Source organism: Geotrypetes seraphini, chromosome 6 (assembly GCF_902459505.1).
Source record: "Geotrypetes seraphini chromosome 6, aGeoSer1.1, whole genome shotgun sequence".
NCBI lineage: Eukaryota > Metazoa > Chordata > Amphibia > Gymnophiona > Dermophiidae > Geotrypetes > Geotrypetes seraphini.
Genome location: NC_047089.1, coordinates 55257503 through 55390850, shown reverse-complemented (window position 1 = coordinate 55390850; position 133348 = coordinate 55257503). Strand labels below are relative to the sequence as shown.

Sequence of the window (133348 nt, the reverse complement as noted above, 5' to 3'; positions counted from 1 at the left end):
AACAGTTTACTATAATGCTGTGCTTGTTGATCACATCTTGTTTGAATGGAGGTACGTTCTTCAGCCAGCTTGCAAGTCAGAGTCCATCAGATCACAGTCGGAGTGCACTGAAGCTTCGGGCGCCATATTGCCAACCTCGTAGCATGCCTGACTGCTGCCAGAATAAGCAAAATTTTTAAGATCTGCAGCTTTCTTCTTACTTATACCAAACCAGTAGCACTAGTACACACAGCGATGTCATTAATAAACAAAAATATGAGGCCGTTAGCAGCTGATGGTAACAAATTCACTCCGGTCGGAGAGGAGCTGTGGGCTCAGGCAGCCATTTGGCCTGATGACATCACTTTCTCCCACCATTTTATGACACCACTTGATAAGTAGGTACATCTGTTATTTTGTTTATTTTGCATTAGTCTTTAAGCCTGTTACATTAATGGGTGCTAGAATAGATGTGTGTGTCTGTCTTTCTTTCTCTCTCTCTCCTTGGCCGCTGTTTGTCTGTCTTTTTTTTTTTTTTTAGCACACCTCTCATCCTAAAGCAGCTCTTCTTTTCCTCTCTCCCTGGCCCCCTGTTGTGCCATACCTGCCTGCTCTGTGGCCCCCTTCTGTTCCCCCCTCCCAGAGCAAAGCATGATTGCTGCCTACCCCCCAGCACACCCATCCCCTCAAAGCAGGCCCCTTTCCCTCTCCCCCTGGCCCCCTGTTGTGCCATGCCTGCCTGCTCCATGGCCCCCTTCTGTTCCCCCCCCCCAGAGCAAAGCATGTTTGCTGTCTGGCCCCCAGCACACCCCTCCCCCAAAGCAGCCCCCTTTCCCTCTCCCCCTGGCCTGAGTGAGTGGTTAGAGCTATAGCCTCAGCACCTTGAGGTTGTGGGTTCAAATCCCACGCTGCCCCTTGTGACCCTGGGTAAGTCACTTAATCCCCCCATTGCCCCAGGTACATTAGTTTTTTTAAATTTATTTATTCAATTTTCTATGCTGTTCTCCCAAGGGAGCTCAGAACGGTTTACATGAATATATTCATAGATTGTAAGCCCACCAGGACAGATAGGGAAAATACCCTCCCCCGCCCATCTCCTGCCCCTCAGCATCATTAAATGGAATATAAGACATCAACACTCCCCCCCACCAAAAAAAAAAATCTGCTATGGCTCAGTAACCCAACTAAGGATTACATTTCTTATATTGAAGCTGTTTGTCCTGGGATAGCTGGTCCTTAACACAGCTATCTGGTCTCAAGGATCCTTGTAAATTAAGCTCTGTACTGATGTCCCCTTGTGGCACTGGGATGTAACTCACAATCACTATCCTCCTTGCACTCTAACTTGTCCCAAGTTTTCTGGGTCCCTTAGTCCCTTGCCGCCTCCCCCTTCCCACGGTCCCGACAAACTTCTCGCCTTTAGCAGCGGCCGCAGCACTCTACACACACTGCTTTGCGGCCTTCTACTGCCCTGATTTGCTCTGCCGCGTCTCTGTTGATGTCATCAGGGATGCAGCAGAGCAAATCAGGGCAGTAGAAGGGCGCGAAGCAGCGTGTGTAGAGTGCTACGGCCGCTGCTAGAGGCGAGAGGTTTGTTGGGACTGTGGGAAAGGGGGGCGGCAAGGGACTAAGGGTAGCGAACAGACCGCATGAAGGGAGGGTCAGACAGGGGTACAGGTGCGCCGGGGGGGAAGGGAGCGACAACGACGATCTGCCTTACACAGAAAGAACCCTATGCGCACACATGCGCGCCTGAAACCGACTCCTCCTGGCAGCCGCCGCTCCGCACTGCCACGCAGGCCTGAAACCGACATCCGAGGGCGTCCTGGAGTCCTTTGTAGCGCATGCGCACTCTTGCCGCCACAGCCCGACAGATCAGGAATCAGGGAAGCACGCGGTGAGAGTGCGCTTGCGCGCTTAGCATTTTATTATATGGATGTAAGTCCTGCAAAATGTGCTTTTTGTATATTTGACTATATGAATGGTTTATTCACCATATGTATGATCTTGTATATATTTCTTTTGAGATTTTATTTATAGTATTATTCAATTAATATCATTGTTATTATTTTTAAGGATGTATTTTGATTTGGATTTTATTCTGCTTTAAAGTCTTTGCCTCTGCCGCAGCCTTTACATAAGAACATAAGAATACAGTGTTCCCCTCAAATTCATGGTTCGCGAATCGAGGACTCGCTCATTCACGGTCTTCTCTGACCGCCTCTTCCTGTAGTAAAGTCGGGCTACATCAATCAGGAGCTGCGTGGAAGAGGCGGTCGTAGCAGACCGCGAGTGATTTTCTTCACCTGCTGGCGCTCCAGCTGCCCTCTCCTGCCTCCCCTGCTTTTTGACAGGCGAAAAATTGCATTCATGGTTTTTCAAAATTCATGGGGGTTCCTGGAATGGAGCCCCCACAAATTTTGGGAGAGTACTGTAGTCTTACTGGGTCAGACCAATGGTTCATCTAGCCCAGTATCCTATTTCCACAGTGGCCATTCCAGGTCACCAGTATCTGGCAAAATCCCAAATAGCAACATTCCAAGCTACCGATCCCAAGGCAAGCATTGCCTTCCCCATGTCTGTTTCTATAGCAGACTATGTACTTTTCCTCCAGAAACTTGTCCAAACCTTTTTTAAACCCAGCTATGTTATCCAATGTTACCACATCCTCTGGCAACGTGTTCCAGAGCTTAACTATTCTCTTAGTGAAAAACATATTTCTTCCTATTGTCCCCTAGTCTTTGTAATTTTTGATGAAGTAAAAAATCATTTCACTTGTACCCATTCTTCACCCATTCAGGACTTCATAGACTTCAGTCATACCTCCCCTCAGCCGTTTCTATTCCAAGCTGAAGAGCCCTAACCTCTTTTTTGAAGGAGGCATGTAAAATCAAACTTGCCTGGTGAAAGCAAATGTATTCTGACAAGCACATCTAGCAACTGCCTGTTTTCTGGAACACAGACCATAGAAATTTGCCTGGCGCTGGCCTTATTTTCCAGTTGGAGATGTCATCTAATTATCACTCTTGCCCATCCAAGTTCATCAACAGCCATGAGGTCATTTAAATTGTTATAATCCTCTGTATTTATCTTTGAATTTCATCACTGGTGGTACATGTAAGAGTAATATTCCAGGCATCTCTCCATGAAAAAATATTTCTTGATATTACTCTTACATGTACCGCCCTGCAACCTCAATTTGTGCTCTAGTCTCTAGCATAGGAGCCAACTTTTACAAATTTTGGGGGGTGCTAAGCCCAATGGAACTGTCCTCTCCCTGAGCATAGTCAGTGAGTTTGTTCAATAATGGGAGTGGTCAAGGACCCACAGAGCTGGCTCCTATGCTCTCTAGTTCCATAGCTTTTCCATCTCTGGAAAAGATTTATATGTATATTAATACCTATCAAGTATTTAAACATCTGTATCATATGTCCCATGTCCCTCTAAGGCAGGGGTGTCAAACTCATTCACATAAGAGGCCAAAATCTAAAACACAGGCTAAGTCGCAGGCTAAATTTGTTATTAGGATACTTAGTCTTAGTAGAAATATAGATCCTTCCTCACCCTCAGACACCTGTGGCGTGGTCAGGTACTTGTGTGGAGTGCCCTGCTCCAACCTAGCTTTTACACTGGGACTGGGTCCTTCTGCCTGCAAATGGATACTGAGGCAGCGTAGTGAGGAGCTTGGAGCACCGCTGGGATTGGGGCAGCACGTTCAGGCGCTTGGAGTGCCACTGGGACTGGGACTGCACAGTCAGGCACTCAGAGCTGTGGGCCGAATTCAGCCCCCAGGCCTTGTGTTTGACATGTGTGCTCTAGGGCAGTGGTTCCCAACCCTGTCCTGGAGGAACACCAGGCCAATTGGGTTTTCAGGCTAGCCCTAATGAATATGCATGAAGCAAATTTGCATGCCTATCACTTCCATCATATGCAAATCTCTCTCATGCATATTCATTAGGGCTAGCCTGAAAACCCGATTGGCCTGGTGTTCCTCCAGGACAGGGTTGGGAATCACTGCTCTAGGGAATACATATTCTGGTCTTCAAGTCTCTTCTCAAACATCTTTTGGCTGAAAGCCCATAGTATTTTTCAGTTTCCTCTAAACTGCTTCAGGTCTTTTTATGTCCTTTGCAAGATAAGGCTTCCAAAACTGAACACAATACTCCAAGTGGGTCCTTACCAATGGCTTGACAGTGGCATTAACACCCCTTTTCTGGTTATGCCTCTCTCTGTGTAGCCTAGCCACCACCTTATCACATTGTTTGATCATCTTGAGATCTCGGACGCTAAAATCCTAAGATCCCTCTCCCAGTCCATGCTTATCAGCCTCTCGCTCCCTATCGCATACAGCTTCTTTGGGTTTTTATATCCCAAGTACATGCACTTCTGTGCATTAAACCTTAACTGCCAAACATTAGACCATTATTATATTCTGGAAATTGAGAACCATTACACGTTTCAAAAGACAACCTGTTACTGAGACTTATGTTCCATTAACATTAATAGACATCAGCCTATACAAAAGGAAAATTGCTTTTGATGTGATTACTTAATAGTGTCTTATCACTTCCAAGCCAGTGACAGAAATCATGCACAATTTACAATCACATTACAAAAGCAGTTGTTTCATTGAAATCAATGCCACTTTTCTTTATCTTTTCTGCTATATTGTGGGTGGTAGAGAAAAGCATTTTGCTTAGGTCAGTGGTCTTCAATGCAAGGCCCAGGGGCAAATGGGAGCTCCTGGATACATCTGGGGTGGCCCCCCATTCTCATTCTGCTTTCCCCCCCAATACTCTCAGCTTCTCTAGCGAAGCTTAAGTCAGAAAGGGTGAAGTGGATGGGAGAAAAAGCTACATGCTTGAAGGACATTTGTCAATAGAAGAAGAATGAATTTGGAAACATCCACTCCCAATAAAAAGTTTGAAGGCAGGCTGGAAGTAATGGACATGCCCTAGTGGCTCTCCATCAACTCATTTGAATGCCAAGCGGGCCCAACATATAAATTTAGTGAAGACCACTGGCCTAGGTATTGAAATCAGCAAGCTGTATTTTCCAAAGACTGCATAAAAAGAGTAGTACCTATATGGGGCTGATAAAATCACCATGGAAAAAAATGCATTTAGCGCTATTCTATAAACCATACCTAAAGTTAGGCGTGGTGAATAGAATACACACAGTGGCCAACCTTGTGACTAAAATTTAGGTACAACCATTTTTGCTGGCTAAAGCCTGATATAAATGCCCATATCCAAATTCTGCGTGGATAAGGGGTAGTCTATGAAAGTACATATAACTTTAAGGAATGCCCATGATCCATTCATGACACCTCCCATGGCTAGTCCCCCTTTTCAGACCCACACATTAGAATTTATGGGCACCTCTTTGTAGAATACACCTTGAAAATTGCATGTGTAAATTCTAATTCGTGCTTTTTACTGCCAATAATTTGCTTGATAGGGGCCAATTATTGGTGCCAACTGGCATGTTAAACAATTAAGCTGTGTGTGCAATTTGACTGTGCAACCAAATTTTGCACATGCAATTTTAGTCACCATATCTAGAATCAGAGGGAAATGCGTGTATCAACATGAAGGTAGATAAAGACCAAAATGATACAGCAGTGATCTGGCTATTTTTGATATCTTTTATTTATTTAACTATTATTTACCATCTCCTGAAACGATGATCTAAGCCATGTAAAAAAAAAAGCACATATGCAATTAAATAAAACATATCCACATGCAGTACCTACTATAAAACAATAACAATTAGTATATGCATGCAAATTCCCATGTTGAAACAAACACCCACCTCCCTTTCCCTCATGTGACTTCCAAACTCTCACAGTTGTATTACTTCAAGGTTGCAACTCTTGCTTCACTTGAAATGCTTAAATGTTTACTAGTAGATGCATTGGCTATTCCATGGCATCATTAAACCAACTCACTAAAATGGGAGTAATTCTTTTAGAATTGGATATAATTAATTAAACCAAACCATATTAATGGGTTCACCATTTGTACCACTGACAGTGATATTCATGATCACACCCAGTTTCATGTCTCCCACAAATGTGCAACAGAGCCTGAACAAAATAACTTTCTCTATCAGAAGTGATTCATTTGGATTTCAATAGACCTTAATTCCTTCTCTGCATTTGCATACACTTGACACAGTTAAAATTATACCCATTTAAATAATTTACATCATGAAAATGGTGTAAGCTCTTCCTTCTTAGTAAAACCATAGGCTGAATCACTGGTCAGTGATTCAATTCTGCCTCTTAGTCCTAAGTACTCAGTTCCAGTTTAGCACTTCTCCTTGACTCTAGATATAATCTGGTCGGGATCCTTAAATTAATGATATGATCTTTTCCATGGATTTGATTATTAAATTATGTAACTGCATTCCTCTAACCCTCAGTTGTAATTACACATGTTTGAGCTCTTTCATTTTTAGGCATGTTTCACTGAGTGACAGCACCTATTGGGGACAGTTGATTTGTCTGTCTGTCCATCCATATTCAAGTCCTACAGCACTAGAGGAGGTAACTTGCCATGTAAAACATAGTGGTAAAAGCAGTGGCGTACCTAGGGTATGTGACACCTGGGACCCATCATTTTTTGACAACCCCCCCTCCCGCCCCGCCCTCGGTACGCCACTGCTACGGTTCTTCTCTACAATATAAGCTTCTATAAAACACAGCAGAAAATTCGGTGCTAGAAAAAGGCTAAGAAGCCGGTGGGAGTGGCGAAAGCGCCCTTTAAGGAATGCCCTCCCCATCTGGCTCTATCCCGCCCCCTTCATGATGCCACCGGACAGCGTTCTCAGCCATTGGTCGACCTTGCCTGGACACTGCAGCGCCAAAATGCTAATGTTGTTCTCTTCGCAGCCCAAAGTGATCAGCGTTCCGGCTCCTGGGGTCGCAGCATCCAGGCAAGGTCGACCAATGGCTGAGAACGTTGTCCAGTGGAGACACGAAGAGGGTGGGATAGAGCCAGATCAGGAAGGCATTCCTTAAAGGACGCTTTTGCCGCTCCCGCCGGCTTCTTAGCCTTTTTCTTGGCTGCAGGGGTGAACCGGCAGCCGCTCTGAAGTGCAGGTCCCAGGAAGTTCCGGACCAGGCCGGCTGTGCACCCTCCTAGGACATGCACCCGAGGTGGTCCACCCCCCACCCCCCACCGCCCTTGGTACACCACTGGGTAAAAGAGGAGGCAGCCTTTTGTGGCTCCAAACTCCATGAAGAATGTAACAAAGCCCTGAAAACTAAGTTAAAATGAACTTGGAGGAGAGAGAAGGGAAGGGAGAGGAACAGTATGAATAGGAAGGAGGGCTTATAAAGGAAAGGTGAATGGAGGCTGGGAGGGTGTATAACAAGGAAAGAGGAGAGCATTGAAGGGGGAGGTGGAAAAGGGACATGGAGTGTATGGGGAAAAGGGAAGTATGGAAGGGAGAACGAAGAGTGAGGATATTTTAAAACATATCCAGACCTTAGCACACCACAAACCCCAAACAACACAACATCTCAAGACTTCCATCACAACAGCACCTGTATACATGCAGTCCTCCTTCACACTCATCCCTAGCTAACATCCCAAGCCATCCTACTTCACACAACGCTCCACAACATCTCACACAAACCCCACATACTTAAAAGGTATCTCTCACAGATACCTACAGTATATTCTTTCTATAGACACACAACTCACAGATATATACAATCCACATACAGTATATCACTGGTCATAACACACAGAATCCATAGATTCCTTTCTCTAACCTACTCTGAGACAAACACAGCTCTCGCCACCAAGGCCTCCACACATCTGTGCCGGAGTCTGTGAATGAAAGAACGGGAAACGTAATTGTGTCACAATTTAACTCTGCTCTTTTCAGTTTGATCTTATTGTACTAGCACCACCCACACGAGTTCCATTATCTATAATAATACTACTTATTATAATGTTGGCTGAATGCAATAAATCTACATATGCTGCACTTAGCACATGTAAAACATTCCTTAGGTTTCATAAGTAGTTCAAATCTGGTCTAATTTTTCCTTTGTCTTTCTTGGAACTATACATCATGAAATACATTGATTGATTTATTTAGAAATATTTTTGATCTTAAATTCCTCTCTCCTTTCACAAGTTCTAGCACATTCGAGCTTCATCTCCCAGCTATTAGAACTTTGATTCTTCTCTGGGCAGAAGTACTTTTTTGTTAGGTTTGGTTGCAATGCTAGAATGGAGCAATGACAGGATGCTCAATGCGCTTCTTTTGTCTGGAAAACATACTTTGCCATGATTACCAATTTACCCATACCCATATATGAATTAAAACCTGGACTTGCAATCCAGGATAAGGCTAATAGAGTGACAGTGTGAAGCACACATACCTCTGAATAATATCACTCTCCTTGGGTGAAAATTTTCCAAACTGTAGAAACCAAACACAATAAAAAAAAAAATAATAATTTAGGGAATGCATCTCAAAGTGTGTGAAGAAAGATAAATAATATGTAACTACGGAGCTATGAGGCATGTTTATTAATGTGTTTATATACACAGAATGGAAGAAAAGCTTTGGTAAATTAGGTCCTAAGGGAAGATTTTAATTCCAAGAAGGAAAACCAGAAGAATAGATTTTGCATTTGTCTTTGTTTACAAAATGGTTCTTCTACAGTTCCTGCTGTTCTTGCATTATTTCTACTTCATGTGCACAACTCACTGACCAGATAGCAAACCCGATTTTTACAGTTTGTAAAGTCAAGACGTATTTTTTTTCCTGTCATTGCATATGGACAAATTAATACACTTGGGCATGGAGAAAAATTTGTTCCTTTTTTCATTTTCTTTTCAAAACACCAGTTTGCATAATTTGCTTAACTCTCTGAGCTGCTCAAAAATGATTTAAAGACACAAATATAGAAAAACAGCAAAGAGAACAGATGGTTCCACACCTACTATGTGAGAAATTAATCTCCTTGACACTTCCTTGATCACACAGTACCACATCGAAAGCATTGTTAGGTGACAAGGGATGTGCAGGAAGATGATAATCACTTTAAAGGGCACGACTCATTAATACAGCGTGTGAAGCTAGACTTTTGCAATGGCGCTATGCATATTTTTGTAGATATGATTATAATTTCCCCAATTCATGTCTTTTCGGTTTTGGATAGATGGAAGGTTCTTTCAATGGCTGTAAATTTAAGAATGTTTCAACTTTTAGCCTATAACCAAATGGTCAGATATGTCATCGCTGATCAATATCAATAAGGACTTTGGAAATGATGATTTTATAAAGCCATTTCTGTGCCTGTAGCCACCTACAAGCATAAATTATCTCTTTATAAAATACTGTTTAGTGTAAATGTACATGCCACAATGGTGCATACTTTGCCAGGATGGAGCATGATCAATGCTAGCTCACACTCAGATTATGAAATACCTAAATCTACATGTGTGAACAGCATGTGTTTTCATTTACACCAGCTCACTAGCAAATGTAAGTGATAGCAACTAAGTTCAAGGTATGTTTTCTGCCACATAAACGCTAGTATTTTATAAAAACAAATACAGAGCCGTGCAAAAGTTTTGCATCACCTCCAAGTAATCACCATTCTTGCTGGATCACAGCAATATTTCTGATGCCTACTGTTGCATATTATATATTGACGTGTTCAGAATTTTATGCTCTGCGCATTTTAAATTGACTTAGGACTTCATATTTAAGACTTGTAAGCATAAACTGCGGAATATCAAAAATGTTGATATTTTGCGTCAAAACCGGATCGAAACAGTCCAATCAGATCACTCTGTTTTCAACCAATGGCATTTGTTTTGAGGGACCAATCACTGTGCAGCATTCATGCACATATATGGCGCAGTGGGAAAATCACTGTCTGCTACTCCAGTGACAACATAATCGCAACATGGGAAAAGTTAGAAATCTTTCAAAAGAAGAACGTGTGACAGTGGTTATACTTAATGAAGAAGGCTATTCAAGCTGGCAAATTGCAGCCAGGGTGAAGTGTAATCAAAGTACAGTCATACGCTTGCTCAGTAAGAAAAAAGAGACAGGAAATGTGACTGACAGGGCTCAAAGTGGAAGACCACGTAAATCCACTATGCGAGAGGACAGGGTTGTTTGCTGGATCTCAGTGGCTGATCGTAAACTCACATCACCAGAATTATCAGCCAAATGGCAGGAAATGTGTTCAGTGAACATATCTGCCTCAACAGTACATTGGCGGTGCCTAGAGTTTGGCCTATGTGGCTGTAGAGCAAGAAAGAAGCCATTGGTAACGGCAATGCAAAGAAAGCGACGGGTTGAGTGGTCCAGAAAGTATAGCATGTGGACTCCAGAGGTGTGGGAAAACGTTCTCTTCAGTGATGAGAGTACTTTCTGTATGTTAGGAGGCCAGTGCAATATGTTTGTAAGACAATTTAAGAATGAGGCTTTCAAACCACAATGCCTGGACTTGACTGTAAAGCATCCAACAAAAATCATGGTCTAGGGCTGTATGTCAGCCAATGGCATTGGACGCTTTCAGATGATTGATGGCTTGATGAACGGTGCCAAGAATCTCTCCACTTTGCAAAATGTAATGATTCCATCTGCAAGGAGTCTCTTCCAGAGTGACTTCCATTTCTAGGATGACAATGCACCCTGTCATCAGGCAAAAATGGTAACAAAGTAGATGACATTGAGCCATATTCAGTGACTGGAATGGCCAGGGCAGTTACCAGATATCAATCCAATTGAGAATTTGTAGAATAATCTTGCTGTCAAGGTGTTCAGAAAACACCCTAAAACAAAGGTCGAGTTGATTGAAGCACTGATTAATGCATGGCACCATGTTGTACAGCCAGATGAACTTCAAAAATTGGTTCATTCTATACCTCAACGCTGCAAGCTTGTTATCAAGAACAAAGGCTGGCTCAACATACGTTATTAGAATAGCAGAAAACAACCAGCCCTTTTCAGGGCTACCTCCTCTTGAAGGGGGTAACAGTTAAAATACAAATAAACTTAGGGGTCCTTTTATCAAGCTGTGCTAGCGGGGTTAGTGTGTTGGACATTTCATCATGCGCTAACACCCACGGACAGCTAAAAAACTAATGCCTGCTCAATGCAGGCATTAGCGGCTAGCGCAGCAGGCGGTTTAATGCGTGGTATTACGCGCATTAAGCCACTACCGCAGCTTGATAAAAGGACCACTTAGTACGTATTGAAATAGCTAATGTAATCCATTTACGAAGTATCAACATTTTTTGACATTCTACAGTTTATGCATTACAAGTCTTAATTCTGAAGTCCTAAATCAATTTAAAATGTACAGGGTGATAGAGCATAAAATTCTGAACACATCAGTATATAATATGCAGCAGTAGGCATCAGAAATATTGCTGTGATCCAGCAAGAAAAACGGAACAATGTATTACTCGGAGGTGATACAAAATTTTTGCACGGCTCTGTAGATGCCTATCCATGGTGCCCTTGCATAAAATTAATCCTATGAAGTCCAAAGCACCTTTAATAATGCATAAAATAGTCAAAATAATAAGTTGCTCTCTGGGAGAACAGACTCAATTCAAAGCAGTCTCTTTCTCTTGACACAGCCATGTTTCAACTGTGCGTCTTACAAAACACACCTTACAAACTCACTGGTCGAGATGATATCGGCTGATGTTTAGAACACAGTTCAAAAAGAGAACTAATCACAGAAAATGAGTTGTAGCATTTCAGTGTGTGATGGTTTTATCAGCCTCAGCTCATTTTCTGTGATTAGTTCTCTTTTTGAACTGTGTTCTCCATCAGATGATATAATCTCAACCGGTGAGTTTGTAAGGTGTGTTTTACTTCTCCTGATGAAGCCATGGTTCAAATCCCACTGCCACTCCTTGAGATCATGAGCAAGCAGAATGAATAAAAATCAAAGATTTTTTTTTTAAAAAAAAGAGATAAACGGGCTTTAAAAAAAAAATTTAATCAGATTTTTTATTCAAACACAGTTTTCTATTTAAGATACATTATAGTTAAAAAATTATTTATCATGAAATAAGGATTAGCTTTTAATTATGTATCATGAGGCTGTATATTCATGCAATGTTTAAATTATTTGGTAAATGAATTCCATTAATCCATTCATAATGTCACGGGCAATTTTTCTAACTAGAAGATATTATCACAGATGCTTGGTTTTGCATTTCTCAAAACTGTGAATTTATGTCTGCAGGGATTACATGGTTCTTCATAGCAAAAATGTTACAATATATTCAGAGCTGAGGAAAAGACCATAGTTCCATTGTTCCTTTGCAAATTGATGTACACAGAATCAACCCCTTCTTAAGTGCTAAATTTATATATCTGCACAAGGAGCTAAGTGTGAGGAAGGAGGGGCAAGCAGTAGAAATGAAAGTGAAACCTTTTGAGCAGACTACTCCACAAGTTTTGGGATATTTGTGTATTCAGCCTGAGGATTATCATATCATTTTCTCCTTGGAGGCGGAAACCTATAATGGCAGGAGCCTATAAAAGAGGCCCATTTTGGGTAAGGCAGGCGTGTGTGTGCAAAATGCTAACACTGTAACGAAGAAATGCAAGGCCTGAAGAGTTATTTTTTAAAAAAAATGAAACCTTCATCTGGTTATAAATAATAATGTACCAGCTAGAATGAGTCTTTCTGTAGAAAACCATGATTTAAATTAAGTCTTTCTGACTAGTGATTTAAATTGAGTTGATTTAAAACAAATCCATCCTTAAGGGATGACCCCTCATGAATACTCCAGTGAGTGCTATCCCCTTTCATTTCTCCTGAAAGTGAAACTGGAAAGGAATATATATATATATATATACAGTCATACCTTGGATAGTGAGTAACGTGGTTTATGAGTATTTTGCAACATAAGCAAAACATTTTCTTAAATTTTAACTCGATAAAATACTGCGTTGTCTTGCAGTATGAGCACATATACATGCATCACGTCAAATATGCACAATATATGCGCTTCGCATTACTGATCACGGCTGAATGTAATACATGCACCCACAGTTCAAGCACGCACAACATATGCACATCTCACACTGAGCGCAGCTGAACGGAATAAAAGCATCACACCCAATTCAGTGGTGACTCTTCGAAACGAGTGAGATGGGGGGAGAGTGAGTGGGGGAGAGTGTGGCGCAGTAATTAAAGCAACAGCCTCAGCACCCTGAGGTAGTGGGTTCAAACCCACGCTGCTCCTTGTGACCCTAGGCAAGTCATTTAATCCCCCCATTGCTCCAGGTACATTAGATAGATTGTGAGCCCACCAGGATAGACAGGGGAAAATGCTCGAGTACCTGAATAAATTCATGTAAACCATTCTGACCTCCCCTGGGAGAACGGTATAGAAAATTGAATAAATTAAAATTAAAAAATGAAATAAATTAATCTTGCAATACAAATATATACAATACTAATTCGCGAGTGCTTTGGATTACAAGCATGCTTCTGCAATGAATTATGCTTGTAAACCCCTCGCAACCAAACTCCAACCCACCTGCTAAGCACCAGTCTTATCATTCCCTATATAATTCCCTTGCCTGAGCACTGTATTGATGCACCTTCTTGTCCAGTTTGTCTGTCTTTTTTTTTTTTTTAAGTTCAACTTTTTATTGAGAAATGTTTAAAAGTCACAGTAATTTCATAACAATGATATCAGTAAAAGAATTAATCTCACAAATGAGTCATAGTAGAAACCCACCCCACCCCCATCTCACAGAAAAATGAATCATAAAAGTAAATTATGGACAGGTAAAAGTAAATTATGGACTAGTAATATATACTTTTATAGGCTCCCGTATTCGAGTAAAATGGTGATTAAAAGGTAAATTCTGATGAATATTAGCTTCATATCTATAAACATACTGATTGCCATCAAAACTGGAGATTTCAAGATTGTACATGCATGGAAAATTCTCAATCTCCTATAATGCAATAGCCATAAAAATGGATGTAAGCATGAGTTCCTCATTGGTAAAGAAGTGACAATCATCAAATTTATTCAGCAGAACACCAATATAAGACAGTGGAGCATCTATGTTCAATAAGGTTTGAATCTTTTGCCAAATATTTTTCCAGAAATCATATACCAGTAGACACCAGAATAACATGATCAAGCGAACCTTCAGCACTCTTACAAGACCAACATAGCTTTGAAGCAGAGGTGAGTTGTGATTAAGTTGATGTCCATTGTGCATGATGAGCAATAAAACACAATTAGAGCAGCATAATCGGAAGGAATTTCTAAGTCCGTTTTCGTCTAAGTTGCAAGTTGTCCAAAGTGAAAAACAGCTTAGGACACATTTTCGAAAAATACGTCCAAATTTTTTTCATTTTGAAAATCATCCAACTATACGTCCTGCCGATCTGATCATCCAAGTCGCTAAATCATCCATCTTTATACCACATTTTTTTCCAACTTTTCGTCCAAGTCAAAAATGCCTAGAACAAGCCCTGTTGGATGTGGGAGGGGTCTGCAAAGTGATGGACTGAACACCCAGACATGGCACCTAAATAGTGGGGTACTTTACAGGGCATTGCTGTGAACTTCACAAAAAGGGTGCCATGTCTTCATCTCACTACAGCTCCCTTATAGGTCATGGTGAGCCCCCAAACCACCTCCAGAATCCCCTAGACCTACTTATTTACTACCCCAATAGCCCTTATGGCTGTAGGAGCCACTTATATGTCATTAAAAAAAGGGTTTTGGGGGTGTATAGGGGAGTGCACATGTTTCAATATCAATGCAGTGATTACAGGGGCTTATGGGCATGGGTCTTCCTCTTCAAGGGTCCCTAACCCACCCCCAAGATGGCTTAAGACTGCTCTGTGTAGCACGACTTGGCTTTCCTATGCCAGGCGGCCAGGTGATGATGTTCTGGAGGCACAATTTTCAAGTTGTGATTAATATTTTTATGGGGATGGGGAGGGGTTGGTGATCACTAGGGTAGTGTGTGCGGGTCTGTATTATATGTTTGCAGTGCTTATCTGGTCACTTTAGGTGGGTTTTTGTGACTTAGACCATGTTTTAAATGGTCTAAGTCACAATGTCCAAGTTCCATCGATCCTGTGCTGTATAACTTTCGTTTATACATGCAGTATGACTAAGTCTAAGCCTGCCCATGTCCCGCCCAAATCCCGCCCTCGACACTCCTCCTGACATGCCCCGTGTAGTTATGGTCATTCAGTGGCACTATGAAGGACTAGGTTGTTTATAAATACATCCAAAACCCGGTTTTATTATCGGCACTTGGACGTTTTTGACTGATGATTGATCAAGTGCCAACTTAGGCTGGTTTTTGGACGTTTTTCTCTTTCGATTATGAGCCTCTTACTATTTAGATGAAGAAGATCTCAATATATGAATGCCCTTTAACCAGAAATATCTCCATTCATTAACATTGATCGTAGTATCAAAAGAAGAGTTCCAAGAATTATATAACTTCTGGAGTGATGAATTAGAGGAGAATTTCATTATTAGTTTATACCAGTTAGACACTTCATGACCAATTGATGATATCTGAGAACAGATGGTGAAGACAGATGGTAATACATCATTAGGAATTGAGTTCTTGTAGTGCGCTTTCAAAGAATGCTTCAATTGAAGCCATTTAAAGCATTGCATAAATGATAAATTATATATCTTATGAGCTTTGTTGAAAGATATAATATTATTTTGAAAAATATATCACCAACTGTTAATGTACCCTTACATGCCCATTGTGACCATAATAAAGTTTTACCTTCAATTTTTATACTTGAATTACACCATAAAGACCAGTATGATGTGTCTTGTACTTTAGTAATCATATGTTCATTCAACATATTCAATGCTTTTTATGTGGATTTAATAATGGGCTTTTGTATGACTTGTTAGTTTCATGTCAATCACATATTTAATTGAGATAGGATAAACCATGTCTTTCTCCAGGAATAGCCATGATGGAACATCTTCAATGAGTTTATCTAACAAACAATGCATGCCTAATCTAAGTATAAAGGAACAATGATAATTATAGACATTGGAAAAATTAACTCTGTTAACAAATACGATGAGGACAACAACACACAATATATTAACATAAACCACAAAAATGTTGTGAGATCGTGGCCACTGAGAGGCACCCCAATTCAAATCCAGCATGCACCCAAAATATGAGGGAGAAAAAAGCCTCAAAATAAAATAGCAGTGTATACACCTAAAGGTACAAAATACAGCTTTCCCTCACTATTCGCAAATTCGATTATTCACAATTTTTTTTGCTTCTAAGTTTCTACTAATTTTCATCTATTTGCAGGCTGCCCGAACCTCCCCGGACCTTACCTGGTGGTCATCAAAATGGTTGCCCTGAGTTCCCGTTGTAGTCTCGAGACTACAACAGGAACTCAGGGCAGCCATTTTGATAACGACTCTGCATGGGGCAGGAGTGTAGGAAGATCGTTCCTGCCCTGTGTCACCGCTACACCACCAGGTAAGGTCTGGGGACGCAGGAGGGAGGTGGGGGTGGGTCAGAGCTGGCCCAAAAACTTATTCGTGATTTTTCCCTATTTGCGGGCCGGCTCTGCACCTAACCCCTACAAATATGGAGGGAGAAGTGTAAACTTCTGGGAGACAGTGCCCTTTTCTAAACCTATGCTGTGTTTGAGGGAGATTCTTTTTGCCTATGACAGTACTTAAAGCAGTTTATTTTGTGCCTGTGGGTGTATGCACTGCTACTTTATTCTGAGGCTTCTTTCTCCTTCGTATTTTGGGTGCTTGCTGGGTTTGAATTGGGGTACCTCTCAGTGGCCACGATCTCACAACAGTTTTTGTGGTTTATGAAAATTAACCCTGAAGAGTTTTGAGTGAGCAATTTTGTGTGATTTACCATTCCAGAGAAAGTCAAAGAGTATTTTATGAACATTTGTGTAAAAAGAGATTTGAAATAAGCAGGGTATCATTCTAAGGGGCTCATAAATAAAACTTAAACACATTTAAAAACCCACCCAAGTTGACTTTGGACTACAAGACAGGTCGTCCAAGTGCCGATAATCAAACCAACTTTCTGGACATGCTGCAGAACTTTTTATGCCTCTGAATGCTGCTGTGTGCCCAGAGCTGAAAGGGCCATATCTAGTGGAGTGGTTAGGGCAGTATGTGGGCGGATTGGGGGCCGACCTAGACATAGTCATCCTGCAGGGATAATCAAATGTTTTATTAGTCATCCTGGACGAAACTTAAACGCTGTGAGCTAGACGATGTAAAAACAGGTATAAGTGCCAAAAAGGTATCCAAAGTGACCAGATAACCACTGCAGAGACAAAGTAAAGACCCCCCACACACTCCCCCAGTGTTCACAGAATAAAAAATATATACCTCTCTTCTGGTCTAGTAAAGCCTAGGAGAGCTACACACAGGTGTCTTAAATAGCCAGGGGGGAGGGGGGGATAGTGAACCATAGACAGGAGGATCCAGGCCCAAAAGCAACTCTAACCACTACATTTATGGTGGAACATGTGTGCCCACCAACCCCCCTCTACTCTGCAGCTTTAAGGGCTATTGGGGTTGTAGACAGGTGGGAATAGTGGGTTTTAGGGGGGCTCATCATAACCTATAAGGGAGTTCTGGTGAGATGTTTATCTGGCATCCTTTTTGTGAAGTTCACAGCAGTGCCCTGTAAAGTGCTCTGTTGCCATGTCTGGGTGGCCAGTCCATGACAAGACTGGCCCCCTCCCATGTTCAAATGATCTTGTTCTGGGTGTTTGAGACTTGTACAAAATTGTGGTTGAAAATGTGGTATAAAGATAGACAATTTTCAAAAAAAAAAAAAAAATTCTAAATGTATTTTTCGAAAATGGGCATTTTCCCACTGCCGACTTTGGACGTCTAGTGCCATAAGCCCAAATCGAACTTAGATGTATCTTTTGATTATGCCCCTTTAAGCATATACAATATAATAGGTACTATAGATATTTTAGTAGTCTCATGCCCACCCCACCATGATAACCATTTTGGTTTTCACCTTTGACATAACTGTTTAACTTTGGTTAAAACGTTTTTATGATTACTGACACATGCCTCTCGAATTGTGGATAAAATTTTCAGACCAAGATATTTTATACTCTGGCTTTGCCATTTAAAAGGAAAACATAGAAAGATGCCCTTGGTGGCAAAAATAGGAGTAAAACTTTAGATTTTGACCAGTTTATTTTGTATCCAGAAAATGTGTCAAATTGATTAATGAGATTAAGTAAGTTAGGTTGTGTAGTGTCCAGCTCAGTTAGATAAAGTAAGACATCATAGCATATGCAGAATATTTGTAATCTCTATTATTCACACATATGACATGAATATTACAGATACAAGATTGTTGGATAGCTAATAGTATAGGTTCCAGTGCAAGGCCAAACAGCATTGGAGATAATGGACATCCTTGCCTTGTTCTACAAAGCAATTGAAAAGAATTGGCAAGCATGTTATCTCTTATATAGTCTTGAAGCAGGGTATTTTTTACAACTCATACTTTATTGATGCAGAAAAATAACCCAAAGCATACAACATAAGCCAGGTACCCTGTGAGTTCTTCAGTGCACCCGGCAATCACATACAATGCAAGATGCAATCCTGCCCATCTCCCCACCCTCCCAACCCTCACCCCAGAAACATCAGCATACCCCAGAGCCGTAATTCAACCAGCTCAAATCAGTAATATGAATAACGGCTGCACCAGTCCCAAAATTTCTTCCACAATCTTTCAAAGGAACCTATCCGATGCCTCAAATAAGCAGTCAGTTGATACATCTCATACCAACCATCCAATTTATCAATCACTCTAGTCCACTCCAAGGAGGATGTTTGTTTCCATGCTGCTGCTACCACCACTCTCGCTGCTGTAAGACCAAGCATGCAAAATTTGTTCTCCTCTTCCTCCACCCCCACGAGCGGGAGATTCAGCAATGCATTTTCCACTCATTTAGCCAGCGGTATTATCCCAAAATCTGGGACAACATTTGAGCAACTTTCACCCCAAACCCCCTAATCTCCCCACATTCCCACCACATATGGATATAGGTGCCCTCAACCCCACACCTCCTCCAGCACTCCCTATTATGCTCCACAGATTAATGACTAAGTTGAACTGAGGTACAATACCACCGGAAAAGCACTTTATACCCATTTTCTACTATAACTGTTGCCAAGCCCAGTGCTCGAGTTCTATCCCAAACAGACAACCAATCTGCTGCAGACAACTTCCTCCTCAGATCAGATTCCCAAGCTTCCACATACCCCAAGGTTCTCCCCCTCTGACAGTTTAAACAACCATAAAGTCAGGATATAAGACCCTTAGGCACCCTAGGCCCCACCAGAAGCTCAAACACAGTTTTTCCTTGAGAAAGGTTGCCCAGGAAGATCCTCCCCCTCTAACCCATACTGCCGTTGTAAATCCCCCAAAAACCTTAACCCTTTTAGTCCCCACATTGCAACATTGCCCCACACAAACCACCCCAGCTGCTCCCAGTGACAAAAAATCCCTGGGATCTGTCCCGGATCAAATTTTGAATTAAAGCTCAAGGATGTGAACCAAGAATACCTGTGCCCCTCTAAGAGCCAGGCTCTAGTTTGTTTCCATACTCTCAATGTCACCCATCTGGACGTTCCTCCCCAGCCCTGAGCTCCCATTGTTCCCCCTGGAAGCCAGGGCAGGTACAATAGCAGGACATCTCCTCCCTCCTCCTGCTCCAAATCCACCCATAATTTGCTATCCTGGACCTGCCACTCTAAGAGAGCCTGCAACTAAGCAGCTTGATAATACTTCCTTAAGTCAGGGACAGCCCCTCCCTCTTCCCAAGACATAAAACCTTCCGAGCCACCCTAGGTCTTCTATCCCCCCCCCCAAATGAACCGAAACACTTAGGCTTGTAATCTAACCAACCTATTCTTCCCCACCCAAATAGGTAGCGTCTGAAACATAAAAAAGAACCTGAGGCAACACCATTATTTTCACAACTTCTATCCTCCCAACTCAAGACAGACTCAACCTATCCCATGATTCTAATTCCTGTCAAATACGGTGCAACAAAGGGCCATAATTCAGGTCAAACAAATTGGAACCCGGCAACCCCAAGTACCGTAATATCCTCCAAATCCATCGAAAAGGAAACACCTCCCTAATTCTCTGCTGTACTACTTTGGTTAATGAGACGTTCACAGCAGGGCATTTATATATAGCTTTGTTTATATTATAGAAATTGTGGCCAAATCCAAACAATTCAAGTATTTTGAACATATAATGCTGGCCTACATTTAAGGCGTCTGTTAGAAAAAAATGTGATTTGCTACACTGATTCATGATTGACATATGATCAGTGGCTCTTCATAGGTGGGTGCTGACATCGGCATCCTTTAGAGAATTTGGTCCTAACTGATTAGTGCAGGAATGCCTACTCTCTGCTCTCTGATATGCCCCTCCAACAAAAATGTAAAAATAATTTTTAACATGTGGTTAGTGAATGCCAATTTAGAATGTACTGCAGGACACCTAAGCATGTCCTGTGGTAAGCCATTTTATGATATGGGAAACATTTGCAAGCACTTATCACAGCTTAGTAAAAAGGCCCTTAGTACATCAGAAGTAAAGTACAAAGATTAACAGTGAAGGATCTAAACTACATTCAAAATTTAATGCTAATTTTTATACAGTTTTTATCTGAGGCTGTTAGGTATTAAAAACAAGCAAGCAGATGCTCAAAGAAACAAATATTTAGACTTCATTTCCCTGGGGAAAAACAACCTGGTTAATGATGTATACTCGGGAGATAAGACAGAATAAAATTTTGTCAAGGATCATGACTTATCTAAACTTCGCATATGAAGAGACAGAGGAAGACAGAGATATGATGAGGGATTAAAAATATGTTTTCTCCTTTTTATACTTACCATGTTGTTGTCTTTCAAGCTAATGTGTCTTTGTTAAGGTTTTATATATTCATCTTCTAAGTGGCTCAGGGATTCTAAAAATGTGAGAAATATTCATCTTCTGTGTAGCTCAGGGATTCTAAAAAATGTGAAGATATTAATACAGAGGGCAATCTACAATACATCCTCATGAGCAAAATAGTGTTTTACCCATAGTAATAGGTTTTTGAGAATTGCCCACCTGTTCTCCTAAGAGCAGGCTTAGGTCATTATTTAGAGAGGGAAAAACACCCTTAGAAAAAGCAAGTGTAGATCTCCTAGAACAATCCTCTATAATAAAACCCTAAGCGCGCATGCCACTTAGGAGGTCGTGACCCCTGCCGTTGTGCTGTGTGCTTCCGTGGCTGTGTTCGATTTGCGTCACGTGCGGCAGCTTGCAGTACGTGCGGTGCATGTGGCGGTTTGAGCGGTGCCGAGAGCAATGGCAGGAGGGTGTCTTGGTTTGCTCGAGTGGGGGGGAGACAGAAGGGGGCCATGGAGAGACAGGCAGACATGGTGCAACAGATGGAGATAGGCAGGCAGGGGGCCAGGGAGAGAGACAGACAGACAGAAAGACAGACAGGAGGGGGGAGAGGGAAAGGGAGCTGCTTTGGGGGAGGGGTGTGCTGGGGGGGCAGGCAGCAATCTTGGTTTGCTCAGGGGGGAGACAGAAGGGGGACACGGAGAGACAGGCAGGCATGGCGCAACAGAGAGAGATAGGCAGGCAGGGGGCCAGGGAGAGAGACAGATAGAAAGAAAGACATACAGACAAGAGGCCAGGGAGAGACACAGGCAGAATGACAAACAGACAAGGGGCCAGAGAGACAAAGAGAGAGAGAGAGAGACAAAGAAAAAAAGACAGACAGACCGACAGCGGCCAAGGAAAGAGAGAGAAATAAATAAATAAAGACAGACAGACAGAGACTCAGACAGAAAGAATGCCAGAGAGACAGACAGAAAGACAGTGGCCAAAGAGAGAGAGAGAGACAAAGGAAAAAAGACAGACAGACAGATATGACTCAAAGACCTCCCGTATGAAGAAAGGCTGAATAAATTGCAGCTATATTCACTTGAAGAACGTAGAGAGAGAGGAGACATGATAGAGACGTTTAAATATATCACCGGCCGTATTGAGGTGGAGGATGATATCTTCTTTTTTAAAGGCCCCTCTGCCACAAGAGGCCATCCGCTGAAAATCAGGGGTGGGAAATTTCATGGCGACACCAGGAAGTTCTTCTTCACCGAAAGGGTGGTCGATCGTTGGAATGAACTTCCACCTCAGGTGATTCAGGCCAGCAGCGTGAAGGATTTTAAAAGGAAATGGGATACACATGTGGGATCTCTAGGGGGGTAAATTCAAGGGGGTAGGGTTGTTGGAGTGGGCAGACTTGATGGGCTGTGGCCCTTTTCTGCCGTCATCTTCTATGTTTCTATGTTTCTATAGTGGCCAAGGAGAGAGAGAGACAGAAAGACAGACAGAAAGCAGCCAAGGAGAGAAGCTCTGGTTCTCTTCTATTTTTTCGTAACCTTTTGAAAACTACTTTATTCACTAAACATTTTGGAAATTAATTCTTTTCAAAATTTTTCTTTTATGGTTTATATTTTTTTTTAAGTTAACTATTGTAAACTGGGTCGAGCTTTCTTAGAATGAAGACTCGGTATATAAAACCAAGTATTAGATTAGATTAGATTAAAGAGAGACAGAAAGAAAGATAGATAGGCAGAAAGCGGCCAAGGAGAGAGAGAGAAAGAAAGACAGACAGACACATCTATTCTAGCACCCGTTAATGTAATGGGCTTAAAGACTAGTAATTAAATAAAAGTATTTGATTATTTTGCTTTTATAACTGGTGCAAATCCCATGGGTGAAAGTTACTCATTGGTTTGTTCTCTTTCTCTTACAAACAATCCCTAGATTAGACCAACAAATTTTTAAAAGCTAGAGAATGACACAGTGACAGAATTCATCCCCTTTCCCATCCCTGTGGATAACTGTGGGAAACCATCCCCCCATGTCATTCTTTAAGGGGAGTGGAAAGAATCAGAGTATGAATGGGCACAACCATGGACCCTCACGCCTTGCATTGAAGAATGCTGGTATAGAAGGACTGAGGTTGAGATACACACTAAAGAATGACAGTCTCTGATATCCAGCACAGATATTGTGATGTCATAATACCTCATTCCACCAATGCCTAAGAGCCAGTCACATCAGTGATCATAAGAACATAAGAACATAAGAAATGCCTTCACCGGATCAGACCGAGGTCCATCAAGTCCGGTGCTCCGCTCACGCGGTGGCCCATTTAGGTTCTCTATTATGAAAACCTGAAATTACCGTATCCCTCAATATGATTTGCAAGAAGGTGTATATCCAACTTGTGCTTGAAACCCCGAAGAGTAGTCTCCGCCACAACATCCACAGGAAGAGAATTTCAAGCGCCCACCACTCGTTGTGAGAAACAGAACTTCCTGGCATTCGTCCTGAACCTGCTGCCACCCAGTTTCAGGCTGTGACCTCTTGTCCGTGTCACATCTGAAAATGGTAGTAATGCTGCTTCTTGGTCTATTTCATCCAATCCTTTTAGTATTTTAAAAGTCTTTATCAAATCGCCTCTCAGTCTTCTCCTCTCGAGTGTGAACAGTCCCAGTTTCCTGAGGCGTTCTTCATAGCTCAAATTTTTCATTCCTTTGACTAGTTTCGTGGCTCGCCTTTGCACCTTCTCCAACATAGTTATATCCTTCTTGAGGTAAGGAGACCAGTGTTGGACACAGTATTCTGTGGTCTGACCATTGCTCTATAAAGTGGCATTATGACTTCTTCCGATCTACTCGTGATCCCGTTCTTAATCATGCCCAACATCCTGTTTGCTCTCTTCGCCGCACATTGCGCTGATGGCTTCAGGTTTCTGTTAATCAGTACCCCCAAATCCCTTTCCTGTTCGCATTTTGCTAATGTTACTCCAAACATTCTATACTCGTGTTCTTTATTTTTTTTTCCTAGATGCATCACCTTGCATTTATTTATGTTAAAATTCATCTGCCACTTTGTCGCCTATGTTTCCAGCTGTCTCAGATCCTTCTGAAGCTCCTCGCAGTCCCTTTGAGAGCCAACCGACCGACTTAATTTTGTATTATCGGTGAACTTTATTATATTGCAAGATGTTTCCTCCTCAAAATCATTTATAAAAATATTGAACAAAATAGGCCCAAGAACCGAGCTCTGGGGCACTCCACTAGTCACTTTCACCCAGTCCGAGAATTTCCCTTTTATGCTAACCCTCTGCATTCTGTTCTCTAACCATTTACCGATCCATCTATGCACTTCTCCTCCTATTCCGTGGCTTAGTAATTTCTTCATAAGCCTTGCATGTGGGACCTTGTCAAATGCTTTCTGGAAGTCCAAGTAAACTATGTCTACTGGATCACTAGTATCAATATGTTTGCTCACTATCTCAAAGAATTGTAGTAAATTTGTCAAACAAGACTTCCCTTTCCTGAATCCGTGTTGAGTAGCCCTTATTAGTTTGTGATCCTCCAAGCCTTGCATTGAAGAATGCTGGTGCAGAAGGACTGAGGTTGAGATAGAAACTAAAGAATGACATGGGATGGTTTTCCGCTGGGACGGGAACAGTGATGAATTCTGTCATCATGTCATTCTACAGCAGTGGTCTCAAACTCAAACCCTTTGCAGTGCCACATTTTGGATTTGTAGGTACTTGGAGGGCCTCAGAAAAAAATTGTTAATGTCTTAATAATAATATTGTAATTTATAAATAAAGAGACATATGATCAAGAAACTGTTTTATTTTACATCTGTGATTATGATAAACATACCGAGGGCCACATGTGGTCCCCGGGCCGCGAGTTTGAGACCACTATTCTACAGGTATTAATGCATGGAGCAGAGACTCAGAAAAAGGTCTAGGAATAAGTTTCATCAGTTTCAGTCTCAAGAACAGATGGTGTGTAATCAGTCTGAAGCAACATTTTACTCATGGTAAGACTTGCATGAGTAGCAGGGGGTACAAAGCATTTATGCAGGTAACTGATTTGCTATCTTTGCTTCCAGATCTACTGAGTCAATAACAGCTTCTTTGGATTTTGATTAGAGCTGATCATGCACAAAATTTAACAGAGTAGCACAGTTTGCTTGGTTGAAAGAAAATATCAAATCATTGACTTTTATAGCACTTATACATGAGAGCTCTGAGATAACTCATATATATACAGTTGCATGCTATTAGGTGATTACCTGTTCACAGGATGTGGAATGGAACATTGTTGATAAATACAGATTTAAGACCCATAAGATAGAGTGCACTCTTTTCTCTTAAATCTTGGCAAAATAGGAACCATAGTAAAATGGAATGAAGAGGATAGGTGAAAGCTGAATGATGTGAAAAAGAAAAGTTCTGAGAAGAGATTGAAGAAAGAAGCTGAGCAGATTATGAGACTGGTGACAAAGCTCAGGTTCCTTTTGGCAGCACTGGTAAGTGGTAGTACCATGGTGGCAACAACTCATGTTTAGAAGGCAGAATGGGAAACAGCATTGTCTTTCTTATCAGGCTGCTTTTCATGACAAAGATTTTCATCCATTATTGATCAGATCCATATCCTATAAACACTATAGAAAACTTTTGAAGACTTTTTTTTTCTCCAAATTCCTGACTAGCTAAATTCCTTTGCATCTCATTAATATTGCATTTTCCCATTGCATAATCTTTTGTTAACTGCATTGAACTAATGGCTATGTGGTCTAGAAATTCGCTATTATGTTACCCCTTTCTCCAATATTGTATTGTACTGTGTATTTATTTATTATTTTAAAAAAAGAACCCAAAAGGGAGACCCAATGATCCACAGTAAAAACAGTCCAAAGATAAAAGCAACAGACCGTGGATGTTCTGAAAGATGATTTTTATTCGCTCTTCACAATAAAAATCCAAATAAAAGTCTGAATTAGTAATACATGTATGATTGTCCTGATGGACCCTATACGGTCTGTGTTTCGGCGAGACCGCCTGTATTACTATTTAAAAAGGCTTACCAAATACCTTCAGTCACTATCCGCACTGGACAGAATGCCAGGAAATCAAAATAGTATACATATTAAGTTTTATTACATATATACAATATTTCTAGCCATAATCTTACATATATACAATATTTCTAGCCATAATCATTGATTAAGTACAGAGTTTGAATTAATACGTTACCGGTTATTATATCATTATTCTGTCGAAGGACCACGTTCAGGAGGCTTACTCACAAAATGTCATCACACAGCTTAAATGTCCCTCTCTGTCAGTAGTGGAAATGTCCCTCCCCCTTTACAGGTAACTTTCTTTCTAGGGGAAGCAGTATTTATCCCCCTATCCTTGTGGATTGAGCTAGCTGAATGCCGGGGTGATGTTTACCAATCAATATACTCCTAGCCTGCCTCGTGAACTAATTTCCCATCCCAATGTCGGGAGGATGTTTACCAATTAGTATGTGTTAGAAACTCCTAGCCTGCTTCGTGAGCTCCCAATGTCGGGAGGATGTTTACCAATCAATATGTGTTAATACCAATCTGATTACACATCCCCCCTCTTATGTATTGAGCTAGAAACTCCTAGCCTGCAATTATCAGTAGGTGCTGAAAAATTTCTGGCCTTGCTCGTTTTCATAGTACCTGTGTTTTCCCTGTAACAGCTATCATGGATCCTAGGCAGTGTCATTCAATATTAATAATTCTTTCATAACATCCGTTTCACATACGTGTCACATTCGGTCCTTATTGAGTGATACTGCCATAGGATACCATCGTGGTCCGAGTTGGTTTACAGCATAGTCCATAAACCACATAACAATTCCACAAGGACAGAACAAGTACTATTATGGTTAGTATAATTACTAATCTAGTGATGCTTTTGTTCAAATTCCTTATGGACTGATTTATCCTATATCAGGTGTTCAAACATAAGTTTGATTCTGCCAAAGAAGTGTTGACATATTGTGTAAGCATCCTGCAAAGGGTACTATCATTTTTTGGTATTATTGGCTCATTAGTCACCACACATATTACGCGTGGTGCTATTTCAATAATATAGTCCATTCACACACATCATATATTATTGATTGTAATTTACAAATTCGCCCTTGCAATGTGGAGTCACAAAATGTTAAAATTAAATTTAGGTGCCCAGAAAAATTGCTTCTGAGGTTCCCCTAGTATGAGGGGTAACACTACATATTTACACATGAGTATCATTACATTGTATTAAACACGGTCCTCCATATCTGCTCATTTCTAGTGTGTTCATTGCTTTTAATCTGTCTCTTGTTGTCACATTTGCAATGATACATCTGGAGTTAGCGCTGTAAGTGAAGTTATCTTGCTTCCGATTCATTGAAGAATGCTTCCATCTCCATGACGTAACGACCCCTTCTTTAATTGTAATACGTCGCCCGGGGGCAGCGCCTCTTACCCCATACCATATTCCAAGGATTCCAAGGCACACGTATATCTGCAAGTTTCAAAAAACATTATTACTCTCTCAAATAACATTTCTCCTGAGGGACATATTCTCATTTTTCCACTCCCGGTTTCATTACAAGGAGAGCCTTATCTTTCCCGATTGCAATCACCTCCGCTGGTTCCGGAGGTCCTTTAGGATTGCTAATCCAGATTTTGGCTATGGACAGTTTCCCAATCGTCAAATTGGGGGTTACATTATCCCTCCACTGCCCATATTTGTCATCTGTAGTTAGTTTTTTAAGGGCCTCTTTCAAGAGTCCATTCATCTTCAATTAATCCCGCTGCCTGGGGATAATAGGGCATGTGATATACCCATTCAATATTATTTTCCTTAGCATATTCTTTTAATCATGTCTAAAGTCCTTAGAGTGCTCCATTGTGATGCAGAAGCGCAAGGGAATGCTAATAATAATCTACAGCAGTACACATATATTTACATTTATGACTTTCGGGTAACGGTCCTATGAAACCCATTTGCCAAATCTGGGCTGGCAAATCGCCCCCTGCCCATGTGCCCCATTACCTTATGTGGTACTTCCCGTTCTTGATATGTTGACACACCGGACATTTTCCGATCACATGTTTGATCACATCTATCGTCAAAGGAATCTCTCATTCCTGAGCCCACCTGTAAGTAGCTTTTTCTCCAAGATGTCCACTTTTCTGATGTGTCCAAATGGCTGTACCTTCCAACCATTCTTCCACCTTAGGAATTTCATTAGTAGTTGTTACAGAAATGGTAGCTGCGGCATCTGCTTGGGAATTAAACAATCGTTCCATTGAATCAACAGGCATATGTGCATCTACATGAAATACTGACACTATTGTCTCCTGTACAATTTTTTCTATGTCTTGCCACAATTCTTTACCCCACAGCTAACCAATTATGGGACTTCCACCCCATTAACCATGTAGCAAGACCATTAGCGACCGACCAGGAGTCAGTAAAAAGATATTCCACTCCCCATTTCACTGGGGATTCATGAGCATATACTGGCTTTATGATTTCCAGCTCTTCGTTAGGAATATTAGCTATTTTTTTCGTGCAAAGTAGCTACCCCATGCTCACCTATTTTAGCTCTTTGAGAAATGTACCATTTCCATTTAATAATACTTTGTTCCTGAGTATATCCTACTCTATTTGACTTGGGATCAGACATTACCCATTGCATAATTGGAATTTGTGGCCGCAATAGTAATCTGTTCGGTCTCAGCCAACACCCAATAACATGCTAAAAGTTGTTTTTCGAAGGGAATATATACATGTAATTCCACTTCCCCCTCTCTCATGGGCCACAAATCTACAGTGGTCTGTATGGCTTGTTTAGCATTTTCAAAAGCAACCTGCTGTTCTTCTCCCCACATAAACTCATATTTTTTACTAGTTACCTTGTATATTCTTTGGAGTGGGAAAATCTAATATTTTTCGTTTTGCTTTCTCTGTGATTTCCCTAATATCCTCTATTCCACTGAATTCCTAAAAATTTTACCGACGTTGCCGGTCCTTGTATTTTTGTTGGATTTATTCAATTAATAAATCCAACTGCCCTTTCTTAGTTTGTATGTCAATATGTCAAACTCATGTAATTTACTATCTTGCTCTATCTGTACCTCAAGCTGAATTTAGAGTCTGACTTCTTTCCCTTATCCTGCATCTCCAAAATTGAGTCCACAGGTTTTTATTTTGTTTCGGTACGTTCCCCAAACAAACCTGAAACCTACTTACAGGAATATACATTAACATTTTATAACATTTCCAATATTCTTTTATCGTTCTTAAAAACTTATTTCGGACTGCTGAAAAGTCCGCGGCTAGCCTGCTAACAGTGCTGAAGAAAAAAAATTCAGACTATATCAGGCAAACAGTTCCTTAATTACCTCCATTGTTCTTAACAGCATAGATCTACCTTGCAGAAACTCTTTCAAACTTAAATAAACTTTCTTTGTTTCCTGAACAGCAAAACAACTTTCAATTAACTTCAAGTACCTTATATTGGCTGATCGGAACTCTAAATAACATAAGGCTGGTAAAGTTTTATCCATAAACCCTTTGGTTCCTTGCTTACATTATTAATTTCATTACAAATTCCTACATATAAATCCATAATTTGTTAATATTTAAGCATATTTTAAATATCGATCCCTGTTTTTGCAACATTCGTAGAATTGCAGACAGACCCCATGCTGTCTCTCTCCTTTTTTTTCTCTTTCCTCCCACTTCCCCCTCCCCTCTGCCTGGGGAAACAAAGTAGAAATTCAAAAAAAGCCCGCCGTCAAGCTCACATGATAGCATCGAAGGAGGAAAAAGGTGGGGGTGAAAATCCCTCCCTTTGCAGTTCGCTCTTTCAAACAAAGGAACTTTTACTCCAACATCTTATATTTTGTGGCAGCAAGGCATTTTTTCTAAACTACATCACCTTCAAGTGGTTCTGCCCTTCCCAGAACCCAGAGCTACTACATCACCCGATTTATCGGGGCATTTTTCTAAAGCTTGTACAAGATCAAGTGGTTCTGCCCTTCCCAGAACCCAGAGCTACTACATCACCCGATTTATCGGGGCATTTTTCTAAAGCTTGTACAAGATCAAGTGGTTCTGCCCTTCCCAGAACCCAGAGCTACTACATCACCCGATTTATCGGGGCATTTTTCTAAAGCTTGTACAAGATCAAGTGGTTCTGCCCTTCCCAGAACCCAGAGCTACTACATCACCCGATTTATCGGGGCATTTTTCTAAAGCTTGTACAAGATCAAGTGGTTCTGCCCTTCCCAGAACCCAGAGCTACTACATCACCCGATTTATCGGGGCATTTTTCTAAAGTTTGTACAAGATCAAGTGGTTCTGCCCTTCCCAGAACCCAGAGCAACTACATCACCTGATTTATCGGGGCAACTACCTCACCCAATTTATCGGGGCATTTTTCTAAACTTGTACAAGAACAATTGGTTCTGCACTTCCCAGAACCCAGAGCAACCACATCACCCGATCCATCGGGGCATTTCTCTAAACTTGTACAAGATCAATTGGTTCTGCACTTTCCAGAACCCTTTCCCATGACTCTGCTAATCCATGATTATTGGCTAGTTCTTGTGCTATTAATTTATACGGTGCCTCGGTCCAGCTGGGCACCTCTGTAGGTTCTTTTGAGGATTTCTCTCTCTTCCTGAACATTCCTGTATCACAAGAGCGCTCAGGTTTTCTTTAGAGAAATCCTGCCGACTACGCCAATTAATGTATTACTATTTAAAAAGGCTTACCAAATACCTTCAGTCACTATCCGCACTGGACAGAATGCCAGGAAATCAAAATAGTATACATATTAAGTTTTATTACATATATACAATATTTCTAGCCATAATATTACATATATACAATATTTCTAGCCATAATCTTACATATATACAATATTTCTAGCCATAATCATTGATTAAGTACAGAGTTTGAATTAATACGTTACCGGTTATTATATCATTATTCTGTCGAAGGACCACGTTCAGGAGGCTTACTCACAAAATGTCATCACACAGCTTAAATGTCCCTCTCTGTCAGTAGTGGAAATGTCCCTCCCCCTTTACAGGTAACTTTCTTTCTAGGGGAAGCAGTATTTATCCCCCTATCCTTGTGGATTGAGCTAGCTGAATGCCGGGGTGATGTTTACCAATCAATATACTCCTAGCCTGCCTCGTGAACTAATTTCCCATCCCAATGTCGGGAGGATGTTTACCAATTAGTATGTGTTAGAAACTCCTAGCCTGCTTCGTGAGCTCCCAATGTCGGGAGGATGTTTACCAATCAATATGTGTTAATACCAATCTGATTACACATCCCCCCTCTTATGTATTGAGCTAGAAACTCCTAGCCTGCAATTATCAGTAGGTGCTGAAAAATTTCTGGCCTTGCTCGTTTTCATAGTACCTGTGTTTTCCCTGTAACAGCTATCATGGATCCTAGGCAGTGTCATTCAATATTAATAATTCTTTCATAACATCCGTTTCACATACGTGTCACACCGCCTTCCTCAGGGATCCGGATGATGTAGGGTACAAAGATAAAAATATGAGCATAACAATGTACGTGTCTTTGAGCATAAAACCTGAAATGGCTTGAAACAAGCAGAGTGGCGCGTAAAATCAAGAGTTGAGAAAACGGTAGACTTTCTTTATACAGTCAAAAAGATAATATAATGGAGGAAGATATGGAAACAATTGTGATGAGATATTGTTCTAAAAGTAAAGGAGTAGCTGAAATCATAAAAAAATAACTGGGACATTATCAATTTGCATCCTGTCTTCAATGATAAAAAGTTAGGAATTGCCTTTTCAGGTAACAAAAATCTTAAAGAAATGCATTGTCCTTCTACAGTTAAACTTCAGAAGTCCCCATGCAGTACAGCTAAAGCAGTAAGGGGTCATTACAAATGCGGATCCTGCAATATATGTCAAGTTTACCTTGCAATGTAACCAGTTTGCGAATCCTAATGATGGGGTGCAATATGAACGTAAGAATTTCACCAACTGTAAAACAACGTTCATCGTCTACCTCGTTCTATGCCCATGTAAAAAAACTATGGGCTCCTTTTACAAAGCCGCCCTAGCGGGTTTAGCGCGCAGGACTTTTAATTACGCGCTAACCCCCGCGCTGGCCAAAAAACTACCGCCTGCTCAAGAGGAGACGGTAGCGGCTAGCGCGGCCGGAGGTTTTAGCGCGTGCTATTACGCGCATTAAACCGCTAGCGCGCCTTTGTAAAAGGAGCCCTATATGAAATATGAACGCTGAATTTTCAGGATATAGTAATGCATTTAGAAGGGTGTGGAGCCCGTTGACATCATTTGTTGAATCACATTAGTTGTCATGTACCTTTTCTTTTGAGTTAATTCCTTACACATCCAGGGTGGGAGGGAGGGAGGTGGGAAGGCATCATTATTTCTTGTATTTAGTTTATTGAAATTCTATATGTGATTATACTTTTATGGATGAATGAGCGGAAGGGGGAGAGAAAATGATTGTTTTCAGAATGTTTGTATATTTAAATTGCTTTTCCTGATTCGTTTATGTTTAAAATTTTTATAATGCACTGTTAATATTTGAAAATTAATAAAGATTTTATATATAGATATATATATGTGAGGATGTCATCTAGAAATCTGTGTACACGGATGAGAAAACACGTCTAATCTTAAGTGTGAAAGAAGTTCCGAGGTTGTAGTGGAACACTGTCAATTGCAAGGGCACAAGTTTAATGATTTACGATGCTTCATGATAGATCAGGAGCCCAAAATGCATAGGGGTGGAGATAGAATTAAAAGGCTCAAACAGGGTTACGTTGGATTTATAAATTACAAACTGTGCATCCATTTGGTCTAAATACAATTTCCAATTGGTCAGTGTTTTTCTGACATTTGAGGGTAGGAGTTTCTGTGAACTGGAGATTAATTTGTGCTGCACCAATTGGGAACATCAACATCATGGCAGTGAGTGTGCATGCGCTTGCGTTCTTCGTGTTATAAGCGCCATTTTTAATTGTTTCATGTTAAGCTTGAAGGAGAAGAGCCTTACACAAAGAAGTGAGTGCAATATGATCATTACAGTTAGAGGTTTTACCATCTAATTTTCCTGAACTGTTTGTATTTGTTTTTAGAACCCAACTACAAGACCCTGAGGAAGCCGCTGTGTGCGGTGAAACGGGACCCGTCAGTATTTCAACCAGTATTACAAGTGTCAGCCGCATTGTGGTGAAAATACAGTTTGGGCCTTTAAGCGAATGGCAAGAGCAAAGATACGTAAAATCGCTCTTTCTGTGTGCAGAAAATGGTTCATAGACAATGGCGCGAAAAACAAAGGCGCGCCCAAACAATTGAGCGCAGCGCTGAGGCGTGCGCCGCTCAAAATTACTGTTTTTAGGGCTCTGACGGGGGTTTTTGTTGGGGAACTCCCCCCCACTTTACTTAATAGACATCGCGCCGGCGTTATGGGGGGTTTGGGGGGTTGTAACCCTCCACATTTTACTGTAAACTTAACTTTTTCCCTAAAAACAGGAAAAAGTGAAGTTTTCAGTAAAATGTGGGGGGTTAGAACCCCCCCACACCCCCCACAACGCCCCCACAACGCGGCGCGATGTCTATTAAGTAAAGTGGGGGGGGTTCCCCCCCATTCCCCCCCCCGTCAGAGCCCTAAAAACAGTAATTTTGAGCGGCGCATGCCTCCACGCTGCGCTCAATTGTCTGGGCGCGCCTTTGTCCCAGCGCGCTTTTGACGTGACACCGCAGAAAATAATCAGTAGTATGATTACAGCTTTGTAAGTGAGGCAGTAATACAGCTGATTCCCAACACGACTTAAGGGTTGATTTAAAAAAGACAAAAATTTTAAAAAAACTTTAAAACAAAAAAGCACAAAAAAAGTTTTAAACAAAGGTGAAAATTAAGAAAAATTGTGTCGATGAAAGATAACCATCACCACATAAATTAAGGGTGAAAGCCTTCATGATCCCTTTAGTGGTGCTCTGAGACACTATCCTCCACATTTAGATTGACCTTCATTAATTTGCTTTTCTGCGGAGCTACTTTTCTGTGGCCCACCCTATACTTGCAGCAGACATAAGCTTGGTTTTTCTTTCTAGGGCATTAAGAAGGGATCATGCCTTATTAATCGCTTCTATGGTCAGGTGCTCAATGTAGACATGACTGAAACAGATCTAGAGAAAAATGTCCTCCTTTTTTTTTTTTTTAATATATACATGGAAATTTCTTCCTAGTCAAAAATTGCTGTTGGACAAACCTACTTTTGGGCCCTCCCCTAGTCCTGCCCAAAACAAGCTCATAACATGCCCTCTTGCTATTTGGACGAAACATCTAAATTCGGACTTTCCAAAATCAGGATTTGGAGGTTTTAAGCAGATGGAACATTTTTAAGGCATCCATCTGCTTTGAAAATGAGGCTTTTAGAGAATAATACAGGGACAAAGATTGTCCATATCCCTGTGGGATCTATCTCTGTTCCCACCCCATCCCCTTGGGCTCTGTCTCTGTCCCTGCAGTTAACCGTGTCTCCCCATCCTTGTGTCATTCTCTAACTGCATTCTCAGCATATGGTAATATGTTTATGCTGCAGTCCCTTATATCTCTACCTTTGGGTCATTACCTTCTCCTTCTACTGTGATTCCCAAATTCAGAAAAGGGCCTTCTATAACAACATGGGACAGAAACGCTCAACCCTTTCCATTTCTTAAGCTGTGTGAGTGTCATGGAAATATATCTCATAAAGCCAGAGCAATGAAGTCAGAATGTTTTCTTAGATTAAAAAATGGATTTTCTGTCTTTCTAGGAAAATTTATCTAGATTAAGTCTGTCATTTCACCCCTTTGAACTGTTAGCAGTTTAATAGACCTGGAAAATGTTAGTAAGAAGGAAACAGCCTGAAGTTCCATTCTCGAGATCCAACTTCTTAGCATGTTGATGTGAAAGAAAGTCAGAACAAAACAAAGCTTTTTATACCCAGAATTCCTGTCAACACTATAGTGTAATTTCCATAATTTTAAGGCACTTTTACCTTTGAAACAATTTTGTGATAAATTACCATTTCTTTGGAAGTTTTGCTCGTAAACACTTTATAACACACCACTGTGCTCATTTCCATAAATGCAGCACCTTACAGACTGTGTGGCTTATTGCTATTATGTTTGCCATATGTAACAGAAATAGCGAAATAACTACAAGGCTATATAATTCAAATTAATGTTTTCAAATCATGCAGCACAGTCTGTTATTTTTAAAGCATAGCACACTTGTAGATGCATTTCTACTCTAAGTTAAATTTTAGGGCTATGTGGGAAAGTAGGTATAGCCTAGAGGAACTGTGGTGTAGTGGTTAGAGTTACAGCCTCAGCACCCTGAGGTTGTGGGTTTAAACCCTTTGCTGCTCCCTGTAACCCTGGGCAAACCACTTAATCCTCCATTAACCCAGGTACATGAGATGTGAGCCTGAGTACCTGAATGTGAACTACTTTGAGTGTGCCACAGTGTGGCGGGGGAGAGTGTGGCACAGTGGTTAGAGCTACAGCCTCAGCACCCTGGAGTTTTGGGTTCAAACCCACGCTACACCTTGTGACCCTGGGCAAGTCACTTAATCCCCCCCTTGCCCCAGGTATATTAGATAGATTGTGAGCCCACAGGGACAGATAGGGAAAAATGCTTGAGTACCTGAATAAATTCATGTAAAACTGTTCTGAGCTCTCCTGGGAGAATGGTATAGAAAATTGAATAAATAAATAAAAGACAGGATACATTGAGCTAGTTAGAAAAGAAGCTGATGTGAAGCCCAGCAATTAGAAAGTAACTTCTATATGGAAAAACAGTGTTTTATACCCAGAACTGGGCATTTATAAAACTGAGTACTTCTATGATAAAGTTCAGAAAATTAACCTTGATTTCTCAACCAAACCACTTCCCCCAGACCGCTCTACCAACCACCCTCATCACTTGCCACCTTATCTTCCTTTCTTGAAATTACCGAGGAGGAAACTTCACTTTTTCTTTCCTCTTCCAAACTCACCACCTGTTCCTCTCATCCCATCCCCACCCATTAACTTACCACTATCTGCTATCTTCTCAACCTATCACTCTCCACCGCAACTGTGCTCAATACCTTCAAACATGCCATTGTTACATCACTCCTCAAGAAAACCTCGCTGGCCCCTACCGGCCCTTCCAACTGTTCTGTCTCCCTTCTCCCTTTCTTATCCAAGATACTTGAACATGCTGTTCACCGTTGTTGTGTTGACTTTCTTTCATCTCAAACTATCATTGACCCACTTCAATCAAGCTTTCACCCTCTTCATTCTACATAAACTTCCCTTACAAAAGTCTCCAATGTCCTGATCCTGTCCAAATCCAAAGGCCTCTACTTCATCCTCATCCTTCTTGATCTATTTGCAGCTTTTGACAGGTAAATTACCACCTACTCATCGATACTTTGTCCTCGCTTGAATTACATGAGTTTCTTCCTATCTTCCTCATTGTACCTTTAGCATATGCTATAGTACAGGGGTGCCTAAATGGTCGATTGCAAAGGCCACACGAGTCGATTGCTGCATGCCTCATATTCCATCAATGTCGCTATGTCCAATTCCCCTCTCCTTAAGTCACTTCATTGGCTCCCTATCCCTATCTAACTAGCTCAATCCCTATCCATTTCTACATTCAGTTCATACTTATCTTACTGACCTACAAGTGTATTCGCTCCACAGGTCCTAGGTATCTCTCCTCATCTCTCCTCACACTCCCCCATGGGCACTCCGTTCATCGGATAAGTCTCTCGTATCTGTGCCCTTCTCCTCTATAGCCAACTCCAGACACCATCCCTTCTACCTTGTTGCACCATATGCCTGGAACAAACATCAGGCTCCTTCTCTGGCAGTATTTGAATCCATACTCAAAGCCCACTTCTTTGAAGATGCTTTCACTTCCAAATTCCAGCCCACCTTCCAAGCGCCAATATCTGTCTTATCATTCCCTCTGTAATTCCCTCACCAGAGCGCAGTGTATTGATGCACCTTTTTCCCAGTTTGTCTGTCTTTATTAGATTGTAAGCTCTTTCAAGTAGGGACTTTCTCTTCTGTTTTGATGTACAGAGCTGTGTATGTTTAGTAGTGCTATAGTAGTAAATTAGTAGCAGTAAAATTTAAGCACTAAAAAATTGAGGGCTAAGCTAAAGCTGCCAGCTGCATCTAGATTCGCAGGACAGGGTTGATCCAGTATTAGGCTTACCCTGTTGCATACAGGGATTTGTAGTTCTGATGTTCCCATTGCATTCTCTAAGAAAAGCAAGATTATAAGTCCTAGCATACACTGGGGTACACTCAAGACTGAATCAACCCTGTCCTGCACATCTGGATCCAGTTGGCAGCCTTGGCTTAGCTCTCAATTTTCTTGCACCCTTTCTTGCAAGCTTTCAAATCAGGATGACACTTCTAATGAGTAAGACTTGGCATCTCTGTTTTCCTTCTCCTGCTGTTCATCTGCATGAGAAGGGGAGGTATTTTAAATGTGTCGCCAGTTACAGGTTGTAGAGAGAATATTTGAGGGGGGATAGGAAAAAATGGATGGGGAAAAATAAGAGACTTGAGCAAGGGGATGTGAACTAGTGATTCGGGAGGAGAATGGAGAGTCAGGGGATAGGTGGGGACAGGTGAGGAGATTGGAGCTGCTGGAGATTGTATGGGAGGAGGAAAGAATGCTGATGCATAAAAGTCCATAATGGGTCTCCATCCTTGAACTTGGACAAGTGTTACTATGAGCTGAGGGAATGAGTGAGAATCTACCAGCACACAGGAGGAAAGAAGCAACAGAATTCTCAAAATAAAAGAGAGAATTAGATGAATAAACATAAAAACACAAGTGGCAAATATACAAATACAGCAGGAAATACAAAGAGTTACTTCAGAAAGCACAAGTAAATCAAAACATAACATAGGAATGATGATGGAAAGATTAACTGAAATTTAAGATGAGAAAAAGAGATAACTGTGGTACTGCACAATGAGCTATAGATAAAATGTTCAGAGCCAGAAAAAAACTGGTACTGTAGAACAAATAAATGCTGATTCTACAGCACTTGGTGGAGTTCTGTCGGGGTAATGTCTCCAAAGGGTTTACGATGATTCATCGTGGCCGATTCATCATGGCTCTTTCAACGCGGCCATTTCATTGCTGAATCGGCCGCGATGAATCATCCATCCTCTTGTGTAATCAGTGTAACAATTTATCGCCAATAGTAGGAGCGCCTCCCCCAAAGTAGAAGTGCACCCCTGCTTCCTCCCCCCAAGATAGGAGTACTCCCCCAGCCCACATACCTGTAGAAAAGTTTGTTGGTGCGAACAGCATCGTCAACCCCCTGCTTGCACCGGTTTCATTCCCCTCTGATGTCATGTCCTGGTCTCATGATTTGGAAGTGATGTCAGAAGGGAGCCAAGGCCAGTCGAGCTGGGGGTGGAAGATGCACTGGCAAACTTTAGAAGAGGTAAATGGGGGAGGGGGCAGAGAAGATAAGAGGCACTGGCAAAGGGGGGTGGAGAAGAGGAAAGGCACTGGCGGTGGTGGGTGAATAAGAGGAGATGCACCGGGGTTTATCATGGAGAGGACAATTCATCGAAGTGGTTTCTTCACAGCTATGTTGAAACATTCCACAATGAAACAGCCGTGATGAATCAATCCATTCCACTGATTAGTGATCTGTCTGCTTATGGTTCACAAACGTTGGTATGATGAAAATAAATGCAAGAAAAATAAGCATATTGAAAAAAGCATGCAATACAGTACTCCCCCGAGATTCGCGGGGGTTCCAATCTCAAAAAACTGCGAATACGGTTTTTCATGGGGGAGCCTGAAGAGGGCAGCGGGAGAGGGAAGCAGGAGAGCAGCCGGAGCACGGCGAGTGCAGGAAATCACTCGTGGTACGCTCCCTCCTACCCGTATTTTAAGGGAGGTGGGGGGTCACGGAGCTCGCACCTCGGCAGGAGGGGTTGGGCTCTCTCATTCCAGTATTGGTTCAGGTGTGGGGGCCATCTTTCCTGCCATGATTGCAATCCCCCAAACTGCCGCGAACCCCAGGGGAGGATCATGAACGTGGCAGTTTGAGGGGAGGATCACGAACGTGGCAGGGGAGATGAGGCATCTCTCCTGCCATGATCGTTGCTGTGGGGGGTGGGCAGGTTGCTGGGGCCACTGAGATGATTGCAGCAACCGCGATCAGCTCAGCGGCCCCTTTTCAGAACTTATACCTGTTTTGACTTGGTCTAAGTCAAAACGTATAAGTTCCGACTAGGCAACTTGTTAAAGGTTTTGGTTATACTTGCTGTACAACTAAGTCTAGGTCGGCCCACCTCCCGCCCTTTCCCCTCCTCTAAAAACACCTCTTTTCTCTCTAGGTATTTAGAGGCAGGAGAAAGTCCTAAGCTGGTTTTAGATACATCTAAAACCAGCTTTGATTATCAGTAATTGGACAATCTGGCTTTTTGATCGTCTAAGTACAGATTTAGGCCACTTTTTGGATGTTTATTTTTTTGTTTGATTATAAGCCCCATTGTATATAATACAACCTGTGTAATCTTGTGTAATGTGTAATATGAACGTAAGTAAAATGCAGATGACGTGTGCCTCTATGTCTGAAGAATTAGCTGTTAATCTATCTCTTAGCCTCTCCATGAGGTACATATGTGTGATTATGTAAATGATACTTCCTGCTGCTCTCTGGTTGCCAATAAGTTACATGTAGTTTGAAAGCTCCACGAGATATTGACCCTTGACCCAGCAGACAAAGGTTGGTGGAATTCTGTGACATTTTGGTTTCAGGGCCTTGGCAATTGGTCCCATGGTCTTTTCACTGGTGTATTTTCCTTTCTTCTCCTTATTCTTTGCTGTTTTCTTACTCTCATTCTTGTCTCATACAAGAAAGCATTCCAATGTGTTTCCATCACTATCATGGTGCAGCAAACTTGTCCTGATTATACCTTCCCTCTGACTTCATCTGTCTGATTGTGACACATTTGGACCCCAATGTGTTGAGAGTTTCCCCCCACAACAGCCCAGGAGAGGGGGGAGATGTGGTTGATTTATTTGCTTTCTTAAATTTTTATGGGATATTTGTCAGACATATAATTTCTATTTTTTTCCTTTGCAAACTTTCTGCCACATATCAAGAACCAGTGTGCACACAGATAACCAGCTAGCAGAGCTAATTGAAAGAGGTGGTGGAATGTTTGCTCTGCAAGGCAGAAGCAGTGAACCTTGAATAAAGTAAGGTTACCAGATGGGCCTCTAGAAAATGCTATAATAAAAAACAAGTCGCTGCCTATGTACCACATTAGTCTTACTAATAAAAACAATTTCACTTAATCGATTTCAAAATATATACAAATATGCAACTATATTCAGCTGGATCTTCAGAATACCAGCAGAGTAGCATAACTCCAGCTGGCTGGACTCGCCGTTGACCCTTATGCTGCGTTGAATTAGATTTTCAAATTTCAAACATTCAACTTCTTCTTTTTTTATTTTTTAAAATAACTCTTATTATGTACAATTTATAATATTTCAAAATAGTTTCTGAATAAATTAGTGATTCATAATTTGCTACTTAGCTTTGCAACAGCACCTCTGGAATACTGCTGGTATTCTGAAGATCCAGCTGAATATAGTTGCATATTTGTATGTATTTTGGAATTGATTAAGTCAGTGTATTGCAAACTGTGTGCTGCGGCGAGATTCTGAGTGTGCCTTGAGATGCTGGCAAGGAGGAGAGGTGCAGGCGCCAGCTGACTGTTTACAGGACGTGCCTCTCGTGTCGAGAGGAATGTCCTGTAGTCAGCCTGCGCCAGCGCCTTTCCTCCTCGCTGGATCCTCGCCTCCTTCAGCACCCCCCACCAGTGTAGTGATAGCAGGCTCAGGGCCCCGTCTGGAGGGCCTTCACGCATGCGCAGATGTCGACATGATGCCACACATGTGCGTGATTTCATCGTGTTCACATCTGCACATTTCCAGATGCCCTGTAGCCGCGGCTCCAAGTTTAGTGTGCTGTGACTACAAAAGGTTTTCGGGATACTGGATAATAATAAAAAAAAAAAAAACAGGCACCTTAATCTCTTTTGTTCCTTTGAAGTTAAAACTCTTTTTCTTTCTAAGGAATCTGTCCTATCCGTAATAATCCTAAGTTTTGAAATAGCCACAATAAATAACAGTTACTACCTCATTTGGGCCCATCAGGTCCACCTCCCTTAAGATTCTCAGCATTTTGTTTCAATGTTCCTTTTATTCTGTTTTGTTTTGGTTTTTTTCTTTTCCCGATAACATATACTTTATGTAGAGTCATGGGAAATACAGAAAAAGCCATCTGGGTCTTGGAGAGATATGCATAGCAAAATACCCCCATTCTATCAATTATTGACCTTCAAGTACGGATGCCCAATTTGAGTTTTGTTAGCAACATGAGTTAACTGGCACCGTATTTGTTGTACACTCATCTGCTTCATGATTCACTATTCTTCAATTAAAAGGGTTAATTTATATTTTGTTACTTCCAAGAGAAATGACACTATCTAGATGGGAAAGGAAACATAAAAAGAAAGATGAGAGAGAACAAGGAAGGTTTATTACTTGACCTTAGGTTATCAGAGCTAATGAATGTGCATTTCTCTTTTCAGTCCATGTTAAAGAATAACCTATAAAAAAAAATCAAGCAGGCAGATTTTGTCCTATATGGGGGTCAGAATGTTTTACTATCCCAGAAGTACAAACTCCCAACTTCTCAGTGTGTCTCTGTTAGTTATGTTCTGTTTCTTTATAGAAGTGTCTGTATGTGTCACATTGTACTAATTATTCTTAGAATCTTATGAGTTTTAGATTGGGCTATAAGATTACTATCTGTATTATTCTTTGTGTAATATTTTTCTCTATGAGTATGGGTGAGAATATATTCTAACCAGAATAAATAGAATTTTCTGACTATGCACAGTTTGTGGTGAGTGAGTTCTTTGGTACTAGGTGTATATGAGGTAAGTGTTTGGGCTATAGGACAACTCTAGGGCATTTTTATCCTCTGGAGGGTGCTCTAGTTCCAAACACTTGACAATGCTGCTGATAAGCTGAGTGATACAAGGTTAGCAACTTTTAATATGGATGGTATTCATTCACCAGTGAAACATACAAAAAATTTAAACTACAGTAAAAAACAAACAAACCCTTGAGTTGACATATTGTTGATGAAAGAAACACACCTTTCTAATTTGGAGCATGTGAAATTATGTGTAGATTGGGTGGGTGACTTAGCATGTCTCCTACAATGGATTGCAACATAGAGTGGCCATTCTGATCCATAAATGGGTCTCATATACTGCTCACAAAATCAAACAGGACCTAGAGGGTAGATTTTGTTGTGTGGCCTGAGGAATTGATGGCTCTGTCTAGCACAAGTATTTTCTCACCTTATAGCCCTCTTATTTATTGCAATCCTTCAAAACAGAGGCCCCCATTAAATATTGGGTAAGGGCGTTAATTTTGTCACTTCTGAGTTGGAATTGCTGGTCATATGGAGGACCTTACATTCTGAAGAGAAAAATTACAGTTTCTGCTCACATGTACACACATTACATGCCAGACTGGGTTACATTTTAACTGAGGGATTATTAGTTTTCATTACTGCACGCAGCAAGTATCATTGATGGGGCAGTGTCTAATCTTTGCATGGTTTGGGTTGATATGAGGTTTCAGTGAGGTATAGTGCCCCAGTCTTCGAAAATGAATCCTACCTTATATTTAGTCCTGGTTTTTAGGGACTACCTTAGACAAAGTGGGAAAATTATAGGTAGAAAATGACCCTGGTGAGATTTTGTCACCTGGAATTTATTGGAAGCTGCTAAAGCAGTTATGAGGGGCAAAATTATAGCTTGCACTGCCAGAACCTGCAAAAACAGGGATAAAGAGCTACTGTAACTTACTAAACAGCTGCAGGTCCTGAGGGGGGCAGTATGTAACAGCAAATCATAGGAGCCAGCTCTGTGGGTGCTGTGGATGCTTGAGAACCCCTAATATTGAGTAAACTCCTTGACTGTGTCCAGGGATGGGATAACTTCCATTGGGTTTAGCACCCCTAATCATTTTGAAAAGTCAGTTCCTGTGCAAGTAGTAATATTTCTGTGTGACAACAATATTTGCTCTTGCACAAGAAAATCAACTGCATTTTGATATTCAGTTATATAAGTAAAGTGGTTCCCAAACCTGGTCCTGGAGGCACTCCAGCCAGTCAGGTTGCAGGATATCTACAATGAATATTCATGAGAGAGATTTGCATGCAGTGGAGGCATGAAAAGAACAAAATGGAAAACAGAGAAGAGCATTATTAAGGATGTGCATTTGGTTGAAATGACATGGGGAATGTCAACAGGAAAAAACGACCGAACAAAACTCCATGAATCACGTATGATAGAAAAGCAACAGTGGAGATGAATAATTTATTATTCACGGACTCCATTCTCTGGCTTTTGTACCTCCACTATTGCTTTTCTCTCATGGGAAATGTCAACAACATTTCCCAGATCATCTCATGTTTTATTTCCCTGTAAATGACTGTATTTTTCTAGGATTTTGTCAATAGTATGCACAGGTCTTAATATAAGCCCTACCCCCGAAAATAAGCCCTAGTCATAGGCAGCCGCGCTTCCTTCTGACCTACCCCGCCCCCGCTACGCAGTTGAACTGCAGAACTCCTGCTGACCCTCCATCCTTCCCTCCCAATCGATCCCCGTCGACCATGACCATAAATATGTTCCGGCAGAGGAGCGTCGGGCCAGCAGCACTCACAGGCTGCTTTGTGGCCTTCTCACTGGGGTCTTCTGTGTGCCATGTTACTGACATCATCAGTAACACGGCACACAGAAGGCCCCAGCGAGAAGGCCATGAAGCAGTCTGTGAGTGCTGCTGGCCCAACACTCCTCTGCCGGAAGGTATTTATGATCGTGGTCAGCGGGGATCAGTTAGGAAGGAAGGATGGTCAGCGGGGGTTCGGCAGTTCAGCTGCCCAGCGGGGGTGGAGGCAGTTGCTCAAGGGTTCTGCTGCACGAGGGATGGGAGGGAGGGAAGGATGGAAGATGGCCAAGGGTTCTGCTGCACAGGGGGATGGGAGAGATGGAGGGATAGAAAGATCCTGCAGAGGGAAGGCACAAGGGGATGGGTGAGAGGGGAGGAAAGATGTTGCACATGTGGGGGAAAGGAAAGAGGAAGAATTGGGGTGAAGGAGAGAAAGGGAGAGATGATCATGTACATTAAAAAAATAAGTCCTACCTGAAAATCAGATCTAGTGCCTTTTTTGGGCCCCAAATCAATATAAGACACTGTCTTTGGGTCTTATTTTCGGGGAAATGGGCTCCTTCTTTTGGAAACAGTGCAACTCTTTCCCAATAGAGTACACATGTGCAAATAGAGTGTTCATGTATGTGATAGCAAGAGAGTGTGCATTCTTTCTGAAAATGTGTGCACTCTGCAAATAGTGGGCTCTTTCTCAAAAATATGCACTTTTTTGAAAACATATGCATTCTTTCTGAAAGAGCACACACACTTAATTATATTGCTATTGTAATGGAAAAAAAATAAAAAAAGAAACTGCAAACAAAATGAAATTCCAATAAATGCCATGGAAAATGATAATGATACAGGCATAAGGGTTATTGGGGAGGTATACAGTTGCATACAGTAGGTTGTGGGTGAGTTTTGGAAGGCTCAATATGCAGTGTAAAAGAGTTATGGTGAGGTGTGTACCTGGGGCCTTTTATGTGAAATTCACTGCAGTGCCCTCTAGGGTGCTCCACTGCTCTCCATGTGGCCAGACTGCTAAAAATGCTGGCCCCAGTGGTTTAAAAATATATAGATGCACTGAGGACAAACACATCTAGGAAATGGCCATTTTGGATAAATAAAAAGATGGCCATTTTATCTACCGGAGTTTTGGACATTTTCCCAAAATATCCAAAATTGGATTTAGATGTCATATTGAAAATGCTCCTTCAAGTGTTTTAAATTAAAATGGTAGAAAGAACATAAATAAAATGGTACTAAATGAAAGCATAACCAGAATATTGTGGACTCTAGTGTAAGCAATGACTGTGACAATGGTAGAGATGAAAGGAATGCTTGATAGTTGGCAAGTAATTCAGGGCAACAAACACTGTAAAATGATAATGATAAATAAGATTGCAAATTAAAAGCCATAATGAAAAATATCACAAAATTCAATCTCATTGTTATCATATACAAACAGAAGCAATAGGAGATTGCAGAGACATTTGTGTCCTCTAAAATTTATGGTTACATTATATTACATTAGTGATTTCTATTCCGCCTTTACCTTGCGGTTCAAGGCGGATTCCATAAGAATTGTTATGATAGTAAGAAGTACATATTGTTAAGATATTAAGAAGTACTTAAGGAATAGTTAGAACATTTTCTCATTTGCTAAGGATTAGTTGGCAATTGCCGGAGGTGTTCGGAACATGTTTGGTTTTTGAAGATTTTGTAGTCTGTGGTCGAAGTCAGCAGATTGATGAGTTGTCGGTCAGTTACATAAGTATCATTTACTAAATGAGTGCCATATAACATCCCCCCTCCCCTTTTACAAGACTGCAAAAATGGTTTTCAGTGCAGGCCGGCGCGCTGAATGCTTTGTGCTGCTCGCGACACTCATCGAGTTCCTATGAGTGTCGGGAGCAATGCAGAGAATTCAGCGCGCCGGCCTGCACTAAAAATCACTTCCGCAGTTTTAGAAAAGGGGGAGAAAGTGTGGACACAAATTGGTAACTAAATTAAACTAAAGCTTAACTTTGTATACTGAGGGGAGAGTGTGGCGCAGTGGTTAAAGCTACAGCCTCAGCACCCTGAGATTGTGGGTTCAAACCCACACTCCTTCTTGTGACCTTGGGCAAGTAACTTAATCCCCCCATTACCTCAGGTACATTAGATAGATTGTGAGCCTGCTAGGACAGAGAGGGAAAACTGCTTGAGTACCTGAATAAATGCATGTAAACCATTCTCAGCTCTTCTGGGAGAACGGTATAGAAAATTGAATAAATAAAATCATTCTGAGAAGACTCGACTCAGTTTACAGCAATTAAATAAACAGGGACTGATTTACAAATGATAAATAGAAGATAATAGCAAAATTTCAAAATAATTAATTTTCAAAATATTTGGCAAATAGAGTAGTTTTTAAAGATTTATGGAAAAATTGAAACAAACTGGAACTCCTTAAAAAAAGGGGATATCATTCCAGAGTTGAGAGAATTTAAAGACCAAAGATTGACTGAAGATCTTGAATCCTTTAATCCCTTTTTTAGAAGGAAGGGAGAGTTTAAATTGTTGGATACCTCTTGCAAAGGAGAATCGGTAAACGTTCTGAAATAAAGGAACAAGAGGATTAAAGATACCATGTAGAATTTTAAAAGAAATACAAGCGCATTTAAATTGGATTCTAAAATAAACCTGGAGCCAATGAAGACTCTGAAGCAAAGGGGTCACATGGTCAAATTTACATTTTCCAAAGATCAGCTTCGCAGCATCATTCTGAATTAATTGTAATCTATGAAGACAAATTTTTGTAATGCCTAGGTATATAACGTTACAGTAATCAAGAAGAGATAATATAATTGATTGAACTAAGATAGAAAATGATGGTGATGAAAAAGATGTCTAACCTTCCTCAGCTGTCGCAAACTAAAGAAGCATTTCATGACCAAGGAATTTATGTGGTCCTTAAAGGAAAGACAGGAATCAAAACAAACTCTTAGCAGAGAACTCAATTGGTAAGGAGGACTCAGATACCAGAGCTACAATAGGAGAAAGACAGTCCAATCTTGGACCTAACCACAAAAGCTTACTAAGATGAACAGCAAAAAGAACCCAACACCCCACAGGGTTAACAAGATTACCTCCACACAAAAACAACAAAGAAGGAGTAGAGGTCTGACACAACGTCATCCAGCCAATGTAAATTTTAATGAAATCAAGTCTTTCTTTTGTCCAATGTGTGAGGGGAGAGTGTGGTACAGTGGTTAAAGCTACAGCCTCAGTACCCTGGGGTGTGGGTTCAAACCCACGCTGCACCTTGTGACCCTAGACAAGTCACTCAATCCCCCCATTGCACCAAGTACACTAGATTGTGAGCCCACTGGGACAGACAGGGAAAAATGCTTGAGTACATGAATAAACTCTTGTAAATCGTTCTGAGCTCTCCTGGGAGAACAGTATAGAAAATTGAATAAATAAAAAAAAGATCAAGATTTGACACGGAGCTGTGTTTTGGCAGACACCTGCCTGATGCAGGAGTCACAAATTCTTATATCTTGTAAAATTGAATGATCCCAATAAAAAAAAGGAAAATCAATTTGAAAATCTCTCACTGTACGTCAGAAAGAAGCACTCTGCAACATCAAACGCCTGGCACAGTGAAAGATTTTCCTAATTGTGGAATCAGCTCTTACTTTCCCTTCGGTCTGAGTCAACTCTTATTAAATTTAAGATTTTATTTAAAGCACATTTTTAAAATCAGGCATTTGGGTTAATAGTGGTGTATAATGCTCGGTTCTGTTTCTGTTTTATTTATATTATTTGTTGTCAGAATTTTTTTTTTTAGTTATGATGTTTAGTGTGATCTTTTCTATTTATACATGGAGGAAGGGCTGGGGCTCACTTGTAGAGCTGCTGCCTCTGTACCCAGAGGTTGTGAAATCAAATCCCAGTGCTACTCCTTGTGACCCTGGACAAGTCACTCAATCCTCCAGTGCCCACCACTGCTTTGAAATGCCAAAGCAACAAAAAGATGGTATACAAGAGTGTTTTATATGAATGTGATTTACTGCAGATATAGAGAGACATTTTAGAGAATATGGTCGTCCATCTCGCATCAGTTTCAGAACATGTGAGATGGATGTCCATGTACTAGAAACTTCCAAATTATGAACACGGAAAACAAGGAACATGGACGTCTATGTGGCAGCATAGGAACATCCATTTTATAAAATAACCACACAGATATCCATGCAAAGCAGAGGGGTAACCTAATGGTTAGAGGAGTGGTTTGAGAGTGAAGGAACCTAGGTTCAAATCATGCTTCAATTGTTTGTGATTTATTTTTTTTAATGTTGAGCCCCCCAGGAATAGAAAAATACCTACTGTACCTTAACATACATCACTTCAATAGTCTTCAGTCTTACAGGTGCCTCTTATATTCAGGTAAAGTAGGTATTTTTCCGTCTCTAGAGGGCTCACACTTAACCCCCCCCCCCAAGAAGAGAAGTAGGGTTTGAACCTGGGTTCCTTGGCTCTTAATCCACTTCTCTAATCACTAAACTACTCTTAATGATAAAATGGCTAAGAAAACTCAAATAAAACAAAATACCTAAAGTTGTCCTGGACCTGTTGGGCCGCCGCACAAGAGGACTGCTGGGCACGATGGACCTCTGGTCTGACCCAGCAGAGGCACTTCTTATGTTCTTGCTATCCTTTGATGGTTTCACATTCAGAGGAGAGAGAGGTGGACAGCAACTGCTGGAGGATTAAGGAACAGTCAGGCCTTAATCTCTCCAGTGGAGAGCTGCTCAATCAGAGCACCTTTCTGTAACATGGACATGACAAGGATCAGGTCTAAATACAGGCATCCATTTTGGGTCTTCTCTGGTCCCACCCACAACAGGCTGAGACCACGCCCCTTTACCATATGGACATAGTGCAGTGTTAGATGTCCATATCCTACCTTTGTAAAATCGGGATTCTAAAATAACCACCATAAAGTTCTTGCTTAGCAAGGCAGAGCTCCCATAATGACAAAATGGCTAAGAAAACTCAAATAAAACAAAAATTCCCATAAACAATCCAGGAAATGACACAGAACAAAACTTTTCTGGCTTCTGAGCCAGTGGTGGTTCTTGTCAGGTCTGTGTTAGAACCACCACTCTCCAAAATAAATACAATTTTCAGGTTATCCATGATAACTATGTAAGAGAACATTTGCATCCATTGCCTCTAAAGTGCATGATTTGGGTTTCTTTGGAAACAAGATCCACTGGTTGGGCCTTAAGCATTGGGATCAGATTCATTCTTTGAAAAGACATTTTTCAGTCATTTGCCTGAGTAAACAGAAATTTTACTTGAGAAAACTGCCTTGTTGGGAAATTGCCCTCTTTAGTCCAGCTAAAGGAATGAGCACGCTTTTAGCCAGATTGGAAGAAGTCATTTGTCAGGGAAGAATATCAGTACCCACAGATTATGGGCTCCTTTTAGGAAGCTGCGTTAGCGGCTTTAGCGCGTGCGACTTTTAATCACGCGCTAACCCCTGCGCTAGTCGAAAAACTACCGCCTGCTCAAGAGGAGGCAGTAGCGGCTAGCGCGGCTGGCGGTCTAACGTGCGTTATTACACATGTTAAGCCGCTAGCGCGGCTTTGTAAAAAGAGCCCTATATTTTCAAATGTACATGTGTGTGCTTTCTCCTGTCATTTTCTGTACACACAAATCAAAGATGTAAAGCCTACGGGAACAAAGCACACACAGACCACCACCAATTTTCAAGGCGCCCCTATAAAAATTAGCTACAAGGACTTTGCGGCTATGTGAGCATTCTGTAAATTGTGCCAAAAGGGTCGTGAACAGCTGAATATTTGGGATGCATTATATAAGGTGTCAGGTCAAAAGCGCGCCGGGACAAAGGCGCGCGCAGACAATTGAGCGCAGTGCGGAGGTGCGCGCCGCAGAAAATTACAGTTTTTCTGGCTCCGACGGGGGGTGTGTGTGTGGGGGGAACCCCCCCACTTTACTTAATAGAGATCGCGCCGCATTGTGGGGGCATTGTGGGGGGTTGTAACCCAACACATTTTACTGAAAACTTCACTTTTTCCCTGTTTTTAGGGAAAAAGTTAAGTTTACAGTAAAATGTGGAGGGTTACAACCCCCCAAACCCCCCACAACGCCGGCGCAATCTCTATTAAGTAAACTGGGGGGGGCACCCCAACAAAACCCCCCGTCGGCGCCCCTAAAAACTGTAATTTTCTTCAGCGCACGCCTCCGTCTTGTGCTCAGTTGTCGGCGCGCGCCTTTGTCTTTCGCCGAGTTGTCTATGAATCATTGTATAAAGAACTCCCTGACACATTGTCGCTATATGACTTGTGCTGATTTATTAAATCCATTTCCATCCATTTGTGCTTACCGTGTACAGTGCTGCATATATTCTCAATAGTATATAAAAACTGTGCTAAAAGTTACTTTCACAGTTAGACAAAAGCTGGAACGGATAACATTTATACAATAGACAATTTGAGTAGCTGTGATTGCTGTGTTGTGTGAAAACGCTTGCATTTGAAGCACAGCTGTCTCTCTTATGGCCCATCTTCTCTTACTGCCTAGCACCATATTGAGTTCACAATCTTTTTTTTGTAAAACAACACAGGTCTGTGCCAAAGAAATGACTGTTCTGTCTCAAATTGCACACTGTGCCCTCATTGCAGAATTAGGCTCTAGGAGATGTGCTGGCATGGAGATAATGCTGGTTTTAAACAATTCATGACAGGAACAACTTTAAAAGCATGTACCAGCTGAATGGCTCCAATATTTGTTTAAATAGATACATTTGAAAGCACTCCACATTGTGAATGTCCTTCTGTGAACAAAGTCTTCACATCTGTTTTGTCATTAAAATATACAGTTCTCACAAAAGAAAGAGAGAGAGAGTCACGATTTAAATGCGTATATTCCCTGCAGCATGCATCTGTTTTATTAGGTCTCGTGTTCCGGAATGAGACAGATAGCAGAAAAATTGCCATTTTCGGAGATGCTAAATTTCTCCATTTTTCTTTCATGACAAAAAGAAAATGTTTAATTTAAATAGTGGAGACTTTAAAACCTCTGTATTCCAAATTCACTAATACACTGACATATATCATTATTCTGTGACTGCATTAAAAAAACAAACAAAACCCAACCAAACAAACATTTGAAAGCTTATCTTGGGGCCCTGTTCTGAAGTCTGGGCTTGAAATGTTCTAACATGGGACTTCCCCATGCACTTAGATCAGATTTAAGGGCCGTTTTACAAAGCCATGCAAAAAAGCGGCCTGCACTATTTTTAGCATGTAGGTTACCCACAATGCTGAGGCCATTTTATAACACAGCTTTAAAATGGACGTAATTTGGCTTTTCCTATTAACGGCCAAGCACTGATTTCAAATTTAATGCATGGCCATTAGCACATGAGCCCATACTGTCACCTATATCGCAGGCGGCAAAGGCTGCAGTGCTAATCTTATGCTAATCAGTCAGTGCATACCAATGCCCACTTGCTAACCAATTAGCACGCCTATTCCCCATCCCCAAACATGCCCCTCCTACACCCAAAAATGTATTTTTTAGTGCGCGGGAGATGCATGCCAAGCCCACAGTTAGCACTCAGCTCCTGAACGCAGCCCGCTGGCATCATTTGTAAGCAATGATGCCAGCGGGCTGCGGGCTTACCCTGGCATAGTAAAAGGGCCCCTTAATGCAGGACTTTTTATTTGCAGGTTGTGCATCAATGTTGCCATTAGCACATGAGATCTGCAAAAACATATATGTGGGAGAATTTATCATCTCCTGTTTAGGCGGTACTACATGCTCCCATGTTAAGTCTGTGTTATCCAATTAGTCTGTGCAAATCAAAATACACTAGGCAGTGACACAGGAATGCCCATTCTCCACCCATGATATGCCTTTTCTATAAAAATATTTTAAAAATATAGTTAATGCATGCTTAGCGCACTAAGGGATCCTTTTACTATGCGTGCTAACGGATTTAGCACACATTAAATGCTACACAGCCCACTGTATTCCTATGGGATGCATGGTACTTAACGCACACTAATTTATTAACGCATGCTAAATCTATTAGTGCACCTTAGTAAAAAAAAAAAAAAAATTCTTAAAACTGGCAAAATACCTCAACATGTCTTAATATGTTTTGCAGTAGCCTGTTTTCCTACACTAATGATGTGATAAGGGCTTTACTAAAAGGGCCCCTTTGTGACGTTACCTTTCAGTACACCATTTTTACCAGTTAACAAAATGACATTGAATGCTCTCAAATGTAGAATACCTCCTTAGTTCTACTAATAAAGCAATATGATTGTCTTCTATATGAATAAAAAAAAAATTTATGTCTAATAACTATTAATCTTAAAAAAAAGCAGTCTGTTTCAATATTTTATATTTTTAAAAGGATTTAAGGTGAGACAAATCTGAAAGCTAGCTAGACACATTCGCAAAGACTTATGCTGATTTCTGGGAGGAAGAAAGAGTGCGACTGCTAACAGGCGAAGACGAGGCGCTAAGCTCCATGCTGGGAGATGAAATATATCAACAGCACAGAAGGAGCTGAGGGTGATTTAACAGAAATAAAAGAGAAATAAGAGGTAACCTCCTTCATCATTAATAGCAATCGAAGGCAAAAGTTTCATGCAACACTCCCAAACACCTAGATGAAACAGTCCTCCGATGCAAATGTATTCTCTTTCATTTCTCTTCATGAAGAAAGGTTTGAGAGAGTTGACCTTTGGGAAGAAATGCTACACACTTCTAAATTAGTAAAAGAGCTTCCTGCATCGCTAGTGTACTCTGGGTAGGTGGAACTAGAGGAGATGATATTTTTCAGCCTCTGCAGAGCGATGATTAATAGCAAAAGGAGAAAAGCCAAGAGGCTCAAAAATATAGACACATAGACATAGACATTGGATAAGCGGCTTGAGGAGGTGGAGGAAGAGGAAGAATCCACTGATGTTGATAGAGACGTCGGAAACAGCTCCAGAAAAGTTCCATTTCCAAGGCTGCCTAGTACTGCAGATGAAGAGTCAGGTTCTGACATTTTTGCATGTATTAAATGGAGAACAAACCCCCAAAGGTATTTTTTCAGTAGGAAAAAGTACAGCTTTAGATGTCTGAGAGATGTTCTTTCTGCTTCTTTTGCAGCAATGACTTCTTGGGTATTGACTGGTGGGCTAATAGCAAATTATCTTGGATATTCCAAACGGTTGAAATAAGACTTCCTTGAGCCCTGCAGTACAAACACAAAGCATAAGGTAAGCTTACTTCAGTTTCAAGCAAACAATTAAAGAATACTTTTCCATGGTATGTAAGTGACTTTACCTGGCTCCAAACTGAAATTCTTATAGACATATCAATATTTTAAATACAGTAAGAGGCTTGTTTAGGTAAGAGGTTTGTTTAGGTAAATTTGGTGCCCTTTTACTAAGGTGTGCCAGTGAATGGGTTTAGCACACCTTAATATTGGACTTTCTCATGTTCTAGTACACCTGTAAATTGGGCCTTTTTCTATTTTTTCAATTTCTGGCTGTGTCAAGGAACTCAGAAAATAAAAAGAACTATATTTTGGAACTCATTTTCAAAAAAGATAGATGTCCAAAAGACAGCAGAAACCAGCACTTGGACGTCTTACTAGTCAAAACGTCCAAGTGGGCATTCTCAAAACAGACTTTCTAGACATCTTTCTCGTTGTTTTGTCTCCAGTGCATCCAAATCTTAAGGGGGCATGTTAGAGGCGTGTTTTGGGTGGGCTTAGGATGCTTGTCAGGCATAATCAAATCTTTAACAAAAGGTCCTGGGCATCTTTTAAATGTTTGGAGCTAAACCTGTTTTAAAAGTGCTAAAAAGGTTCCCAAACTCACCAGATGACCATTGTAGGGATTAAGGCATGACCCTCTCCCCATTACGACCATGTGACACCCTACTATCGGCAGCTGCACTGGCTACCAACGGAAGCCCGAGTAAGGTTTAAATTTGCCTGCCTCAGCTTCAAAGTACTACCGGTATACGGCCTGACCCCCAGGTACATAACGGACCTTTTCACATTTTCTAATAACAAACTCAAGAGAAACACACACCCAAAACTCATTTCCCCTCCACTTAGAGGCTGCAAAATGAAAAAAACACCACGAACACCTTCTCTCTCACCAAGCAGTCCTATGGGGCAAAGACCTAGACCAACTACTTGCGCCCACTACATACGGGGAATTCAGGAAACGCCTAAAAACATACCTGTTCCAGAAATACCTAAACAATTGGCCCGCTCTCTCTCTCCCTCCCCCCTCCCTATTTCACCTGAACTTACAGCACTGTTATAAATATAATCTGTTATCTTCATCTTATCATAACTTTACGTTGCTATTTATCCCCAACAGGTCCTGTCGGACATTACCTACTAAAATGTACATATTACATTTTCGCTCAGCAAATTGTATTTCTATACTATTGCCTCCTGAGGTCTCTGATCTCTGTATTTCCTCTGAATATCTACTTATTGTATTTCGCTGAATGTCCAGCACTCTTGATTGTAAACCGCCTAGAAGTCGCAAGATTGTGGCAGTATAGAAGAATAAAGTTATTATTATTATTACTCCACCAGTGGTCTCTGACCCCCTCCTATCACCCAAAGATGTTTAACCTCCCCCCCAGTATATTCTAGCCTGTATCATGAGGGGTTGCTGAAAAGTTCTCAGCCCAAGCAGCTTCTGATGTTAACACAGACATTTAAGTCCAGAGAGCAGAGGTTACTGCAGTGAATTTCACATTAAAAGTTCCAAGTACAAATGTCACCATACCTACATTTAGATGACACTTACAGGCATAAGGGCTATTGTTGTGTACAGGTGGGTACAGTAAGTTTTGGGTGGGTTTTGGAGGGTTCACCATACAATAGAAGCAAGTTAAAGTGACATCTGTACCTGGGTCTTTTAATATGACATTCTCTGCAATAATATTTCTACTATGCTAAGAATGCCAGCTGCTTGAACGTCATAAAAACTTGCTTTTGTGCGTTTTTCATGTGGGCATCTTTATATTTGAGAATGACCAAAAAAGATAGACATACTAAGGACCAAAACGTCTACAAAGGTCATTCTAAAATAAATAAATAAATAAAAGATAGATGTCTTGCTGTTTTGAGAATGGACGTTTTCCCTATTGAATTACTGGACATCTTTCCCAATACATCCAAATTCAGACTTAGACGTCCTATCAAAAATGCCCCTCCACATATAAATAACCCCGCCCTTTATGAACGCTTAGCACAGATTTTAGCACTGGCAGCGGTGGTAACTGCTCTGACGCTCATAGAATTCCTATGAGCGTCGGAGCAGTTACCTCCGCTGCCGTTGCTAAAACCCGTGCTACGTGTTCGTAAAAGGAGGGGTGAGTAAATTACAAAAGAAAAAATATAGTAAAGACACCTAAGATAAGCTTACTGCAACACGTCAATATAAAACTGTGGAGAAAAAAGAGACCTCTGAAACAAGTATGCCCACGCAGCTCAGCACAACTGTGTCATGCAAATTGAGCTAGTCACAATCATTGGTCTCTAAAAAAAAAAAAACCTCCATAAAGCATAAATGTTCAAAACATCAGTCTTCATATTGTCATGCAGTGCTATCCTCTTACGTAAAATAATGAGTGGAATTGTCCTAATAAGACTGATGGACACAAATAATTATAAAAAATGTCCTTTTATTCATCCAGTGTTCAAATGACTTTATTCATCCAATAGCTCAATAACTCAACATGTACATGTTTCGGCCATACAGGCCTGCTTCAGGAGTCTCTTGAGAATCTACTAAAAATATAACGGAAGATGTCTTGAATGCATAGGCTCGCAGTCCAATGCTATGGTGCCGTGATTAAATGTTCTACCATGGTCTACAGAGCCAAAAATTGAAGTAAAACCCAGATGTCTCAGTCTGTCCTCCAACTGGATATCTCAATCCGTCCTCCTTTTTCTGGAGCCATATAGTAACCCTAACCTGGACCATACCCATGGGGGTGGGGAGAGGGGACTCACAGAGCTGGAATTAATCTGGAACAGAGGAAAGGTAGAACAATAAAGGAGGGAAATTACACAGAGATTGCATCATAAAATCTCTTCAGGTAATTTCTGGCATAACCTTTGTACCCATAGCAATTCTATAACAAGGCAGCTGGTAGAAGAAATATAGGCACTTACTTTCCTTTATAGAATACTAGACTAGTTCAGTATAGAGGCAGCTAACAGGCATGAGTACTTAGCTCAGTCATAGTTTGAGTCCCACCCATGCTGTGCCCCTGTGTACACCCCCTTGAAAATATGCACTATGAAAATTAAGCAAGTATTTGCAGAATAACACAAGTGGAAATTTGGTATTTGAATATGTGCACACAAATACATGTTAATGCCCCTGTATAAATTGTTGATAAAGCCCCACATGAAGTAACTGTGTTCAATTTTGGAGGCTGTATGCTGATAAGGACATACAAAAAAAAGACTAGAAGTGGTTTAGAGAAAAATGATGAAAATGTAATGGGGTTTACGCCAAAAGTCAAATAAGAACTTGAAGAATTGAATATATATACCCTAGAGTCCAACTGAAACCAGGATCTTCGGTTGCTGCCAAAATCATATCTGTAACCAAAATTTGCTGCTTGGTTGCAGTAGAAACTGAAGCTGAAAACAAAACCATCCCCCTGATCTGGACTGGGACCCAGCAGCAGCTCCTGCCTCCTGAGCCCCAACCCCTGGCAGCAACATTCTCCCCCGAGCCCCTCCTTCCATGGCAGATCCTTCTGGGCCTACCTTTTTGTTGGTGGTAGTAAGCACAGAAGTGTCCCCACTCACTCCTGCTACTGCACATCCCTAACCAAGAAAATGGATTCTAAGACCACCATAGGAATTTGCAGGGCAAAATCACATGTTCTTGCCCAGGCCGGTTCCATTCTCATGTTGCCTGCTGAAACTGCCACAGGAAGTGCTGGAAACTATTTTTTTTCATTCGCAGGAGCAGAAGCTCTGCAATGCTCATTTAATATTCCCTTGAATAAGTTGGGCAGATAATTATTTCAATTCCTAAATCTGTAAAGAAAACACATTTGAAACACAAGCGGAATGCATTTTAGACAAATCTAAAAGAATGCTACTGTAAATAGGGGGCTGTGCTGCCTAAGCCTGATATGGAGCTTTTTAACCCAACCAACAATTTTGAGGGCTTTTGTTGAACTGGTGCTTTAAAGTGATCAGATGAACTGAATCTGAAACAATTTTTTAAGAAAAAAGTTTTCAAACAGTATAAGAAATGTCAACTGCATTTTCAGCTCCCCAAAATGTATTTTAATGCAATATGGCTTATTTAATGTGAGATAATGTCAAAAGCTAATTATAAGAAGTCATGGATTCTGTACTCCATCTCTTTGACAATTTATTCAGTGTTGAGTCTTAAGCTTCAAATCAAACCTGAAAGCAAAGATCTGACAAAATGTGTTTATTATAGTCACCACCAAATGGGATTTCTAAAATAATATTACCAACATTTAGTAAAAATTATCTTGAGTTTTTCATTGTTTTAGTGATGTGGTAAAGGGGCTTCTGGGAAAGACTATGGGCTCCTTTTACTAAGGTGCGCTAGCGTTTTTAGCGCACGCACGCAATTACCGCATGGTACGCTTCTAGAATAACGCCAGCTCAATGCTGGCATTAAGGTCTAGCGCGCGGGGCAATTTAGCGCGTGCTATTCTGCGCGTTAAGTCCCTAACGCACCTTAGTAAAAGGAGCCCTATGGCCCGGATTCTCCATACGGCACCAACATCGGCTGCGGCTGATCGCATGCCAATCACAAAATGGCACCGATTAGAGAATTATGCCTCCTAGAAATATAGGTGCCGGAAATGTAGGCCAGAGTTTTCCAGGTCTGCATTTCTGGCGCCTATTTTTGTCATGAATCACGCCTACATAGGCACTTTATGATGCCTAACACCACTCCCAGCATTAGCCATGCCCATAGTGACGTTAGGGGCTGGTAGGTGCCTTCAGAGGCGTGATGCTGGTGCGTTTTCTTTAGGAGCCGGTAGGTACTTTAAATTTACAGTGATTTGCCATATCAAATGGCATTTGCTAATTAACCCCCCCTTTTATAAAGGTGCGGCAGCCGCTAGCACGGCTTTGTAAAAGGGGGATAACTTTGATAAACTTAGAGAATTTCCCTCTTTCTGAATTATTTTATGAAACCAAAAAGTGTTTCATTGAGTGAAGCAGAGCTGGTAGGAGCTTCATCATAAAGGTTGATCTGGTTGATTCTGTATTTTTCTGTTTCTAGGGTTCCTCAATGTGCTGCCAAGTTATATTTCAATATAAATGGCACTAGTCTTCAAATCCAGATGTTGCTATAAACTTTCTCAATAAGTACTGGATTTGTACAATATCAATACATAGTTTTCAAAAAGATGCCTCAGCCCCACCTCTCCACCACTGTAATAGTTTTATACTGTGGGAAGTTTACTGTGGCACTTCATCATTGGCTGTCTGTTTGATTTACTTTTATGTTCATTTAGTTTTTCATTTTATGTTATAATTGCATATGTTGTCTTCGTGAATAAATAGTTTTTTAATAAATAGTTTTTGAATAATTTTACATTTTATGTTGTTAATAAATATATACGTCTGAATAGCTGTTCAATACTTATCTCAGCTGAACCCGGGAGTCAGACCCAGATCTTTGCTTACAATTTAGTTGGAGTCGGATGACAGCGGCAGCCTTGGGAGACCCTTGATAAAGCACTTTTTGTGCGAAACATGTCGGGTCTGACTCCCGGGTTCAGCTGAGATAAGTATTGAACAGCTATTCAGACGTATATATTTATTAACAACATAAAATGTAAAATTATTCAAAAACTATTTATTAAAAAACTATTTATTCACGAAGACAACATATGCAATTATAACATAAAATGAAAAACTAAATGAACATAAAAGTAAATCAAACAGACAGCCAATGATGAAGTGCCACAGTAAACTTCCCACAGTATAAAACTATTACAGTGGTGGAGAGGTGGGGCTGAGGCGTCTTTTTGAAAACTATGTATTGATATTGTACAAATCCAGTACTTATTGAGAAAGCCAAGTTATATTTCAGCACCATTTTATTGAAAAGGCTTGCTAATTAATGGATATTTGACCCCTTTAATTCATTTGCTAATGTTCTGCTGCATTCTCCCACAAAAAAATAAAAATAAATAAGATAGGCTTCTGAGATATCAATATGGCCTTCGACAAAACATGAATTCATGGAAGATGATCGTCTCCAGGACTGCATTACAATTTAAGATGAGCACAATTATTTGAATTTTTCTTATTTGAAGAATTCAAGAAAGTTGAAAGAGGTTACAAAATGTTTTCTGTCAAAAATTTGGGCTGATTTTACTTTACTTTCCAATTCTTATAGCTCGCATATACCTATTCAACTCAAAGTGGGTCACCTGAAAAATAGCTGGAAATAGCCCAGGAGATATAGCTTGATTTATAAAGAATTAAAGGCTTCTTTTATCAAACTATGGTAGAGCTTTTTTACCATGGGATGGCAAGGTAAATGCTCCGATGCTCATAGGAATTGAATGAGCGTAGAAGCATTTACCTCGCCGGCCCATGGCAAAAAGCTCTACCGTGGTTTGATAAAAGGGGCCCTAAATGAATTGATAGCTAACCATCAATCCATTTTCTCTAAACAAAAATGTTTTAATTGCTCTTCTTAATGACAATCTGTTAAATATCAAATTTCAATAAGAAGGAAATTCCAGATTTAAATCATTCAATACATGAACGAGGAATTTGCATGTTTATGAGACTTACATCCCTTTGACTATTGGAAGACTTAGGGCTCCTTTTACAAAGCCGGGCTAGCGGTTTTATCGCACGCACCGGATTAGTGCATGCTATAGTGCGTGCTAGCCGGAAATCTACCGCCTGCTCAAAAGGAGGCTGTAGCGACTAGCACGTGCGGCAGTTTAGTGTTAAGGCCCTAGCGCGGCTTTGTAAAAAGAGCCCTTAACCTCACCTGGTTCCTAAGATAATAGTGAGAGTTATCGTGAGATGTTAAAAAGAACTCACTAATTAAGCTGGGGCTGTACCATATAATATTTTGGAAGCAAATCATACAGATCTCAAATTTTATGAGCCTCAATTGGAAGACAGTGCAATCGTACAAAGAAAGATTTTGATGATGGTGGTGCTTACGAGGGGCCGCTGAAAAGTTCTCAGTTCAACCAAGAAGAGAATGACGTGGAGCCAAGAAACATACAAGCTATTCCACACTTTTCTTGACACTTTTCATTTCATTTCATATCATTGACATGAAAAGTGTCAAGAAAAGTGTGGAATAACTTGTACGTTTCATGGCTACATGTTATTCTATTCTTGACTGGGCTGAGAACTTTTCAGCAGCCCCTTATTTGTACCTCCCTTCGCTTGACCAACATAATAAGAAATATCATTTTGTGGAGAGATGGCCGTATTATGCTTATCATCAAAAAGTCGCTGCGCTTTTTAAAACACTATTTATTAAATATCTCAAAAGCAAATTACATCACTTTTCCACATAATCACCCTGTTTATGCCTGACTGACTAATCGCCTGATGTTCTATGACACGCCCCTTACCACTTCTCCCATCCCATTTCCTGCGAAAATATGAAAGTGCAGAAACTTTTTGAAGAACCCTTGTACATTTATTTCCTGTCCATAAATGGATATTTAAAGTGCTAATTTTGGTCTTTATACAAGAGGTGCAATTTTTACTTTTTCCCTAGGCACCCTATTGGATTTCTGCAGCTATCTTTTTCTTTATTGGGAACATCTATACCGTTACTAATGAGGAGTCAATTTAGAGTAGTTTACAAAGACATTTGTAATGGATTTTAAAATGCAGATTCATGTGACAAAGACATCAATGAAACTATGATGTCCTGGTTTGAAGGTCAAACAGAAGAATTCTGTTCAAAGGAGTTAAAGTCATTGTTGTTTTATTTTTCAATATATTGTGTCCTGATAGCTCCATACACTTCATCCACTTTTTCTGCAATGACTTTAACCCCTTTGAATAGAATTCTTCTGTTTGACCTTCAAACCAGGACATCATAGTTTCATTGATGTCTTCGTCACTTGAAAACCGCTGTCTACAGAGAGATTTCTTCAAAACTCAGAACAGGAAATAATCTGAAGTCAGGAAATAATCTGAGAACAAGAACTAATCTGAGGTCAGGACTGCAGGGTGTATGGATCAGCTGCTGAAACCCACATTCTCAGATGATAGCCTGTGATTGTCGTGACATTTGCACCAGCGCATTGTTAGAAAAAAGCATCACGCCTGCAGTGAGTTTTCCTAATCTTTTCTCCTTGATTGACTCCCGCAAAGTGATCACTGTGTTGGTGTAACTCTCCTCGGTTATGGTTGTTTTGTGTGGAATGAACTCCAGAAGCAAAAGTCCTTCATCATCTCAGAAGACAGTTGCCATGATTTTGTTTGCAGATTTTTCTGTCTTGAACTATTTTTGGGGTGGCGGATGACTTGTGCTTCCACTGCATTGACTCCATTTTGGACTCAGGATCTCTGTGATAGACCCAAGTCTCATCTCATTCACCCAATGAAAAAAAATCACTTGATCTTCACGGAGCATCTCCAAGTTCTCCTGACAGCACTGGAGCCTCATGGCATTCTTGGAATCCTCGTTACATTCTTGGAATCCATCTTGCACTAACCTTAGCTATGCCCAACTTTTCATGAATCATTTTCCAAACAGTACCTGCCGAAATGCCCATTTCTTCAGCTATTCAGGAAATCTTCATTCGTCTATCTGACAAAATTAATATTTTTTTTTTCAAGATGGCGCCAGGTTAGGTTGCTGTTATAGTACCTCCCGCCGTTTTCTTTTGTTTATGTTTTCTATTTCTTTTATTTTATTTTTTTTAAATTTAGCATCATTATCTTTGTTTACTTTCTTGTAATATTTTTTCCTAGTTTCTTTTTCATTTCTTATTGATATTATTATATGATTCTGGAGCCTGTTGTCTTTCTTGGCGGTTTGGCTCACGTCCAGCGGTCTTGGTGGCTTTCTCCAGTGAGCAGGATCAGAGGTCAGTATTGGGGCGCTCACAGTTGATCCATGGTCATCCAGGATGCACGGCATAGCAGGCCAAAGATAGCAGAAGAAAGGGGAGAAGACATACCAGTTGTCGGTGATCCCAGCAATGTGGACTCCACCAGAAGGGAAGCAGCGCCCAACCATCATCACCCTTTGAGCACTGCAGTCAAATGCGCGGTAGCCGCCAGCATGGAGGAGAGCTGGGGAGAGGCCATGGCTTCGTCATTGCCAAAGGGGGACGGGTTGATGGTGCAGCTGGAGTCGGCATCCTCCGGAAGGATATTCGAGGCATTTTCGGTCCGGGTCGCACCGTGGAGAAGCCCGATTGGTCTGCAGACATGGAAGTCTCCCCTGGGAGTGACACCTCGAGTTGTTGGAGATGGCCTGCGGCAGATGTGCTGAGGATGATGATGGCAGTTCCCTGGCCGTTGCACAGAAGAGGATGGTGATGGTTAACCAGTTGATATTGACATGCAGCCAATGGGATAGCCATTTTGGGGATGGCTGACTGCTGGATTTTTTGTTTCTCTCCCTTCTTGAGGCACCCAGTATGCTGGCAAAGATCGGCTGTCACCTGCAGAAATTTGGCAGCCTAAGCAGTGAAGTCATTTCAAGCTGGACTTCAGTCTAGACTGTTTTTGATTTTATTTCTCACTTTCTTTCCATTTTATGAATTATTTTTAATTTCATTCATTGTTTTGCCCCTTGTTTTGTTTTTATTTTATTATTTAAATTTCCCCAGAATTCTATTGTTTAACGGTCCCTCCCTTCTGCATCTAATCCTATCTCTCCTCTTTTCAACCTTCCAAAGTCCTTTTGATCAATGTAGTCTTGTTAGAATGTTTATATTCTTATTTTTTCCTCTATCTCTATTTTACCTCTTTTATTCTACTAAATGTTTTTTCCCAGGTACTTTAGTTAGATTATGAGCCTTCGGGACAGTAAGGGAATTTCTAAGTACCTATCTTACTTATAATTTTATTGCACCCTAATGTGTATTTTCTGTAAACCGCTTAGAACCTAACGGATTAACGATATATAAGAAATAAATTACATTACATTACATTAAATTCTCAACTTTCTTGCACATTTCTATGGAAGTTGCTTCCACAGGCTGTCCAGTGTGAGGGTCACTTAAACTGCTTGCTCCAAAATTTTACTTTGTAGGATCATAGGACAGACTCACCATAAACTGCAGTCATGCATTTATGGATCTCCTTTGGCTTTTTCCTTTCATTTGTGAGAAATTTTTTAAAATCACTGAACAGTGCTCCAAATGTAACAGTTTCTTACTTGAGGACTTTCCTGACATCCTTGTAGATTTGTACTGAGTCACAACTGCGCATGAGTAACCTTGAGACATGTCACAACAAAGGTGGTGATTCCAGCAGCGCTTTTATCAGTCTCCACACGCTGCTTCGGGCCCTTCTGCCCTGATTTACTCTGGCACGTCCCTGATGACATCATAAGAGACGCGGCAGAGCAAATCAGGGCAGTAGAAGGGCCCGAAGCAGCGTGTGGAGACTGATGTACACGCTGCTGGAATCGCCATTCGGGCCCGCGGGAAGAGAAGGGGGTGGGCGACAAAGGCGAAACGGAGATCGGCGGCGGCGACAGGAGAAACGGAGAACGTCGTCTGGCTGCGGTCCGGCTTGTGGAGGCGATCGGGTGGTGACGTATTCGCGCGCATGCGCACTCCTTCGGCCACAGACCTACAGCGCACGGAACACGCAAATAGGACTGCGCATGCGCGAGTTAGCCTTTTATTATATAGGATAAGAATAACAAGTGACTTCAAGTGAGATAATCCACAGTGCAATAAAATAGAGACAAATCTGAAAGAAAAGGTTCTCTTGTAATCTACTGCTGAAATGTAGATAGTGGATTGAGTGGGGTAAATGTTTAGCTGGTGGCAGTGAACATTTCATAGGTGCCACCGGTGTTATTCAATGGGGGCATTGGCATTAAATATCTAATCTAATTTAATCCACAATTTATTAATCACACTAGATCAAAAAGGTTCAAGGTAATTAACATTCATAGAGGCTGGAAAATCTATGGGAAAATACAAAAACAATCAATAATTAAAATATCATCATAAAATGAATATTACAAAAAGTCATATAAAAATGTTTTTGAATTTTTATGAAACCTTAAGTAATTGATATCAGTCCTAATGTAAACAGGTAGATTATTCCAAATTGTAATGGCAGTATAACCAAAAATGTTGAGCTGTCGTTTATACCATACTCCTCTATTCTGTGGAAAATGTAGTAATAAAGTACCACATAATCAGGTGGAAGGATAATGCAAATGAGAGAAAAGCAAAATCAGATTATCTGAAGAGTCTGTGTGTAATATACAATGAACTATGCAAGTTGATTTAAACTTTATTCATCTCTCAACTGATAACCAATGAAGATTTTTATACACTAATGCAACATTTTCATCTTTTTACACCAAACATTAATCTAACTGCAGTATTCTGGAATAACTGCAAGTTTTTGATCAGTTTTGATGTTAAGTTCAAATATAAATATAATCAAGTTGAGGTAACACTAACATCTGAACCAACAGTACAAGATGATGTTCAAAAAAGCACAACTTCACAAGCCTAAGTTTCCTCATAATATATAAAATCTTCCTCCATAAATTAGAAATTTGATCTTCAAATGTAAGAGAAGAGTCTAAAAGAATACCCAAAACTTTAGACATTTTATCTACTTGCAGATAATAGAGTAAGAAATGGAACAGAAGATAGTGAATTATGAAACCAAAGAACCTTCGTCTTTCTTACATTCAATTTCAACTTATTAGTAGAAGTCTAAGCTCCAATTCTATTCATGCATTCAGTGATCTTAGCTGAAATAATAATAATAATTTTATTTCTTATATACCGCCAAAGCCATAGTAGTTCTAGGCGGTTTACAACGAAGAAGGGCTAGACAATCAGCGAAAATGGTACAATGTTACAATCAGAGAAAATTAGGTGGCAGAGAAAAAATGGTACAACAGAGAGAAAAAAATGGTACAACAGAGAGAAAAAATGGTACAAACAGAAAGAAAGATGGGTACAGTTATGGCAATGAAATGGTACAGGGAAGAAGGTCAAGACAATCTGCGTAAAGGACAAAGAGAGATAGAAGGGGCCAGAGTGAGCATAGGGTCTTAGGGTATGAATCGGGTGAAAAGATTAGTTTTTAGTAGCTTCCTGAAGTTTAAGTAGGATGAAGTGCGTGAGATGATGTGGGCCAGCCAGTTATTGTGATGACCTGCTTGGAATGTCCTCCTTGAAATTAATTTTGAAAAAATTGTCAGCATAGGATAACATATAAACTTTGGCTGCCAAATGTACCTTTTGCAGAGTACTCATAAAGATATTAAAAAGCGTAGGAGAAATAGAAGAGTCTTGTGGCACTCCACAGAAAGAAGCCCAGCTCCTAGAAAAGGTTCCATCCTTTAGCACACCATAATTCCTGTTTACTAAAAAAAACAGTAAACCAATTAAGCACAGATCCACCTATACCCAGCTCACTCAATTTGTTGATCAGCAAAATATGATCAACTGAATCAAAAGCTGCACTAATATCAAATTGTGACAAAATAGATTGATAACCTTGACTCAAGCCTTGCTTAACTTTAGTTGTTAATGTTGGAAATAGCAGCTCTGTACTGTGTTTGGGTTGAAACCCAAACTGAGTATCATGTAAATAGTAAAAACATTCAATGAACCTTTAAAGCTGCTTATTCACTAATGCTTCCAAAAATTTGGCAACTGGTCTGAAGTTATCCAGTTTTATGTGGCTGGCTGTCTTACGCACTGTGGCCCAATATGGCTACTTAACCTAGGCATAATCACGTAAGTGCCTACTCTGTCAGTGGACCACCCAAAAAAGAGTTAGTTTTCACTTTAGTAGCCTCTGGTGATATTCCAGTGTCATGAATATCAGCAGATAGTCTCAAACAAGCAATTTAACTGGCCAGGAACTGTTTCTGGCTGGTTAAATTACTTTGAATAATGATCCCGATATCTATACAAGGGTAGCTGTTGCAGCTCTCCAGGTAGCTCTAGTACTGGCTGTTCTACTGGATATTCAGCGCCACTGTTCCCTCTAAGCTGAACACAAGTCTTTCATCTACAGTCCTGTCAGTGGGGGGTGCTGTTTCAGTAGCATATTTTCCAAGTGAGGGTCAGGTTCCCTAGAATCCGGCAGAACTTGCTTGTTCCTCACTATTGAAAATATGCTAGTGAAACAGCACCCCCCACTGACAAGACTGTAGATGGAAGACTCCTAGATATCGGGCTAATTATTCAAAGTGATTTAACCAGTTCACTATCTGGATTGTGAGCAGCGCTGATGCACAGTTCCCTCTAAGCCAGGGGTCTCAAAGTCCCTCCTTGAGGGCCGCAATCCAGTTGGGTTTTCAGGATTTCCCCAATGAATATGCATGAGATCTATGTGCATGCACTGCTTTCAATGCATATTCATTGGGGAAATCCTGAAAACTTGACTGGATTGCGGCCCTCAAGGAGGGACTTTGAGATCCCTGCTCTAAGCTGAGAGGGTGTTCTCCAACTACATTTCTGCCAGTAGGGGATGGTGCATCAATATTGTGGTTTTGATCTCCAGAAATGTAGCTGAAGGACACCCTCTCAGCTTAGAGGGAACTGTGCATCAGCGCTGCTCGCAATCCAGGTAGTGAACTGAATATTGCTGCTCTGCAGATAGCTGCGGTGCTGACTTCTCGATCTATGACTCATTTAAATGCCATGGCCAGCATTAAAAGCAAACCCTGTCCTTAGAGTTTAAATATTGACTGACTAATCTTCTAGAGAGCTCAGAGAATGGAATAGAAAGAGAAGTACGGCTTTGATGCCATCCATTCTTTGACTTATACATAAAATGGTCAACTTAGGAACAACTGAACAACCAGAACAAATGACACGAGAAATACAAAGATGTTATGAAACATTTCAAGATTCCAATTATCCAAGAGACTGGCACCTTCACTGTCGATGCCTCACACACCAAAAAAAGGTATCAATAAATACACAAATGCAATAAAACAGATAGTTGTGACTAAAAGTTTTTTTTAATCTAGTTTTATTCAAGGTTTTCAAATGACATTTCTAGGATTTTTGGGGTTGGCCTATTTGAGTCTGTCATATATTCACACCAATGCAGTAGTTTGCAATTATCCTGAGCTGAGTATTAGTGAAGCTGAAACAAGGTAGAGAAATTAATTCTAATAAGAAACTACAAGGCATACCTTTCTGCTATACATAAGGTTTAAAAAAGGGAGGAAAGACAGGAGTATGTCTAATTATCTAGACTCATATAGGCCCTCTTTTACCTAGCCTGGAAGAAGGACATCTGCCTGGGGTGAGTGGCCAGTGTTAAAAACCATGCTATGCTTTTGCAAAAGGGAGGTGAGGTGTAAATTTTCACCAGCATAAACAGCTTCTCTGGCCTGCTGCTCGCACCAGCCTAGTTCCCTTCTGAAATCATTTCCTGGTTGTGGGGTTAGGAAGTGACATCAGATGGAAAGCCAACGTGAGCAGCAAGCCAGATAAGCTGTTTATGCTGGTGAAGATTTACACCCCACCTTCCTTTTGCAAAAGCGTAGCATGGTTTTTAACACTGGCCGTGGCGGTAACAGCTCCAATGCTCATAGAATTCCTATGAGCCTCAGAGCTGTTACCACCACGGCTGGTGCTAAAAACCGTGCTCTGATTTTGTAAAAGAGGGGGGGGGGGTTAAAGAGCTTTGGGGGAAGGGAGGGCTTGAGTGTGGCATGGAGGTAGAGAGGTGCCCTTCCTTACTATGCTATTGAAAACCAAAAGAACTTCTTCACCCCGTGTTAAACCATTATTCACCACTAATATTTAAGCCCGTTACATTAACGGGTGCTAGAATAGATGTGTAGACTTTTAGCACAATGGGTCGCTGAGGCGTTTCTTTCTTTCTTACTTTATGTTTTTTATCTCTCTCCCTGCCCTCCTTTCTTTCTGTCTCTGTCCCCCTGTGTGTCTCTGTCTCTTCCTTGGCCCCCTGTCTTACTGTCTCTCTCCCTGGCTGTCTGTCAGTCTTTCTTTGTTTCTGTATCTTCTCCCTTCGCCAGTGTGGGGCAGTTGTAGGTGCGCATGCGCACTCCTTCCGGCCACGGACATACGGAACACGCAGGTAGGAGTGCGCATATGCCGCTTAGGGTTTTATTATCTAGTCATTAAGCCCGTTACATTAACGGGTGCTAGAATATATGTCTGTCTGTCTGTCTCCCTCTGACTCTCTCTCTCTCCCTGGCCCCCTTTCTCTGTCTGTCTTTCTGTCCCTCTCCCTGCCCCTGTGTCTTTCTTTCTGTCTCCCTCCCTCCTGCTGTCTGTCTGTCATTGTTCCCTATTTCCCTGTGCAGCAGCATTTCCATCCCATTTCCCTATGCAGCAGCAACAGCATTTCCCTCCTATCCCCCCCTTTCCTGTGCAGAAGCAGCAGCAGTATTTCCCCTCCAAGTCCCTGTATAGCAGTAGCAGCATTTTCCCCCACCCCCTTTCCCTTCTCTTACCGCGATCTGGCCTGCTCCGTTCGGCCCCTCCCCCTTCTTTTACTGCCGTTGTTCTGCTCGATCTGGCCTGCTCCTGATCCTCCCACCGCCGACAAACCTCCGGGCTCCAGCTGCGTAGGCAGCACTCTAAACACACTGCTTCGCGGCCTTCTACTGCCGATTTCCTCTCCCGCGTCTGTCTCCGATGATGTCATCAGAGACGCAGCAGATGAAATCGGCAGTAGAAGGGCGCGAAGCAGCGTGTTTATAGTACTGCCTATGCCGCTGGAGCCGGGAGGTTTTTGGAGGGTCAACGGGCAGAGCGTGGCTGCTCTCCACCACAGTTGCTACCACTGGAATGCAAACAGGGCCGCGAATGTGGGGCAGTTGTAGTCGTGCATGTGCACTTCTTTAGGCCACGGACATACGGAATATGCAAATGGAAGTGCGCATGTGCGGCTTAGGGTTTTATTATAGGGATTAGAGTGCATGAGGAACTACATGGAGAAACCCAAAATCTCACAGTAGCCACCAACAGAGCTGCATACACATCCTGAAGAGTAATTTTTTTTTCTGTTTTTTGAACATGTTAACCCTTTTGGTCAGCAGCTATCTTTGTTTTGGGGTAATTTGGTCTGGGACAGTAACTGCAGTATTATTCTAGTGCTTTCTAGCCAGGGTTTGTTTGTTTCCAATTACTTTAAATTCTTTACATTATTGCCTGCTTAAAGGCAACCTAATAATTTATTTTCTTGTTAAATATCATTACATACTACATTGTATAGTACAGTTAAAAAGAATATTGTCAAACACGGTCTGTCCTCTGATAAATTATAGGGTATAAGGGGGCTAATTACATGGCTCAAGGAACAAATATCACTTTTGATACAATCCATCTATACTTTAGCTGGCACAAGTCCCAGAGCCCTGATTTTAGGTCCTAGAGGGCTCAGCATAAGAGAAAAATCCAGAAGCCTGAAGGCATAAGGCATCCTGCTACAATATATGAATATATTCCCCCATTTTACAAAGGAACTCTATGACTATCAGAGCAGAACAGAACATTCAGCATGCCAGCTGGCACTAAAATCCTCTTGTGTGGTTTTGTAAAATTGCAGCAAAGTAATAATGCACATATGCATCTCAAATAGTTCCCAATAAATGGGTGTTCCAAGTCACAAATCGAAGAAAATAATAATAAAATAAGACATCCCTAAATAAAGCTGTAAAAGAAATTCTAGCAGATCTCGCCATATTTAGCCTAGTAGGTACAATGGGTTATATGGTCAGCAAGAAAGACTCTAATCTAATCTAATCTAATCCTTAGGTTTGTATACCACATCATCTCCACATTCGTAGAGCTTGGTGTGGTTTACATTAGAAGAAATAGGAACTACAACAGAGGGTTAGAGATAGAAGTGTGAAGAAAATTTAGAGGACTTGGGATGCTAAGATATAAGAGTATCCTTGATTCCTAAGTTGGAGGGAGATTTACATATTGGAGAAAAGCCAGGTTTTCAGATGTTTGCGGAAAACTTGGAGAGAACTCAAGTTCCGAAGAGGGGAGGTAAGGTTGTTCCAAAGCTCATTGATTTTGAAGAGAAGGGAGGTCCCTAGCTTTCCAGTGTGGGAAATGCCTTTTAGCGAGGGGAAGGATAGTTTTAATTTGTAGGAGGATCTGGTGGTATTAGGGTTTGAGGAATTCCAAGAAAGAGGGATAAAGGGGGGGGAGGATACCGTGTAGGATTTTGAAAGCTAAACAGGAGCATTTATAGTGTACCCTGGCGATAATCGGAAGCCAGTGGAGCTTGGCCAGGAGCGGGGAGACATAGTCAAATTTACTTTTAGCGAAGATGAGCTTGGCCGCGGTATTCTGAATCCATTGGAGTCTGTGGAGGTTTTTCTTAGTTAGGCTTAAGTAGATAGAGTTGCAATAGTCCAATCTGGAAAGGATGATGGATTGGACAAGGAGGGTAAAATGTTTTTGATGGAAGCAGGATCTAACTTTCCTCAGCAGACTTTGAAGAAAGGAACAAAGAAGGTAGTTGTATTTCAAAGAAAATATGGGGCTCATTTTCAAAACTGAAAAATGTCCCAAAGTGCTCCTTTTACTAAGCTGCATTAGGGCTTTAATGCGTGGAATAGCGCATACTACAATGCCGCACGCGCTAGACGCTAAAGTCAGCATTGTAGCGTGTAGCGTGGAGTTAGTGCGTGCTAACCTGCTGCATGCGCTAAAACTGCTAGCGCAGCTTAGTAAAAGGAGTCCTAAGTGTAAAACGTTGCTTAAACTGATCAGATGACCACTGGAGAGATAAAGGAATCATCCACCTTTAATCCCCTGCTGAACCCATATATAGGTGACACCCACAGGCATAAGGGCTATTGTACTGGTATACATCTGGGTACAGTACATTTTTTGCTATTCCTGAATCTCTATCTGGCAAAATTTCTATCAAATCCACTCCTATACAAATGGAGACAAAAATAAAATTATTAGGAGTCATTATCGATAAGGATCTCACATTCCATGATCAAATCAGCTCGGTTGTAAAAATCTGCTTCTTCAAACTTCGTCTTATTTGTTCATTAACTTCGATTCTAGGGACAGATGCAATCACAATTCTGGTTCACTCTCTAGTCATTTCCCACTTAGACTACTGCAACTCTCTTTATAACGGCCTCTCACAAAAATAAATTTGACGCCTACAATTAATACAAAATACAGCAATAAAACTCATTTACAAAATAGGCAAATATGATCATGTTACCCCGCTTTTGAAAGAGGCACATTGGTTACCTATCATACATCGTATCACCTATAAAATCATCTTGCTTTCCTTCAAAATAAAACTCTCACACCAGCCTTTATATCTTGATAAGGTTCTCATTCCTCAATGTTCCTCACGTACTCTGAGGTCAACAGATCAAAAACTCTTACGAATCCCTTCCGTAAAAGATTTCTATTACACCCGGAAAAATAAATTTTACAGTAGTCGCTCCAACGTTGTGGAATGCCCTGCCACAACAACTCCAAGACGAACAACATCTAGATAAATTCAAGATTAACCTGAAGACTTTCTTATTCCGTGACGCTTTCGCCTGTGCTTAGAGCTACCTTCTTTTTTTTTCTTTTTTTTTTTTTCTTCTTTTTCCCTCTCCTTCTCTTCTTTCTCCTTCACTCTTCCATTCCTCTTTTATTTAACCAACCGCTTTAAAAAAGCGACCCCACCCAATATGTTTTACCCCACTCCCACTTTCTCCTTCTCTTCTCAAAACATGTAACTTTTCCCCTCCGTTCCCTTTTACTCTCACTTTCATGTCTGTCCAGTTATGTTTTTGATGTCCACTCATCATCTTTAAATATTTATGACTTTTTTCTCTTTCTTATAATTTTATTGTTAACCGGCCAGATACCTGTTGATGGTCAGTATATTAAAAAGATAATAAACTTGAAACTTGAATAAACTTGACTTTTCATGCAATATAAATGATTATGATATGCTGTGAACCTGGGTCCTTTTATGGGAAGTTCACTGCAGTGCCCCTGGGTTGCCAACTAGTCTACTCAGACTGCTGGCTCCCAGACATCCTATTAGCATGTTTTTTTGTGTTTTTACCTTGTATTTTTTTTTTTTTAATTTGAAAATGGCCTTATAGAAAGATACATTGAGAACAAAAACATCTAACAAGGTGATTTTCAAGCCATTTTCTGGTTTGAGAATGGCCATGTGTGGCACCAAATTTTGGGATGTTTTATACAAAATGTCCAAAATTAGATTTCAATGCCATGTCGGAAATGCACCTCCACATCTAACATCTTCATTGTTATTCACACATTAGTTTAATAATTATGTGAATCAAATGTCAAGAATAGTAATAAAACATTGGAAGTTGGTATCTTAGCGGATGATTCCAAAATCTGCAATAGAGTAGACAACCTGGATGGTGTGAATAACATGAAGAAAGATCTAGCGAAGCTTGAAGAATGGTCTAATATTTGGCAGCTATAATTTAATGCTAAGAAATGCAAGATCATGCATTTGGGCTGCAAAAACCCTAAAGAATGGTACAGTTTAGGGGGCGAAGAACTTATGTGCACGACAGAAGAGCGGGACTTGGGTGTGATTGTATGTGATGATCTTAAGGTGGCCAACAGGTTGAAAAGGTGACAGCGAAAGCTAGAAGGATGCTAGGGTGCAAAGGATGGAGTCAGTTCAGGGGAAGGCTACCAAAATGGAGCATGGTCTTCATCATAAGGCATATAGGGACAGACTTAAAGATCTCAATATGTATACTTTGAAGGAAAGACAGAAGAGAGGAGATAGAATAGAGACATTTAAATATCTACATGGCATAAATGGGCATGAGTCTATTCTCTTTCATTTAAAAGGAAGCTCTGGAATGAGAGGGCGTAGGATGAAGTTAACAGGTGATAGACTCAGGAGTAATCTAAGGAAATGCATTTTTACAGAAATGGTGGTAGATGCTTGGAACAGTCCCCTGGAAGAAGTGGTGGAGACAGAGACTGTGTCTGAATTCAAGAAAGCGTGGGATAGGCAGGTGGGATCTTTTAGAGAGAGGAAGAGATAATAGTTACTACAGATTGGCAGACTGGATGGGCCATTTGGCCTTTATCTGCCATCATGTTTCTATGTCTATGTTTCTATGAACCAGCTTCCACTGAGGTGTTTTGGGTGCCTGATTGATTACCCAGGCTCACCCATAGCTACACCATTGCTAAAAAAGCATAATTTTCCTCCTCAGGAGCCTTGAAGTTACTGTCCCATCTCAAGTCTTGTTTTTGCATTTAATACATAGTCTATATATAGAAACATAGACTACGTTAGCATGTACAGTAGCTTATGTATTTTTGCCATGCACCCTAATACCCCAAATCTGTATCAGTCAGGAGTTAGATTTGGCATCAGTATGGAAACATTCATAGTGCTCTTGATAAGATTCAGTATGTAAATTTGACCTTATTTGACCTGGATCACCATTACCTGCTGCTGTCTCATCTGACCAACATGGGGTCTTTGGTATAATGACCTTGTTTTGTTTCTTTTCTGAGTTCAAGGTCATTCTTTATTCCATCTAAATCATGGTGCTGTCAAGTGGATGATCCTTAATAGGTTGAAGCTGAATCCCAATGAGACAATGGGTATGTAAATCACAGGCACCTCATTTAATTCTGTGATCTTTCCATCATTGCTAAGTTCCCCTATTATCCTTGTAGAATGTTAATTCTTGATTGCTATATTGATTCAGTGTCTTCTTTCAATAGGCAAATCTTTATTGTAGTAAGATCATGCTTTTACTATTTACACTCGCTGCATACCCTCCATCCTTACCTTGATACATGTTCTAATTATCAACCTTTTGGACTGCAGGCTTGTTCTCTATTGTGGACTAAAACAGTCTAATTTTAAAAGGTTAAAAAACAGGTTAATCTATTCTGCTCCTCATTGCAGGCACACTATAGTATACTGTAATTCCTTCAAAGTTCTGCCTATGCATAGGGCTTTCTTTACAGGTATTCTTCCATCTTGTAAATTTGACATGATATTGTTGTCACTTTCCCCCTGGCTTGTGCTCTTGCAATGATTTTGTATGTCATAATCCCTTCTGTGCCTCCTCCCTCTGGAACTCCTTGCAAGTTAAGAACTGAATCTTCTCATACTATATTTACCATATTTTCACGCATATAACGCGCGCGTTATACACGATTTTTACAAACCGTGCATAACCTTGCGCGTTATACGCGTGAGCGTGTTTTACAACATTTTTTTTACATAGTTCTCCCCCCCGACGTCCGATTCACCCCGCAGGACCGCTCGCACCCCCCCGACGTCCGATTCCCCCCCCCCCGCAGGACCGCTCGCACTCCCACCCCGAAGGACCACTCGCACCCCCACAGCCTCCCCACCCCCCCCATCATGGAGAAGCTCCTACCGTTCTCCTACTGCTTCCTCTGCTGGCGGTCCCGGGCCTTCTGTGAGCCCTGTTCTGAAATGCTTCCTCTTCCGGCAGTCCCGGCCCTTCTGTGAGCCCTGCGTCTGCGCTGCTTCCTCTTCCGGCGGTCCTGCAGAGAAAGGGCGGGACCGCCGGAAGAAGAAGCAGCGCAGACGCAGGGCTCACAGAAGGGCCGGGACCGCCGGAAGAGGAAGCATTTCAGAGCAGGGCTCACAGAAGGCCCGGGACCGCCCGCAGAGGAAGCAGCAGGAGAACGGTAGGAGCTTCTCCATGATGGGGGTGGGTGGGGAGGCTATGGGGGTGCGAGCGGTCCTTCGGGGTGGGTGTGCGAGCGGTCCTGCAGGGGGGGGTGAATCGTACATCAGGGGGGGGTGCGAGCGGTCCTGCAGGGTGAATCGGACATCAGGGGGACATCAGGCTTTCAGGGTGGGGACAGGACTTCAAGGGGGAGAGGAGAGTCGGGGCGGGCCAGAGGAGAGTCGGGGCGGCCAGAGGAGAGTCGGGGCGGGCGAAAGGAGAGTCGGGGTGGCCAGAGGAGAGTCGGGGCGGGCGAAAGGAGAGTCGGGCGGCGACGAGAGAATTGGGGCGGCATGCGCGGTATACGGGTGTGCGCGGTATATAAAAATTTCTTTACATAAATTACAGTTTCCCGCGCGCTATACCCGTGTGCGCGTTTTACACGGGTGCACGGTATATGAGTGAAAATATGGTAATCAAAAATTAAACACATTGAAACCAATATTCAGCCCGTGATGGGCTGCGTTTTTTTCAACGGTGACAGCTACGGGTAGAATTAGACCTAGACATTCAGTGCTGGGACATGTCTAGGCACCAGCACTGAATATCAGGGGTTAATTTAAGCGGGACTGGCCACCAGAGCCCATGAGGGTCCCAGCTGATATTCTGCCAAGGCCCGCATAAGAGAGTATGGTCTTGGCAGAAGGGATTCCCACTTGCTCCTGCCCATGCCGACTCCACTTCAAAATGGCTAAAAGATGCAGCAGCTGCTCCATAGAAATGATCTACAAAATTCTACAGGTTCAAGCCACTTACCCCCTCTTTTACTAATTCATGCGTGCAATTAGCACGCATGAATTCAATTAGTGCACAATAAACGCTAACGCGTCCATAGACTAACATGCACACATTAGCGTTTAGTGCGTGCTAAATCGATTAGCGCACCTTAGTAAAAGAGGGCCTTAAATTCAGTAGCTACTACCTTTTGGGACATAGATGTTTCAAGCCTATGCTTATATATATATATTTTTTTTTTAACCAATATTTTTATTGAAGTTATCTTAAGAGTATAAGAAATAAATAATCAGAACAGAACAAACAGAACAAAACAGTAAATTTGTGAATAATAAAATCATGGACAATAATCATGAGTTAAATAAAGCTATATTAAATCAGCTGAGCTGTGATGTAGACTTTAAAGCATAAGTTATATAAGAAAAAATATCGGGTTTATGTATTATAAAATTTGGATAAATAACGCTGGCTTTGACAAAGCTGCGGTAAATGTTCCTACCGCGGGCTGGCAAGGTAAATGCTCTAATTCTCATAGAATTCCTAAGAGTGCCGGAGCATTTACCTTGCCAGCTCTACCGCAGTTTTGTAAAAGGAGCCCTAAGATTCCAAAGAGGTTCACTTATGTGTTGTAGATGACTAGTATGGATAATGAAAACAGTAGGAGATAGTTTCATATTTCTGAAATAGAATTACTCTGTTCCATCAGGTATGAACTGAAAGATGAGAATTGTCTTTCCAGTTATAGATAATAAGTTTCAAAGCTACAGTTATTAGAAAGTCAAACAAAACTTGGTCCAATAAAGATAACTTAGAATGTAACTACAGTATATGGATTTCCATAATTTTAAGGTTAACAGGTTCTGAAAAATTAGAATTTTCTTTGTATTGTTTTCCAGTTATCATTCCAAAAAGGCTGGAGTAACTTGCATTCATATATTAGATAAATAAGGTTTATATTTGACTTATTACAGGACCAACATTGATCTGAAGAGGAGAAACCGCTTTCCCCTGTTTATACCATAAAAGTTGCAAATTTAGTGATCCGAAGAGTTATTCCAAGGTTTGACATGGGGAAAGGATGGCTTTAGATATGCCCCTGGAACAGTAAATCATGAATTTTGAACTATTTAAAAAAACATTGATATATACAGTTAATAAAAAAAAATCTGCTCCAAGCTATATATATATTTAAATATTGACACTGGAAATTTCATATAACTACTTCCTGTCTAATCCTCCCCCAAATCTACCACAACTAAATCAAAATTTCCACAAATACCTTCAAGCCACACATCTCCAATGCCTTCTTGAAAAATGAGATGCACAGGAGTTCTGCTTATGTCCTGGACAATTCAGGAGAGCCAGTCAGAAGGCAACTGAAGAACCTTCAACCTGTTGGGGTAATTAGAAACATCAGCTTAATATGCATAACTTCTGTTCATCTGTAGTCATCATTTTTACATGAAATCAGCTGAAACCTATAGCAATTAGGGCCATTTCACAAACTCCAACATTCAAAAAGACAAGATCTTTTAAATGGAGGTTGGGTAAGGGTTGGGACAGAAAACCATAAGGATGGTGAGGAGATGGTACCAATATGATAGGGATAGGGAAAAGGATTGATGAGGATGAGTTGATAATGGGAACTAAATTACGTTCCCATGCACACTTCTATTTTAAAATGATAAAATGATTTGATTTATACACTTTTCAATAATATGTAGTTATCTCTAAATATACACCTATTGTGTGTGTCTGTGTGTCTTGGTGTGCATTTATACATATAAAAATATTGAGCTGGATTCAAGCATTTCATAAAGCTGTTTGCCCAAAAGATAAAGATGCTATTGATACCCTAGGAGTCAAAGGTAGCGCATCGTTTCCTATAGTCTTTAAAATGAATAACATTATCTACTAGTAACATAGTACTTGAATTCAGATATTGATCAAAATGGCCCTCTAGATTGCCCAGTTTAGATTTGTCCAATGTGGGTAAATTGCTCCCAAATATGGGCACTGAAAAAAAACTAGCACCAAGCGGTATTCCATAAAGGACACTCTGAGAGGCGTGCTCTTCATAGAATACCACTAGTCACCAAATTCCATGCTCAACTTTGGGTGCGAGGACTTACACCTTGGTGTGCAAATTGGGTGCCCATCTATTGTATTCTATAATTTTCCAGAAACCTGCTCCTCCAATGGGAAAGCTCCCTTTACAGCTGTACACAAATATCCAACTGCATATTTGTTTGTGGTGCAGTGGTTAGAGCTACAGCCTCAGCACCCTGAGGTTGTGGGTTCAAATTCCACACTGTTCCTTGTGACTCTGGGCAAATCACTTAATCCCCCATTGCACCAGGTGAATTAGATAGAGTGTGAGCCCACCAGGACAGATAGGTAAAAATGCTTGAGTCAGTGATGTAGTAAAGGTAGGAGGTGCCCAGGGTGGTGGCGCCCCCTGCACCCTCCTTTCTACTGCCCCCCGCTCCTTCCCACTCCCCATTCCACACTTGCACTTTCCCTCCTCAGTACCTCTTAATTTTCACCAGCGCATGTGGCTTCTGCAGCATACCCCTTGCTCCAGCGCTGGATTTCCCTCTGATGTCACTTCCTGGCCCCATGACCCGGAAGTGATTCAGAGGGGAACCAGGCTGGGACGAGGGATGACATGGGGGGAGGGGGTGGGGAGAGGGATGGTGTGAATGTGGCATGGTGTGGCATAGCAGAGAGGTGCCAGCGCCCCCACAGACTTGGTGCCCAGGGCAGTTGTCATCCCCCTTACTACGCCACTGGCTTGAGTACCTGAAAAAAAAAAAATAACAAATACCGGTAAATAAAAATCAGATACACTAAGGTGTTGTTCCGTAACTGTGCAAGTAAGAGTATTTCTGTGCTGATCTGCCATTTCATCCTGTGTCAGAGCTGAAATCTAGGCACAGAATTAGCACCTAACTTTAGGCATCATTTATAGAATTCTCCAGAAAACTTCCTCTATGGAACCTGGTGTCTTCAACTACCTGGCCCCACAGAGATAGGCAAGATTTCCTTTTCTCCTCTTTATGGAAAAGATAGCTAAGACCTTGACTAATTATGTGGTTCTTGAGTCCTACGGAAAAAAAAGAGCTGTAAAGGATCTTTTATCATTTATAGAAAGCTAATGAAGACAGGTTTATTTTTACAGGCTTTTAAAGGGATTAATAAATCGTCCTGCTTAGTTTTGCTTAAGTTACAATACTTATTTATTGTATGAGATTTTATTTGATTGTTCCTTTTAGCTCTTACAATAATAGTTTGGGTTTGGTTTTTTAAGAGGATTATAATTTGAGTCTGCATTTTGTTCCAACAGCTTTTAATTATTTTGGCTTAGTAGATAGGTTTACGCTTGTTACTGTGCTTTCACTTATTCTTTTTATAAGGTTCTTATATTTTATGTGCCATGTTTTATTACTCTTCATTTTGTTTTGATATTTATTGATGTTAGGGTTTTATGTTAATCTTCCGTGCTTTAGGCTACCTAAAAATGCATTATAATACTTGGCAAATAAACAAAGCCGTATCTTAGGTTGTTGAAGAAGTCATGATTAAAGCAGTATCCCTTTTTTTCTCAAGGCTGAATTCATATTTATTGCAATTGTTGTACCTAAATATGGTGATATGGAGGGTGGGTTAGGGCAAAACTGGGAGGTTTACTACTGGTTACAGTGGAACATGTTACAGTCATGTGAAAAAATTAGGACATCCCATGAAATAGTCAGTTCTGTCTTACGAAATGTTCACATATCAATGTCAAATCTTTTTTTTATTTATCTCTGGGGAAAAAAAGTGATGTAATTGCAGGTAAACAACAAAATGTTTCCTTGATTTACTCATGAAACAAAACATATCCACATAAATGTGTATTCTAATTCTAACTGAGAAATAAATTAGGACACCCTACACCCTAATATCTACTGTAGTGTTACCCCCTTTGGCTGAAATAACTGTAGTGAGACGCTTCTTGTAGCCATCTACTAGTCTCTGACATTGATCTGAGGAAAGTTTGGCCTACTCCTCAATTCTTTCAGCTGTGAGATGTTTGAGGGGTTTCTTGCATGTACAGCCCGTTTCAAATCACCCCACAGCCTCTCAATGGGATTAAGATCAGGGCTTTGACTCAGCACTCCAGGATTCTCCATTTCTTCATTTTCAGCCAATCCTTTACTGGTATGTTTTGGATCATTGTCATGTTGCAGGGTCCAGTTCCGCTTCAGCTTTAATTTTCTTACAGATGGTCTCACATGTTCCTCAAGCACCCTCTGATACAAAGTAGAATACATGGTAGATTCTATGATGGTGAGCTGGCCAGGTCCTGCTGCAGTAAAGCATCCCCAACCCATGACACTTCCACCTCCATACTTCACAGCTGGTATGAGGTTCTTTTCCTGGAATGCTGTATTTGGTGTACGCCAAACATGTCCTCTTTTCTGGTGTCCAAATAATTCAATTTTAGACTCATCTGTCCATAGAACACTATTCCAGAAGTCCTGGTGTTTGTCTATTTTCTCTCTGTCTGGCCTTGATGTTTCTCTTAGAGAGCAAAGTTTTCCTCTTTGCACACCTCCCATGCAAGTTAAATTTGTGCAGTTTTTTTTCTGATTGTAGAAACATGCACTTTCACATCAACAGTAGCAAGAGCCTGCTGTAAGTCCCATGATGACATTTTAGGGTTTTTGGAGACTTCTTTTAGCTTCTTGCAGTCTGCTTTGGGGGTCAACTTGCTTGGACGGCCAGACTGGGCATGTTGGCAGTTGTTTGGAAAGTCCTCCAATTGTACACTATTTTCTGGACCATGGAATGGCTAATGTCAAATCCTTCGAGATCTTTTTAAATCACTCACCAAACTTATAAGCTACTACACTTCTCCCTCCGTATCCACGGGGGTTAGAATGCAGAATATTAAAAAACTGCAAATAATATTTGGGCCAGTTCTGCCCCTAACCCCCGCTTCCCCCCGGCTATTTTAAGCCCTGTAAGCCCCCCTTAAGCCCTACTTGGTGGTCTAGCGGGTTTTCAGGGCAGGAGCGATCTTCCCACACTCTTGCCCCATGCAGATCGCTCATAGGAAATAGCTGCCTTGAGAGATTACCGGAGCTCAAGGCAGCCATTTCCTATGAGCGATTTGCATGTGGTAGGAGCGTGGGAAGATCGCTCTTGCCCCGAAAACCTGCTAGACTACCAGGTAAGATTTAAGGGGGGGGGGGGGCTTACAGGGCTTAAAATAGCTCAAAAAATTAAATTTTTTTTTGTTTAAAAATCATGAATAACCGAAACCGTGGATTCAGAGGGAGAAGTGTACAATCTTCTTTCTGAAAGCCTCAGACAGCTCTTTTGATCTCACCATGGTGTTCATTCTCACCGCAGCAGTCATGAGCACACCATACTAAATGTCTGAGGTTTAAATAGGGTAAACCTCCTTCAAAATGCTCAGTAACGATGTTCTTATCATGTGCACCTGATGTTTTAATCATGTGCACCTGATGTGCTACACTTTAAGTGGAAGGATATGTGGGGGTGTCCTAATTTATTCCTCAAAATACACATTTTTGTGGATATCTTTTGTTTCATGAGTAAGTCAAGGAAAACTTTTGTTGTTTACCTGCAATTACATCACTTTCTTTTCCAGAGATTAAAAAAAAAAAAAATTTGACATCATAGAAACATGATGGCAGATAAAGGCCAAAAGGCCCATCTAGTCTGCCCATGTGAATATTTCTTAAGAAAGAACTGAATATTTCATGGGGTGGCCTAATTTTTTCACACGACTGTAAGTGGTCATCTCCGCATAACAACATTCTAAGTGGCATCATAACTACTGATTTTAGCCATGGCAGTTTTCTTCAAGAAGAGAGACTGTAGGGAAAAGGTGAAACAAAATGCAGACATGCCTACAAAAGAGAAAAGTAGTCATTAGATAAATACAAATTGCTGTGCTGTCTCTACAAATCCTACTCATCACCACAGGGGTTTCTTTAGCCAATTCTTTCTGGCACGTATAGGTGCTAATTTACTTGAGTGATTACAGGCAGGGTGCTAGTTTCCAAACCTGGCAAACAAACTAAGATTTTTTTTTTTGAAGCTTAAAGCAATTAAAAGTGCAAAAGCCACAATGCTAAATACAATACTACCTTTTCAAGACATCCATAATAACCTTCTATAGGCAGCTGTTTTCACTGTGAGCAGGAGGGGAGGGGGTGGGGAGGGGAGGGAAATGTGGGTGGAGAGGAAATTTGTTACAAAAGGGGAAAAAAAACAACAAATAATAGAAATAAAAGTGGTAATTTTAGAAGCCTTACATATGATTTCTACATGGATGTGTGGTCATCTCCGTGTACGCTGCCACCAGAACCTGGAACATCCTTCCAACGCCCATAAGAATGGAACTGAACTATACTTGTTTGATTACTTTCTCACTTCCCAGTAACTCTGCCTACCCTCCAATCCTGGCACTGGCAACTATCCTTGCCCTCTTGCCCATTTGCAGGTTCCTTAATCCAATGGTTAACCCTTCCTACAACTGTATACAACATTCCTCTATGATATTGGATCCCCTCTTCCCTCGGCCTGTCTGGCCCCCAAAGCAACTGTCTGGGCAGCTTCTTGCAACAAATGTAACCTTCCCCATATCCCTGCATGGGCCTCTTGCCTTGAACCTGTACTGGATAAATGTGATTCAAAAATTCTGATTAGATTAGATTAGAAAAGAGGCATCTTAGGGGCATGGCATGGGTGGCAGACTCACATTTTTATGATGTATTCTGCAAAGCTTTGCACATCAAGGGCAAAAAAAATATAAGTGTTAGCATTACACACCAAATTCTGACTAGAGAATGACATGGGGACAATGGTACATTTATATTTTCTCAGGAATTCCCAGTTTCTTTTTTATGAAATCTGTGCTAGCTTTACAATATATTCCCATAATATAAACACTTTATTAGATTAGAAAGTTTGTCCCTATTCCCATCCCTGCAAACTCAAATTCCATTTCCACTCTGTCTCTGCAAAAGTACATCTCATTTGTACAAAAAGTAATTGTCTTTTATTGAAAACTATAGAACTAGTGCAATAAAGTTTGAGTTTGTAGAGATGGGGTAGGATGGAGATAGAGAACAAACTGTCTCTGTGTCATATTGCCAACTCACTTTCGGGTCCTTTTATTAAGGTGCACTAACGCGCTAATTGATTTAGAATCGGTTACCACGCCTTAATAAAAGGACCTCTTTGTTTTTGACCTGGTGCTTACATTGGTGGTTTCTGAAGGAGATCTGAGAGCACTTTGATTACTTGATTACAGTATATAACAATTGGGGGAGGTTTGTTCCTGGATAATCAATGCTCTTTCTTAATTGCCTATGCTACAAAAGTATAGAAAATGGCTATCATTCCCCTCAAACTTTGCTTTTGTGACCAGAACATTGATATTTTGAAATTTATCTTTTTTGCAGAGTGTTCCAGATTGATTCCAAGCTGAATAAATTTAGGGGCCCTTTTACTAAGGCGCAAACATCCAGCAGATGCATTTTGCTATGTGTGCGGCCATTTTATCAAGACATAAGATGTGCAATGCCTACATGTTTTGGTATGCCTATTGGGGATCAAAGCAAACCTTGGGCCTCACTTCACATGTGAGCACTGTCAAAAAAAAAAAGGTGAAAGGTAGCACAATTTTGTTTCTTACTAGGATGGTGGAATTTTTTGCTATAAAATTTCTTAGAATGTTTAATTTAAAAGATTAAAAAAAAAAAAAAGACCTAAAAGAAATCAATACAAATTAAAAAAAAAAAAAAAAAATTTATGTTATATCTTGTAGGATGAGATTGAAAACTTATCTTTTTGGCAGCGTAGATATATGATTGTATTAGCATGCATTAATTTTCTTGTTTTAACTAATTTTTAGCCCATCTTTTGTTTTTTGGACTTTGATACGAGGGGGTGCTGGAAAGTTCTCAGCCCAACCAACCAACTTATCGCCAGCATATCTATCTACTGTATCTATCTATCCTCTCTTTACCCTCACCTCCTCCTCCCAGACCTGCAGCTTCGTAGTCTCAAGCTTTCTACCTGTTCAGTTGCAACTGCAGCAGTTTGCCATAATAAAATATTTTCAAACCTTTGTATTTCTTTATGTTCTAATTTTATATTTAGATTTATTATTTCCACAGCCTTTTCTTTTTAGTTTATCTTTCCTTTATTTTTTTTTTCCTTCCCTCTGATTTCTAAGATTTTTCTGTTACCCATTTTATTCTCTGCATTTCCTCCTAGATTTTCCATCCTGTTGTCATCTTTCTATTGTTTATACTATAGGTTCAATTTCTTCTGTTTTTACTTTTTTCTTGTATTTTCCTTTATCCTACTTACACTCTTTTCATTCTTGTCTCTCCTCCCCATATATTCTTTCTCCCCACTTTTATATAATTCACCTCTCCCTCATACCCTTCTCCATACATTCCCTCTTCCTCTCTCCATTTCTGCCCCTTCCAACCCTTCTCTCAGTTCTTCTTCCTTTCCTGTCCTCTCCTCTTCCTCTTTCTCATTTCCCTCTGCTCTTGCTTTTTTTTCATCTCTTCCCTCCATCTCCTCATACCCTCCCCTCTTATCTCTCTCCAATCCTTCACCTTTCACTCCTCAGGACACAAATTAATTCTCTCCTTTTCCTGCCTTCTCCAACGCACATTCCTCCATCCTTCCTGGCACTCAATCTGTTTCACCTTCCAACACTTTCTGGTATGGTGACACGTCAAAAGTGCGGAGGACAATGGCACGCTGACAATCCCATGCTGACATCTGCGCACAGGACAAATGTGTGCCACCACTTCCGCCACTTTGAGGCCTTCCCTTTTGCACTCTAAGGAGGGTGTGGGGGGAAGCCCTCACTATACTTAGAAGTCCTCGCGTCCCTTTAGGGGTGTGAAACCCACCCCACTACACTGAAAACTCCTGAACAGTGAAAAGAACGGGAGTTTTCAGAGTACTGTGGGGGTTCCCTCCCAAACCTCTCCTCAATGGGAGCACAAGCAGGGGATTCCCTCCACACTCCCCTCACAGCGTAAAATGGAAGGCCTCAAAGCGGTGGCGCGCTTTTGTCCTCCATGTAAATGTCAGTGCAGGATTGTCAGCGTGCTACTGTCCTCCATGCTTTTGACGGTGTACCTCCTCCTTACTTCTCCCTTCTCCGTGTACTTTCTTCCCTATCCTGTCACTCCCCCCTTTTTTCCTTTCCCTATCATAAGAACATAAAAATAGCCATACTGGGTCAGACAAGTGGTCCACCTAGCCCTGTATTCTGTTTCCAACAGGAGACAATCCAGGCCACAAGTACCTGGCAGAAACCCAGATAGTAATAACATTCCATGCTACTGATCCCTGGGCAAGAAGTGGCTTCCCCCATGTCTGTCTCAGTAGTAGACTATGGACTTTTCCTCCAGGAACATATCTAAACCTTTTTAAAACCCAGGTATGCTAACCACTGTTACCACATCCTCTGGCAATGAGTACCAGAGCTTAACTATCTCAATTGTCATTGAGGCACATTTTCAAAACACAAAGAAATCCATAAAAATGGCATAAACTGGCACTTGGATGCTTTTCCGTCAACAGGCAGGCTATAAAAAGGTACATAAATAGATGTCACTGCACAGTTTTTAGACAGACAAGCTCTGCTAGAGCTCAGGCTAATGTAAAGTTCTTAGGGTGTGCAGTATGGTATGAGGGGCTGCTGAAAAGTTCTCAACAGTCTCCTTTAAGTGATTTTTCCTTTTTTTCATTCCATCAGAAAAATACAGAATGAAAAAAGTGGAAAATCATTACACTAAGCATATAGCCCTTGATGGAGACTGTCCCAACTTTGTTTGTTGGGCTGAGAACTTTTCAGCGGCCCCTCATATATGATTTATTGATCTGATATACCTCTCCTCCTGAGGACATAACAGAGACGTTTACATACATAAATTAAAAGATAAGAGCTCCATTTTAAGACAGAAAAACACAGAAATACCAGACAGATGCAGGATCTATTGAACAAAATCTACCCTTTCATAACAGCACTAATTTGTGAAACTCACTCGAGATCCTTACCTAGGAAAAGCTAGCACTGAAAATAGTACCGTAAGCCCTAGAATATCAATACAACTATTAGAAAAACTGAGCAAAAATTTCAGGTTATTTGGGAGCCATTAACAAAATATTGCAAAGATTGAAAGTATTGTATAGATTAAACATTTTTTTTTTTTCCCTTTGGTTCATATACGTCCAGGATGGGGTGGGGGATGGGAATATTTTATGATTTCTCTTAGTTATGAATAACTATAGGATACAAGGGAGAGGGATTATTTGATATAGTTTAGAATTTGATGATATATTAAGTGTGATTTAAGTATAAATGATTGTATTATATGTTACACTTACTGGGAGCTTTAAAAATGAATAAAGATTAATTAATATAATGTTATGGGGAGGGGGGAAATGATTGTTTTTATGTTTTAATTGTGTATTTAAAAGTGTCTTCTATGTATGGCACTGTCAAAGTTTGAAAATCAATAAAGATTAATTAAAAAAAAGAAAAGAAAAACAGAGCAAATTGGATTACTACATATCTTTACACAGAATCAGGGTCAGTGTTAGAGATGCAGGGGCCCACAGCAGAAATTTGAGAGGAGGACCTCACAACCCATTGGCAGCCTGTGTCCTCTTTAGTTATGGGCAGTGTTGGGGCCTCCTATGGCATGGTACCCCAGAGAGATTGCCTTGGTTGTACCTCCCTAATATGGCCTGTACAGAAACATAGTAACATAGTAGATGATGGCAGATAAAGACCCGAATGGTCCATCCAGTCTGCCCAACCTGATTCAATTTAATTTTTTTTTTAAATTATTTAAATTTTTTCTTCTTAGCTATTTCTGGGCAAGAATCCAAAGCTTTACCCGGTACTGTGCTTGGGTTCCAACTGCTGAAATCTGCTAACAGTGTCCTCAAGTCACACAAGCAGAACACAACATAGACCCTCAATAAGTTCAGAATAAGTTACCACATACTAAAAGTAGAAATATATAAAAACTTAAAAACAGTTAAATTGCATGCAGTTCAAAAGAAAAATACAAAGAGATGCATTTCTTCCTATTCTGTAGAAAATTTAAAGATAGCAGATTTAAATTCCCAAACCTGACATTCCAATCAAAGAAATAGAAAAAAAAAATCTAGACCCTCCAGACATCATATCTACCTTAAATAAGAGGGTTCAGAGGAGAACGACACGTCTGATAAAAGGGATGGAAAACCTTTCATATGCTGAGAGATTGGAGAAACTGGGTCTCTTTTCCCTGGAGAAGAGGAGACTTAGAGGGGATATGATAGAGACTTATAAGATCATGAGGGGCATAGAGAGAGTAGAGAGGGACAGATTCTTCAAACTTTCAAAAAAATATAAGAACAAGAGGGCATTCAGAAAAACTGAAAGGGGACAGATTCAAAACAAATGCTAGGAAATTCTTCTATACCCAGCGTGTGGTGGACACCTGGAATGCGCTTCCAGAGGACGTAATAGGGCAGAGTACGGTATTGGGGTTTAAGATAGGATTGGACAATTTCCTGCTGGAAAGGGGGATAGAATGGTATAAATAGAGGATCACTGCACAGGTCCTGGACCTGTGGGGCCACATCGTAAGCGGGCTGCTGGGCACGATGGACCTCAAGTCTGACCCAGCAGAGGCATTGCTTATGTTCTTATGCCAGATCAGCTGGTTTTAATTATGACTCCATAGACTAATGTTGACACTGTCAATGTTATTCACTCCCATCCGGTCAGGATTTCAGGATATTCATAATGAATCTGCATGAGAGAGATTTGCATAGAATGGAAGTAGTAGGCAGAAAAATCTCTCCCATGCATATTCATCAGAGAAATCATAAAAACCAGTGTTAGATAGTAACAAAGCAAAAGTAACTAGTTACTTACTCACATAGCTATGCCAGCACTGTGAGCTGTTTGAAATGAAAATGGAAGTCCCAAGGCAGACTGCAGGTGAGTTGACTTTTTTGATTGATTTATGTTTCTGAAATGAGACCTGTTGCTTAGTCTTTGAGTATCCTCCAGTCAGAAAAGGAAATATTCATGACCTACTTTCTGCCAACCATTACCAGGCTCCATGAGACTCTCATTGACAACAAAGCATCAACAACAACTAGTAAACCTTTTGTGACTGTCCTCATACATGTAATCAATCAAAACCTCTCCGATCTATTTGATGACTCTGAAGCAATTTACAGGAGCAATTCTGCATCCCAAGTTTCACACAGGATGAAAGATAAAGTATTCTTTGCTATAAGGAAGACAAGGGTTTTGCTCAGAGATTCTCTTGATCAATACCTGCAGACATGGTCAGAAGACATCAGTATTATTGCAGCCTGGCCTGATTTGAAGGAACTTTTTTTTTTTAAATCATCCTGAACATTCTTCCTGTCAGTGCAGCTGCTGAATACCTGTTAAGCTGTTCTTGTGTAATAACGACTCACAAGTTTACCTGCATAAGTGACAGTCATTTTCAGAAATTTAGTTTTACAATTTTCTAATTCCCTACACCTCAGTTAGAACACTGAGATCACAATCACAAAATTTTTTAATGATTCCATCTCTCCATATTATTAGCGCTACACGAACAACAAATTTCTCCATCACAGCCCCATTGCTTTGGAACTCATTGCTCCCGGAACTACGGGATGAACCGGTGCTAGATCAAAGGAAAACTAAAAAAGTTTCTTTTTATAGATGCATTTAATCTCTAATGCACTTACCTTATGAAACATCTTCATTTCTGCTTTGTTTATCAGATGGGATCTCCCTTCCTTTTGTATTTCCCCTAAATGGCTCTCTTTCATATTTTATAATGTAATTCTTTACCTTAATCCTATCGTTCCAGTAGGTCCTGTATGTTTTAATGTATGTTACCCTATTTTATTATGTACACACCGCTTAGAAGACTGATAGGCAGTATACAAATTTTTATTAAACTTGAAACTTAAAAGTTAACAAGTGGATTATATTTTAGAGCAATATAGTTGTTGAGTTACAAAATAACGTTAATTAGTTTAGTTTATTATCATTTCTAGCCTGCCTTTATCCAAGGCGGGTTACAAAATGGACATACATAATAAAACAAATGAAAGTAGATGCACAAAAATTAACAAAACAACTTGCCCATAACATTCAAACTTATCACCAAATGACATACTTCATGGTAGAGAATGACATGGGGACAAATTTTTCCACGTCCCCGCGGGAACTCATTTCCCGTCTCATCCCGGCGCGTTCTTTTCCTGTCCCTTCCCCATTCCTGCAAGCTCCATCCTCATCTGCACAAGCCTCAAACATTTTAAAATCATAAGCGTTCAAGGCTTGTGCGGTAAAGGCAGAACTTACAGGAATGGGGCAGGGACATGGACAGCGTCATAACTCGCGGGGACGAGAAAAAATTTGTCCCCGTGTCATTCTCTACTTCATGGTTTGATTTATGGTTTATTTAATTATAGCCCCCCCTTTAACAAGGTGGGTTACAATACCACATTCACAATAAGCATTACAAACAGCCATAATACACAGATATATAAATTTCATCACATATCATACAAATTACCCAGTAAAAATGCTCAGCACCCATGCTTCATTTCGCATAAAAGATGTCTCTTCAAAAGCAACTTAAAAACAATCACATCTTTTTGCTTTCCAATATACAATGGAATAGCATTCCACGCTTCTGGACCAGCACAAGAAAAAGCTCCCATTCTTGTGACTTTCAACCTTGCCTGCTGTATAGTAGGGACATATAACTCTCCAGCTTGAGCAGAGCGTAAACTACATGATGGTACATACTCAGAAATAAAGTTGACCAAATATCTCAGAGCCTTTCCATGAAGACAAAGGTACGTTAGCAACAGCAGTTTATATCGTATTCTACAAACAATCTTCAACCAGTACAGCTTCACATAAAATTCAGGCACATGGTACAGAGTGCACATCTTCCTATCCACTTTTCAGTTATTACATCGCATTAAGCCCCTTCTTTTACTAAGGTGTACTATGCTTTTTAGTGCGCGGTAAATATTAGCACGTGCTAATCACACGTTAAACGCTAACGCGTGCATGTTATCCTATGGACGCTTTGGCGGTTAGCGCACGTGTTGACTTAGTGCGCGATAAACGCGTGCTAAAACGCTTAACACACCTTTGTAAAAGAGGGCCTAAGTACCATATTTCATAGCACAAAATAGATGTTTTTAAAAAACATTTGTTTAAATTCCTGCAAACCTTTCAACTGTGGTGAATACACTGTCTTAAATGCACTGTTGTTAACAGTAGTTAACATTTCAGTCTTGGTACTTCTATTCATAAAGGGCTCCTTTTACAAAGCTATGGTAGATGCAATGAAGCAAAAGGACAGGTAGTTTGATTTTAAACAGTTGTTTAGAAGATTCCCAAGATTCTAAACTGCAAGCAATTATCCCAATTCTTTTAAACAAGCTGAGGCACTGAAGGAGCCAGTAAACCAGGATCTGTGTTTTTTATTTAAGGTGGACTTACTTCGATCTCGCAATCCAGCTTTCACCCCCTTCCTTCAATCATTAAACTGAAAATAAAAATTATTTTTCTGTCTTCGTTGTTTGGAGATTTTCTTTTCCTAATCACATTGGTCCTAGACCTAGTCCCTAGTTTATGCTTTCTCCTGTCTTCTCATAGCTCTGTTTCCAGGGTCTCTGATCATCTGCCATTTTGTTTCTCACCTCTTTTTTTCACTTGTCCTCCCCCCATATCAGTTAACATGGATCTTTCACTTTCAGCTTTCTTCTATTTTTTCCCCTTTCTTTTGCCTTTCTACCCTCTCTGATTCACCCCTCCTTCTTACCAGTTTTCAAGCTCCTTCTCTTTATTGTATTTAGCTAAAGCTTCCCATCTCTTTATCTTTCCCCATCCTTATACTAGCTCCTCCATCTCTTTCTCTGCCTCCCACCAGTGCCCAACATTTCCCCCCTCTCTCTTTTCCTCTGTGACCAGCATTCCCTCTCTCCCCTCCCCTGCGCTTGGCATGTCCTCTCTTCTTCTTTCTGTATCCCCACCATCCTTCTCCAGCAATATTCAGGACAGGATTAAAGCATGGATAAAGTAGGCACATGCCAGGGACCATCTTCAATAGTTTTAAAGGCCGATTTATGGTGCCGGCAGAACAGGGAAAGAAGGGGGAACTGAAACACCCTGCATTCACAGATCTGTCTGCTTTCCAGTTGGGCAAAGTGAGCAATGCCATTCAACTGTTGCCTCCTCCAATTAGAAGCATGGGAGTCTATTGTGGGAGTTTCGCTGGTTTGAAAATTGCATTGCAAAAAACACAAAGGGCCTGATATTTTAAAACAGATTATTTCTGCTGACTAGGTCTGCACACAGGTTTTCAACTGCCATTGCCCTATCCAGATAGTGCTGGGGAGAATGTGGTTAGAGCATGGGTGGTTGCAGGAATTATCCAGATAAGTTATCCGGATAGTGGCCTTGAATATTCTAATTCTTTTTAACCCCCTATGGATGAAATATTTTTTAAAAAAATGCTAACTATGGTGTCTGAATATTGAACTGAATATGTCTTTGGTTCGGTGGCTTGATGAACATTTTGGCAATCTAAGGGTTAATTGTTGCCTTGTTTGACCATTATTAATAGAGTGGAGATAATTTTCAAATTGTAATTATCTTTTATGCTTGTTCATAAGTAACTAGACTGGCTTTCCAGTTTGGCAAGCATTTTTAAACTAAACAAAGTTAGATGAGTTCATTCTTTTAATGAAAAATTGTCTATCCTGCAGGCATCTTTTACCTTGACAAGGCTGTTATTTTTTTCTTCAAATATAGTCTGATTTGATTTATTTCTTGTTCTAATAAAACCTGATTTCTTTTAGTTGAGATATCTAAATCCATTCGTGCTCTATTCCTATTTGTTTACATCAAACTGAAATCCCAGGATTTTTTAATTGTTAGCCATGTCATCTAAGCTAATTACAGGGAAACTGCACCTATACCATGCTCTATACCAGTGGCTCCCAACCCTGTCCTGGAGGACCACTAGCCATTCAGGTTTTCAGGATAGCCCTAATGAATATGCATGGAGTAGATTTGCATGCCTGTCACCCCCATTGCATGCAAATCTCTCTTATGCATATTCATTAGGGTTATCCCAAAAACCTGACTGGCTGGTGGTCCTCCAGGACAGGGTTGGGAACCACTACTCTATACCAAGTGTGTGTGTGTGTGTGTGTGTGTGTGAGGGGGGGGGGAACTTCAGGGAAATATATATGAACCATTATATAAACCAACAGTTGGTGTTTTTAAACACCGCCTACAACATTTCAAGACAATCTGATGACAATAAATAGTATTAAAACACAAAGAAAATAATATGATACTTTTTATTGGGCTAACAATACATTTGTGATTAACTTTTGAAAGGAATGTCTTCTTCTTATGATCAAAATAAACAAATGATGACAACACACCATTTTATCCAAGATAACCTGAATATTCGGCACTTCTTTCTATGGCAAGTGGAAAATGGTGCAGCTATATTCAAAATGCACTCTAGATAGCTATCTGAATAAAGTTAGGACAGAATTATTTTTGTATTTATTTTATTTGAAGCCTTACCGTCCTGTAAATGTTTTTATGGGATACTGTCTTTCCACCTTGGAGGATGAATTAGAAAAAAGTTTTTAATAATGATACTGTTAGTTAATGTTTTATTGTGCTTGTTCTGTTGAAACATGTTTTCATATTTTTAATATGTATGTACGTAATTTTGTAAACCGCATAGTTTTTATGCTTTATATAACTTTTTAAATAAATAAATAACTTGGCCACGTGCAGTTGCCACTTAACTTGGCATTCTGCCTCCACACTGCCCTAGCACTATCCAGATAGTACTGAGGTGGTCTGGAACAATTCAACAGCATTATCCATATACCGCCAGCTAATGGTATTATCTAACTAATGGCTGCCCTTATCCAGATAATTCCTTTTGAATATCCAGCTATTAGTCTCTATTAAGTTGATAGATTGCATCTGAACAGTAGAGATAAAGCATTTAAAGAATGTCAAGAACATGATATTTTATCAGAGATAAAACAAAAGCAGAAAAGCCAAGAATAAAAACCAAGGGGTCCTTTCAATAAGCTGCAATAAAGGTTTCAAGGTTTATTTAAAAAATTTTATACTGCTTAATCGGAAATACAAAGCAGTATACAATAAAAACATATACAACATACTATAGTTCAATTTAAATCTTAAGGCAAAATACATGCCATTACTGGGGGACAAACAAAAAAACGAGAGGGAAAGAGGGCAGAACTACAATATGCAAAGCAAAGAACCAATAAAGGAAAATACGATGGGGAATGGGGAACAACTGAACGCGACAGAGATTTTTTCCCCCCCCCTAGGAGGGCAGTTATATATCAAAAGCGTCTAAGAATAAAAAAGTCTTCAACTTTGCCTTTAAAGGGCCTAAGGAAGTTTCTTCCCGTATGTAGCTGCTTACCACAGCAAAAAATGGCCTACTATGGGGTCTTCTGAGGCATCCCGCAGTAATTTTGCCATGTCCACAAGATATCCACACACTAAAAAATAAAATTTAGGGGGTGGGTCTGAAGGGCAGAGAGTGGGCATGTTTTGTGCTAAGTGGTTAGGCAGCTTCATTGCCATACACTAACCGCATGGTGTGTGGGTCCTTCATACCTACATAATGGTTAATGGAAAATTAGCATGTGGCCATTAATACTAAAAATAGGAAAATTGGCCATTTTACCCCTGCAGTAAAAATGGCCTTTGAACACAGGAATGACCCATTTAAGGACGGACTAAGGCCACTGTATACCACAGTTTGGTAAAAGGGCCCCTAAGACAGGAAAATTTATGAACAATTTTCTTGCTAAAGTAAGTCAGGATGCAGATTTCATTGTAAAATAAGTTGAAGCAAATAAAGTTCCAAGATGTATAGACACTAACAGGAATAAAATATACTATAAATATAAAAATGTAAATCCCATGGAATCTGGAGTTGGCGGAGGAAGAGAAGGGCACAGATAGGAGGGACTTATAATAATAATAATAATAATAATAATAACTTTATTTTTGTATACCGCAATACCACAAATCAGTTCAGAGCGGTTTACAGGTTAAGAGACTGTACATTTACAGCGAAGTTACAGCATATCAGAAAAACAGTTCAAATCAATTTATGCATTGCAGGTGCAGAGAATAGTTAACAATTATTTGGTATAAACTAGTGAACAGTTACAAAATGATCCAATAATTGTTGCATGGGGGGTGCAACCGGGGAGGGTAAGGGTAAAGGAGGGAGGCGAGGTTGGGATTATTGGTTTGGTAGGGGGGCGGGGGTTAGAGGAATTTATCAAAGAGGTATGTTTTGAGAGATTTCCTGAACGATTGATAAGTAGGGGCAAGAGAGATGAGAGTGGACAAGCAGTCATTCCATTTGCCAGCTTGGAAAGAGAGGGTCTTGTCGAAAAATCTTTTGTAGATGCATCCTTTTGGGGAGGGGTAGGCAAACAGGTGGGCATTGCGTGTACGGTTAGTGCCTGGGAAGGCGAAGTGGCGTGACAGATATATCGGGGCTGAGCCAGTTAGGGTTTTGAAGCAGAGGCAGGCGAATTTGAAGATGATCCTTGCTTCGAACGGTAGCCAGTGAAGTTTTCTATAGAAAGGGCTAATATGGTCTGACTTTTTGAGCCCATAGATGAGGCGGACGGCGGTGTTCTGGATAAGTCGTAGTCGTTTAATGGTTTTCTTGTAGGAGCCCAGATATATGATGTTGCAGTAATCCAGGGAGTTTAGGATTAGGGATTGGACCAGCAAACTGAAGGTGGGGAAATCAAAGTAATGTTTGATGGAACGGAGTTTCCAGAGGGTGGAAAAGCATTTTTTGACCTGGGTATTAGTGTGATCTTCTAAAGTGAGGCATCGGTCCAGGATGACTCCGAGGATTTTTATAGTGGAATTGATTGGATATGTTAAACCATTAAGTTGCAGGGTGGTGGACGATAGTTTGTGGTTGGGGCTTGCAAGGAAGAACTTAGTTTTTTCTGGGTTGAGTTTCAGTTTGAAGCGTGTGGTCCAGTTTTCTACCATGGTGAGGACAGTTGAGATGTATAGTTCTGTCTCATGTGACAGTGAGGTGATGGGTATGATGATTGTAATGTCATCTGCGTAAATATAGGATTTCAGGTTACGGTTCGATAACATGTGTCCCAGTGATGCCATGTAGATATTGAATAGTGACGGGGATAGGGGGGAGCCTTGGGGGACTCCGCAGGGGTTGCTCCATGTATGGGAGAAGGTTCCGTCAGTATGGACTTGGTAGGTTCGGTTTTTTAGGAAGCCTGTGAGCCAGGTTAGTACTTGTCCGGAAATGCCAATGGAGTCGAGGCAGCTAATCAGAATGTCATGGTCTACTAGGTCGAAGGCACTGCTGAGGTCGAACTGGAGTAACAGTGCGCTGTTTCCCCGTGAGAATAGTTGGAGGAGGTGATTGGTTAGTGAGGCTAGGACGGTTTCCGTACTGTAGTTAGTGCGGAATCCAGACTGGGAGTCGTGAAGGATGTTAAATTTCTCTAGGTATGACGTGAGATTGTAATTGACAAGTCCTTCCATGATTTTTAGGAAGAGAGGAATATTGGCGATGGGTCTGTAGTTGGAGGTTACAGAGGGGGATTCTTTGGGGTTTTTGATTATTGGAGATACGAGGATGTGTCCGAGCTCCAGTGGGAAGTGGCCGGTTGACATGCACAGGGTGATCCAGTTGAAGAGTTCCGCTTTGAAGGGGAGGGGGGCGTTTTTCATGATGGATGGAGGGCAGTTATCAAGTAGACAGTTGGATTTGGAATATTTTGAGTATAGCTTGAGAAATAGGTTCCAGTCTGGGTTTTTGAAGTGAGCCCAGGTCATGTCAGCCGGTGAGCCATCATTTTCTGGAGTGGGTGGCTGGATATATGGGTAGGTGCTAGTTGTTGTGAGCGTTGTTTTCAATTTGAGAATCTTGCTGGCGAAGTAGTCCGCTAGGTTTGTTGGGGAGGGTGGTAGATTGGTGGGGGAGCTTTTATGTGGGACAGTGTCAAATAAGGAGTTGACTAGTCTGAAGAGTTTATTGGTGTTTAGGGATGGGGTGTTGATAAATTGGGAGTAGTGCTTGTGGCGCTTTTCTTTGATCATTTTTTTGTATTCTGTAACTTTAATTCGCCAAGAGTGTCTGTCAGTGTTTGTGCCTGATTTGCACCAGGTTCTTTCCAGTTTGCGTACTTCGCGTTTGAGGGCAAGTAGATCTGCATCAAACCATTTGGCAGAGGAGCGGTGTTTTTTCTTGCAAAGTTTCAGTGGAGCAATGTCATTTAGGGTCTTATTGCTGAAATTGTTCCAGTCTGAGATGAAATTAGGGTCAGGATCTGGGATGGATGTTGGGTTGTAGTGGGACCAGAATTCTTCTGGGTTAAGTTGGCCTCTGGACCATATTGTTTTTTCTTTGTGGGTGGTTCTTGGTTGTTTTTTGGTTTGTTTTTTAAGCCAGTGTAATTTGAAATTGCAACGGAGGTGGTCAGACCAGGGGGTGGCGGACCATTTTATTTCTTTGAGGCAAATGCTGGGGGTTGAAGGGGTGTTGGGGAGGAATGAGATCAGGTCTAGGTGATGTCCTTTGTCATGGGTTATCAACTGAGTGGAGCTCATGAGGGTGGGGGAGGGGGGGAAGAAACATAGAGGGAGATATGTGAGGAGAGATAGTGAGGGGTAGCTGACTGAGTGCATTTATAGGTCAGTATGAGGAGTTTGAATTGTATTCAGAAATGGATGGGAAGCCAATGAAGTGACTTTAGGAGAGGGGTAACGTAAGTATATCCTGATAAAATATCACATGTGAATGAAATATTTCTGTTAATTTGAAAACCAATCCCAAAAGATTGTTTATGTAAATTAGTTCTTTCAGTGCCTTCTTTTTTTAGGCAATTTCTAAATCAAGGACTGATATTCACAGAAATTGGGGGAATCCTCCTTATCCAACAAAATTATATTGTCTTCCCATTGAAATTTAACCTTGAGGTGGTTGTGGTGGTGGGGGAGAGGGGGGAGGGAGGGGTGAGGGTAGGAGTTACCATGACAAAATCCACCAACACCAGCATGCCACTCCCTCTGAAATGCAGACAATTTATGTATTTCCAAAACATGTGGGCTTTATGCTCTTTGAAACTTATCTATTTTTTCATTAGCTGATTATTCCCTGCTAGTTTTAAGACTTGAAGTAAAGGGATTTCTAAAGGGGTTTCTTTCAATTTTGGGCTGATTTAATAAGATTCTTTCCCCATAGATACAGGATGAGAAAAAAAAAGTCTCAGGAAATCAGGCTTAAATTTCTATAGGAAAATTGTTTGCGCTTCCAGAGGGTGTGATAGGGCAAGGTACGGTATTGGAGTTCAAGAAGGATTTGGACAATTTTCTGAAGGAAAAGGGGATAGAGGGGTATAGATAGAGGGTTACTATACTGATTCTGGACCTGGTGGGCCCCCATGTGAGCGGACTGCTGGGCATGATGGACCTCTGGTCTGACCCAGCAGAGGCACTTCTTATGTTCTTATGTACATGTAGCCCTGATATGGAAAGTTTCAGCTTTCTAACTGGTTTCAAAATTAGATTTGGTAGAGGAGTGGACTTCATTCCATTTGTGTCACAATCTAAGAAAAGGTACCAAGTCTTAGTGCATGTTTACTTGAGAAATGAGGCAACAATGTCAGTTAGGTTCTATTTATTTGTTGAATTATATTGTTAATTGAAATATCTCTGTCAAATGAAATGATAGAAAGATGTGGTTTGTTGCGTATGAATCAGCATCTTCTTGATTACTTAGCCAGCTGAATAACTCAATTTCTAAGACTTAGTCCCTTTTCTTGGATTATGACACATTTATTAAGGAATTAAGGAAGAAGGAAAACCCACAATTCATGTGGTTAAGCCCACTTTCAATTTTTATTTCAGTAGAAAATATAACATTTGGTGATTGTTTCTGATAAGTAATTCTTTAAAAGTACTTGGTGTTTGGTTGGACTCTAGTTTATCTTTGATTTTACAAGTATGATAGTTACATAGAATCAGTCATTATTTCATTGTTGACTTGTTTTAAAATATCGATTCAGTTATTAGTTTTGCCACAAATCAACTAAGCTGCACTAAAAAGTATCCTGTGCTTTTATGTGGATTTCTCGTATGATGAGGCCAATTTTAACTCTGCTGCAAAATGGCTGCATTTTCCATTTCCTGAATTAATGGCCATGTATGTGCCCCATGCTAACTACATGCTAGTTGGTTAATGTACAGTGATGTGACAGTACAAACTAATTAACACAGTACACACTTATTCTCTGCCCCTAAACATCCCTCCCCCGCAAAAAAAAATATTTTTTAGTGTATGGGAAACATACACCAATCCCATAACTACTGCGAGATGCCTCAGTGTGTCCTATGGTAGTGTCTTTTTAACATGTGCTTACTGCAGCTTAGTAAAAGCACCCCTAATTTTTTTAGTCTAGTCAGAATCAATTCAATGTGAACTAGAGACTTTGCAAAATACTTTGGCTACACTGTTGTGCTAAACACATAGGTATGTTAGAGTAACCGCTTTGCTGATTAAATTACATTGGCTTCCTGTACGACAGGGGTGTCAAAGTCCCTCCTCGAGGGCCGCAATACAGTCGGATTTTCAGGATTTCCCCAATGAATATGCATAAGATCTATTACAATGAAAGCAATGCATGCAAATAGATCTCATGCATATTCATTGGGGAAATCCTGAAAACCCAACTGAATTGCGGCCCTTGAGGGGGGACTTTGAGACACCCCTGCTGTACGATGATTTTCAAAATCTTGTATGGATTAGTCCCATCATATATGAGGGACCACTGAAAAGTTTTCAGCCCAACCAACAAAGTTGGGGTAGTCTCCATCAAGGGCTAAACATTATGAGGCTCATAATCAAAATTTTGAAATGTCCAAAAAAACAGCCCAAGTCAACACTTGAATGTCCTAATAGCTGGGACGTCCAAGTGCCGATAATCAAAACTGACTTTCTGGACGTCTAGCAGAACTTCTAGATCACTGTGCGTTCAGAACTCAAAGGAATGTGTTGGCAGGTGTATTATGGGTGGATATCAGGCGGGCTTAGACCTGGACATCCTGCAGTGATAATCAAAGCTTTCTTAAGACATCCCAGACAGAACTTAGACACTGGTAGTTAGACCTATTTTAATTGCATCTAAGTGCCCCAAAGCTGTCCAAACTGACCAGATGACCAATGGAGGGATTAAAGCATGATCTCCCCTTACTCTTCCAGTGGTCACTGACCCCCTCTCACCACCCTAAGATAGGAGAAAAACAGTAAATAGAGGGCTTGCCATCAGCTGATTGCAGCAGGGGAATCCCCATCAGCTGAGCCAGTTTCAGGGATTCTTGCCAGCTCAGCTGATGGGTATTCCTCCTGCCAGAATCAGCTGAACTGGCAGAGAGATTCCTCTCTCCCTCCCTCCCTCCCTCACAGGTATCGATCCCCTCCAGTACACCTCCAAACTAACCAAATAAAAAAAGAACTAAGCCCTCTCCCCAACATCCCCTCCGACATCACTGGATACCCCCCCCAACATCCCTGGACCCCCCTGACATCCCCAGATCCCCTGACATCCCCCCAATCCCTCATCATTCCTGGACCCCCCCTGATATCCCCCATCAGTTGGATGACAACTCGGCAGGAGGGAAGCCCACTTCCTCTTGCCTATAGGGCTGCATGCTCAGAATGATGGGCCTCCCTTTCCCAATGCATCTTGGGATGCAGTGGGAGGGGCCCAAGGCCATGATTGGCTCAAAATCACGATGTCTATGTGGCCAATCCATTACTATACTGGCCCCTCCCATATCCAAATGATCTGGATTAGGCCAAAAAGTTAGACGTCCTTAGAGGTCAAGACGTTCAAATAGGTCATTAAAAAAAAAAAAGGAATCTAGCAGTTTCGAAAATGGATGTTTCCCCGCCCTGATATTTGGACGTTTTGCGAGATACGTCCAAAGTCGAATTTAGATGCACTATCGAAAATCCCCTCCACCTGTCTTAAATTTCTTAGTAACAGAAATCTTACTGTTAACTTATTCTTTTGTAAGGCTATGCCATCATTTTTTATTGTGAACCATTCTGAGCTCTAAGTTGTGATGTATATATAATGTATTGTTATGTTACATTATTCAGCCATAACCTCTGACTAGCAGTTTCCCAGCTGGGCTACTGTCTCTCTTTAGTCAGGCTCTTTGTCTGTCTTCTCTTTCCTCCTGCTTCCTCTCTTCTGGACATATCCAAAGATGCAGGGTCTCACTCATAATTAGTATGCCACACTCATTTGAACGATCACTCACTCATTTGCTGTGAGCCCGTTTTCTCACTCCTTAAAACCTCAATGCCAGTGCATGGATCCTGATCACTACTTTCATGGGAGGCAAGCCTAAGAGGAGAAAAGCCAAGTGGTCAATCCAGTAGACAGAAACCTGAGCATATCTTCCCATACTTTGCCTTCCCTGCCACATCTGTAGTCCCAGTACCTATAAGTACATGAGTTCTAAAATCCAAATTATACAAAATACTGCAATAAAAATTATTTCTAACTCCAAAAAAATACGATCATGTCACTCCTCTTTTACAAAAAGCACACTGCCAATTAAAGGCCATTTCACCATCTGCCAATTAAAACCGGCCTAGCTCCAAACATCTAAAGAAAGTCCAGGCCATTTTGTTAAAGATTTGATTATACCTGCTGAGCATCCAAGTCCTAAGCCAGCCCTAAATTTGCCCAAAACACACCTCTTACATGCCCCTTTAAGATTTTGGGCTCTTTTTACGATTCCGCGGTAGCGGCTTTAACGCTCGCGATGTTTAATCACGTGCTACCCCTGCGCTAGCTGAAAACTACCGCATGTTAAACCGCTACCGCGTCTTCATAAAAGGAGCCCTTAGATGCACTGGAGACAAAACAACCAGAAAGATGTCTAGAAAGTCTGTTTGAGACTTGGATGTTTTGACTAGTAAGACGTCCAAGTGCTATATTTTGGACGTCTATCTTTTTTGAAAATGAGCCTCATATGGCACAAATCAGTAAGGGGACCTTTTATTTATTTGTTAATTTATTTATTTAAACATTTATATCCTACATATCCAAAAATCTATGCAGGTTACAATAAAACACACATAAACATAATTGAACACACAAACCCTCTAATAATAACAAGTCACAAGTTAAAACTTTCTAAAAATATTTAACCTTCAAAATACCCACCAACCCTCTCTCCCCCCCCAGTTTAAGAAATAAAATCTACATAGCAAAAATAACATTCTTTATAAATAAACAAACAGATGATACAATAGTGGCATTGTCTCATCACAAATTTTGAAAATCCTTCTGAAAATAATAAGCCTTCAAACACTTAGGAAAAGATTTTTAAAAAAGAAGAAATTTGATGGAGATAATATCTGGAAGGGCATTTCATAACTGAGGACCTACCACACCAAATACCCGAGAGCGAACAGTTGCCTTAGCGATAGGTCGTAATGAAGGCACTGCCAACAACTGCTTAGATTGAGAATGCGGAGAGCGAGAAGGCGCATAGGAAAGAATCAAAGTAGCCACTGCTGTGCTAAGAAAAGGTCCTTAAGTGGGGGTTTCCCACATGCCAAGCCCATTTCTAGAGTGGCAGTCAAAAAGGTGTTTTTTAAAATTTGTGCCATTTATGGCCACGTGCTAATTTTAGCATTAGTACACAGCCAAGCCATTAAAAAAACAAACAAACCACACAAATACTTACCCTCCAAATTCTATAAAGTATGTCTAAAATCAGGCTTGTAAATCAGTGCACCTAGGTGATGTAGGCGCCTAACTTAATTGACTAATAAGCTTAATCAGTACCAATAATTAGCAATTAACAACTCAAAAATGACATTAATTGGGTTTAATTGAAAGTTAGGCACACAACTTGCCCCCTCATTTACTAAGGTGCGCTAACCGATTAGCGCATGCTAATCGAATTAGCACGCGTTAAACGCTAACGCATCCATAGACTAACGCACACATTAGCATTTAGTGTGCGCTAATTCAATTAGCACACTTTAGTAAAAGAGGATCTTGGTGTGGTATGTGCCTAGTCCATAGTAAATTATTGAACTAAGGCCTGTGTTGGACAGACTTGTACGGTCTGTGTCCCCTATGTGGTGATGGGCTGGGGAGGGCATCAATGGGAACTCCACTAACTTGGAACATGGCCAGACTTTATAGCAGATATCCTGCAAACAGGATGGTTAGATAGGCTGGAGTGAGCTTGGACGGCAATTTCGCATTTGGAACCTAAGACAATACCAGGTGGACTTTACAGTTTGTGACCCAGAAATATCAAAGAAGAGAGAAGTTAATTTAATCATGTATTTGTAATGGGTATAATGAAAGGGCAGACTGGATGGACCGTTCAGGTCTTTTTCTGCCGCCATTTACTAAGTTACAATGGGAGTCTTTTAGTGCATGCTAAATGCTAACGTGTCCATAGAATATAATAGGCGTGCAAACATTTAGCGCGTGCTAAATCGACTAGTGTGCTTTAGTAAAAGACCCCCTATGTAAGCTCTTCTGAGCAGAGACTATTACATGTTAAATGTACAGCACTGCATATGCTTTTCAGCGCTATAAAAATGATAAATAGTAGTAGTAGCAGTCATGCCCCTGCATCGGAGGTGAAAGAGAAAATTTTACCTATTAATTTTACTGTATATACCTTCTCTTCAGAGAAGTGAGCTAAAAGGTTTCAGCAGTTTTACACCATTAATCATTTCCCTGAAGAGAACAGAGGATTGTTTTTTTTTTTTCTACTTTTATATATCACTGAATAAAAACTCTGGGGTTCATTTTCTAGCGGTTTAAGCCATTATGGGGCATTATTGTTACCATTCCGGTGTGGCAGATAAGTGCTAGTGCATGTGAACTGTGAGTAAATGGCCTCCGTTGTTTTATCTTATTTTAAATTTAGTTTTATTAGTTTTTAGTTGATATGTTTGTTTTATGACATATGTTATATTACTTTTTATTTTACTGCACGCTGTCTTAATCTGTGGAAATGCAGTTCAGTCATTTTCATTTGGGTGCATGAAGCCTGACTGAATGCAGAGAGAGAATCTACAGAGAACATAGGACTCAGGAGTTGATTGAATTCTCCCCTGCTCCTCTGCTCCGCCCCTTCCCCAGTCTCACATGAACTTGAAGGTAAGAAGAAAGTCTTCTTCATCTATTAGCAGCCCACTGGATAAAGATTTTAAAGAAGGTAGCAGAGAAGACTTAAATATATGTAATGCATATGCAGTGGCATTAACATACGATACTGTGCTATTTGGCACGTCAATGAGGGCTAAAAGCCAAATATCTTCAAATAATAAAAAACTTCTATTCATTATGACAGGGGTTGCCATACAACTTATTATGAAGAACTGGAAAAATTGGGACCGGTTGAATTATACATTCTGGTGGAACTCTTTATGACATATTTTTAAAACGGAGCATGTGATAGCCATTCAGCAGGGGCATTATAAGAAATTTAAGGATATTTGGGAGCCATTAACAAAATTTTGTAAAGAATGATTATTATTTTTCCCTTTTTAATATACACATCCAGGGTGGGTGGGGTGGGGATACTTTATTAATAATAATAATAATAATAATAACTTTATTTTTGTATACAGCAGTACCATAACAGTTCAGAGCGGTTAACTTTAAACTATTTATGGTGGAAGGAAATCGCTGGATGTATTATGGGGGGGGGTTTCGATATATATAATTGATATGAAAAATAATGTGATTGAATATTAAGTGCTGTTAAAGTGTAAAATGTTTCTATATGATGTACTCACTGTTAGTTTTAAACTGAATAAAGAATTTAAAAAAAAAAAAAAATGCATGGAGGAACTCTTTATTGTAGATGAATATCAGAAGAATGGTTAAGGATGGCAAAGAAAATTGCCAGGGAAAGGGACAAGACATAAATCCAGCATTACTTGCTGAGCCAGTGCATTGAATTGTTGCTTGAAGAAAGCATTACATTGATGGTACTAGACCGGAACATTAGGCATGATGAAGCTAGCATAACCCAGAAGCATACAGAGTTAAAAAAACAGACTACATAAAAATTAATGAGGCACTAGAAAGTAAAGAACAAAGTGGAGTGTTGCATAGCGCTAATCAAACATGATATAAAAGCCTCAGGCCAGATTACCACCAAAATAATTTTCACTCAATGTGGAACTAATTCTCACATGGAGATTTGAATGCACGTGTCATCGTTCCACATTCTCATGGGATGAAAGCCTGTAAGAGGACTGTGAAGCAGCTAATAAGTTCTACCGTAGATCCAAAATATCAAAAATAGAGAATCTGAGTTGACAGAAAAAAAAAACACAAAAAAACCCTTCCACTAACAAGCCTCAACTTGAATGCGTTTTGCTGAATTCTGTGCTCGTATCATGGAGAGCTGTAGAAATCCATAAACATGTCATATCATCCTGCATCACCAACTTCTGTGTGAACAAAGGTTTACCCTCAGACAATTATGTCCTGTTTTATTAAGGATAAATTTTCAGTAGAGTGCCTAACTGGCAAGGTATACAGTACAACTTCTTTTCAGCCCACACAAACCAGGTCAATTTTCAAACATAATGTAAGAAACTCTTTGGGAATTTCATTAACCCACTATGCTCCAGGCACTACTACTACTACTACTATTAATTATTTCTATAGCGCTACCAGATGTACGCAGCGCTGTACAGAGTCACAAAGAAGAAAACAGTCCCTGCTCGAAAGAGCTTGCAATCTAAACTGCCAACACAGACAAACAGAATGTCATGGATACCATTAAGGGGAACGGTTAATCAGCTGGCTGGGATGGAGGGCAGAGGAGTAGGGTTAAGGATTGAAGGCTATATCAAAAAGGTGGGTTTTCACTCTGCTTTTAAACAAGGTAAGGGAAACTCAGGTAATTTATTCCAGGCGGACAAACTCAGGTAATTTATTCCAGGCATAGGGGGCAGTTAGATGAAAGGAACTAAGTCTGGAATTGGCAGTGGAGGAGAAGGGTATAGCTAAGAGCGGCTTATCTGAGGAGCAGAGTTCTCTGGGAGGTGTGTAAGGAGAGAAGAGAGGAGAAATATTGAGGGGCAGAAGAATGAACACACTTGAACTGTATGCAATGGCGGATAGGGAGCCAGTAAGGTGACTTAAGGAGAGGGGTGACATGAGTGTAGTGAGGTTGGTAGAAGATGAGTCATGCAGCAGTTTTGCACAGATTCCACTAGGATCATACTACCTCTTATTATAGGAAGGGGGTATAAACTATTTTGCCCTAGCATCTGGGGTGATTGTAATCTACATGTATATAAAGCCAGAGACTCCTGGGAGGCAACATGGATTTTGCTATGGATTTTACAGGAAGCAGTGTCTCTGTTGGATTCAGTGCTGGGGCCTACTTATTGTACACCTTATGATGAAGACTCTCTTGAATTTTAAATTTATGTCCTTCATGAAATGCATGTGAGATGTTGGATGATTTCCCATGCTTCTACTTAACTGCAGCGCAAGTGAACTGTGGGACTTGTGCTACAAACCTAAGAAGAGTAAAGGAAAAGTCTCAAAGACCTTAACTAAAGGAGAAAAAGTACAATGTGGAAAATTCTTATGTGGAGAGAGTCTGTGCATGGAAGAGGGTCCCATAATGGGACCATATGTCCTGAAAAGAGGGGAACTTTACTAGGCATTCAGGGATCTACTGTTTTAAAAGCCTTGAGAGGTATACAGGTATCACAGGCACAAATGGAGCAGTATGTTGCATTAATGTACAGAAAGAGCATGCAATCAATACTATAATCTTAGGAAAGAAAGATTATCTTAAAGCAATCTCTGTTTTGCTCCAGTCTTAAGTAAAACTTAGTAGGAGAACCCCATAAGAGACCTGATTGTGATGTATATCTTGGGCATTAAAGAAAATCCCTTCCCTCTTTAGATAATCTGGCCCTGTAGTTGAGAATGCATGGGCTGTGTGAAAGCAGAGAGATTAGGAAAAAATATTTTGATGTGGCCCTGAGTAAGCACCACACTTTATAGTATTCCCTAAGAAGGGATTACACAAGATATCATGTATATTGTCTTTGTAATTACATAGAGGGCCATAATAAAAAAAAAAATGTCTAAGTCCGATTTAGACGTAGGGCACTAGTTTCCCCAAAGTCGGCAGTGGCAAAATGTCCATTCTCGAAAAGTACATCTAATGTATGGTTGTTTTTTTTAATCGTCTATCCATATGTCCAGACGTTTGATCATCCAGACTGCCACTACGTCTGTCTTTATACCACAATTTTGACCAAAATTTCGTCCAAGTCCCAAATGCCCAGAACATGACCATTTGGATATGGGAGGAGCCAACATTGTGATGGGCTGGCCACCCAGACATGGCAACAGAGCAGTGGGACACCTTACAGGGCATTTCTGTGAACTTCACAAAAAGGGTGCCAAATAAACATCTCACCAGAACTCCCTTATAGGTTTTGGTGACCCCCCCCAAATATCCCTAAAACCCACTTTATCCACCTGTCTAAAACCCCAATAGCCCTTATGGCTGCAGGTAGCACCTATATGGCAGTAGCATGGCGTTTTGGTGGGCTCACATTTTCCACCATGAATGTATCAGTTAGAGTGGCTTATGGGCCAGGGACCTTCTCTCTATGGTTCACTAGCCCATCCCCCAGACTACTTAATCTACCTATGTGCAGCTCTACTAGGCTTTCCTATGTTAGGTACAGATGTTCCAGATGCATAAGAACATAAGAAGTTGAGGCTGAGGCGGCTTCCCATCAGGCCCATTGCCTGAGCAGTGGTCCCTGACTAGCTCTATAACCTATCTCTACTCCTATTCCTGTAACTTACCTCTACTCCTATCCCTACAACCCATATCTACCTATACCACTCAATCCCTTTGTCCTCTAGGAACCTATCCAAACCTTCTTTGAAGCCCTGTACAGTGCTACTGACTACCACAGTCTCTGGAAGCACATTCCATGTATCCACCACCCTCTGGGTGAAAAAGAACTTCCTAGCGTTTGTTCTAAACCTGTCCCCTTTCAATTTCTCTGAGTGCCCCCTTGTACTTGTGGTTCCCCTTAGTTTGAAAAATCTGTCCCTGTCTACTTTCTCTATGCCTTTCAGTATCTTGAAGGTTTCTATCATGTCTCCCCTAAGTCTCCGCTTCTCCAGGGAGAAAAGTCCTAACTGTTTCAATCTGTCAGTAAATGCGAGATTTTCCATATCCTTTATAAGCTTTGTTGCTCTTCTCTGGACTCCCTCAAGTACTGCTATGTCCTTCTTGAGGTACGGCGACCAGTACTGGACACAGTATTCCAGATGCGGCCACACCATTGCACGATACAGTGGCAGGATGACTTCCTTCGACCTGGTCGTGATACTCTTTTTAATGATACCCAACATTTTGTTTGCTTTCCTTGAGGCTGTGGCGCACTGCGCCGAAGCCTTCAGTGTTGTGTCTACCATCACTCCCAGGTCTCTTTCCAGGTTACTTACCCCTAGTAGTGATCCCCCCATTTTGTAGCTGAACATCGGGTTCTTTTTCCCCACGTGCATGACCTTGCATTTCCCTATGTTGAAGCTCATTTGCCACTTTTTGGCCCACTCTTCTAGTGTCGTTAGATCCTTTTGGAGATCTTCGCAGTCTTCCATGGTTTTAACCCTGCTGTATAGTTTGGTGTCATCCGCAAATTTAATGACCTCACATTTTGTTCCCACCTCTAGGTCGTTTATGTAGATATTGAACAGGAGCTGTCCCAGCACTGACCCCTGCGGTACTCCGCTTGTGACCCATTTCCAGTCTGAGTAATGCCCCTTTATTCCAACCCTCTGTTTCCTGTCCGCCAGCCAGTTTTTGATCCATCGGTGGACCTCCCCTTACACCCCGTGGTTCCATATCTTCTTAAGTAGTCTTTCGTGTGGTACCTTGTCGAAGGCTTTTTGGAAGTCAAGGTAAATGATGTCTATAGATTCCCCTTTATCTACCTGGCTGTTTACCCCTCAAAGAAGTACAATAAGTTTGTAAGGCATGACCTACCCTTACAGAAGCCATGCTGACTCGACTCTAGCTGCCCATTGTTTTCAATGTGTTCACAGATGCTGTCCTTAACCAGCGTTTCCATCATCTTTCCCGGGACCGATTTCAAGCTCACCGGCCTGTAGTTTCCTGGGTCACCCCTTGAACCCTTCTTGAAGATGGGCGTGACATTTGCTATTTTCCAGTCCTCCGGGATCTCTCCAGTTTTTAAGGATAGGTTGCATATTTGTCGAGGTGGCTCTGCTATTATGCAGTTATGTACGTTTTTATTCTGAACTTTGTGAGGGTGCGACAGGGTCAGTGAACATGGGAGGAGTGTGTGGAGGGTCTTCACATTGTCTCTGCAGTAGTTATCTGATCAATTTGGATACCTTTTGGGCACTTATACCTGTCTTTACATCGTCTAACTCACAACGTATAAGTTTCTTCTAAGCAGACTTGTCAAACATTCATTTATCCCTACAGGACGACTAAGTTTAGGTTGGCCCACATCCCACCCACATCCTGCCCTAACCATTCCTCCACAAATGCCCGTTTCAGCTCTGGGCGCACAGCAGGATTCAGAGGCCTAAAATGTCCCTGGATACATCCAAAAAGCCATTTTGATATATTGGCACTTGGACGACCTGTCTTTTAGGATGACCAAGTGCCGACTTGGGTGAGTTTTTAGACATATTTAAGTTTTAATTATGAGCCCCATAGTGTTAGGTAAAAACACAGAGTATGTACATTAGTAGTAAGTCGGCTACTAGTTGCATTTTTGAACATATTTAATTTTCCAACACGCTTCCATGATGCCAGTAGAATACCTTTTGTTTACATGGCTAAAAGTTAGAGGTTGACTGAATTTCTGTTTTGGTTTCGGTTATGGTGCTGAAACCAGCCCAAAATTCTTCTTCTGCCTGATTTCAGTTTCGGCCTAGAGGTAATTTTTTAATTTTGACCATGTTTTTTGTTTCAGCCCAAAATGACCATGTGTTTTTGGTAGAAGCTGAAAAATTGTGCTTTGTCTCTATCTTCCTTCCAGTGAACCGGATTTGCACCTCCTCCGGATCCCCCTTGAATGCCTCTACCCCCCCCCCCCCCAATAGGCCACCCTGGCCTATCTTACAATCCCTGGTGGTCTAGGGGTATAGTTGGGACAGGAGTGGTCCCCAGTTACTCCTGCCTATTTTGGCTCAGCTCTCAAAATAGTTACCATAATTGAGGCATTACTCTTGCCCTGTCTTCACCTTAGACCACCAGGGATTGTAAGGTAATTTGGGGGAGGGGCTACTCTTTGTATTTTTTTTTTAATTGCAACTGGAAGTAATGCAGCTATGATTATGCACAATAGCTTATATGATAAACAGAATGCTCCAAACAAATGCCCCAAACTGTGTGCCCCAGAAGTTTCGTCAGCCGGATGCCCGAAGTCATAATGCCTTGTACAGATCCATGGTGAGACCTCATCTGGAATATTGTGTACAATTCTGGAGGCCACATTATCAAAAAGATGTGCTGAGAATTGAGTCGGTTCAACGAATGGCCACCAGGATGGTCTAGGGGCTCAAGAATCTGCCATATGAGGAAAGACTGAATAAATTACAGCTATACTCACTCGAGGAACGTAGAGAGAGGAGGGACATAATTGAGACGTTTAAATATATCACGGGCCGTATCGAGGTGGAAGACGATATCTTCTTTCTTAAAGGACCCTCGACCACAAGAGGGCATCTGCTGAAAATTAGGGGCAGGCAATTTCATAGTGACACCAGGAAGTATTTCTTCACCAAAAGGGTGGTCGATCACTGAATGAACTTCCACTGCAGGTGATTAAAGCCAACAGCGTGCAAGACTTTAAGAAAAAATGGGATACGCATGTGGGATCTCTAGCTGGGTGAAATTATGAGGGTGGGTCATTAGGGTGGACAGACTTGATGGGCTGTGGCCCTTTTCTGCCATCATTTTCTATGTTTCTAAGAGATTCCAGGTGTGCTACGAGAGATTCCAGAATTTTACTTTATTTTTAAAAATTCCCTTCTTATGCATATACTAGAACAGATGACATGTATGTCGCGTACAACAAGAGTCTGTCAATGTTATGAGTGTCTGTGCATAAGGATTCAACTGCCCAGGCAAGCTTTATTCTTTGATATGATAGGCCCTTGAAAACTAACGGCAAGTAATTTTAGTCATATATATATTTTTAATGCAGTAGTTATCCTACCTAACTTGAGCAACAAAGCAGCCAAAAAGTCTTTGTTACCATTTGGATCTTCTTATCTTTGCGAACATGGACTTTCAGTTCTGATAGAAATGAAATCGAAAAAGGAGAATGACTACAGATGGTGGATGATGAAATATGTGTTTGCTTGTTGACTATCGTGCTGTGTTTTGGGTTAATTTGAACTCAAAAACAAGCACGTCCATTGTATTGATTAGCAATTTTATTCTATCTACTTTAGTTTCACCGTTGTTACAATTACTCATACATAGCTTAAGGAACTTTAAATAAATAACTCTCAAATTTAATAAAATTTTACTGGTTTTGCAATTTTATAATTTCAGTTATAATGTACCCCAAAAAACATTTGCTCCATTTAGTGTGCCGGAGCTAAAAAAAAGTTTGAGAGACACTAATATAAAATTTTAGCTGGAAGTTAAGTCTGGGATGATAAGCTCCTTAGGAATTAGCATTTTAGTGGAGTTATGATATCAGCTGTCACTCCGAGTGTGGCGCAAAGTCAGTCATGGTAAAAGTACCATGGCTTTTAGTTTTCATTAGGAAAAGGGATTGGGACTTGTATACCACATTTTGTAGTTATACAACCCGGTGGTGTAGCAAGGGCGCAAGGCACCCGAGGTGGTGATGCCCTCATCACCCTCTTCCTCACCCCCCTGCAGCATGCACCCCTTCTCATTCCCCATACTATTTTAACTTCTCCGATGCAAGCAACATGCCCACATTGGTGTCGGCTCACCCTTTGACGTCGCTTCGTAGGTGCGGGACCAAGAAGTGACGTCAGAGAGAGCGCGGATGTCCCCCGAACTGACCCATCCTCCTCCCTGCTCCCCTTCTAAAAAAGAAAAATCAGCAGGAGAGATGCCCACTCCCTCCTACCAATGGATGCCCTCCGCCCCCCCCAAAAAAAACCCCACACGATACCGATCCTCCCCCATACCTGGAAATTAGTTGACAGCAGGAAGGATGTCCAGTCCTTCCTGCTCCTCAGGCTTGCTACTGCAAAATGGAGGGCCTTCCTTTTCCCGGTGCATTCTGGAATGTTAAGGGATGGCCCTAGGCCCTGATTGGTTCAGATGGCTAAAGTCCCCCCCTGCCGATTTTGGGTTGTGTGGGGGAGGGGGGTATTTACAGTGGCAAGAGGGAGTAGGTATCCATCCTGCTGGTATTCTTCATGGGGGAGGGGGGGTTACCACTAAACTTATCGTAGCAGGGAGATCCCTTGCCGTGATAATCTCAGCAGCAATCCAATTCTCTAACCTGCGTCTGTGACATGGACGCTGGTTAGAGAATCATGGTATTAGGTGGGCTTAGGCGTCTGTCCGTGAGAACAGACACGATTCTATATAGGACGCCCATGTGCGATTCTCAAAAGCCACTTAGGTGGCTTCTTTAGGATTCAGTCCTAAACTGAATCCAGCCCTTATTACCTAAGAATAAAAAATGTTGCTGCATATTTATCCATTTTTCATGAGTCTTGAATGCTCCTTTAGATCACTGTTTGTTGCTATTCACAGCCAGGTAGCAGACTGCAATAGTAACCGGTCAGAACCGCCTGAAACACCTGCACCTTATTGTATTATGTTTCTTCTCTCAACAACCAGTCCAGACCTGAGCACTGGAGAAGTGGTCCATGCTAGCCAAGACAGCACTACCAAATCAAAAAGAGATTATGGTAGCTTTAAGATTTGGATTTTGAAGATGATTTTCAAGAATAGGCATATTCCATTTTTGGGTACGATGATTCAGATTTTTCCTGATGTTTCTCAAGATACACAAAAACATCGACGTCAGTTCATGTTATTAAAACCTGGCATTACCCAGATTGGAGGAACTTTTTATTTGAAATATCCCTGCAAATGTATAGTCAGATATCAAACTATGAAATATGTTTGGTTTTTTTTTTAAACTATCTCACCTCACAAAATTTCTGGCAACAAAGAGTGTTGAGGGAAGTCAAATTGACGTTCTTGTTTTGCTCTCATAATTTAATATCTCTGCCTCTTGAGGTTAGGTGATTTTTCTTCTTTCTTTTTTGATTTTCTTCCTTGTATCCACTCATCGCAAGCTTGGTCCCATATTTATTGGACTTGACAGATATATACTTTAAATTACTTTAATCATTATATTTCCTAGATATGTGATAGTATATATTTATTTTCTGTACAAGCTGAATTGCTTGGTAAAAATAATTGAAATTCTAATAAAAAAAACCAAAACCAAAAAGAGCATTAACCTAGTAGGCCCCAAGTTGAAAAGTGCAGGAATGGCACAGCTGTAGGAGAGATCAGCAGCACTAAGGAAAGAGCTAGCCCTGAATTTCATTAAAAAAACAAAAGAGAGAGAAAGAAAATACAATGGTAGGCTAAAAGGGAGAAAGACTGGAATTTCTTATTAAAAAAAGAAAAGAATATAAGGGAGTTAATATTTAGTGGCGGTGCTTAGCGTTTTGCTGGCCACCACCAGCATTGAATTTTCAGGTTTATGGAGCTAGCTAAACCATAGCTGGTTAAGTGTGATATTCAGTACTGGGGCATACCACAAAAGGGCCCCTTTTGCAAAGCTGCAGTAGCAAGTCTGTCATGGCAAATGTACCAAAGCCCACTGGAACTGAATGGGCTTCGGTGTATTTGCTGCGGCAGACTTGCTACTTCGGCATTGCAAAACAGGGCCCAAAGTTAGCACTGACTTTTACAAGATCCTGTTTATGCAGTTACTTTGGTTGGTTAAGCACTGAATATTGGAACTTAATGTGCCAAGTGCTGACTCTGCCCCCAGAATATCCCCCCCCCCCAGTAGTCAGTTTTATGTTAGGTGCCAACTGTACATTTTCAGCAGCACTAACCAGTTAACTGCCACTGAAAATTAGCAGTTTAGCCCTGAACAAATGATTTAACTCTTTAGACGCTGTTTCTGGCCAGTCCATCCCTCCTGTATTTCAATATCACGGTGACACATGAACAGTGATTTACTGCCAGGTCGCACATGATTGCCAACCTGGAACTTTTTTGACCTTGCTCCTTTTTTCCTTTTGCAGATGGAGTGCGAGGTGTAGGCTGCTGCTGGTCCTGACTGACTATGTTTTATTTTCAGAAGATTACCACTGCTGTTCAATTTCAAAGGAAACCACCTACCCCCCTACTCATCAGTCTCATGGGCTAGCCCTGCAGACAGTCCACATCACTGTAGGAAGGTAGCTAGCTGGCCCTGGCATACAGAAAGTAGAGAAACACTGCCCTAGATAATGGAATATATCATCACAGTTTCAAATATCTCCCATTATATTGTTCTAGCCATTTTTCTAGCATGAGAACAGGAAATATGTGGATACAGTGAAATGGAAGCTTTCAAGTGTCTCTGCTTTTGTTTCCTGTAATTTCTTTATATTTCTGCTGCAATTATAAATTGCTCATATACCTGCAATATGGGACGTACTAAGGGGCTCTCTTACTAAACCTTAGGGCCTCTTTTACAAAGGCGCGCTAAGGGGCTCATAATTGAAAGAGAAAAATGTCCAAAAACCAGCCTAAGTCGGTACTTGGACGAACATTTCTCATAAACGTCCAAGCACCGATAATAAAACCAGGTTTTGGACGTATTTCTAAACGACCTAGGCCTTCATAGTGCCACTTAACGTCCAAAGGCGTGTCGAGGGCGGGAGTTGGGTGGGACGTGGGCCGGCTTAGACTTAGTCGTACAGCATGTATAACCGAAGATTTAACAACAGAGCCTAGACGGAACTTGGACGTTGTGACTTAGACCATGTAAAACATGGTCTAAGTCACAAAAACCCACCTACACTCACCAGATAAGCACTGCAAACACATAACACAGACCCCCACACACTACCCCAGTGATCATCAACACCCTCAACCCCCATAAAAATTTTATTCACAACTTTAAATTTCAGCCTCCAGACCATCATCACCTGGCTGCCTGGGTGACAGGTCAAAAGTGCGCGCCAACAAAGGCGCGCCGAGACAACTGAGCGCAAGGCGGAAGCCCGCACCGAAGAAAAACTGTTTTAAGGGGCTCTGACAGGGGTGTGTGTGTGTGTGGGGGGAACTCCCCCACTTTACTGAATACAGATTGCGCCAGCGTTTTGGGGGGTTTGGGAGTTGTAACCCCTCTCATTATACTGGAAACTTAACTTTTTCCCTGTTTTTTAGGGAAAAAGTGAAGTTGTCAGTATAATGCGGGGGATTACAACCCCTCAAACCCCCACAATGCCGGTGCGATCTGTATTCAGTAAAGTGGGGGGGGGGGTTCCCCCACACCCCCCGTCGGAGCTCCTTAAAACAGTGTTTTTCTTTGGCGTGGGCTTCCGCCTTGCGCTCAGTTGTCCCGGCGCGCCTTTGTCGGCACGCGCTTTTGACCTGTCACCATAGATAAGTGGGTCTAGGGGATTCTAAAGGTGGTTTGTCGGGCTCACTATGACCTATAAGGGAGCTGTAGTGAGTAGAAGCCATGGCACCCTTTTTGTGAAGTTCACAGCAGTGCCCTGTAAGGTACCCCACTATTTAGGTGGCATGTCTGGGTGTGCAGTCCATCACGTTGCAGACCCCTCTCACGTCCAATAGGGCTTGTTCGAGGCGTTTTGGACTTGGACGGAAAGTTGGACGGAAATGTGGTATAAAGATGGACGATTTAGCGGCTTGGACGATCAGATCGGCAGGACGTATAATTAGACGATTTTCGAAAGTAAAAAAAAGTTGGACGTATCTTTCGAAAATGTGTCTTAGGCTCTTTTTAACTTTGGACAACTTGCAAGATGGACGTATACGGACTTAGACGTCCCTTTCGATTATGCCCCTCCACGCGTTTTAGCGTGGATTTAGCACGCGCTACATCAACACATGCGCTAACCGCTAATGCGTCCATAGGATAACATGCACGTGGTAGCGTTTAGCATGCGATAATATTTACACACACTAAAAAGCATAGCGCACCTTTGTAAAAGAGGGGGTTAGCGTGTGTTAAATGTTAGGAAGCGCATAGGTATGAAATGGGCATCTTAGTATTTATGACACAAAATGAGAGAAAAACATTAGTAAAGTGAAGTCCATAACACCCAAGAAACAGAGCTAATGGCCTTCAGCCTTCCGTAAAGCTCACTGGACAGACCATGGACCCTAGGTTCTGAAGAGGCAGAAAGAAACAATTAAATAAGTGATAGAAAGGAAGGGACAGGAGGAATAAAAGACATGGAGGGGCATTATCAAAAGGAACGTCTAAATCCGTTTCATCTAAGTCACAAATCGTCCAAAGTAAAAAACAGCCTAGGACACATTTTCGAAAAATACGTCCAAAATTTTTTTTGTTTTGAAAATCATCTAATTGTACGTCTTGCCGATCTGATCGTCCAAGTCGCTAAATCGTCCATCTTTTCGTCCAAGTCAAAAACACCTAGAACAAGCCCTGTTGGATGTGGGAGGGGTCTGCAAAGTGATGGGCTGAACACCCAGACATGACACCTAAATAGTGGGGTACCTTACAGAGCACTGCTGTGAACTTCACAAAAAGGGTGCCATGTCTTCATCTCACTACAGCTCCCTTATAAGTCATGTTGAGCCCCCCAAACCACCTCCAGAATCTCCTAGACCCACTTATCTACCACCCTTATGGCTGCAGGAGTCACTTATATGCCAGTAAAAAAGGGTTTTGGGGGTGTATAGGGGAGTGCACATGTTTAAATATCAATGCAGTGATTACAGGGGCTTATGGGCATGGGTCCTCCTCTCTATGGGTCCCTAACCCACCCCAAAGATGACTTAAGCCTCTTCTGTGCTGGATGACTAAGCTTTCCTATGCCAGGCTGCCAGGTGATGATGGTCTGGAGGATGAATTTTAAAGGTGTGATTATGATTTTTATGGGGTGGGGGGCGGTTGGTGATCACACAGTTCAGGGTCCTGGGACGAAAGCTGAAGCGGAGCACACGGAGGATAGCATTCTCGGAGATCCTGCCTGTACCGAGAGCAGATGCAAAGAGGCAGGCAGACCTCCAAGCTGTAAATGCATGGTTGAGGAGATGGTGCCAGGAGGAGGGTTTCCGCTTTGTGAGGAACTGGACGTCCTTCTGGGGAAAGAGCAAGCTCTACCGGCGGGACGGCCTGCACCTGAGCACAGCGGGAACCAGACTACTGGCAGCCAATGTGAGGAAGGAGATCGAGAGGGCTTTAAACTGAGGAGAGGGGGAAAGCCGACAGCTGATCTGATGTTGACGCTTCGGACAACAGTATCCAGAACAGATGCTGAACGGGCTGACTGCAGGAAGGAAACAGAGGGACCGGAAGACCTCAAAATCAGACAGCGAGGGAAACATCAGGTAAAGGGAGCTTGCTGGGAGAAGACTAAGGGGCATGGGGACACAGAGGGACTGAGTGGCATGAAGGCGAAAGCCGAGGGTAACATGGAAGTACCACAAGGCGAGGGGGATCAAACAGAGGCTCAAGGGATGATAGCCCAGGATGGGGCCGGTAGGGCTAGAAATCCCAGAGGAAAAGCGGGAAAGTGGGGTGGCAGAAATGTGGGGGAGCTGAAACCTAAGAGGGTAAAGGCTGAGGGCAAAGCAGAAGCACAGAGAGCGGGAAAACTGCCAGAAATCCAAGGGCAAGTGGCCCAGGTAAATGCAGAGGTGGAAGAAAAACGACGGGACCTGCGGTGCCTATACACAAATGCAAGAAGCCTCATGGCCAAGATGGGTGAACTAGAAGTCATGGCCAAGGGGGAGGACCTGGATATAATTGGAATTGTAGAAACCTGGTGGACAGAGGAAAATCAATGGGATGTAGCGCTGCCGGGGTACAAGCTCTATAGGAGGGACAGGACCCACAAAAAGGGGGGAGGCATAGCACTATATATAAAGGACACTATCCACTCAGTCGGGATGGATATGGCAACGAAGGCAGAGGGGCTGGAATCGCTATGGGTCAAATTACCGGGAAACAAGGACGCGGGCATAAAACTGGGGCTGTACTATCGACCACCTGGTGCGCCAGAGGGAGTCGGACACGACCTGGAAGAGGAATTGAGACAGGAGTGCAGGACTGGAAGTGTAACAGTGATGGGGGACTTCAACTACCCAGGGATAGACTGGAGTACGGGTCACTCCAACTGCACTAGGGAGACAGGATTTGTAGAAGCTGTGAAGGACTGCTTTATGGAGCAACTAGTCAAAGAACCGACGCGAGGGGGTACTACTCTTGACCTCATCCTAAACGGATTAGGGGGGCCTGCAAGAGGGGCAGAAGTGGGAGGACCACTAGGCAACAGTGACCACAACACGATCAGATTCACATTAGAAAGAGGGACACCCATAGTTAGGAGGACCGCAACAACTGCACTGAACTTCAAGAAAGGGAACTATGTTGCTATGAGGGAAATGGTGGGGAGAAAGCTCAGAAACATCTTTAGGATGGAGACTGTGGAAAGCACCTGGACCCTATTCAGGGACACCCTGCAAGAAGCACAGAGAATGTACGTCCCCAATTTCAGGAAAGGCTGCAAGAACAAGAGATCAAAAGACCCGGTTTGGATGTCAATAGAAGTAAAGAGGGCGATAAAGGACAAAAAAGTATCCTTCCGGAGATGGAAAAAGGATCCAACAGAGGAAAATCACCAGGCACACAAGAAATGCCAAAAGGAATGCCACCGGGAGGTTAGAAAAGCAAAGGGAAAATACGAAGAGGGGCTGGCCAGGGAGGCGAAAAACTTCAAGGCATTCTTCAGTTACGTAAAGGGGAAGCGACCAGCGAGAGAGGAAGTGGGGCCGTTGGACGATGGGGACAGGAAGGGAGTGGTTAAGGAGGATAAAGAGGTAGCTGAGAGGTTGAACACGTTCTTCTCGTCGGTTTTCACGAGCGAAGACACATCTAATATACCGGACTCAGACGAGCTCATGAGTGGGGAACAGGCTGAGAAACTAGAGCACATAGAGGTAAGTAAGGAGGATGCCCTCAAACAGATAGACAGGTTAAAATGTGGCAAATCACCGGGCCCGGACGGGATCCACCCAAGGGTTCTGAAGGAACTAAGACAGGAAATAGCGGGCACAATCCAGCATGTTTGCAACCTATCCTTGAAAACTGGTGAGGTACCAGAGGACTGGAAATTGGCAAATGTCACACCCATCTTCAAGAAGGGATCGAGGGGTGACCCCGGGAACTACAGGCCGGTGAGCCTAACTTCAATTATAGGGAAGATGGTGGAAGCTATGATCAAGGATGCCATTTGCGAGCACATCGAGAGGAATGGCCTACTGAGAACAAGCCAGCATGGATTCTGCAAGGGAAGGTCGTGCCTAACGAACCTTCTGTACTTCTTTGAGGGAATAAGCAGTCGGGTGGACAATGGGGAGCCCATAGACATCATTTACCTCGATTTTCAGAAGGCTTTCGACAAGGTGCCACATGAAAGGCTACTTAAGAAGCTGTGGAACCACGGGGTGGGAGGGGATGTGCACAGATGGATCAAACACTGGTTGTCGGGTAGACTGCAGAGGGTTGGAGTAAAGGGTCAATTTTCTGACTGGCGGGGAGTCACGAGCGGTGTGCCACAGGGATCGGTGCTGGGGCCGTTGCTTTTTAACATATTCATAAATGACCTGGAAAAGGAGGCAAAGTGTGAGGTTATAAAATTCGCAGACGATACCAAACTGTGCGGCAGAGTTAGGACCAGGGAGGAGTGTGAGGACCTACAAAGGGACCTGGACAAGCTGGAAGACTGGGCAAACAAATGGCAAATGCGCTTCAACGTGGACAAATGCAAGGTCATGCATATAGGGAAAAAGAACCCGTTGTTCAACTACAAATTGGGGGGGGTATTGTTGGGAGACAGCAGACTCGAGAGAGACTTGGGTGTGTTGGTGGATGCATCACTGAAGCCATCTGCACAGTGCGCAGCAGCCTCGAAAAAAGCCAACAGGATGCTGGGCATCATAAAGAAGGGCATAACAACCAGAACACGGGAAGTCATCATGCCATTGTATCGAGCGATGGTGCGTCCGCATCTGGAATACTGCGTTCAGTATTGGTCGCCACACCTCAAGAAGGACATGGCGGTACTTGAGAGAGTCCAAAGGAGAGCAACGAGAATGGTAAGAGGGCTGGAACACTGCTCATACGCCGAGAGGCTGGAAAGGCTGGGGCTCTTCTCTCTGGAGAAAAGGAGGCTCAGGGGAGATATGATAGAGACCTTCAAGATCATGAGGGGCATAGAGAGGGTGAATAGGGACAGATTCTTCAGACTAAAGGGGACAGCAAATACAAGGGGGCATTCTGAGAAACTGAAGGGAGATAGGTTCAAAACAAATGCAAGGAAGTTTTTTTTCACCCAGAGGGTCGTGGACACTTGGAATGCACTACCAGAGGAAGTGATCAAACAGAGTACGGTCCAAGGATTCAAACAGGGATTGGACAGATTCCTGACGGATAAAGGGATCGTGGGATACTGAGGGAGGAGCTGGGATGTAACACAAGTATAGAATGTTAACCAGGTAATGAGTATAAACCAACCAGGTCGTGCATGTGCAAAACTGGAGGGCTAGGACTTCGATAGGAAGGCAGGACTTAAACGAGATACCAAGGTGGCAAGGGAGCCCCTTCTAGTGATTCAGACAGGTCGTGACCTGTTTGGGCCGCCGCGGGAGCGGACTGCTGGGCAGGATGGACCTATGGTCTGACCGGCAGAGGCACTGCTTATGTTCTTATGTGGGGGTCTGTTTTATGTGTCTGCAGTGCTTATCTGGTGATTTTAGGTGGGTTTTTGTTACTTAGACCATGTTTTAAATGGTCTAAGTTACAACGTCTAATTTCCGTCATTCCTAGGCTGTATAACTTTCGGTTGTACATGCTGTACGACTAAGTCTAAGCCAGCCCACCCTCGACACTCCTCCTGAAACGCCCCATTTAGTCTAGGTTGTTTAGAAATACGTCCAAAACCCGTTTTTATTATCAGTACTTGGACGTATTTGGACAATGTTCATCCAAGTGCCGACTTAGGCCGGTTTTTGGACGTTTTTATCTTTCGATTATGAGCCCCATGGCATTTAAGAAGGATAAGCAGAAGAGAGGAGTAAAATGATTGAAAAGAAATGAGCTAAAGTTCCACAAATCAAATCAAGAAAAGGAATGACACTGCTTGAAGAGTGATGTATGGTGCTATTAAGACAATGGAGCCCTTTTACTAAATCTTAGACTATATTAATTACTATTTTAATAATTGTTTACTCAGGTACTTTAGCTAGATTGTGAGACTTCGGGACAGATAGGGAAGTTCTAAGTACCTAATTTTATTTTGTTGTAACCTGTTCTGGGCTCCTGGGGAGGACCGGGTATAAAAATGAATAAATATATAAATACTAACAAGATCCCTAGAAATGGTAAAGAAAAGGAAAGAGCTCATGCATACAAAGAATAAAGCCTTACCAGCCTTACCAAGCTTAAAGAAGATTCATTGAAACTGAATGGGATAGTGAAAAGAGGAGACTGAGAGGGGATATGATCGAAACATTCAAGATAATGAAGGGAATAAACTTAGGGCTTCTTTTACTAAGGTACGCTAGCGGTTTTAGCGTGCACGCTAGACGCTAACGCCTCCATAGAGCTTATTTTAGTATTTTTTGTTTAGCGCAAGGTTTGTACGCGCTAATCTTCAGTGCACGCTAAAAACGCTAGCGCACCTTAGTAAAACGAGCCCTTAGTAGATAGAGACAGGTTGTTCACCCTCTCCAAGGTAGGGAGAACGAGAGGGCACTCTCTAAAGTTAAAAGGGGATCGATTCCGTACAAACATAAGGAAGTTTTCTTCACTCAGAGAGTGGTAGAAAACTGGAATGCTCTTCCGGAGGCTGTTATAGGGGAAAACACCCTCCTGGGATTCAAGATAAAGTTAGACAGTTCCTGCTGAACCAGAACATCTGCAGGTAAGGCTAGTCTCAGTTAGGACACTGGTCTTTGACCAAAGGGCCGCAGCGCGAGCAGACTGCTGGGCATGATATATGCTGGGCATGATAGACCACTGGTCTGACCCAGCAGCGGCAATTCTTATGTTCTATTCTTTCAACCATTAAAATTTTAGGGATCCATTTAGACTGAGATCTATCACTAGAGGTCCCAATCAACTCTATGTTACTTCCTGTTATTGAAGCTTCAGACTATTAGATCCTATTTCGGTTTTAATGCACTCAGTCTTTTGGTACAATCCTTAGTCTTAAGCAATTGAGACTATTGCAAGTTGATTTATTTAGCTTCTTGCAAAAACAAAACAAAACATCAAAAAGATGCAAATTATCCAAAATACAGCCATTAGACTGATATTTATTCTGAAGAAATTTCTAAGATCTAATACTTATGTAAGTTTTAGGAAATCTATAAAAACTTATTTATTTGAAAAATTTCTTAAATAGCTGAATTGGAATTCACCGTGAATGTGAAGTATCTTAGAATTGTAAACCACACAGAACTGCAAGGTAGTTGTGGTATGTATATGATTTGTTATGCTAACTAGTGAAAAGGATAAATAAAACAGGGCTTCCGACTCTAGATATTTAGGCCCCCTATTATCAAACCACAGTAGAGCTTTTTTCTGCGTGCTGGCAAGGTCAGTGCTCCAAATCTCATGGGAATTCAATGAATATTTTAGAGGTCCTTTTATTGAGTTTTAATGTGTGCTTGCCACAGTTTAAAAGGTTTTATCGTGGGACATGCTCAGGTATCCTGGGGTAAGTTCTCAATCGGTACACACTGCCCATGCACTAGAAAATATTTTTAATTTTTACACTGTAGTTCCTCTCTCATCTTTCTTCCTGTAAACCGTGCCGAGCTCCGCATTCGTGGAGATGGTGCGGTATATAAACCCAAGGTTTAGTTTAGTTTAGTTTAGAATGGTAATTATGGTCTCCCCCCCTCCATGTTTTTTCCCTAATTGTACCTTTTCTTCAAAATTGTAGTTCTACCCTTTTTTCCCTCCCATTTCAAGTATGACGTCTGTATTTTGTCCTTAGTGTGTCTTCATGTGATACATTTTTTTAATGTACATCGCTTTGAATTTATTATAAAAGCGTTTAAAATAAATTTTAATCAAACTTGAACTTGAACGAATCAGCACATTCACATTGCCACGCCTTAGGGCTCTTTCTACTAAGGTGTGCTATTGGATTTAGGGCTAGATTCACTAAGCCCACCAATCGTGTCCCGACCAGTTGGCGACCACTTTGCGATCCCGACCCGATTCACTAACCTTCCTCCCAATCCGATTGGCATGCAAAGTAGGAAGGGCCTCGATTCACTAAAGAGAAGCAGGAACACTGACTGGGCTGGCCGATCCAAACTGAAGCGACTGTTGAGAACTGTTGCCGACTGCCCTGCTTTCTGCCGCCCTGAAATCCCAGCTCTGTAGCTCTGAAACTATCAAAAAAGCACCCTGCTCTCTGCCGCTCTGCTCCTTGCCACCCTGCCTTTCTGCCACCCTGCCTCTCTGCTGCCCTGCCTCTCTGCTGCCCTGTCACCCTTCTGTCTGCTGCCAACCGCCCTGCATTACGGCGTTGTTCCAGTCTGGACTGGGAGAAGACGGTGCCTGGACTTTGCTTCAGACCCGGCAGTCTTGACTATTCTCCTGGGGGCCAACGAGTGCAGCCACTTTTGTTTTGACATCAAACTTTGTGGAGAGAAAGCGCATGCGCGGATCGCCTCTCCAGGCAGAAAGGATGGTCTGCGCATGCATCTAGATCGCTCTGCAGATATCCGTTGGATTGCTTGTGGGCGTGCATCTGATCAGGTCATTTACATGGGGACTGTTTAGTGAATCAATCGCCTGCCAAGACTCGGCCATGGATCGCCCACGGATCGGCCAAAAAAAGGAGGTTAGTGAATTTAGGCCTTAGTGCGTGCTACCAATTGTTTTATTTCTATGGGCTTCATAGCATTTAACACATACTAATTGTTAGTAAAAGGAGCCCTAACTAATTAGTACAGGAATACTGTGGGAGCCCTTAACTGTCTACAAAATAGGTGTCAGTAAGTGCTCACATGTTAATTTTTTTTAATGGCTGTGTGCTAATGGCAGAATCAGTGCATGGCCATTAATACAAAAAAGAAAAATAGGCTTTTTTACTGCTGTGCTACAATGACCTTAGTATGCAGGAAAAGCCCAAGTAAGAACATGCTAAGGACCATAGCCTAGTAAAAGAAGCCCTTAGACATGTGATTTTTCAGGCAACTAGGTGATTTTTGAGAGTATTACAAAAAGATTTTTATTGGTGTTGTTTTTTCAAAACCTCAAATTGAAATTTAAGGTAACTTTTTAGAGGAATTCAATTTCCACCTCTCTCTTCCAGTTTGTGTTCTCTCTCATTCTCTCTCTGTTCCCCTTGTTCTTCTTTTTCTCATCCAGGGCAGGATTAACTCTTTCATAAGCAAAGAATTACATTGGACCCGATGAGGATGGCTGCTGGAGGAAGATTCTCGGGCCTCACTTCTCTTCAAGAAGTCTCTTAGTGCCCTCTTCCTTAGCTTGCGTGCCTGTGGAGACAGACGGACATAGTGCACGCAACACTGTTCCTCGTGCGCTGTGCCCAAACAGCGAACGCACAGGTCGTGAGGGTCCAGTGTACTCATCCTCTTCCTGCATCCCGGACATTTCTTTGATGTTTCTGGCATCTTCAGGATGGTAAGTAGAACAAGTTTTGATTGTAGAAAAAGTGGAGAGCTGTGGAAAAATCCGACTGATGGGAACGGGCGGAAGCTAAAGACTGGGGATTAGGGGGAAGCAGGGGGGAAATGGGTAGGGCTCAGGCATGCCCAGTGGTGCCTGGGCACTGCACGTGCTTAGAGAAAAAAAAAAAAAAATCTCTCTGAGCTATTGGAGAGCTTATCCGCAAATTGGGAGCTGTTGGGACAACACCCATATGTGGCTGACTCATCCTGTTTGTCCTAGGAGAATAACCCTTTCATAAGCAAAGAATTACATTGGACTCCCCTATAGTAATATAAATACACCGTAAAATGCCCACAAAAGGAACCCACATGAGTTTGAGAAAAACCAGCAGAGGAGAATGCAGCAGGTAAGACACGCTGCTCACCAGCTACTCAGGCAGACTGAAGGGCAATGCTCAGGTGAAGGAGAAAAGGGACTCTCATTCACCCCCTCATGCTTTTCTCTTTGACAACAGCTGACTGAGGGGCAAATACGAGGGTCATACTGAAATTAATGACCATCAATTTAAAAAAAAATAGAATTTATTAATGTAGAAAACCAAATACATCATCTTAATGTAAAGATTTTTTTTCACTTTTCAACATACTGGCCATTTCTCTGCATACATTTTTCCCATCGTTCTGCAAGCTTGAAGATTTCCTTGCGACAGAACTCCGTTCCAGCTGCCTGAAGACACAGATGCACTGCTTTCTGGATGTCCTCCACCGTTGGCCTCGCTTCGGTTCCTTCACAAAACCAAAAAGATTGTAGTCAGAGGGTGCCAGGTCAGGACTGTAGGCAGGGTGCGGAAAATCAACTCCTTCATTTCGATATCTCTGAAGAAGGCCTTGAATGATGGGTTTTCTCTGAACTTTCTGGTTTTCGGTTAACAAACAAGGCACCCAGCGGGCACAAACTTTTCAGTAGTTTAAGCTTTCAGTCATTTTCTGCACTGCACCGTGTCCTATTCCAAGTTTTGCTGTGATTTCATTCACAATGACACATCTGTCTTCTTTAATGATGTCATCAACCCTTTCCTTGTTGCTTTCAGCGCAAGCAGTGCGAGGGCGACCACTACGAGGCTGATCTTGGATGCTCGTGTTTCCATCTTTGAAATGTTTCACCCATCTCCTAACACTGCTAGTGCCCATGCACACATCTCTATAGGCACGCTGAAGTCTAAGGAGAATTTCTGCAGCGGGGAATTCCTCTTTCCCAAGGAATTCAATGACAGCACATTGACGAAACGAAACATCAATGCTGGCCATTTTGTATCTGCTGCCTGTAGTCATGTGACAGAAGCTAATGATGTCACAATACCTCAATGTATAGTGTAATGTCTGTACATTAAGATGATGTACTTGCTTTTCCTATATTAATAAATTCAGATTTTTAAAAACTTGTTGCTCATTAATTTCAATATGACCCTCGTACACTTTAGTTAACGCATCTGAAAAAAGCTCTACTAATCTAATCCTTAGATTTATATACCGAGTCTTCCAAAAAGGAAGCTTGACTCGGTTTACATAAAGATTTTTAACAAATTATGGGGGTCTTTACTAAGGTGCGTTAGCCGATTTAACACACGCTAAATGCCAACGTGTCCATAGAATATAACGGGCGTGTTAGTACTGAATCAGCTAGTACACCTTATATTGGATCTAATTAGCAATTATAAGAGAAATGATTTAAACATAATCCACAACTTCAGTAAGATCTATTAAAAAGATGTGTTTTTAAAGATTTCCTAAAACTTGAAAGTAAAGGAAGAGTTCTAATGTTCACTGGAAGTTCATTCCAAAGAGATGTAAAAGCATTTGAAAAGGTTCCAGAAAAGTATCGTAAAGATTTTATTCCTTTAAGTGAAGGAAAATATAGTTTATACATCTGGAGGTTGCTTGACTTCATGGACCATAATGAGTTCAAACAAATTGAGATCAAAGACACAAGAATTCCACACAAAATTTTGAAAGTGATGCTTTTTGGGCCTTAGGCACATGCCTAGTTTGCCTAATCTTGTTCTGCTCTCATCGTATTTCAAACTCTCTCCTCTCTCTTGCAGTCTCTCATCTCCACTTCCCCTTGCATCAATCAGCCTGTCTCCAGGAGACAGGCAGCAGCCACAGACTGAAGTAACTCTACTTGATCTGGGCCCTAGGCACCAGCAAGTCTCTTCTCTACAGGGACTGCATTTCCTGGGTCAGTGGCTAGTGCCTCTTTTCTCACCCCCACCAGCTGCCATCTAAAATTTCAAATTTATAAGCAGCAGCCACAACACCTCCACTTCTCCCCCTACAAGCGACGCAACCAGCCCTGGGCTGCAGGAGAAAAAGAAGGCACTGCAGCTGCTGGTTTTAAATGAGAAAACGGAGATCCGCAGCCACTGGAGAGAGAAAGAGAGGTGAAAAAGGCTTCTGTGCACAGTAATGCTCTTGTTGTCACCATTTTTCTGCCTTAGTGCTTCTTTTTTAGCCAGAGGCTGGCACACTACAATGATGTCATCTGACCACTGTCTTCCATCTTGCCATGTGTGAAAGAACACAAACCAAGCATATTTTCAGGGTTAGAATCAACGATCAGAAGCCCTAGACATGAAAAAAAGAATGAATGAAAACTATAAGAAAAAATTGCACGAACATGAGAAAATAAAATAGGAAAATCATATAAGAAAGACGAATCATAGAATAAGAGGATATAGCATAAAAGACCTAATTGTTAACTATTAATATGTTAAATAATAGTGTGATTGAAGAAAGTGGCACTGGCGTGGTATTCTAAGGTAGAGTGTTTAATTCTTGGGCACCAGTGTGCCTTCCAAACGACTATATTTAAGACTTTATAGCTTTGCACTATAAACATACCCCCTCTTTTACTAAGGTGCGCTAACCGATTAGCGCATGCTAAATGCTAATGCATGCATATTAGTCTATGGATGCGCTAGCATTTAGCGTACGCTAATTCAATTAGCGCGCACTAATCGGTTAGCACACCTTAATAAAAGAGGGCCATAGAGAGTCTCAATTCACTTGAATGAAGAATTAAAGGTCTCTTATGATAAAAGATTATCCCACCCCCATAGGTACAGAACTGGGATATTCTTTTTCAAATAAGGTAAGGTCCTAATGATACCCTTACACTGAAATTTTTTTAAAAAAAATCCTCCCAAATGTGTTTCTGCACAAAACTATGCTCTCTTAATTGAAATATGATCCTGTGAAATAAAAAACTAGCAATTGGCTTTGAAGATTCAATAAATTATGCAAATTGAGGTTAGCATTTAAAATATTTCTGCACAGTAATTTCCACACCTGTTTTATTAAATGATTGCTGAAAAATCTCATGGAGTGCAAAGTATAAAGCTTACAGATATGTGCGTACACACAAACCTGCCGGCAGGAACAAAGCACAGCTCCTGTATTCCGTGGCAATAAGTCAAATCACTCAAGGAGCAGCTGGGTAATAATAGGTCTGGCTACTATTACAGGTTTAATTTAGGTTGCATCCAAAAGGATGGCTGACTCTAGCTGGCACAGCACCGTACTTCACAACCTCCCTTGGGCACTGAAGTTCAACTGTACTGCATCAGCGTACATAATAATAGAGAAGGATCGATACCTTCACTGTAATCTGCTGCTCAGTGCAATGCTAGGAAGTGCCTATGAGCCCATTTTATCTAGCCTCTCGGCTTCTCCTGTCCTATCGAAAAACTCATAGAGGGCCCCAAAATTGTGATGGAGCTCTCTCCAGCTCCATGGATGGAGTGAGCCTGAACAACTTTTCTCCAACTTGCAAGCAAGCAAAAAACAAACAAACCAACAAACCACCCCCCCCCCCCAACAACAGGGAAACAGTAATCCCAAAACATGTGATCTCTGCATTGAATCCTTTCATTGTTCTGTGGAAAGGATCAATGATCTTTACCCTCCTAAACTAGCTCAGACTTGAGAACCGAAGCGTCAGCTGAGAAAGCTAATCATAAAGGACCAGATTCAGTAAACAGGGCCCATATTTAGGTGCAGGAAAAAAACTGTCGCCCAACGCTATTCTATATAGAGCACTCTGGGTTGAGTAGCGCATACTGGGAAATTCTAGAAAGGGTGCTAAACTTAATTGGCAAAATACCGTTAATAGGCTCAATAACTGAAAAAAAAAAAAAGATTTAATTGTGCTGATTCTATAAAAGGCAGGCATCTATCACGTGGCACGTAGGCCCTCTTTTACAAAGGTACGCTATGCGTTTTAGCGTGGATTTAGTGTGCGCTAAATCAACGCGTGCACTAACCGCTAATGTGTCCATAGGATAACATGCACGTGTTACCGTTTAGCGCATGTTTATCGCGAGATAGTATTTATTGCGTGCTAAAAACCTAGCGCACCTTTGTAAAAGAAGTGGTTAGTGATGCCTATGGGTGGAGCATTACCTAGGCGCTGCTAAGCGCCATTCTCCATAAACCTAGGTGCCTGAAATGTAGGCCTTTAAAATCCTTGCCTACATATCAGGTGCCTAAGATTTTACACAGGCACCGCTAGCTGTGATTCTGTAAACGGTGCCTAAGTGTGATTGACAAGCAGTCGGCGCTGGTTGTTTTAGGCAACATTCATAGAATCCGGCCTTTAGTGTTAATTCCCACATCCAGATTTGGCTGCTGGGATTTATTCCTGGCACCCAATTTGAATGCATATCCACCGTATTCTGTATCATGGCACACAAATTTCCAGAATGCCCATGCCCCTCACATGGCCATGCCCCTTTGGATTGCACGCCATGGAATTTGGGTACACAGTTTTTTCATACACTGTATTGCAAAATACGCATGCACATCCAAGTCAGTGCCAATAAAGATTAATAATTAATTGTTAGCTCCCAATTATTACATCCCAATTATTGCATCTCATAAAAGACATTGCATAATTAGATAAGTTAGAGAGGGTCTCAAAAATGATAAAAGGGATGGGATGACTTCCCCATGAGGAAAAGCTAAAGTGGCCAGGGCTTTTCAGTTTGGAGAGATTCAGTTTGGAGAAGAGGTCTATAAAACACTGAGTGCAGTGGAAAGGGTAGATGTGAATCGCTAGAACTAGGGGGGGGGGGCATGCGATGAAGCTACTAAGTAGTAGATTTTAAACAAACTAGAGAAAATATTTTGTCACACAGTGTGTAAACTCTGGAATTTGTTGCTGGAGAATGTGGTGTGATCAGTTAGCTTAGCAGGGTAAAAAAAAAAAAAAAGGTTTGGATAATTTCCTAAAAGAGAAGTCCATAGGCCATTATTAAGATGGCTTGGGGAAATCCACTGCTTATTCCTAGGATAAATGCATAAAATCTGTTTGACTTCTTGGAATCTTACCAGGTACTTTTTTTATTTATTCAATTTTCTATACCATTCTCCCAGGAGAGCTCACAACAGTTTATTCAGGTACTCAAGCAGTTTTCCCTCTCTATCCCGGCGGGCTCACAATCTTTCTAATGTACCTGGGGCAATGGGGGGATTAAGTGACTTGCCCAGGGTCACAAGGAGCAGTGTGGGTTTGAACCCACAACCTCAGGGTGCTGAAGCTGTAGCTTTAACCACTGTGCCACACTCTTGGGACCTGAATTAAGTAACTGCTGGAAACAGGATACTAGACTAGATGGACCTTTGGTCTGTCCCAGTATTGCAGTTCTTATGTTCTTATATCATGCATAAATTTGAGCATCCTTTATAGAATCCAGGGACAGAGGGAAAATGTACTACTACTATTATTTATAATTTCTATGACACTAATAGATATATAGAGCACTGTTTTAGTCCAATAAAAAAGTATCAGCTCATATTTTCTCTCTCATGTTAATGTACAGTGCTGTGTAAATCTAGCAGCACTATAGAAATGATAAGTAGTAGAAATAGTTGGGGGGGGTGTTTGGGGGGGAGGGGATAACCTTTACTCCCTAAGTAAGAATAAATACTCAGAGCAGATGGCTGATATCATTAGTTTTGTAGTGACTTCCATTTCTTTGTTGCATAGAACCAAATTTTACAGGGAAAAAGTTATCTACAATAGAACTGATTCGCACCAAGAACTGATCTAAAAATGCCTCTCTTAGCTAGGGTTAAAAGGCTGTTTCCAGTAAACCTGACGCCGGCGCCATTTTTCAATCTGCTAACTGCAGGTCGAGCTGTTCGCACCTGAACTTATCGACCCCCCCGAAGAAGCCTTAATCGGCGAAACGGGTCCCGTCGAGCCTTTTGGTTCATTGGCTAGGCATTGTAGCCGGAAACACAGCGACTTGATCAAAGATATGTGTCGCTAGTTACATATTTGCATGGTCGTTGCATATTCTATAATATTGATAGACCGTATCTTTTGTAAGCAACAAAAATCATATGAAAAACCCGATGAAAGACACACTGTACACCTGCCATTAGCTGTTTCAATGACATTATTGAGCAGTGCAGGAATCGGAGGGTTTCATATGTATTAAAAAAAATCAGTTCACTTTGATTGTTTCAGTCAAGTGCAACACAAGTTGTTGGTTCTTTGTTTATTACTAGTGGAACTTGTTACCATTGCTTTTGCAGTAGTGAGTCTAGTAAACCTGGGACAAAAAATAGATTCTGCTAACACAAGTTTAAAACTTGTGAGCAAAGATGCCATGTTCAGGCTCCAACCTGGGAAGGGGTAAAACGCGGATCTCACGGACCTGACGGACCTCGCGGATCTAAACCCGTACGGCCTTAAAAATCTGAGGTCCGTGTCCATGCCGCTTGTAGTTTCTATCGTTGACAGATCTTGATGAGATTTTAGCACTGACGGATCCGTCTCAGCATAAGGAGGGAAAAGTGTTAGGATCCGTCAGCGCTAAAAAACTCTTCGAGGTCTGTCAGAGCCAGAGACTAGTGCTGGAGCGGCAGAGCAGAAGCCAAGGACATAGGTTTTGGACATAGGTTTTGGACGTGCGTTATGGAAAAGAAGTCTCCAAACTCCAGCACTAGTCTCTGGCTCTGACAGACCTCAAAGAGATTTGTAGCGCTGACGGAGCCTAACACTTTTCCCTCCTTATGATGAGACGGATCCGTCAGCGCAAAAATCTCATCAAGATCTGTCAGCGACAGAAACTACAAGCGGCACGGACATGGACGGACCTCAGATTTTTAAGGCCGTACGGGTTTAGATCCGCGAGGTCCGCGTTTTACCCCTTCCCCTTCAACCTTAGCTAGAGATCATGCCTCTGTCTTTCATAAATGTTCAAGTGCCTTTACCAATGTATCTAATTTGGTCAGGGCTAAGGATTTGTGCTAGATTCAATTTTGCGCTAATTCAGTTTTTGTATGTGTGTGTTCCATACTGTATATACACTATTAGAGCCATACAGGTCTTCAGTAAACATCAGGAATTCATTCACACAAGCTTAAACCCAACTCATTCAGAGAGCAGGAAAAAATTGCAACTATAAAAATATATTGATCTTGTTGTATGCCTTTTTGCTTTATTATAAAACTCAATAAAACGTTTGAACTGAAAAATATATATATATAAGGCTGTAGTTTGCATCCTTTACACTTGACAACTAGCCTTCAAAAGCTCTCACAGCTATAATACAAATCAGCATAGCTTACCTGATTAGTTGAGCTCCAGCCCTTCAGCTTTTCACCAACATTATGATTAACAGATTATAAGAAATGATCTACTTTTTTTTTCATTATGCAAATTAAACTCTAGAAGTGCATGTTAGGAATTAATCTAATGTTACATTATAGCGCTACTCCTCCAGGTCGAAAGCATGCCGGTTGTCGCTTTAATACGTTTCAAATGCACGAAATAAAAATGGACAGCGGTGGGTTTTTGGGGTTTTTTTTAAACTGTGCATTGAGCAATCCCTTCTCCCCCACCAATGACTCCGAGACAACAAAAAAAAATCATCTTTATCTGCAAGTTGGAATACATCTAAAGTTGCAAGACCTGTCACTTCCCGTACAGAGTGCCAGAGATTTTAACAAATATCAGAACAAGGAAAGCGAAGCATGGTCTCTGGTTTACTACGATGAAAACTGCCTCAGAAAAGCAGGGGGGGAAAAAAATCCATTACCTATACTGGAAATCCGCTGGATATGTCTTGGAGGCATCCGCACGGGACCGAAATCGCCCAAAACTCAGGTGTTTGGGGAAGTTTAAAAAAAAAAAAAACCCTTTTCCGCGCGGCTACATCGACACTTAAGCGACCGATCGTTCGATTCTGAAACAATCTCCCGATCTTCAGATCCGCGTCTGCGCTACGCGCGGGGCTTTTTTTTCTTTTCTTACCCGCGGCTCGGGAAGGGCGCCGATCGTTCGAGGGTCTTGGCTCGGGAGAAGCCGACGATTTTTTCCAGGCAAGCGCCGGAGTCGTTGCAGTGGCTGCAGTTCCCTCCCTGCGCCTCAGGGCTGCTCCCCCACCTCTCCTTCCCCTACGATCCGACCGCTCCTCCTAGATGCCAAGATTTCAAGTGGCTCGTCCTCACTACGAAAGAGGACAGAGGAGGAGGTAGCAGCCGATGCCTCAGACCCAAGCGGACACCCAGTCCCAAAGCTGCATGACTGCCCCGGCCCATGGGCGAGGAAGGGGGGGAGGGGACGACGGCTTCTCGATTTCCAGGGAGAGCCTGAACGAGATCGGAGAAGCAAAAGCTCTAGGGGTCGGAAGCGGCAGATCCGTGAGGTCCGCCTTTTACCCCTTCGCAGCCCTTCAGGAAATCTGCGCGTGCTGTTTCTGTCAATTCCATCCTATAGTGGAACACATACCCGCGCAGCCCACACACTGTACACGCCTTACTTGTGCAAGGGCAGGCTTCATGCTCATTTGGGCAATTTAGTTAAGAAGTATTTTGTTTTCCATTCTGTCCTACATTTAATCTTGCTACTGCTGCTGCTTTAAGAGTGAAATGGATGAGCGGGTCCCTTGCACCGGCTCTGATTCAGCAGGTGAGTCTGGTGGACATTGCCAGGTCTCCTGCAGCTTTGGCTTGAGACTAGCTGAAAGGCAGGATATTTGTGTGTGTGTGTAAAGATAATGGCATTCCGAGATGAAGGATGTGATCAAAGAAATAGTTAAAAGTCATCCTTCCCTTTCAGCCAAACCCCCCCCCCAAAAAAAAAAAAAAAAACCCCAAGAGGTCAAGGGTATTCATAACAGGATAAAAAAAAAAAGAAACGCAAAAGACATGTTTCATGTTTTACCTCATGTTCTATAGGAGGGACGGACTGCACCTGAGCACGGCTGGGACAAGAATGCAACATCCAGAGCGGCATAGACTTGGCTTTAAACTGAGGAGAAGGGGAAAGCCGATAGTCGATCTGACCTCGACACATCGGACCAAAGTATCAAACAAGGATACTGAACCAGGAAATTGTAAAAGAGGACTCGGGGCTGAGAGGGAACTTATGGAAAATGAACCCAAGGACGCAATGCAGGGCTCCAAAGCACAAATGAACCTAGCAAGCAGGATTAAGAGAGAATAACAGGAGCCAGGGGGGGCATCCAAACATGGGGAAGCAGGCTGAGGATGACACAGACGCACCGCAGGATGAAGATGAAAGTAACAAGGCTCGGGGGTTGGCAACCCATGAGGGGGTCGGCAGGAGCG

At 41.5% G+C, this 133348-nt stretch overlaps 1 protein-coding gene across 1 annotated transcript; it reads right to left on the bottom strand.

Annotated features, from left to right (window-relative positions):
- Positions 1–50175: 50175 nt before the first annotated feature.
- On the bottom strand, positions 50176–132271 carry SERTM1 (serine rich and transmembrane domain containing 1). The gene is made up of 3 exons (XM_033947762.1): positions 131815–132271; positions 76817–76929; positions 50176–53093 (listed from the first exon to the last, which is right to left on the bottom strand). Exon 3 carries the CDS (start codon positions 52902–52904, stop codon positions 52566–52568), a length of 339 nt encoding a protein of 112 aa, XP_033803653.1. The 5' UTR covers positions 52905–53093; positions 76817–76929; positions 131815–132271; the 3' UTR covers positions 50176–52565.
- Positions 132272–133348: the final 1077 nt, after the last annotated feature.

Coding starts and splice junctions, on each gene's coding strand:
- SERTM1 (XM_033947762.1), bottom strand. CDS start 52,904: ATGTCAGAACCTGACTCTTCATCTGCAGTACTAGGCAGCCTTGGAAAT.